Source organism: Carya illinoinensis, chromosome 3 (assembly GCF_018687715.1).
Source record: "Carya illinoinensis cultivar Pawnee chromosome 3, C.illinoinensisPawnee_v1, whole genome shotgun sequence".
NCBI classification, from domain to species: domain Eukaryota; kingdom Viridiplantae; phylum Streptophyta; class Magnoliopsida; order Fagales; family Juglandaceae; genus Carya; species Carya illinoinensis.
Window position 1 is genome coordinate 22,908,837 of NC_056754.1, and position 144,179 is coordinate 23,053,015.

The following is a 144,179-nucleotide window of genomic DNA, read 5'->3' on the forward strand; positions in this document are numbered from 1 at the left end:
TCGGCCTATCGAGCTTTGTGCGGTCCGTGCCAGTGAGGATGTAGAAATCCTGGTCCCGCTCATCGCCACCAACCTCAGCAGCAATAGGATCGCCCTCGGGTCGATCTTCTTCATGACTGGGCATAAACTCAACAGGGCCCGAAGATGAAGCAGAAGCAGCTGGATCTGCCTCGAATATGCCCGGGGAAAATGCAGCTGCTATGTCATTAGCCTGAGCAGCTGTCGACTCAGGTAGCATACGCGGAATCTGGAGCAAGTCGGCGAGAACATCCGCCGAGAACTGAAACTGTACACCGCGTACACTGAGAGTATGGGATGATGCATCGTTAGGCATGGTGGCCATCCCAATGTAAAACTCTCGAACCATTGTGGGGTAAATCTTTCCCCTCAATGTGCATATGGGGCCCCAGCCTCTGGTGACAAAGACATCTCTCAGCGTCTTTTGCTCCCAGCTGAGCTCATCAAACTCATTAATAAGGATTTCTCGTTCCCCCATAACAGTTCGTGCCCCCAGTCGAGCGATGTCCGGATTGCCTCCATCCCTCCCTCGCTTCCTTGTCGTCATATACTGAGCCATATCCTGAAAATAAAAAAAAATATATAAGTTATAACATTTTAAAAAAATGATTATAATCACAGATACATACGTATTATGACATATATGGATTATACTAAAAATTAAAATATCATCCTTATAAATTTACATAATTTTGCGAGTAAAACTTTTAAAGAAACTCACTTTTTCAATATATAAAATAATAATACCTAAAAGAAACAATATAAAAAAATTTTATATTGTAAACGTTCGAACGTTAATACAATGTACGTTCGCACGTTAAAATACGTCCGAATATACAAAGATGAAACGTTCGGACGTTTTTATCGAACGTTTCATTCAAACGTTCGATAAAAACGTGCGAATAAGTTCATTACGTCCGAACGTATTACCTAAACGTTCGGACGTAATGAATTTGAATCGTCATACGTTAGGACGTTCTTACTAGCCGAAGAAGACCAACGGATTACGTTCGAACGTTTTATCCAACGTTACGTTAAAGCGTTGGATAAAAACGTTCGCACGTAAAACTAATACGTTCGCACGTAACAATATAACGTGCGAACGTATTGAATACAAAAGGTCACACGTTCGGACGTTGTGTCGTGACATCCGAACGTTACGACACGGAATCGCTGAGTCGACTCAGCCATTACCGAAAGCTTCGAAATGCATGTTTCGAAGCCACAAACAACCAAAATATGAATTTCAAAAGATGGGAAATGTTTCTACGGTCCTATTCTATCATTTTACTGCGAATGGTGGCCGGAAATGCAAGTTTTATAACGGGGCTACGGTGGGTTTCGAATTTTTGAAACCCACCGATTAAAAGCAAGGAAATAGAAGAGGGAGAGGGCACATTACCTTTTAGTGACGGTTGCGGTGGCGGATGGCGACGGTTGCGGCGGCGTGCGTGGCGAAGAGGATGAGAGAGTTTGAGTTTCCGGACCGGTTTCGTACAAGTTATGGCCTGGAAACCGTCGTGCCTGGCCTTATATACAGTTAACGTCCGAACGTTAATTAATTAACGTTCGGACGTTAACTCCACATGCGAACGTTATGTATATCACGTTCGGACTTAAAAGCATACGTGCGAACGTATAACTTTTACGTTCGGACGTTGTGTTAACATGCGAACGTGCGTCTATTATGTTCAGACGTCAATCAAAACGTCCGAACGTTTAGGAAATAACATTCGAACGTTGTTACACTATATATTATATTATATATATTATATAATATATATAATGTAATATATATTATATTACCTATATATTACTATATAATATGATATATAATATATAATATTATATATTATATAATGTATAATATTATATACGTATAATATACGTATATTATATACTATATAGTGTTATACTATATAGTATATAGTATATTACACTTATGTTCTATATAGTGTATACTATATAGTGTTATAGTGTATGTAGTTTTAATACGTATATAGTGTTATATACGTATTATTGAAACCGTTATTATATAGTATATATTATATAGTAGTATATAATGTTAATATATATAGTATATATTATATAGTAGTATTATATAGTTATTTATATATCCAATACTATAGTGTATATACTATAGTATCTATATAATAACTATAGTATATTATTTAGTAATTATATAGGCTATAATATATATATAGTATATACATATAAAGTATATGTATAGTATACTAAGTATTACACTATATTTGTAGTATATATACTATATTATATACAAGTAGTATATATAACATAGTACTGGTACTATATTATATCTATAATATATTTACTATATAATATATTATACGATATTATATAGTTATTATATATAGATAACATACTATATAATACTTATACTATATTATAGACTATAATATAGATAATATAGTATATAATACTTATACTATATTATAGACTATAATATAGATAATATATTATATAATATTTATACTACATTAGTATATAACTATATTACTTTAATATAGTTATTAGATATACTATATTAAAGTATACTATACTAGGATAATATACAATTTTTCCAATATAATATATTATAATATACTTGTTATAACTATAATATATAATAAGTATATTATATATTATAGTTATAATATAATATATATTTTATATATATTATATTTATATAAAGTTATAATATATATAGTACATTCTTATATAATATTTATGTTATATATTATATAATTGGTACAAATTATATATTAATTAATATTGTATAATTTATAATTTAATATATAAGTATATTATGAGGAATATACTAAATATATAATATGTAAATAATAATATTAACGTTCGAACTTAAATTCGGACGTTCGGACGTTATAATAAATTCGGAGAGAAATTTCCCGCTTAAACCAAATTTGCACAGTACGTTCTAACGTACTATATTAACGTTCGAACGTTACTGACGAATACGTTGGATGGACGTACATACGTGCGAACGTACTGTATAATTATAGGGCGGGATAATTTTACGTTCGAACGTTAATGCTTAAATGTTCGAACGTAAAATCAAACGTCCGAACGTTCATTAATGAATGTCTGAACGTTAATTGCATAACAAGCAGAAAATAAAACTTTCACGCACGGGAAAGTAGATTCATTTCTGCTTTCCTCCGTGCGTGTTAGAGTGAGAGACAGAGAGAGTTTTAGAGAGACGGAGTACTAAAGGAAGTGGAAAGCAGTGGGGAGAGAAAGAGTTTTAGAGAGAGGAAGAGAAGAAGTGGAGGGTTATAGTGAGTATATGTTTGCAAAGGTATTTTTTTAAGCATTAAGGTAAATGGTTTTTCTCATTTTTTATTTGTAATATACATGATAATTATCAATGTCTTATTTCATATATATTTAACTAACTAGTATTGTGTATTTTTTGAAGGATCATTTGTTGTGAATTGTTGAGAAGTTGTGATTTTTGAAGAAAAATTTATTTAAAGCACAAGGTATATATACTAAACTCTATTGTTATATTTTATTGTGGATATAATTTGTGATTAAGTTTGTGTTGTTTGGATGAATTAAAAAGAAAAATTATTGTTATTGAATATGTTTATTCTTAATGTGATAATGTTTTAGTATAGTGTATGTTTTTGAATAATAATTATTTGTTAGTTTATGTGTCTATTTTAGTAATTTGTTGTTATAAAATAATATATATAACAATTTATTTAATAAATAAATTGTTATATTATTTGTGTAAGAATAACAATTTTGGTATATAATTTATTGGATGATCATAATTATAAATTATAATATTACAATTATAACTATTATATATATAATTAGTTAAATAACTAATATAATAAATTATCACATGACCCTAAGTGTCAATTATAAGGCATAACTATTTAGTATATATAAAAAATCGTATTACTAAAATTATAATATAAATAAGTATTATAAAATAATAATACTTATTTATCTAATAGCTCAATAATCCTAAATATTTTATCTAATAATATATAGTATAGAGTATATTAGTATTAATCCATAATAATAATTATCATGTAATGTATAGTATAAAAAAATGATTAATAAGAAATAGATAAGTAATTATAATAATAGTTACTTATTTAATAACTATATTTTATTATAATAATTATAATAATTTTGGCAATAATAGTAATAATTATATAATAACTGATATTGTTTAAGTGTTATCAATAATAATTTTGGCAATAATAGTAATAATTATATAATAAGTGTTATTAGTAACTTATATTTGTAATTATAATATATTTTATAGTAGTGTTATATATTATATAGCTGATAAATGACATATAATATAATAAATAAGGAATTATATAAGTCTACAAATAATTTCTAAGTGTTATCAATCATTAATAATATAAATATTATTAGTACATCGGTATAATTCAAACAATGTGCGCTAATTTATTTGTAAACTTTTTTGTTAGATATTGTATAACATTGCATAAATAACCTTAGACCCGTTTGAGAATTAGTGTACATTTAGGTGTACATTAATTCCTGAATTGTCCAGTGTGGACAGTTTGAGATTATATTATCTGTATTGCACATAAACGTTATTCATACTTTGAACGTTTAGTATGAAATTTCGGTGTCTTCCTCATTTGTTCTTTGGGTATACTGTTCTTAGGGTCATAATCCCTATATGTGAACATGTATGCTTGGAGAACTATGGGGAAGTGCTGCCGAAATTTTTACTAACGTTCAAAGTAGTAGAGTGATGGGAATTGTGCAATATGGAGAATATAATCTCGAATGGGATAGGACCAACTACCTTTGAGAAAGAGTACTTTGAACATGATGTATCATGACATGCATGTGTATTTAACTTTACCTTAATTACTAAAAAATTAGATGTTTTTAGAAATGGATAAAAGTTGGATGCGTCTACGCGATAGACTTGGAAAAGATTACATACCCTATGTGCGTGGAGTAAGGGCTTTCATTGATTTTGCAAAGGCGTCTGCTGATAGTCGTGGTTACATTAAGTGTCCATGTCGAGGTTGTAAAAATTTGTGTGCGATCGGATTGGATGAAGCTGAAAGTCATATATTTGTGAATGGTATGGATTTGGGCTATACTCGATGGGTACTGCATGGTGAGCCGTATGCTGAATCAGCGAATGACTTATTCAGTCAACGGGAAAATTTGCACAACGTGGATGATGATTATGAGCGAGATGAGATGGAGGAGATGTTGAGTGACATTGGAGCTGGGATGTTTATGGATGAGGTTGACGACAATGGCTCAAGTGGGTGACGGAATGATTCAGATAATTTTCCAGAAATGTGGGAAGATGCAAAGCATGAGCTTTATCCAGGTTGTACAAAACATTCTAAAATGTCGTTTATTGTGCGGTTGCTTCACATAAAATCATTGTGTGGAATGTCAACCAAAGCAATTAACATGGTATTAGACTTATTTAACGAAGTGCTTCCCGAAGGATCTGCATTGCCGAAGAACTTTTATGAAGCGAAACAGTTGAGAAAGGGATTAGGATTTGAGTATAAGTCCATACATGCGTGCAAGAATGATTGTGTTTTATTTTGGAATGAGAACGAGGAGAAACAAGCATGTCCTGTATGCGGAGAGTCGAGGTGGAAGGATAAGAAAAGCGTTCCGGTTAAAGTATTGCGATATTTTCCATTGAAACCCCGGTTGCAAAGATTATACATGTGTAAGAAAATAGCTCACGATATGAAGTGGCACAAAGAGAAAAGAGTTCAAAATGATGGATTTATGAGGCACCCTGCTGACTCACTTGCGTGGCAATCTTTCGATAATCAGTATCCAGAGTTTGGGATAGAAGCAAGGAACGTGCGTCTCGGACTCACAACTGATGGATTCAACCCTTTTGGAAATATGAGTACAAGTTATAGCACTTGGCCTGTAGTGTTGATTCCGTACAATCTTCCACCATGGAGGTGCATGAAGGTGCCCAACTTTTTGTTAACTTTGCTTATCCCCGGCCCGAGATCACCTGGGAATGACATTGACGTATATTTGCAGCCGTTGATTGAAGAGTTGAAAGAGTTATGGGAAGCAGGCGTCAGAACTTATGATGCATCCACATCAACAACTTTTCAGATGCATGCTGCGGTAATGTGGACGATAAATGACTTTCCGGCATATGGGAATCTTTCTAGCTGGAGTACTAAAGGAAAGTTAGCGTGTCCGACGTGCAATAAAGAAACTACTAGTGAGTGGTTAAAATATTCTCAAAAGTTGTGTTTCATGGGTCATCGACGTTATCTACCAACTAATCATGCATGGAGAACAGAATCCGCTAAGTTTGATGGACGCGTAGAAGATAGAATTGTGCCAAATGAGTTGTCTGGGGAAGAGATCCTGGAACAATTGGTACATGTGGCAGCGAACAATTTTGGCAAAGGTCGGGGAAAGAACAAGAGAAAACGAGGCGTAGCAGAATTGAATTGGACAAAGCGTAGTATTTTTTTTGAGTTGCCGTATTGGTCGTCCTGCATGTTGCGACATAGTTTGGATGTAATGCATATTGAGAAGAATATTTGTGATAATATACTGGGTACATTGATGAGCATCAATAAAAAGACGAAAGATACGATTAAGACAAGGAAAGATCTTGAGAGAATGGGAATTAAACATAATTTGCATTTACGAGTGGATGGTGAGAGGGTGGTCATGCCGCATGCATGTTTTACAATGACAAGGGAGGAGAGGATGGACTTCTGCAAATGGTTGCAAGGTGTGAAGTTGCCAGATGGTTATGCTTCAAATATCAGTAGATGCGTAAGTCATGATGACTGGAAAATTGGTGGATTGAAAAGTCATGACTGTCACGTATTTTTACAGAAGTTATTACCGGTGGGAATTCGTGGGAAGCTAACATCTCCTGTACGTGTTGCCATAACTGAACTGTGTATGTTTTTTAAGGATTTGTGTGCTCGGGTAGTGAAGCGAGATATGCTGCAGAAACTGGAAGAAGACATTGCTACTATACTATGTAAATTTGAGCAAATCTTTCCACCGTCATTTTTTGATGTCATGGTCCATTTAGCAATACATTTACCTCGGGAGATCATGTTGGGTGGACTAGTACAGTTCCGTTGGATGTATCCAGTTGAAAGATATTTAGGTCGACTGAAGCGCACTGTTGGGAATAAAGCCAGAGATGAGGGTTCAATAGCAGAGGCCTATATACACGATGAATGGTTAACATTTTGCTCTTTATATCTTCGTGGTGTTGAGACACGATTTATTCGTCAAGAACGAAATGCTGATCTTGCTGGTCCGCCTTCTCGTGAGCTATCAGTGTTTTCTCAGAATGTACGACCTTTGGGTGCACAAACGGGTTACGATTTACTTGATACAGAGTTGGGTAAAGTTCGGTGGTATGTACTAAATAATTGTCAGGAGATTGATCACTATCTCAGGTATGTCGTTGTACAAGGTTTAAATAATTCTAAAGATTATATACAACTTTAACTATTGTTATGTAAAATAATATGATAATATATACTATACAGTGAGCACATGGACAAACTTAAGATGGAAGGCGTCGAGGATATAGTGGCAAGACACGAGTCAGAATTTTCTGGATGGTTTGAACAACGTGTATGAACTAAACTCTATACTATATGTTACATGATGAAAGTTTTAACTCTAGCTAATATTTAATAAATGACATTATTTAAATTGTTAGATATTGGAACAACGTGCTCGTGATCCCGAATCAGTCTCTTTTGAATTGTATGCATTGGCCCGTGGTCCATCAAACAGAGCACTTCAATACACTGCATGCACAGTTCGAGGTTATAGATTCCATACTCTGGACCGTGAACGTAATAGAAAAACTCAAAACTGTGGTGTCTTGGTCGAGGGGAGTCATGGAACAGATGATATTGATTATTATGGTGTCATTCGTGATATTATCGGATTGAAATATCTGGGTGGGTCTATAACATATGTCTTCAAATGTGATTGGTGGGATCTAGGCGGTGGTCGGGATTTGATATATAGGGATAATCATTTTACGAGTGTCAATACTGCATCTAAATGGTACGAAGATGATCCATTCGTACTGGCTTGTCAAGCTACTCAAATCTATTACTTGATTGATCCAATGAAAAGTGCTGATGAAGATAGTGGAGAGATAACTTGGCGAGTTGTACAAAAATTTGTCCCTCGAAATATATATGAAGTAGGAACGAGTGCAGATTACGATAATAGTGGAGATGAAGATGACACTCTAAATGTAGAGGCCTACCAGGAAGATGGAGGAGGGGGTATTAACTTATTTGTTGACCTCGGTGCACTCGAGTTGCTCCCCTTATGTAGAGATGACGTCCCACTCATCCATCTCGACCCGTCTTCATTAAATTATCACTCAATTGAAGAAAGTGAGAAAAGTACAGAAGAAGAGTCAGAAGAAGAAGACGAACAAGAATCCGGGGGGGAAGTGGATAAGGATGACGAACAAGAGCTTGATGATGATGACGAAGATGTTATACAGAGACATTCTGAAACAAACATGGAAAATACATCCGAAGATGAAGACTAAAAGTACTAAAAAGTTTATTCATATACAGCCATTATAGAATTTTATAATAAATATAAATTTATTCTAATAATTATTTTTTGTTATATATAATCATTTCCAAGTATGCCGCCAAAAAGACAAAGGAGAAATGTGCCTCCTCCACCGAGTCCAAGTCCTGAACCCATTGAGGACTCCCCACCTGAGGAGTCTGTTCCCGAAGATGAAGTTAACATTACAGAAAACGATGCACAGTCGACACCTACCGGTAAGGAATGTTTACGTTAATACTATATATACTTGAAGATGTTTGTTTCAATAAATAATATATATAACCTTCAAAATTATACTATCATCTATTAGTTGATGAACAATTGGCTCGTCGCGGTCGTGGCTATACACGCGGCATCTCACTTGAGAAAAATCGAAGGCATGGTAAATTGAAAATCACAATTCCTGATAATTCCACTGGAGGAGTGAATGATAGTGCAACAGCGCTTTCCTCCTATATTGGCACAGTAATTCGAGCTTACGCTCCATTTTATGTGCGCTCCTGGAGAGATGTGCCGAATGAGATTAAGGAACACATTCGGAGTCGTGTGCTGGTGAGTTTACTTATTATATCATTTTTTTCACCTACATTAGTTTATTATATTTTTAACGTTCCTAATTTATAATTAGGATGAATTTGACCTCGACTTTGGTCGTAGCGAGGATTTGAGAACTGTGAATGAGTTAATGGCTACACTATTCCGACGTCACAAGGGACGATGTCACGACCATTTCAAGAAATTTGAGACGTTTGAAGAGGCTGCACAGTCCCCTTTCCAGCAGATGAAATTAGACGACTGGATAAAGTGTTGTGATCTTTTTGCCTCTCCAGAATATCAGGTATTCTAGAATTATTTTCTATAATTATTTACATTTATATTTGTTGTTTATATTATATGTATGTACATATATTACAATTAACGGTGAGAATTATTTTTGTAGCACTTAAGTTCTACAAATGCAAATAATAGATCTGCTCTGACTATTCACCATCGTGCTGGTTCAAGATCATTCCATCGTCTTGCTGAAAAAATGGTAATTAATAAACGTAATAATTCATATTTTTTCTTATTATTCTTTTATATAAGTACTAATATTGTCTTTTTCAAATTGCTAATGTCATTTTCTTAGAAACGTGATGATCCTGAAAACTTTTCCCTCATTCATGTCTATGCTGCTGCTCACACTAATGAGCATAGTGAGTGGATGGATCCTGCAGCTGTAATTAATTATGTAAGCAGTGTTCCTTTTGTTGAATAAATTATGTAACATGTGATTAAATTATTTTTTATTTGTATTTCTTTTAATATGTTACTTATTGTGTGTTTTGATCTTTCAAACTGCAGGGAAAAATGATGGAGATGCAGTCAGCTTCTGGGGATTCCTCTCCTAGTGACTTGGACATTTTTTCACAGGTGCTTGGGCCCAACTCTAGTATGGCAAGAGGTTTGGGACGATCTTTCAAGCATTCCGGTTCATCTTCCTCAACCTCATCGACATCACAAATTAATAATCTTACCAAAGATTTAGAAGCTGCACGACGCGAGAATGAGTATATGAGGTCTAGACAGCAAGAGTTGGAGTCCCTCTTAGAGCGACAGTCTCATTTAGAGACGCGTTTGCAGGACCAACAAAGAGAACATGAGGAAAGAATCCGTAGTGAGGTCCAAGAGCAAGTGCAGCGGGAGATGATGCTGCAAATGGAGCGTGTTATGTCATTGCAACAGAATCGTGCTGGGCGAGGAAAGAAAAAGAAATGAATCTTATTTCTGTATCACGTTTTTTACATCTAATTTGAAAACAGTTTCAAACAATATTGGTTGTGAAATATGTACTGTAATGTGAAACAATTGGTTTGTTTATTAAGTGGATGAGTTTAGCATTTCTGATATGTACGTTCGAATGTAAAAAAAATACGTTTCAACAGTATTAAACGTTCGAAAATACGTTCGAACGTAACCTTACAAAATAGTAACAAAACGTTCGAACGTTTAACCCAATTTAAAAAAGCGTTCGAATGTCAAAAAAGTTTAACGTTACAAACATCCGAACGTACACTTTACGTTCGAACTCTACTCACTTAACATTCGAATTAACGTCCGAACGTCATGATACAAACGTTCGGACATTATTTCATTTTCGTTGGATTCGAGATTCGAACATAACGTTCGCACGTATAAACGTTCGAACGTTTACATTATACGTCCGAACTATAATCAACTAACGTTAGCTTTTCTCGTTCGGATGTCAGCTCCTCCTTTTTACGTTCGAACGTATAATTTTAAGTTCGAACGTTATATTCTGTGACGGATTCTAACCGTCACAGAAAATCATACGTTCAAACGTTATTTCAAACGGCACATCTCCAACCGTCACTAAAAATATTTTTAGTGACGCTTGTACAGTAAACTGTCACCAAATGTAATCCGTGACGCACATTACGTGACAGTTGTTGTGACGGTCAGAAACCGTCACCAAATATATTTCGTGACGTTTTTTGCATTTCTTGTGACAGTTTCATCTGTCACTAAAACCTATTTTTGTTGTAGTGGGAGAAGCTTGTGGGCTACCTTTTCTACAAAACCCCTCCTCTAGTTTCAGTTCTTGGGTTAGAGCTAATTGCATATAACGTATAGGGCTATCTTTTCTACAAAACCCCTCTAGTTTCAGTCCATGCTCTCTATCAAGGTGATGTCTCAGATGTTGACTGTGCTACCTGTATAATCAAGGCAAGTAGTGAAGTTCAGGAGAATTGCCTTTATAGTGAAATTGGCATTATATGGTATGATAATTGCCTTGTGAAGTACTTGAATTAGAACTTCTTTAGGCTAATTAACTATCAAAACATGGTTTATATTTGGAATTGTCAAGCTATAAGCGACCCTGCATGGTTTAATCCCAAGGTGAGAAAGTTGCTCAAAGGACTAGCCAAGAAAGCTCCTTAGAACTGGGGAACTACAACATTCAAGGAAACTCTTCGATTGATTTAGCTTAATGTAGTAGAAATTCTTCTGCAACTGATTATAAAATATGTATTGAGTATAATAAAAGTAGTTTTACAATCTAACGTTCTACATCAAGCCATGTCAGTTTGTGGATTTACTTTTATGTGATCTATTTGTGGGTAAAACATTTCTCTATATCATGCCAAAAATATTAAAGTGTTTCATGAATGGCTTATAATTCTCAATCATTAAGGGATGGACTATCAACCCATGTGTATTTGGCACATGTTTTGTTTTGCTTTTTGTTTTCTTAGTTATTTATTTATAAGCTACACATCCAAGTACTGCATGCTGCTGTTTAATAAACAATTTTTTTGTTCTCTTCTTAATTTTTAAGTTGCAGGAATACATTTTGCTCTACCTTGGCTCAAGTGACCTTTTGGCTTGAGTGAATTTTAGACAGATTGTTTGTTTGACATCCACTCAACAATCTGCTTGAGTGAACATCAAACAGATTGCTTGCTTGACAGCCCACTCAAGCAAATGTTCAAAAAACTTAGTTCATGTGTCATATTATATATAAACATATTTTTTTGTAAAGAGAAAAATGGTGATTTGCGGCCGAAAAGATAAGGAACTCCTTTTGTGAGACCTTGAGAGCTTAGTGGGTGTATGAGACTTTTAGGATTAAGGAGTGATTTGTAATTGCTCTCTTGTACTCCATCTTTGTGATAATGAATTCCTTAAGATCAACTCTACTGGTGGAAATAGGCTATTATTCAATTTAAACCACTTAAATTTTGGTGTTCTTTGTGTGATTGTCAAAATTTTGTTATTTGCTTCCACTAATCTATTCCAAAGTCGCCTCTAAATATTTAGTTAATCCTAACAAAATGGTATCAGAGCACCATGCTCTATGGAATATCTTTGTTCTTAAAAGATGGCTTCAGTGAAATTTGATGTAAAGAAGTTCAATGGTCGAAACAGTTTTAAATTGTGGTGCATTAAGATAACGGTCTTGTTACGACAACAAGGGTTGGCAAAAGTCTTGGAGGAGAAGGTGTCGGACGAACCTTCTACATTAACAAAGGAAAATGAAAAGAAAGCGCATAATGCAATTTTGTTATCTCTTTTTTATGGGTCTTTTGAAGAAGTCACTCACCAACTATTTATATTTGAAGTAACGGTTGCACACTCTCCGAATGAATGAAGGTACTCCTATGTTCAATTATATAGATGAATTTAACAAAATCATTATGGATCTAAAGAACATTAATATTAAACTTGACGAGGAAGATCAAGTTTTAATTTTGTTGTGTCCGTTGCCTATATCGTTTGATAACTTTGTGAACTCGATGTTATATATAGAAAATAAAGACCATCAATCTTATTTCCTTCCATTACAACTAAAGAGACTTTATAGATTTGAATGACTCCACATTCAGCTGTATACTAGTAATCAAAGGAGTCAAGAGTTCCCAAAGATATAAGATTTTTCTTCAAAGATGGAATATGCCAAACATTATAAAAATTTCTAACGGTTCCATCATACATATTAATGTTGATTGAATCAATCCCAACAATCTCACAAGTCATATCATTCCCAACCAAAATAAAATTACCGTTGATTCATTTGTAGGTAGTGAGTCAATCTCTTGAACACATATGGAATGTACAAAATTAGTCCATAACTCACTTGTCACCAAAACGACTGCTAGAGCCGCTAACTAGCAGGGTAATATCAAAGTTGTTAGTATTCTCAACAACACTAACAACATTAGAAGAACTTGTACCTTCCTCCTTGTTCTTCAATCTCGGACACCCGTTCCTGTAATGACAAAATTTGTGACAATAGTGACATTTAACTTTTTCTCTTTTGTTAAATCTAGAGCTACCACTAGAAGTACTCCCACTTTAATTTGAGCCTCTTCCACTAGATCTACCATCAGAGGAACATTTCACAAACAAATTATTGGCTTGATTATTTGTACCTCGTACACCCAATTTTATTATTAACTCCTTAGAATTCAAAGTAGATTTTACATCCACATCAGCAAATAGTATATGTTGATGTTTTTAATCTGAACTCAGTACCAGCGGAAGTGTACTCCTTTTGCAACCACAGTCATATGGTATATCTCTAGATTGATAGCATAATGAGGTTGATTTATGCAAATTTAATACCCTGTGATTTGGGAACTCCTAGCAAAAGTACCAGGTTGCCGCTTGAGCGTCGTGCACTTGGATCATTGGGCAACAGTTAGTAAGTTAAGACTGATTTCTTGGTAACTTGGTTGTTGGAAAATTAATCTGTTTCTTTTTGTACATGAATAACTTTAAAGTGTTTTTTTGGTAAGTAATAAGAAAATTTTATTCATACGAATGAAATAGGTATAAACCGTATACTTGTGATTGAGCCATATGGATGAACAAGCATAATCATCTGTGAGTTGGCAGCTTTTGCTTTTGTGTAGTTAGAAGACAGGGAAGCTTTATTTTCTTTATGTTAGCATTGTATCTTTGTTAATTAGTGCAAAATCAGGTTTACTGTAGTTTATTTGTTCTGATTTTTGTGGTACATCTTGTACAAGGTGATGTCTTGTTCCTAGTCATGTTGTTTGGTAACCATTTTGAGAAAAGACTGGACTTTTCTTCTGAAGCAGTAAGTGACATATTTGATGAGTTCAAACACTTGGGAAGGCTTTGAGATCTAACAGGCAAGAAGGTAGAGCAATTTCAGATACTATATAGTTGGGTCCACTCCATAGAGATGGGGTAGCTAAACGAAATGAATTGAACTCTTATGTGAGAGCCTGTAGGATGCTTTTTGTGTGTTAGGCTCGTCAACACAGCTTGTTATTGGGTGAACATTTCTTTTTGCACAAATTTTGAGTTATTATTTCCACAAGAGAGGAGAGAAAGGTTATGACAAGAAGGTAGAGTTGCTAGGAGAGCTTCACAAAAAGAGTTTAGTTGGCACTCTAGATTATGCTATTGAAAATGAGCATGATTATGATTTTGGCATTGGTATATAGTGAGAGCAAGTTTACAGTTTCGTCAGGTAGATGGAGGAGGTACTGTGGCCCCCTTGGGGATTTGCTCATGCAGACTTTGTGGTATACTTACTTTGGCATAGAATATTAATTATTAGCCTTTCGCTTGCATATATTTAGAAGTCGCTGTTCAAGTAAGCAATTTGTATAGTGGTCAGTTTCTTTTGTGTGAAGAGTTTGAATCTCTTCATTAGGACATAGCTTGTGATTTGGTTAAGTTGTATATAGAGATGAAGACTTTTAGGTAGAAATGAGTTTTCAAGAGATAAGTGTTGTGTGTCCTGTTTGGGATTTGTGGAGGAGTTTTTTTTTTTTTCCTTCTTTTTTCTTTTCTTTTCTTTTCTTTTCTTTTCTTTTCTTTTTTTGTGAATTTTGGTAGGTATCGTTGATGTCTTTGTTGTCAAACGATGAAATTTGATTTGGTAGAATTCATTTGTTCAAACTTGACAAAATTCAAGCCAAGGTGGAGATTTGTTACAATGGTGCCTTAATTTCCTATTGAAAACGTCATTCAAGAGACTTAGCTTAATTGTGGCTCGACCCTAGCTCGACTTTGGCTTAAGTGAACTTTGGCACAACTTTAGCTCAAACAAATTTAGATATATTGTTCACTTGACATCCGCTAGACAGTCCACTCAAGTAAACTTTAGACAGATTGTTTGCTTGACAGTCCGCTTAAGTGAATTTAGAAAACTTAGTCCCTGTGCCATTTTTATATATAAACATATTTTTGTAAAAAGAATAAAGATTGAGTTGCGGCCAAAAAGAGAGAGAACTCCTTTTGTGAGATCTTGAGAGCTCATTAGGTGTATTGGAACTTTTAGGATTGATGAGTGATTTGTGATTGTTCTCTTGTACTCCATCTTTATGATAGTAAATTCCTTTAAATCGACTCTGCCAGTAGATGTAGGCTATTGTTCAAGCTGAACTACTTAAATCTTAGAGTTCTTTGAGTGATTTTCAATTTTTTGTTATTTACTTCCATTAATCTATTCCAAATGTGTCTTTTGATATTCAGTTAATCCTAACACATTTAACTAGAGTAACCTTTTAGTAATAGCATGTCATTTCCTTCTCATAATGTTTTCTTTTGTTATTTTAATTGTCAAGAGTTCCATTGCAATAATCAGACACGGTTACACATCCTCATGGAGAGTCTTTTAAATTTTTACATCCTTAGACGACTTGACTACCATTAAGGCTATCAAAACCCATAACAATTGCTTGTTAGTTGCGAGGAGAGCTCTACCAATAATGCCTTGGCTATAATTGATTTTATGCAAGCACTAACTTTAATTGACTTGACATCTTATTATATAATAAAAATAGTATGTGCATAATCATGTATATTATAAATAATTCTAAAATGGCCTCACAATTTTCCTTAAGTGTAAATTATAACCTAAGATTCTCAAAAGTTCGGTTCTAAATCTAACAACTCGTACATGGCGATAGAATCACATTACTTATAGAAAATAAGAGTACCACCAACCATCATGAAATACCACACACGAGACATACATCTATGTCATAACTTCAAAACCCACTAAATTCATTCCTAATTTCTTCAATTAAAACTCTACAAAATATAAGACTATTTCCTTATAAACAAGATGCATGATCAATCTTAAAACCAAAAGTTCTTAACCTCATATTTAGAAACTTCCTTACCTTATACGCTAAAACCCTTTTGCATAGTATGTGTATTTTGACATGCATGTATCTAAAAATTATCATCCTTAATTTTTATTAACACAATAAATAGTAAAAGTTAAAAATACTTACTGCAAAGTAGGATATGCCTTGAGAAGACCATTGCCTTTTTTTTTTTTTTTTTTTTTTTTTTGCACTTTCTACTTTCAAAATTCCTTTTCACTTGTAAAAAAAAATTTTTTTTCTTTTTTTGCAAAATTATTTCTTCACTTTTCTTTTGAAAAGTCTACAAAATCTTTCAATCTGACTTTAATACCAACTATTAGACCCTGCTCTCCAGGATTACAAATAAATTCTTTTTTAGAAGATTCTAGAGAATCAGTGTTCTATTAATGAACTTGACTTTAAAATATTTTCTTATAATTGGGTCAAAACAAAAATTCCTTATAATAAATAGAGTCGTTTTGTATTAAAATACTGAAATCATAAATAAGAGTGTACGGAAGCATTTATTAAAATTTTTCAAAGTTCGTGCCATAAAAATCATAACTTAAAATCTCTGTACATAATATAGGTCATTGCTACATCTCCATAGATTAAGTCCTATCCTACAACTCAACCTCTATAAATATCCTGAGCTGGGGTGGTTTAAAACCATAAAACAACTAAAATGAGTTATGACTCAGTAAAAAAATCATCATAACGTAAGCACACTTAACATAAAGTTTTTCATAAAATATTTCATACTGAGAACTTAAAATAATAATTTTTCATATGTAAACTATGACATAAATGACTTATCTTGGCTTATCTGACTTATCACACTGGTACACACATTTAATCTTGTGTGTAAAGTTGTGCACCGGCCCCACATCCCTAGGCCGCAATGGGAGCTGCTAATAATATTCTAGCATACTATGGTGGATCACGTTTAGATTCATGACTTGCACATCCGTTCATAAATCGTATTAGTACCATGCATTTGAATAACCATCTTATTAACTATTCATAATTAATCTTACACTTATTTGAATAAGTTTACGTGTCCTATATAACGTAAGATGCATAATACATAAATAACCATAATATGCAGAATGAAACATAATAAATGACGTGCTTGCAAATATGATAATATGCATGGTACGTAAGCACTGGCTTCCAAAGAATTGACTTTAATAATAATATATATAACTAACTAACGTATGATAATCAAATTTATGATTAAATTACTTACCTCACAGCATTAATCTAATATTTTTGGCATGAAATCGATCACGTGAACTAGAATAAGAGAGAAAACGTAAGGGATGTTGTGAGAGGAATAAGATAGTTAGCTATTGGCGTGGTGAACATGGGACACACACGGTGCTAGACTAGGTATCTTGGGTTTGGCCTTTGCACTTATGGAGGTTTATGGTTTTTTTTTCAAATAACACACAGAATGGAGATATTTATAGAGAGATTTGGGAGAGGGTGTTAACGAGTTGAGTTGGACTTGGTTAATACATGTAATGATACTAATCTGTTGAACACTTAATCGTAGTCATCTAAGAAGAGGGTTTGAATTTAAAAATATGATCTAGCAGTTTATTTAATGTATGATTGGCAGTGAGTAAGACTGTGTAGGACACTTCAATCAGTGATGATTTTAAATTGAAATAAATTTCTAATAGCCGATATATAAATTCTAAAATGAGCCTAACTCATTCAATAATAAATTAGATTTAACCTAGTTATTGAACCTAATTAAAATTTCTAATCAACCTCAATAATTTATCATTCGTGGACTTTATCTAACATGACCCATTAAATATAATTTAGGCCCAAGAAAAATTATCAACATTCTAATTTTATAATTATTTGACCGGGTTGTTACAATAAAGCAACTAACACATTAATATTTCGAAATTGCAGTAGTGCCTATATTCTCAATGTCTCATAACTAAAAGCTTCACAGTAGTTATGAGACATTTCCTAATCATGGGTTAGATGCTTGGATTTGGTACGACCTTGAAGGAAATGTCTTCATGCCTGTCTTGATGCCATAAACCACTGAATGAAAAGCTTCGACAGTCTCTTTTGTTGGTGATAAATACAAGCATATATAGAAACAGACTCATTGATTTTGATAATATTTGTCCAAACCTCTACATCAGTTAGCATTATGATAACAATTTCCCAGGAAATAATCCACCGAAAACACATGAAGCAGTTGAGGAACAACCTGTCATTGCCATACCCATATGCTCTTGGTGATATGTACACCAACTCCAAAAACCAAACCATAAAACTACAATAATTTCATTCTGATGGGTTTGTCGTTTTTGTAATTCTACCTCTATATATATATAAATAATTCCTACCTCAAACAAGTGCCCATATTCCGATCATTTCTCAGTTACATACTTTCTTTCGCTCTACGCTGTACGTTCCACCATTCGTCTCCAATTTCTGCTTATTACGCACCCAGAAAATGGCAATGCTAAGAACATTGATGAGCTTGGCTATTTCAGGTATGCTCATCAAATTAGCCATGGCAGCAAGTTATACAGTCGGAGGCCAAAACGGTGGGTGGGATACAACCACCAACCTGCAAACATGGGCATCATCCCATTCATTTTTAGTTGGAGATAACCTAAGTAAGTAACGTACACCTTTAAATGAATCAACTTGTATTTCACCAACGATCTGTTTATGCATTGTGGATTTTGTTTATGCATTGTGGATTTCATCTTGCATGCATGTTTTCAAATTGACATCATTCAGCTTGTAACGACTTATATGTTCACAGTTTTTCAGTATGCACCAAACCATGATGTGGTTGAGGTTTCGAAGGCTGACTATGACTCCTGCCAGGCAAACAACCCAATCCAGTCCTATACTGGTGGCACCACAACGATCCCACTTTCTTCTCCAGGCAATAGATCTTTCATCTGTGGAACAAGTGGACATTGCAGCCAAGGAATGAAGGTGGAAATACACACTCTTGCAGCATCAGCTCCAACAACTGCATCTCCTCCAGCAAGCCCACCGGCTTCCTCGGTGACTCTGGTTCCTACTCCAGCTCCAGAAAGTTCTACTTCCTCACCAGCACCAGTACCAGCACCAGAATCAACTTCCCCGCAGCTGCTCACTCCATCACCATCTAACTCACCTTTGGGTAGTCCTGCATCATCCTCTATTATTCCTTCAACTGAATCCACTCGAACCTCTTCAAGTGGATCTTCAACGGAGCCACCTCCTCCATCAGCAGCTCACAAAGATAGTTTCCTTGTCATCATGACAATGGGGTTAAGCCTTTTTGTAATGATGATGCTTCAGGCATACTAAGCATCTGATTAATTTTATGTACGTGATAAATGTGGATGGGTTATTTCTGTAAGCTACATGATGCATTTGGTAAACAAGTTCATGATCGTAAAAGCATTTAATACCATGTCATTGATAAATTTCTGATTCAAGTTGGCTTTCTTTTCCGCTTATCCAAAGAACATAGCCTTCCTCTAATCTTCTTTCTGCAAGGCCCTCTACAAATTCACTTTCTGCAACGAAATTGATTTTTTTTTTGGGCTGAACCACTAATCCTGCCAAATAGATACTAATGCACAGTTGCTGATGGGTAATTGAGTAGTTAAAATATTCCAAACTAGTTGGAAAAATACAATATTAATCTCATGCGGCTCTACCTTCTACATTTGGCAACCAATCCTAGACCAAACCCCAACAGATAGGCTTAAAGATAACCAACTACAGTACCATTGGATTCACCAATAACCCCACACTCGACAAGTTCCAACCTCTGAAAGCTTGGCAATAAGATTCTTTACAAGCTGTAGAAGATTTTGACAATGCAAAAGATCCCACTCCATAATTTTCCTTAAAGAGGAAAATTCTGTTCAAGCCCCGACCTCTTGTGTCACCCAGCTGGCACTTATGGGGACGGACATTTTTAGTTTCCATGCATGGTGAAGGCATAAAGCTTCGGAAAGGAGATTCTTGATCATAGACATGACATGGTAATTCTAGAATTTCCGAGTGTGGTCTTCATTAAGCCCTTTTCTGGCCTATCGAGATGATGCTAGAGGCATTGTAACACAACCTACTCCAGTACATACTAATGCGCTCGGCTGCCATTTACAACTAATTCAGAGATCATGAAGAAAGGATTTCAGAGGCCACACTAGGAAATTACAAGTTTACATAGCTGTTTCACCCATTTACATACTCTTAAGAAACCAACATAAAAGCAGTTAAAAAGTTACAGAAAAATAGAATAAAAAGAAACATCCTTGCCTTACTGATAATATGAACTAAACCATGGATGTCTTCAATTTTAAGCAACTGGAGGGCGCAATACATGATCCTGTGATGTGTCAACTAAAGCAGGTGGCAGGAATTGCCACATGGAAATACTGGGGTAACCAATGAAAGGTATTAGCTTGTTTCTAGAAGCTTGTCCTTCAGCAGCAAATGCAGCCACCATTGAAGAGGGATGAGGCAGGAAGCCTGGTTGCCCACTCATTGCGCTGACTTGCTGCTCCAACTTCTCTTTGTCTGCCTTGAGCTTTTGCTTCTCATCGCGAAGCTCATTCTTCTCAGACTGCACAAAGAAGGGCCAGCAAAAGTTACACCTATGCACCCAGTTACCCATATAAAATGGTAAGTACTCAGCCAAGGATGACAGGACAGGATGCGGATGAAGAAGCAATGTCTAAATTAGGAACATCATCGAAATAGATAAAGAAATAACCACACCTTCAATTCTTTAATCTGCAATTGCAAATCCTCATTTGATTCCTTCAGCTTCTGGGCTTCACTTCGTAACTGTGTCATCATTCGAATAGCATCAATCAAAATTGCAGTCTTGTCTGTTTTGGCTGGCCTTCCAGGCGCCACAATAGAACCCAATTCAAGGAACCTTGAAAACATGCCAAAATTGATTTCCAAATTAGGGTACAGAAAATATGGAATGAGAGAAGATAAAGAACACTAGCATGCCTCTCATTTAGACAATCTCTACGCAATTTCTCCCTGCATGCTCTTGAGCCAGTTGCACCATTTGTTTCAGGCCTCAACCTATAAAACAGTTGGCAGAAGTATTAGGGAACATTACATGAGAGAGAGAGAGAGAGAGAGAGAGAGAGAGAGAGAGAGAGAGAGAGAGAGAGAGAGAGCTACATATTCACACCAAAATGCATGGTTGCCAATCCAACATCAAAAGTCTGCCTATGTTGTAATATGCGTTTTTTTTTTTTTTTTTTTTTGCCTTTGGAAAGTCTATAAAAAATGCATATCATATTAAATGATTTCCAAGGAAAAATTCGAACAATCCACTATGAATAAACATAATGTCAGTAGCTAAAGTAGCACATAAGAAGTCTCAAGTGCAGACATTATTTTATTCTAAGGAATGTGAACATAACCGAAGAATCCATCAAGTTATGCTTGAGCCACTAGAGAATCCATCCTACAAACCAGAACCTCATATAACACGGCAAAGTATCATCAATGTGGCTTTGGTGATACTGCCACTAGAAATCTACTAAGACAGATCAAGTTCTGGATGAAACCTAACTACTTGTAGGTCTGTTGTAGTAAAATTGTAACAACAGGCACAAAGTTGAGGCTCAAGATGATACCCATCCTCATCCATTTCTAACTGTCTCAATTTGAGAGAATCTCTTATTGCTTGAGGGTAGAAATGTCCAGAGTTCCTACTGTCCGGAGTTCCTACCTATTGGCAGATAGTTCATGTGTACAGTTGGGTGGTGGTGGCAACTGAAGTCGTGTCCATTGGTGGATGGATTTCTCAAGGCGAATGTTCAGTTCAATCTGTTTCTGTTTCAACTTTGAAACAAATCACAATCTACTTCTGTAAAAATTATATATAATATATCGATATATATACTTATTTTATAATTAGGCTTATAATAACAGTCTCTATGTTACCCATGAAGATGGCTGAAAACCTTACATAAAAAAAATGACAACATAAACCTTTTATAAAAGGAAACTTGTTTTAATATTTTTTAGCAACCCTTTCTGAAGAAAAGGGAAGAGATATTTACCGTTTTCGAGGAACAATATCCGTAAGGTTATCTGAATCTCCGAAAGAGCATTCCAATTCCATACTGGAAACAAGGAGTGTAGCCATCAAGATTTGAATAAAAACTGAGTAAAAAATAATATCCCTTTCCGTCCAAAATATCAGACTTGTAAGCATTTAATCTATTGCTTCTGTTCTCAATTACACGTTATAAACTTTCTTTTGCATCTGACTTGTAATTATATGATCCTAATCTATATTTTCTGCATACATGGGTAGCTGTCTTTTTTTCATTAATAAAATTATCTTGCTTGTAGAAATCTTTTTTTCTGAATCCTGTCAAAGAAGTATATTTCGAAAAGGAAAAAACTTATGAACATCAACAACCATTAATTAAACATTTAAAGAGAAAAATATTGCTTTCAATAATTATCTAATTACATCAGGTCCAAAGAAACAACCTTGAGCTACACCGCAGTAGCAGTAATCCCAACAGAACAGAGCAAGGAGCAACAAAACTCCCGGTATGTGTTTTACGTGTAACTTGCGAAAGTATTACCTTTCAGTACTAAATTTAACTTATGAAACCAAAGGTCAAATTCTGGAATATCAGAAAGAGACCTCCTGACACCCAACTGCGAGCTAAATGGTACTGCAACATGGTAATTGCACAACGTCCAGACCAACTAATTAAGTTTAGGAATAAGACTAACAAAATTCTCAGAGAAAGCATGTTGTCGGGTATGCAACTGTTGGTACTCCAAGTACATATATCATCTTCTTTCTTTCTTCTTTTATTTATTTATTAATATCTTAATTTGTTCATTTTAAACCATAAACATGTAACATCTTCACCAGAAAATGCGCAAATTAAGGGTGTCCTAGAACAGTTCTCCAAGAATTCTCCAACTTTTGTACAGATCACTCGTAGAAATTCAATCCAATGCTGAAGAGCCAATGAATTTTCACAGCACAAATTCATGAGGTGTGCAATTTGAATAATTATAAGTTGTAGGTTCAACTTTTTGTGTCTGAATAAGGTACTTACTGCTCTTAAATTATCAACAAGGCTGTTTGAGACCATTTGTTTCCAGAACATGCTGTAGCCAAATGGACATGTTTAGGAAAAAGCTCGTTTTTGGAATTCAAATGGACTTCAGCCACTTCACTGAACAAACAACTAAAAGGTCCTTGATAGTTACCCACTATCTCCTTTATTATCGTTCACTTTCCCAGTAACCAAACATAAAGTTAAAAGGAAATAAGGTGCAAAAACAGATCCCCCCACCTGCAATTGGAGGAACAGTTGAAGGGTTGTGGTCCCCAGCTGAAACTACCGGCGGCCGGTACCTGAAACGAGCCGTCTGTAACGGAAATGTCTCCCATAATTTCATAGTCAAAGAGCCAATTAGAGCTCTCTGAGGAATGAAGCTCCATTTTTCAATATGTGGGGGAGTTCAAGAGTGTTGAAGAGCACTACCCAATTGGCAACTATTTGAAAGTAGCAACGGCCCCGGGTGCATTTGGCCCGGTTGCACCTTACGTTGCCTTTAAAAATTGTCAGGTTAGAGATCAATAATCAATTACACTGTGTGATTGATGCTATTAGATAATTTATATCGAGTCTTTTTTTTTTATAAATTTCTCTAAAATTTGACTAAAATATATACTTTTAATTTTTTTAAAATTTCGCCCGTCTTTTAAAAACAAAAAACCTTATATATCTCATTTCTTATCTTTTTATCTTTTTATTATTTTTTTATTACTTATTATCTCTCGTTTACTTTTACCAACTTAAATGCTTACTATTTTATATTTTTTCTTATGTTTTGAACTATGGACCTCTAGCTAATATTTAAAAAAAAAAATTAAATTATTTTTTTGCTTAATTTTTTTTTTACTTTTTCATAATTATTTAAATTATTTTTAAAATTATTACTTAAAACTATAATAAACATGAAGATGGCAGAAAATGTAAATGATTAGAAAAAGAATTTGTTAGAATAAAATATTTAAAAAAATGATTTAGAGATGAATAGTTGCTCTCTAAATGAACGTCTCAATGAAAAGTCCAAATTACATGGCCTATATTCCAAAAAGACTAGTCAATAATACAATTAAATTATCATTAAAACTTTATAAAAAGTAAGAACTTATCACCCTCAAGTAATGTGGAATCTCATTCACCACCTACTCTTATCTTTATCATATGAGGTATCATAATTTTTCTCCCTTAAAAATTCTAACATCCTCATTGTGCCTGTTCGTTGTAGATGACATGGCTCAAGTCTTACATCTTTTTTTTTTTTTTTTGGAATAGGCTCTGATACCATTCGTAATGCCTCAATTGAAAGCCCAAACTAAATAACATATATTCTAAAATGGCTAGTCAATTATATAATTAGAGCTATATTAGAACCTTATAAAAAGCAAGAACTTATCCTTCTCAAATAACGTGAGATCTCATTCACCATCTACTTTTATCCTTATCATATGAGGTATCACAATCCCCCTCTTAAATTCCTGACATTCTCGTTGAGCCAGTCCATCGTAGGTGATATAACTCAAGTCCCACGTTTATGGTTGGAATAGGCTCTAATAGTTTTTGTAACATCTCAATGAAAGGCTCAAATCACATGGTCCATACTCCAAAAGGACTAGTCAATGATATAATTGAAATCTCATTGGAACCTTATAAAGAGTAAGAACTTATCACTCCCCAGCAATGTGGGATCTCATTCATACCTACCATTATCTTTATCATATGGAGTATCATAATTTCTCTCCCTTAAAATTTTCAACATCCTCATCGTGCCTATTCGTTGTAGGTGGAATGGCTTAAGTCCCATATTTTTTGTTGGAATAGGCTCTGATACTATTTGTAATGTTCCAATTGAAGACTCAAACCAAATAACATATACTCCAAAATAACTAGTCAATTATATAATTAGAGTCCTATTAGAACCTTATAAAAAACAAGAACTTATCATTTCTAAGTAATGTGGGATGTCATTCACTATCTACCTTTATCCTTATCATATGAGGTATCATAATTTTCCCCCTTAAATTTCCGACATCCTTGTCAAGCCAGTATATCATAGATGGTACAACTCAAGTCCCACATTTCCGATTGGGATAGGCTTTTATACCATTTGTAATGTTTCAATGTAAAACTGAAATCACATGGCCTATACTTCAAAAGACTAGTCAATAATACAATTGAAACTCCATAATCTTATAAAGAGCAAGAACTTCTCATTCTCAAGTAATGTGAGATCTCATTCACCATCTTTCATTATCTTTATCATATAGGATATTACAAAACCTTTCTAAAGTGTAATTTTTCCTTGAAACCATATATTCTGTTCTATTTATGCCCGGTTTGGCCACTAGGGATAGTACAACCCTACTACAGGAGTTAAACATGGCATCTGTTCAGATATGATGCTTTGATATGAGATGATATGATTATGATGTTCAATTATGCTTTGCCAAAAAACCTGTTTTGGTTTCGTACTTTGAAATTAAAAATGTTTTGCTTTACATTATGAACTCTATAAAAAAGCCCATATTTACATACTAGTGTCTGATTTTAACTTACTGAGTTCTTGATGACTAACTTATTATCTCCACAATATTTTTAAATGTTTTAGATATTTCAACTGAGGATAAAAAATAAGAAGCATGTGTATGACTATGTGAGTATAATGGATTAAGTGCAAAGATGATACTTTGATTCCAGGATAATTGTATTAAGTATATTTATTTTGTTCTATTGACTTAGGTTATTGGGATGTTTTGAAACTTTGTGATGTCCTAGATTAATTATACTAGAGTAGTTGATATAAAACAATGAGTATATGTTTGATCCAGAATTTTAGAGTACATATACTATGTGGTTGGAGGGTGATTTTAAGTGACAAGAGGTAATTCCCTAGACCTCCTGAATGGGGTGTGACGTTCGAAAAGGCACAGTGATTAATAATGATTGGATAAAAAAGTATGAAAGATAAATTGAAAAGTGTATATATTTGATTAATGTTTAGATAATTTTAAAAAGATTAATTTTAAGGCTTAAATTTATATATAATTATTTTATCATTTTAGTATAATTTATATATAATTTAAAGATGAAGAATATAAATAAGTAAATTGAAATCGCTTGAAGTGTATGTTTAGATGCGTTAGAATTGGGAATAATTCCAAGAAACCGGATCTTAATACTTTGGGTATGGGTTCTTATTAAATAGTTAGCTTTATCATATTAGTATATATAATTAATAATATAAAATAAATTAATATTAAGAACATAAAATTTATGTTATTTGTGAAACATAATATATCAATGATTATTAGTGATTATTAAAGGAGAACGACGATAGTGATAATTATATTTTTATGACTTACAACAATATAAATATAATAAGAATGAAAGAATGACTACACGTTGGTTGGTTCAACGGAGCTGGTTTCACCTAATATCTATATAAATATTAGAGTAATAATTTATATAAATTCAAGTATATAATAAAGTGGATAACATCATAAAAAAGTGATTTTTTTTTAAATCTAATTTTTTATAAAATATTTATACGAGGCTTAATCACCTAAGATTTGCACAAAGTATTATTAATATTAATATTAATATTATTATTATTATATATTCAAGTATTTTTTGTTAATTAATTATGTGTCATGCTTACGCAACCGATTAATTATGTGGCATGCGCCTGACCAAGAATTAAAAAAATAAAATAAAACTACAAAGTACAACGTCATGTGCTGACGAGGACTTGGATAAAGATTCCACCAAATACTTTAGTCACTGTCATGATCAGTGTACCACGCCACACTCTCTACAATAATCACATAATCTATGATAGATTTCGGAGACCTTATATCATGACCCAAGCAATAATTTCAAAGGTTATGATTGTTTAAACGGAATTTTGCCTCTAAGATTAAACAAATGATCGGGATAGATTGTCGGCTGGTAGTTGAGACGGGAGGTTGAGTTGGATTGAGAAGAAAATTAAAAATTAAATAAAATATTATTAAAATATAATTTTTTAATATTATTATTATTTTAAAATTTAAAAAAAATAAATTATGTATTATATTTTGTATTAGAATTTAAAAAAATTATAATAATTAGATGAAATGAATTAAAATGAGTTGAGGGTAGCTTGGGATCCAAACGTGCCTTTAAACCTTAGCATCAATTGTTACTCAAAATAATATATAATAATGAGTGATTAGTTGTTTGGCAAATTATTTGTGAATGTAAACATAAGAATAATAGGAAGAATACGTAATGCTAGTCATCATTTATTTTCTTATTTTTTTTATAATTTTATAATCTGATAGCAAATAATTGAATATTATTTATTATATTTTACTTGTAAACCTAATATCTAATGTCATATTATAGAATGATGTGATAAAAAAATAAATGATGAATAGATTTTTCTTTATACAAACATGTTTTTAAATGATGAGATTTTTATAGAGAAATGGTAGTTGCAGCTATGGAATGCGTAAGTTTCGTGTGATCATTTTTAAAAAAAGAGTAAATATGAGATCTACATGAAAAAGAATTAATTTTTTAATAATAGATCTCACTCTTTAAAAAAAAAAATACACGATGCTTGACACTCCACCACTTTATCTAGTAGCATCGCTCATTTTTATAAGATGATGTTACTTCTATAAGTTGTTTTACCAAAATACCCCTTGTTTAATTTTTTTTTTAATTTTTAATAAAAGAGAGGTGGGGAATTTCGAACCCAGATTTTCTATTTGGAGAATCGGGTCATAGGACATCAAGCCATAAGACTCTTGGCCCCTTGTTTAAAATATGGTGCTAAAGAAAGTTGTGTATTTATCATTTTCAGTTAATCAATATATGATCCTAACTATAACACATTGTTTAGTTGGTTATAAGTATTAGGCCAAGGTAAGCTCCATTCTCTCTAGTAAACAAGCTCGGAGCAACCGACAAAGGGAGGTGGGAGCCTCCCTCCTCTCTCTCTTTTTCCAATTTTACTTAGGATGTCCTTTCCGGTGTTGCTTTTCATTTTTGGCTTGAAAATAAAAGCTGTTGTCGGCGACTTTGGGGGGATGAATGGCCACCACTAGGCTTGGTTCCCGAGTCCTCAACCATTTTAAATCACGCAGTTGGGCAAGGAGTTTTTACATGATGAAGGTGGAGGATCTTGGCTTCACATGGCCGTGGTTTTGGGTGGCTGAAAACCCATGACCTAGTTCAGCGTTCCTGACCATTTTTTGGCTGTGAGGCGTTAGCTCTTAGATGGTTTGGGGCTGGTTGCCCGAAAGAATGATCTGCTAAGGGGATGTGTTGGAGGGTTACGGCAGGAGCGGGGTCAGGGCATTTTGCTCTCGGAGGCGAAGGTTTGCATGCTGGTTTTGGGTCCACTTCCGTGGGGTTAAGGCACTCTGTTTTAACCATGAAAAACAGAGGAGATGTTCGGGATGCATGCCAATGTGCATGGGGGGATAAGGCGCTTTTTCTAGGGCGGAGCCCGGCCGTAGCTCATGGCAGATATCTACATGGATGGTGGTCGGAGAAGGGGGTCGGCGACGATGTTTCCAGTTTCGTTTTGATTTCTGTTTTCCTGTCTTGTTCGGTTTACAATCTAGTCCTAGATTGTCTTGTTCATTTTGCTGTGGGTTAGCTCTTTCCTTTGGTTTTCTTCTAGTCTGTAATAAGGGTTACGGTCACGGTGAGGCCTTCTGTTGGGTTTGTTCAGTCTCTGTTATTTTGTTTTCTTGGTGCTTATTTTGGTCGGTTTAGTTTTTTGGGTTCGTTGTTTAGTCTATAATAAAGGATTACAGTGAAGGTGTCAAGGAGATGTCCGTTGAGGCGTCCGTTTGCACTTTAAGGATGGCTTGTCCGATGCACCCTGGAGTTGTCTATTGCATGCTAACTAGTTACAGGTCGTGGCAGGACGTAGGGCTGGCTGGGGTAGTTACGGGTAGCAGGGATAGTGGGGGACAAAATGGAGAGATGCCCAAATGACATGTGGACTAAAAGATGGTCCCTTGGTGGGCTCTCAGGTTTTGCATTAAAGGTGTAGACAATAGATGAGCATTCGGTGATTGTGGAGAGCACAATGTTTATTTCTTCCAGTTAGGGTTAAATCAAGTTGTTTTACTTTTTGTTATGTCTGTTAGGTTTAAATGAGAATAAATTGAAATAGACAATTTCCTTTTCTCTTTTGGAGGAGAATAGGGTAGTTAATCCCTATCCTTCTTTTTTTGGAGAGTGTGGGTAAAATGAGTTATTTTTCTTGTAGACAAGTCGAGATAGACACCTCTGTTTTTACAAAGTCTTGCATCTCAGAAGGTTGTGTCATTAGAAAATTTTTAAAATTTTTAGACAGTGTCCGACACAATGAAAGTTGTGTGTGGGGGAATGTATAACTGATAAGTAGTTAGCTTGTAATCAGGACTTGTATCCGGACTTATTGGTTACAACTGTAACTTCTTTCATTTATGAATTGAATTAAAATCTATTTCAAAAAAAAAAAAAAAAGATATTAGGCCAAGGCCACGTTTGGCCTTTGGGAAGGATGATCTTCTAAAGCTGATGTTACAACCATTTCATGGGATAATTTGTGAGTTTTCCATCTTTCTCCACTCATATTCTCATAGCTCTTAAATGCATAATAATTTTTAATCTCCACAGATTTATGTGTTTGTCTCTCATATATGTGAGGAATTCAAATTCTAATAACAACTTAGAGAGAATATTTTATAAAAATATAGCACGAATATCTTGTGAGAATATATTTTGAAGAGTAATGATAATCTTAAACTTTCTTTAATATTGTTTTACTATCAGTTATTTATTTTTCTCTTTTTACTATTTGAATCGAGATTAGAAATCTAACATGAACTTTTTGCATAATTTAAAAGAAAACAAATTCAACCAACCAATGCAATTATGTCATTTAACTTTATAAAAATTTACTTATTTTCTTTTAGATTATGCAAGAATGTCGTTTCTTTAAATTTTTTATCTAGATTCAAAGAGCAAAAAACATATATAATTAAATAGTAAAATAGCAGTAAATGAAATAGAAAAAATCTAGTTACAAGCATAACTGCGTACTAATATATACATAAATCTAATATGATTGATCCAAAAGTAGATTTTATTAAAAATATTGTTAATTTAAATTTTAAATTTGAAGAAATCAGTATTAATATGCAGATTAACACGCGACTTTATTTATACGTAACAAAACTCAAGAAAATATAAGCATATTATTATTATTTTCTGAAAGCATATAGTGATGTAGCCTTCATTTAGTGTTGTATCCAATTATAGTTGTTTATTAATACAATTCACTTGACAATTTGCCGTTGTACCTAGCTACATGTGCCGTGATTGTCCGTAGTACATATAAAATGCCCTCAGCAGAGTGGTCGTACCATTAATTTCTTTGTGCATCATATATTGCAAAGAGCATGGGTCATATTTTAAAAACTGTGGATGTGTCGGTCGATGGCATGTGCTATATACATTTTCTTCAACTTTTGTTGTACAAAACCCAAAATTTTCATAGGCCCACACTAAATGCATGCTAGCTCTGATTTTGTGCTCGCAAGGCTTTTACCTTTATGAATTCTATCAAATTATTACAAGTCCCGGCTAAAAAACACACCAAGAAAGACTAACGCTCTCTTCCCACGTGACCTTTCAAAGTTTCAATCACCGGCGAGTTCTAACTTCTACTACCCCTGTACACCCTGAAAACTGGCAAGCAGTCCTATGATTGGGGGGGAATGTTCAGAATATCCACGCACACAGAAAAAACTTTCCTCATCTAAAAAGCAGACATGTAAGTGTCTAGGATTCTAAACCAGTCACCTCGGACCTTTCGACTCTGTAGGTCAGCCACTCCATTCATATATATATATATATATATATATATAGTAAAATTGCAAAAAACGGTTGTCACGAATCTTGTCATTTACCAAGTCAGAATTGGTTGCATTACCCTTTTTACCATTATGCTTTTTAGACTTTACCATGCATTATTATTAGAGACATCACTACTTGTTTTTTGATGTAAGAATAATGCGAGGAATTGAACACCATCCCAAAAGGAAGGGATTGAAAAGAAAAAGCTGCAAAGGAGTTGACAAAGCCGGAGGTGCACGAGGAACAAGCATACTTATGACAACATATGGGCATCGCGCATCGGTGGAGAGCAATAAGATGGGTGTGGAAGCAGGGACGAGGCCAAGATGGCAGGCGGGCGGGGTGACGAAGACTCTGATTTGTATATATTACAAGAAAAACTTTATATAGAGTCAGTACATGCAATCGTCTGACATACAAATGGCCCCACTTTCTTACTTCCTCTTTCTCTCCATTAATTCCTCCCACTTTCTTCCTGGTGCCCCACTTACTTCCTCTTTCTTCCTCCCTCTTTCTCTCCCCTTCTTTCTCTTCACTATTTTCCTCCCACTTTCTGCTTGTTGCCTTCAAATCCTTCTCTCATTTCCCCTCTGCGTGTCCAAAATGATACTGGTAACTAATGAAGAGTTCCAGCACATTATGTGTGTGATGAACACCAACGTCGACGGAAAGGAGAAGATTATGTTCGCCCTCAACTCCATCTAAGGCATCGGTCGAAGACAGTTCAACCCTTGACAGTTTAAAATCTCTTATTGGTTTTTGAATAGGAAGAAGGATTGCAAGGATGTCAAGTACTCTCAAGTGGTTTCCAATGCACTTGACATAAAGCTGAGGGATGATTTGGAACGATTAAAGAAACTCAAGAACCACCATGGTCTGAGGCAATACTGGGGCCTTCGTGTTCGTGGCCAGCACACCAAGACTACAGGCCATAGGGGGAAGACTGTTGGTGTCTCTAAGAAGTGTTGAGATTTTTTTCTTTGTTTTATGCAATTAATATATGAAGTGATGCTTCGAGAAGCTTTTGCCCATCCTGTAGTAGAGGGTATTATGCTATGGGGGTTTTGGGAGTTGTTTATGAGCCGGGACAATGTGCATCTAGTGAATGTAGAGGGTGACATTAACAAAACTGGTAGAAGATATCTTGCTTTTAAACAGGAGTGGTTGTCTCATGCCCGTGGCCATGTCGATGACCAAGGAGAGTTCAGGTTTAGAGGCTTTCATGGAACAGCCGCACCCATCTTGCTCCCATGGCATAATACTTAGAGAGAGAGAGAGAGTTGCTTAAGATAAAATCTGTATATGGATAACGTGCTAGCATATGAAGAAGTAAAAAAATAAATTATCCAATAGATGGATCTATTCAAAAAATTTGGACAAAAAATACAGAACCAGCCACAAAATAATTGATTCAAGAAAAAAAAAGAAGGAAAAAAAAAGAAGAAAGAGACGAGAAAGAAGAAACCATAAGAGAGAAAAAATTTTAAGGAAAGAGAAAGAGAGAGGTTTGGACTATGATTTGTTTGAGTTTTGCTATATACAAGTAGAGTCGCGCACTAATCTGTATACCAATATTAATTTATTCATAATTAAAATTTAAATTAACATTGTTTTTAATAAAATCTACTTTTTGACCAATCACATCATATTAGTGCACAGATTAGTGCACAATTATGCTTATAATTATATTTTTCCGGTTTATTTTTTACATTTTTTATTCCTCACGTTTACCTGCCGCTTGTACATACCGATTGTGCCTAGCAAAATTGATGTTACAATTCATAATTTGCATTGTCCAATGCTCCTAAATGTCCGGTCTTAAAAGGATGCTTTGCAAATTGTCAACAATTTCTTAATAGATCTTTCTTCCATATCATCAAGTTAGAACCTAGTCTACTTTAAAATCTTATGATAACTATATCTTATTTTCTTGCTTTATTTTAAGAAAATAAATTAAAATTCAATATTCACATTAGATTATTTTTCTTTTGAAGTTTATAATTATCTCGGTGAAACATATTTGAAAAAAAACTCTCAAATTCATTAGATGGTTATGCAATATGTAATTGCACTACTTAAAATCTTTTAAATATCTGACGTTAATTTTGTACATTATTCAGTAAAATACAAAACTTAGTTTATAGTTTACATATATTACCTTTTTTTTTTTTTTTTTTTTTTTTTTTATAATTCAACATCTTTTCTATAGTTTTTAAATATAATTCAACATTTTTTTTAAATATAAACTTCTGATATTTTCTATAGTTCAACATCTTTTCTTAATTGCAACATGAAAATTTTAGATATAAAATTACTGGTATTCATAGAAGAATGTAAGTTTGATATTTGATTTCGTTCTTATTTTTTACTTAGGTTTTTTTAATCAATTTGTTAAATTTGTTCTAAAATATTTTCAATTCAACTGCTCATTCTAAACCTAAAACTACTCTACTCCTCCAAACTTGTAATCTTGGCTTGGTCCTTGGGCGGGAGGCATTGTTGCAAGGTGTGAGGAGAGACTGAGAGTAGAGGAGGGGCACATCGTAGTCGACGAAAAGAAGAAAAGAACACATAGGTCTAGAAAGAGGGGAGGAAAATTGAGGGAAGAGAATGGGGTGAAGGTGAATAAGAAGATAGCAAGCCTCCCAATCCCTCCCAATAAACAAGAGGGATCGAGTCAGAATCAACCTTACGTTGCAACTTCAACTTGGTCAATATAAGTGCTTCCACTACTCAATGTGTTGGAATACCTCGAACATTTTTATTTTTTTTTGTTTAAGCAAGTTCATAGATAAACTAAATGGTTACATAATATTAGATTCAATGTGGTGTGAGTCTCTAATAATTATCCCAAAATAAATAAAATGCAACATAAATGGAATAAATAAATAAAAAAGAGGGATCTGGAGCAAAAAATTGGCTCTCACCTAATGGAAAGCTGATTGAAGCGGTTTTCGCATAGTCTGTTAAATAAACTATACAATTGTGACTAAAAGTCATAGTGAATCGATGTGTGCTGTATTTTGTTTCTTTGAACTGGTTGTATGAGACTTCCACGATCACTTGATCTTGATCATTAGTTAGGAAAAACGAAAACATAGAAACGTAATAACTGAAAGACGCGTCGATGCACCAGCATAGGACCTTCACTATCTATGAAGTGTGGTTCACGCGTCACTCAAGGAAATAAGATGCTAGTCGGATCTGAGAGATCCGAAGCCATTGATCCCAGTGGTGCCATGCATGACAGCGGCATACTCGTTGGAGCACCTCGAACTGATGTAATTATAGGTACCCCTAGGGATTTTAATTATCTTTTAAAAAATAAAAAATACTATATACTACTAATACTCCCTCGTGTTATACTTATTACATTACAATTCCTTTTAACTCTAGAATTTGTCATCAAAAGCAAAATTCCTTTTCTTTACGCAAATGTTATTTTTATTTATTTAAATCAAGGCCCTAAAGGTTATCAAACTGACTATATTTCCCATTTTTTATATATAGGGCAGACAAGATTAAGATTTTCTATAATTTGGAGAGATATAGATAGAAAACGAAGATCTTATTATATTTAATGGTTTTTGTGGACAATATTTAATACAATAGAGTCTAGTTGCACTTATTTCTCCCCAAATTATAGAAAATGTTTAGGGATAGAAAATGTTTAGAAAATCTCAGCCCGCGTCGGTCCTGCTTGACTATTGAGAATTCTCATATGAGAATTTTGAGTTTTAAGATTAAATATTAAAATATTATATTTTAATATTATTATTATTTTGATATTTGAAAAAAATAAGATAAAATTGAATTGTTTATTATATTTTGTATGAGATTTGGAAAAGTTGTAATAATGAGATGAGAATTTTATATTTGAGATAAAAAATTCCAATGACCAAACAGTACTACTGAGATGAGAATTTTTGATAAGTGAGATAAGAATTTTTTATTTTAGATAAAAGTTTAAAATATTATTTTTTTAATAATAATATTATTATTATTTTAAAATTAAAAAAATTGAATTAGAATTTAAAAAAATTAAATTATTCATTATATTTTATATAAAAATTTTAAAAAATTATAATAATAAAATAAGATAAAAATTTATGTTTAGTCGACAAACCTAACCAGAAAACAAGAGTTTTGCTACATATAAGTATAGTCGCGCCCTAATCTGTGTACCAACACTAATTTATTCATACTTAAAATTTAAATTAACACTAATTTTAATAAAATCTACTTTTTAACCAATCACATTACATTAATACACAAATTAATACACAATTATACTTGTAACTATACTTTCTAAAAAACAAATGCCCTTGAACGGTAAGGTAACGGTAAGGTAACTGTAGTACCTGATAAATTCCAATGGCCAACTGGGGGCTGGTCCTCAGCAAGTATACAACTTATAACGGATGTAGTCGATGTTAGCTCGGAGGTCCCATATGTTTTTTTTTTTTTTTTTTTTTTTTTAATTAACAAAAATGTTATTTACAGTATTTTTATGTATTTTATATATATTTTATTAATATAATTAATATTTTTTTATTTTAATATAAAATAATTATTTTAATCAATTATATCAATAAAATGTATTAAATATCCATAAAAGTAACGGTATATTTTTTTGATCGGTGACAAAAGTGACAGTATAGAAAAGGAGATACCTGTAATCCAATCGGTCAAACAATTAGACAAACCCATGAAAATCAGATGACCATTGAACATTGGGAAAATCATTTTAATTACTTTCTTGAAGCTGCCAAAACTTGACAGCTCGACCTAACTTAAACATCTCGCATTAGCAACAGCCAATCCACTGTTAAAAACACGACCTATACGGGACAAGTTGGAGTGACATCAAGTCCTCATTGCAAATAGGAAAAAAAAAAAAATTGTAAAAAAAAAATGCATTGAATTACCAAAGATTCGTAATAACAGCAGCAAAAAATATGCTCCAAATCGAGGAAATCAAATCCACAGTTAACGAAAAACCAGAACCAGGAACAGCCCACAACGTCAACCCACATTGTCCTATATCTAGGATTTAAACATGATAAAAAAAAAAAAAAAAAGAGCTAACCATGCACAGGGCCGGGTGTCACCAGCGCAGGAGTCGGGAGATTTGATGGCGGCGCCGCCATTGAAGGAAGCGGCGGTGAAGGCGGAGGAGGAGATGGGTCAGAGTATGGTGGGGGTGGGCTTAGGTTTGAGTACGGTGGAGGTGGGCTTAGGCTTGGGTTAGGGTTAGGTGGGCTGGGCTGGTTGGAGGTGCCGGGATCGGGACTTGGATTCGGATTGGGTGGGGTAGGTGGGACGGAAAGAGGATTGGGGAAGGGCACCGCCACCGGAGAAGATGAATAAGAATGGCAGGAGTCGCCAGAGCATTTGTGGGTCTTCTGGAGGGCGTGACGGAGAAGTCCAAATCCCAAGAGAAGACCGATAACCACCAACACTGTGACAATGAAGATGAAGATCTTTGTAGCTTTACCCACATAACACATTGCTTCTGTTTTCACAGTGGTGGACTGAGGGTCTGCTGATTCAAAGATTTGAGCTCAGGAATTCTCGAATCTGATACGGGTTTGTCCGTGTTTGTCGTAATTTTCTCATCAGTCATGGCTTTGTGGGGGTGAGCGAGAGAGTGGTGAGCATTGGGGGTTTGGTTTGTTGGTTTTGCTGTCTGTTGGTTTAAGGATTGGAACAAGGGTTAGATGCTTGTCACGTGTAGTCTAATTAAGACTTGAGACCCGAAGCAATGGATGTGCTATTTACTTCTTGAAAAAAAAAAAAAAGAATGAAAATATACATAAATTATATAAAAATAAATTTATAAATTAATATAATTTAATATAATACGTTAGATTATAAAATTATTTTTTTATAAAATAAATTTAATAAATTTTATGAAATTATATCAGTTTGTAAATTTATTTTATGTAATTTCTTTTATATTTATAGTAGTTCTCTCATATTTATAAGTATGACATGCGTAAGTGTGTGGAGTATTTTCTTTTAAATAAATAAGAAATAAGAAATTGATATAAAAAATCAATTTATTAAGAATAAGACTCTTTATTATTTAAATTCTCAATATTTTATAATATTATATTAAATAACTAAAAATTATTTATGATATTTTATTTATAAAATTTTCATTCAATACCGGGTGATGAGGCGGTGAGATGATGAAAAGAAAATGACCGCTTTCTCTATTTAATAGAATATTAATTTAATGCTCGAGGCCTCGAACGAATTAAATGGTCTGAGAGTTAAAGTGCAATATAAAATAGGATATTGCTTGGGACCAATAGAGAGAGATGTGAACAGTCTGCGTGTCTCGTAAAACAGAACAAGATATAGAAAGTGTTTTAGGATACGTGTTACACAGTCATATCTAATAGGTTTATTACTAATACGAAATTCATCCAAATTCTTGCCTTAAGATATAGATCTTATAAGAAAATTTATTATCAAGTCCTTTCTTCCTTGTTTTGAAATATGTTGGAAAAAAATCAAATTAAGGATGCCTTTGGGTATAGAGAATGGTATTTTTGTACGAATGATCATCTCAAATACCCTTATCTAAAAAATATAATTTATTTCATCTCGATTCATGGGATCCATAGGATTCATAAATTTTCAATTTTTTGTAGAAAAAATTAAAAAAAATGATAGTATGAAAATTAAATATGTTTACTAAATGTGCATACTCTTATATTTTTATTTGTTTTATTTGTTAAGGAAGCGATTATTAATAATTTTTATTTTTATTTTCTTTTTTTTAATAATTAAGGATGTTTAAAAAATGTTTAAAAAAAGAAAAATAACAAAAAAAAAAACTCATTTTTACTAGTGTTGTACATTTGATAAGCATAATTGGTAGTCATTCTACTCAAGAGTGATATCTGCATGGTGCGGGGTGGGGTGGACCCTTCTCCCCACCATACAGGGGAAGGTTTTTCAACCGCACCCCTCACCCTGGTGCCGAGAGGTAGGGTCAAAAATCTCATCCGGGAGAGGGGAAGTGGGGTGCGGGCCCCATTGCCCATCTCTAGTTCTAACATTGTCTAAAAGTTAAACATACATCAACTTATTCCATACATCAAAAATCACTAATATTCATTTTTTTAATGGGATTCGTACTCTTACACAACTTTTTCAAATATCTTAACTCTCTATTACTTTCAAATATTCTCATATATTCTAAGATACTTTTAACATATAAACAGAGCCTAAAACCATCCAATAGGGATTAATATATTTCTTTGTTTTAAAGTCACATTTTGACAATAATACTACATTCTAGATTTTATCATTCAGATTCACATTGACTAGTTTAGTACATTGATCAATCATTTGAATAAAAAAATTCCTTAAAATATAATATATTAAAATGCTATGAATGAAGCTAAGAAAATTTAAAATGAAAAATATATTTCTTTTTAATTATACTTAAAGACTAATATTGACATGGGAGGCTTCTCTATTTTCTTTCTCCAATTTTGTGAACATAACATATCAAAGCTCCAAAATTGAATTTAATGTATCAAAAATAAAAAATTAATGTCACTAAAATTACCTATATCTTTTACATTAAGAATTGAGTAATGTTATTCTTATTCTAGATTTTATTGCCTTCAATTACACGAGACATGTCACATTTTAAGTAGTTCCGACTTATCATCGATAGTTTTCTTAAGGTTCTAAACTTAATGATGACACCTAAAACGGAGGGTTGCGCTCATTACACACTTAATCCAACACTTTAAAACACGAGCTTAGGACAATCATGCATAACTTATATTTGCATTAAAGAAATTCCTTTTGTGATGTATTAATAATTTAATGGTGGATAGATGATATAGTAAAAGGAAAATGATGTGTACACAGATGGTGCTCACCGATGGTGGCCACTGATTTCCTATTTTTATTTTTTACTTAATTGTTAGGTAAATATTTTTTAATGAATTTATAATTTTTAGTTAATTTTTAAGTTTTTTATTAAATTTAAAAAAATATTTGAAAAAAATAGAAAAACATTTGCCTTCTTGATAGACATTTCGATGGACTCCCTCTGTGGGAGTAGCACTGTCCATATTAAAAACGATATGTCTATATGAAACAACATGTTTTTCATAAGGTTACATTCTCTATTTTTATTTTTAATCATTATGATATTTGTATATATACAATTTGGAATGTTCCTCTTCTTCCCAAATTCTGTATGAATAATGATAAGATTACTACCCTATTATTACCTCTTTACTGCTTTTTTTATTTTTGTAATTTTTTTTTTGAAAAAATCTTTTACTTAATGGTTAAAGAAGTGACTATTAATAAAGTTGTATTTTTTTTTTAATTTCTTCATAGTGATTAAGGATATTAAAAAAATACTTAAAAGAAAATAATAAAAAAGAAAAAATCACAAATACATCATAAAGCTTGTAGCTTGTAGCAAAGTTGAGAAGAAAGTCTATGCTGCAGAATTTATTGAGAGTACTGTTTTGTTAAGAGGTTTACAGCTGTATGCTCAATCGGGTGTTCCAAAAGTTTTGTTAGAAACTGATTGTTTGATACTTGTTAAGGTTTTGAATGATCGTGCTAGGTTCCTAACAGATTTTGACTTTATTCTACAAGATGTTTGACTGCTGTTGAGAGGTTTTCAAGAAGCAAGAATTGTGCATGTTAATTGGTTGGGAAATTTGGCTGCTCATCAGTTGGCTAGAAATGCACGGGAGGCTGATGACATTGGGATGTGGTGGGATTCTTAACCTTCATTTGTAAGTCAAGCTATTTGGCTTGATAAACACTCTATTTGTAAGGACTCTATTTGATGTGAATGAATGAATTTATGATTATTAGAAATAAAAAATAAAAAAATTGAGTAATAAAAGAGTAATAAGGGTATCATTACCCATTTGAATTTGTATTCCTGTGGATGAACCAATTTATTATTTAAGTGGACTGTGATTTTGAACATTTGAACCATAAATGTCCTAATAATGGACAGGTAGTAATTACTATAAAAGCAAAAGGTAGGGGTATATTCGGTATAAAATGAGTAGTCAGATAGTGAATCTATAATTAACGAGGATATAAATACAGGGATTAGACTTAGCCGTTAAAAGGGAATAAATTGAGAATCGATCCAGACAGACAAGCATGTATGCCATGTCAGTCCTTGATCGGGATGCTCCGCATGAGGTGTAACTCTTCCTTATTTATAGTGTACATCTGTTTAGTCATTATTTTTTATATAACTTGATTAATTAGTTTGATAAATAATAAATAGAGAGATTCATAAAACTATATTATGAATCGAAGAATGTCTAAATGTGGGTTAGCATTGCATGTAACAAAAAAGTAATGCTACATATCAACTAAAAGGATGAGGATGGGTGTCATCTTGAGCCTCGACTTTGTGCGAGATTTTTATAAGCTAAAAGAAAAGCACAAGTAACCAAATGTTCTCAAGTGAAGTCTAAAACATTAACTCAAAAGGAGGATTGTTTTTTAAGATAGGAGTAGGCATCTTATTAATAATGTAAGTAGTTGTTAAAACAATATCACCCAAAAATTTAATAGGCATGTGAGATTGGAACAATAGGGCCTGAGAATGTATTGGTGTTTTCTCTTCACAACAAAATTTTATTGTGGAGTTTCAACATAGCTGTGTTGATGAATGACTCATTCGGAATTGAGAAAGGAGATAGAAAATTCTATACCATGATCAATACAAAATTTTTTAATTTTTGTATGGAATTGAGTTTTCAATAGCTTGAAAAAATTATGGATGAGAATTGGAACTTCATATTTATACTTAAAAAGATAAATCCAAGTTGCTTGAGTACAATTATCAACAACAACTAAGAAAAAAAAAATGTAATCTTCAACAATGGGAATGGAAAAAGGTCCACAAACATCACAATAAATAAGGTCAAATGGAAAATTAAAAAAAGGATTATTACTAGGAAAAGCCAATTGTCTCTGTTTAGCTAATGGATAAACTGTACATGGATTATTGGATATAACCAAATCAAGTACAATTTTATTTAAGAAAATCATTCTTAAAGTTGAGGGATGACCTAATCTATTACGCCAAAGTTCAAACAATGAGCACTTGGAAGAAGTAAAACACATAGTTGAGAGTAAGGCATTGTTGGAACTAGAAGCTGTATTATGGGAAATGGGAAAAAGTGTTAGTGGAGAAGTAAAAGAAGAGCCTTGTTTCAGCATGATGTAGAGACCTCATTTTTACTTAACCACTCCAATCGGTTTCGAGTTGCTTTGGTCTTAAATAAGACACAAGTCAAAAGAAAATAGAAAACAAGTGAATGATTTAGTGAGTTTGCTGATAGAAATTAATTTGAATGTAAATGAGGGAACACAAAGATCATTATGGATACGATATTCAGAAATACGAATAGTGTCAATATCTGTGACAGACACAGATTGGCCATTGGGAAGTCTAATAGAGTTATTGATAACAGAAGTAATATTTTCTGAAAAAATTAACTAAGGGAACCATATGGCGTGTTGGCCCTATATGTTTTGCTTCAAATTCAGTGCTTAATCTGACTCAAGTTCATAACCTTGTGCCCAATGGTTATCAATGTCTTATAAAAAATTTCTGGAATTGAACTCATCTCATTCATGGATTTATATTGAATATGACCTAGCCTTTCTAATGGCATATGGAAATTTTCAGGGTACCCTTCGATCAACTGAGCAAGGAGAAATGGTATCGGAAAAGTTTGGGCTACCACAAAGGCTGACAACGGTTAGACAGTTGGAGATAGAAACAATAGCAGTTCTGCTTGCAACCCTACGTCCTCCACCCCCACCTTGAGAAGAACAATGTAGAAATCTCATTGATGAGATCTCAAAAATCAATTGTCAAAATTATCGAAGTGTTGTCTTTGAATTAAACTCATTAAAAAAAATTGAAATGTAAGGGACATGACATGATTAAAAAAATGAATTCTAGGTATGAAATGTTCAAATTAATATGTACTTGTCACACGTTGCTTGATCACAATATATATGCATCATCCACGATTTAATTTACATGATGGTCATAAAGAGATGTCAAGCATTGCATTCTTATAATGCAGTGGTTTTTTTTTTTTTTTTTAATTTTTGGGTGTAGTGTTGGTTTTTTGTATATATTAATTTACTTTCCATACATACATACATACATACATATATATATATATATATATATATATATATGTATATATATAATTAACATATACATTCTCTCGCCACTAGGCAAACATCCCTTGGACGTTTTATTACTACTAGTATATATATAAGCAATTATGTACTAGCTTTATGTTTTTTTTAGTAAACTTGCCAAGAAAAAAAAAAAACATAAAATGACCAAATCATCCCCATTTTAAAGTGTAAATTGACTACATTACCCTTCCTTCAACCTAAATCTGAAGCAAAGCAAGCAATTTTTCCCCCTCTGTGTTTTTCCCTCTGGCGTGCCTTGCATGCCCCTCGACCTGAACGACCCTCTCCTCCACCATTGACGGAACGACCTTCTCCACCATCGACTGCTGACAACGTTCTTGGTAATTTTTCCTGCCGAAGAGGATTTTCATTCTTTCTTTCGGTCTATTTTCTTTGTAGTTGCCACTAATTTCTCTGCTTGCAATGGATTTTTTGGCTCTATTTGCACACTGATTTCTCTACTTGCAATTGATTTTCTAGCTCTATTTGCACACTGATTTCTCTACTTGCAATGGATTTTCTGACTCTATTTGCACACTGATTTCCCTGCTTGCAATGGATTTTATGGGAACTTTATTTGCACACTGATTTCTCTTCTTACAATCGATTTTCTGGCTCTATTAATATTTGTAGTTAACGTGGCTTTGGATACTAAATGGTAAGACAGAGAATAATATTACTGTGGTAAATATGTACAGAGGTATTTGTAGAGAGGCCTCAGGCCAATTCAAACATTTTAATTCAAACCTTGAGAACCTTCCCGGTCTTGTATTTGTTGCAAATAAAGTAATTTTTGCAAAACTTGGACATGTTTTCCCTGACTTTCATGGCCATTGATTTCTTACTTGCGGAAACTAAAAAGAGAAATTAGGGGTCCTCAAGCCATGCAATATTTGAATTGTATTTATGTAGTTGGTTGTGTTTCCTATATATAATTTATCAAGCACTGAATGATTGGATTTTGGATAGTGCTATTGGACCATGATGGCTCATCTTGTTAGTTGTTATTTGGGGCCTTGGGGTGTTTGCTTGGGCCATGTCCAAATGGCTGATCAATCATTTTATTGTTTTTAGTTAATTTGAAAGTTTGACTCTAATATGAATTAATATAATTTTATGAGTGATAGTACATCAAGAATAGCCTAAAGGACCTCCAGTATATTTTAAATTTATTTAAGTTTATATTTTTTTATTTTTCAGGTTTGCATAGCATATAAAGTATTTTTAGTATGCCCTTACTTCCATAAAAGTGCCAGCTACACAACAGGATAACATATGCCTCAAAATGTTTATCATATTGCAAATAAACTATAAGCAGCTAAGAGATAATGAACTAAATTATCCAGAAATCATGGTAGAAGCTGTTAAGAATGGCCGATTAGATTGAATTGAACTTCAACTTGATTTTGATTTCTCATGTGGGTATAATGACTGATGATGTGGGTATGATGTTTGGTGCTTGCTCTTGTATGCATCATGTCCTTTTCAATTTTACTGCAAGTTTTTTCACCAAGAGAATGAAAATGAGTATATATTGCCTATGTTAGAAACATCATGTTCAGATTGCCTTTATTTAATTTTTTTTTTTTTTTTACTTTCATGTTGTGCTTTAAATATATCAAGATTAACTCTTGATGGAGGAAGGGGAAGAATGCACATCTACTAGGCGACCGCTATTTTTTTCAGAAAGCAGTAATTATATGAATACCCCAAATGTGAGAAATGATGAGGTAGTGACTGATAATCATGGTGTAATGCTGGAGAATGATGATGATGTGGTTTTAGAGCCAACATTGGGAAATGATGGAGATGTGGTTTTAGAGCCAACGTTGAGAAATGATGATGATGGGGTTTCAGAGCCAACATTGGCAAATGATGATGATGGGGCTTCAGAACCAACACCGGGAAATGATGATGATGGGGTTTCAGAGCCAACGTCGGGAATGTTCTTTAAAACTGAGAAAGAACTCATTTATTACTACAAGCAATATGGGAGACAGGCTGGATTCGACATAATGACCCAAAGAAGTAGAAGGGAAGATGATAGGAGTGTTAGATATATAACACTTGGTTGTGCTCGTGGTGGTAAGGCAAGGAAACGTATTACCAACATTTCTAAACCACGCCCGACAACAAAGACTGATTGTAAGACAAGAATTAATACAGTTTTGGCTGATGGTGTCTTACATATAACTACTGACCAAAGGGAAGTTGAAGATAGCATCAAGAAGTCAACTTTGCAGGCGTACTTCAATAAAGATGAGTGTGAGGTAAAGTGCATGTGCGGACTATTTGAAATATGATGTATTATTTGTAGGCACATTCTTTCAATTTTAGCCGCAAGGGATCTCCAAGTGTTGCCGGAAAAATATGTTATGGAGAGGTAGAGGAAGGATATTAAACGTAGATATGCTCTCATTCAAAGCAGTTACAATGACTTAAGTGGTAAACCAGCTGCTATTCGGTACTCTGATTTGATAAAATTATATTATGAAATAGCTACAAATGCATGTGAAAGCGAAAATAATTCCCTAGACATGACAGAGAAATTTAAGGCAATGAATTCAACTTATACTAAATTAAAGCCCCAGGCGACAGTTGAAAGCACTCATACTTTCATTCATGTCGAAACTGGAAGTTCGAAGAAAGTGTTGAGTTCTCATGTTGTCAGAGGTAAAGGGAGGCCGCATCAAAGAGAAAACAACTTACAACAGAGAAGTTGCAAACCAAAAATAAAAAGGCTGATGGTAAGCAACAGAGAAAAAATGTGAGAAGATTTAAAGAAAGTGATTTTGATATATTTTTAACGCATTTAAATCTACTTATTTATTTATTTATTTATTCAAATGTAGGCAACATCACATACTCAGGATGTATTAAACCCCGTTGATTCGGTAATACTGCATAGTACACCACAAAGTGTACCATTGCAACTGCCTACTACACAACAAAGTGTTATTTATCAGGTAAGCATTTAAATAATATTCCCTATTGCATCTATCTTCTTTCCAAATGTTCTATAGTTTGCATGATTTTAAATATTTCTTACTACTTGCAGGTGATTCGGTGAACTTCGAAATGCATGGCCCCCTTGATGATTGATGAAAGAACTTTGAAATGCATGGCCCTTGATTTTACTATTTAATGAGATTTGAAGAAGTTATAAATTGTAATAGTTGACTGAATATGTTAAGAACTTCTTCCTTTCATTAGCTATATGATGTGATTTTATATTCTTGTAAACCTTAAACTTTGTTGTAACGTTGGATATTTGAACCATTTTATGAGTATGAAGTTATTACAGGATGGTCATTTTCAATATATTACATGATGGTCATTTTCAAATTATTATAAGATGGATTCTTTAAAATTTTTACAGGATGGACATTTAAGAATTTTTACTATTGAATACATAGCAATCGTATTTGTTTGAAAGCATAACAATATTGATAAAGTTCACATAGGATATCATTACTTATAAAAAAAAAAAAGTTCACATAGGATATCACATAATCTAAGAGTTTCATACACAACTGCTTGGTTTGTCCTGTGTATAATATTGATAAAGGTGGCAAACCAATCTATTACAACCTACTTAACAACATTACACATTTTTTATACACAATTACTTAATCTGTAATTGTTCCTGATCCTATCCAACAACAAAATATTAAAATTGCAAGTCCCCAATACATGCAGGGTCGTTTGTGTGTAAGTCCCCGATCATTTTGTAGTTCTTCCTCCCACTTTTGGAGTTCATCTTCCTACTTTTGGAGTTCTTCTTTTCTCTCTTGGAGGTCACGTTCTCTTTCGCAGACAACTTTTGCTTCATTTTCTACTTCAATGTTTGCTCACAAAAAGTACTCGCAGTATGGCCTTCCCTGCAGCAAACAAGACTAACTAATTAAAATGCCAAGTTCAAGGTTTGAAAAAATGTTGCACAAACAAGACTAACTAATTAGTATTTACCTCTCTATTTTAATTTGAAGATGAATAAAAAGGTCGCCTTGGATTTCTAGGAGTGTTCGACAATTTTAGACGTGCCATCTCTCCGCATAAACATTTTGGAAGGGTGTTCGAAGATGATGAAGCATGCAATGAAGACATTGCATATCAAAATTTTAAAAATCTGACTGCATTGCAAAATTTGGAGGTTAAAGAGAAAATACCAATGTTGACAGGTCAATAAACTACATAAAACAACCAATATAGTGAGAACCTTCTAACTATAGCTGGCTGATACCAACTGTAAGTTACTAACATTTTTTATTGTAAGGCTAAGTTTATAGAATTCTTGTTCATTGATAAAAAAAAGTATTAACTACCCTTTTCCCATCTGAAAATAAAAATGGGGCAACAAATACAAAAACAAATACAATAAAGAAATAATTCCATCTTGGCTTTGCCAATATGAAAAAAAAAAAAAAAAAAAAAAAAAAAAAAAACTAGATGAGAGTATCACATATTAGTTATCTTTTGAATCTTTTGGTGGTGCGCTGGTGCTTTTTGTCACTGTCTAGACATTATTTCTAGTTGCTTTTCCTGGATATACAAAACTGGCCTACATATACAAAATTGATCAATGGTGTTATGGTGCCTATATTTGAATAGCTTCTGCCACCGAGCGTTCTAACTATAGCTGGCTGATACCAACTGTAAGTAGTTACTAACATTTTTTATTGTAAGGCTAAGCTATAGAATTCTTGTTCATTGATCAAAAAAAGTCTTAACTACCCCTTTCCCATCTGAAAATAAAAATGGAGCAACAAATACAATAAAAAAATAATTCCATCTTGGCTTTGCCAATATGATAAAAAATAAAACTAGATGGGAGTATCACATATTAGTTATCTTTTGAATCTTTTGGTGGTGCAAGTGCTTTTTGTCACTGTCTAGACATTATTTCTAGTTGCTTTTCTTGCATATACAAAACTGATTAATGGTGTTATGGTGCCCATATTTGACAACATTATGCCACCAAGGACTAGAGGGCGCGGCTTAATTAGAGCTCGAAAGTCCAAACACATTACCCAATTTTACAAATCAGAAATTTTGTAGAAATCACATCAAGTAAATTTTACAAAGCTAAAAACATCACATACAAATAAAAGTGTGAATTTTGTAGAAATTGCACATCACGCAGAAAACTAAAACAAGCATGAATTTTACAAAGCATAAAACTAAAACAAGCATTTAAGTAAGAATTTTGCATAAATCACATCACCCAATTTTACAAAGCATAAAATATCACAAGCATTTAATCATGATTTTTGTAGAAATCTCATCACCCAAAAAACTAAAACAAGCATGAATTTTATGAAGCCGAAAACTAAAGAAAACAAGCATTATACCTTGTAGCTCACGCGAACGAAACGGATGAAAAATTTGAGAATGGATTAGAGTTCGATATGGATATGATTTTGATTTAATTAGAGGAATGGATTTAACAACACTGAGAAAAGAAGGGATTTACTAGCAATATAGTCTTCTATGAGGAAGCAAATGACGACGTTTCTAGTGATGGCTAGCGGTGGCAGCGACAACGGTGGTATGATGGGGCTCGAGGAGGCGATTTCTTCAGAGGAAGGAAACCCTTAGAGCCAGAAGAGAAGACCTAAGCTAGGGGGAGACGGGTTCTTTTCTTGTAATGAAAAGATGTGTTTAGTAATAAAACACACCGTTTCATTTAGGACTGCAATCCAGTGCTCGTATGCGAACTGCAACCAGAATTTTTTTAAATTACATGATGGTCATAAAGAGATGTCAAGCATTGCATTCTTATAATGCTGTGGTTATTTTTATTTATTTTACTTTTAAATTTGGGGTGTAGTGTTGGTTTTTGGTATATATTAATTTACTTTCCATATATATATATATATATATATGTATATATATAATTAACATATACATTCTCTCGCCACTGGGCAAACGTCCCTTGGACGTTTTATTACTACTAGTATATATATAAGCAACTATGTACCAGCTTTATGTTTTTTTAAGTAAACTTGCCAAGAAAAAAAAAAAAAAAAATTCTCAGAAGGTGATCTTCAACGAGCTCAAATAATTTTGAACCCTAAAACTTCATACAAGTAAAGAAGCTAAAGCGTGGTATGGGCCTGGGCCTGGGCCTTCACCCAACCTAAATTGTTTGCCTGTTGATAAAACTTACGAATGGGTAAGCTTAATATATAGTTGTTAATTTTATGCTCTCCTTTTCTATTGATGTTTTAAATATCATTTCTCTTTCATATTTAATGCGGAAAAATATTAGATAAAATCTTAAATAGATAAGTATTATATAAATCCTTTGTAAAAAATAGATCACATTAATTAAAAATAGTTTTTTTTTTAAACATGTTAAAAACATGGATGAGACTTGTTTAGTGGAGCCTCGTAAAAATCATGTCTTTTTGTTAATTCTGAATGAGAAATGATATTTGCAATTGTGGTTGTGCAAGCGCTGCGCAGTCTTTTTAAAAAAAGTGAATTAATATGAGATTCACATAAAAAAAAACTAACTTTTTAATTATGGACCTTACTCTTTTTCAAAACAATTGTGCGACGTTTGCACACTCCACGACTGTATGTAGTATTACTCATTCCGAATAGGGTTTGACTTGCATCCTGTGCCAAAAGAACATGACATCTCATCTCCTATTAAAGAATTAATGATCACAATTGTTTGTTAGTAACCCCACTTAATAACTTTCATCTCTTAGATGTCCAACACATTTCATCCCCTCTAAATATTTATTCAACATATTTATTCATTAAATATAATAGCTTGTATCAAATATATTTATATCTTTTGATTTTATAATATTTATAATAAATAATATATTATATACCAGCACGTAATAAATAACCTAACAAATGCAAGTGTATTCTCATTGGTATCTTTAAACTTATTTTTAAGAAAATTTTGACAAAACATTTATATGAGTAGTGCTAGGTATATTTTAGAGTGCATAAATTTCACATTTTTTTTTAAAAAAAAAACAAGTTTTAAAATTAAAAATTAATTTTTTAAATAAATCTCAAATTTATCTTTTTTTTTTTTTTAAAGAAAATGTAAGATTTACATGTCCCAAAATTAAAATCGCAAATACCATTTTTTAAGTTAGAGGGGGATGAAATATCTTAGACACTTCATATATCAAAGTTAATAAGTGACAGTATGGAAGATTTTGATTTGACCAAAATTGAGAGAAAAGAAAATAGGAAAGAATTTGGAGGGTTATGATTGCTTATTAGTAGCCAATCATGGCCATTAATTATTTAACAGGAGATTTCCTATTCTTTTTCACAGGAAAAAGAACAGGAGGCAAGCCCGACCCTTCCGAATAAGACCAAATATAAGAAAGCGACTTGGGATAAGAGAAAAAATGCAGAAGAAACATGGCCAGGAAAAGTTTGATTTGGGATTGCACTTCAAAGGGTGCATGCAAACGTGAGGACTCCATTAAAACTCCACAAGGATGATATATACACCATTATCATAGTCTCTTATAGAGCACACAAGGAATATATGCTCTAACCATTAAACATACGAACCTACAAGCCACTCTACTTCTCTTGCAAGCAAATGTTTCTTCCATAATTCCACTGACACTAGTTTATTCATTCTATCAATCTTTGCTCTGCTGCTCGACTATATATATATATATATATATATATCAGCACAATATCATGATCAGCTGAACGCATGAGTGATAACCAAAGAAAGGAAAGGATATAAGCCATAGTCAGGATGCCAAGCATTTTGCAGTCAACACAAGGAGAAATTGGTAAGATACTGTGGCTTCACCATGAGCATTTTCAGTGGGAAATGCCGTCATCTAATCGGGCTAAAGGTGCACGAGGAGGAGCAAGGCAATTGAAGAGGCAAGTACTGAGGCATGCTCTCGCCTCTAGTGTGAGTCGTGTCGTGAGGAATTCTCAAGCTGTGGCATCTGAGATTTCTGCCACAGAACAAGAGGTACGTCAGTTGATTACTTCTTGGGCATCCATGATATCTGGCTATCTAAAATATCATAAGCTGTGGTGACGGCCGCAACTTGGATTCAATAGCCTTGTCAAACGTGCATAAAACAGTTGTCACATCAGGGGTCATCATTGTCATTGTGGAAACTATAGTGGCAAGAATGGTCATGTTGCTCAAATAAGCCAAAATGACCATAATCCTGTCTCATTCGATTTGGCTGTACTTGTGTGTAGCCAGATGGTAACTTTACATGAGACTGGCACGAATCTAGCCAGCTATCTCCCACTTCAGCAAAAGGGCTTGGGGGCATCTTGGCCCTTAAAGTGCGGTCCGAAAGTAGATCTCATGATAAAGATAAACCATTCGGTTCTAATCTTGGCCCAGAAGAGACCAAGTTTGATTATCAAACTTAAACTATATCTATTTCTATAATCATTATAATTTTTATATAAAATATAATAAATAATATTAAAAATTATATTATAATAATAATTTATTTAACTTTTAACCAAATATTTCATATCATCTGTATTGTATAAACAAACAAGATATAAATAGTAACGAGATATATTCTAACTACAAAATGATTATATAAAAATAATTTTATAAATTGATGTAAATTTATGTAATTTATTATATTATAAAGTTATTTTTATTATAAAGTAAATTTGACGGATCAGATGAAATTACATTAGTTTGTATGATTATATATATAATTCATTTGTGATTGTAGCACTACTCGCTACAGTAGACAGTGACATTTTTTTTTTCCGTATATAAGGAAGTAGGTCTGAAGTTAAAGTGGAAGCATTTCATTCTGTGTACTAAAAAATGCAGGCTCAAACACCTCTCACTTACAATGAAAAGATGCTGGCAAACTATGTCCCAGTCTTCGTAATGCTCCCAGTAAGTTTCAATTAAACCGATCCTCTCCACTTGCATTTGATCTATGCATTCTAAGATGGTAGTTAACTGCTGACTTTTTTCCAACCAGTTGGGAGTTGTTACAGTTGACAATGTCTTAGAAGACAAAGACGGGCTTGAGAGACAGCTCAAGGAGCTACGAGCAGCTGGTGTGGATGGCGTAATGACAGATGTCTGGTGGGGGATCATAGAATCCCAAGGGCCTAAGCAGTACGATTGGAGTGCTTATAGGAGTTTGTTTCAACTTGTTAGAGAATGTGGGTTGAAGTTACAAGCCATAATGTCTTTCCACCAATGTGGAGGGAACATAGGGGATGTTGTCAACATCCCACTTCCCCCGTGGGTACTTGACATTGGAGAATCAGACCCCGATATCTTTTATACCAATCGCACTGGTAACAGGAACAAGGAGTACCTCAGTCTTGGTGTTGATAACCGGCGTCTTTTCTATGGACGAACTGCTGTTGAGGTAAGTCTAGTGAGAACTTCATTCTGTAATTTAGGCTCATGCTGCTGATCCAAGTACTAAAAGTACTGGTATTGGTCATATATACTAGCATTCAAATAACATGGTTTATTGCAAAACAAAATCCATTTTCTGGTGATCTTGTCATGGGTTCAATCAATGATGTTGTTGGATAAACCATGGAATTAGTAGTGATATCTTCTTCTAAGGGTGCTCTCTGAAACTGCAATATATATGACTGAACTGGTTGCTGTAAACGCTAGCAAATGATTGCCCGACATCAAGTAATGTAACCAAGATTAGATGGGTTATCCAAATCCAGTTTCTTAGTTCAAGTACGATGATGATTATGACCTCTGATGCCAAATTCGTTGGATTTTCCCGACCTGCTTCAAAAGTTATAGTCGATATGGTACATCGATCCAACACAAGTATCACTCCCGTACGTAGAAACCTGCCGGTGTATTTGTGTAACTTGGATTTTATAGTGGCCAATAGATACAATTGAAAAACCATTGACAGACCTCACCAAGTCCAGTATTGCCAACCTTGATTTGGATTGTGATTAGTTCTGAAATCCACCTATCACATGATCATCTGTTACATACTAACTTTAATTTGTACAGATATACAGCGACTGCATGCAGAGCTTCAGAGAGACCATGACAGCTTTTTTAGAAGATGGATTTATAATAGACATTGAAGTGGGACTTGGCCCCGCGGGGGAGTTAAGGTATCCCTCTTATCCACGAAATCAAGGATGGGTCTTCCCGGGCATTGGAGAATTTCAGGTGAGAGTGGTCTTTTGTACTTGGCTGCCTCAGGAAAATTCCTCTAGAAATAGGTTTTAGTTTCGTTTTTTTTAAAAGGATATTTTCATCACTAAGACCACACACTACTTGTTAACTGCTGCAGTGCTATGACAAATATCTCAAGGCAGAATTCAAAGAAGTTGCAACAAGTGAAGGTCATCCCGAGTGGGAATTGCCAGATAATGCGGGGACGTACAACGACACTCCCGAATCTACAGAGTTCTTTGGATCAAATGGTACATACCTCACTGAGAAAGGGAAGTTCTTCTTGACATGGTATTCTAACAAGTTACTGTGCCATGGTGACCAGATCCTGGATGAAGCAAATAAAGCTTTTATGGGCTGTAAAGTCAAGTTAGCAGCCAAAGTATAATATCTCATTACATTATAAGCGTCGCATACTAACAGTACTAACCATCTTCTAGTTTCCATCCACAAAAAACTCATACATCATTTTGAAATCAGGTCTCCGGAATCCACTGGTGGTATAAAGCAGATAATCATGCTGCAGAGCTTACTGCAGGATACTACAACTTAAAAGATAGAGATGGATACCGACCTATAGCAAGGATGCTGTCCAGGCATTATGGCATTCTGAATTTCACATGTCTTGAGATGAGGGACACTGAACAAAGTGCTGATGCCAAATGCGGACCTCAGGAACTCGTTCAGCAGGTAAGACTTATTTCCTGATTCTATTTTTAAGATCTAATGTCATGTTTATCAATTTCTTATTGAGATATGCTTTTTCGTGTGGTGGATTTGTAGAAGATTTTCATTTTGAATGTCTTTTTTAATAACATCAATAAATTTGATGTTCCTTTTTTTCCCTTTTGTTTTTGACTATTATATATTAGGGGAAACAGTTCCTCTGTGTGTGTGTGTGAGAGAGAGAGAGAGAGAGAGAGAGAGAGAGAGAGAGAGAGAGAGAGAGAGCTCTTCCAACCTCCCAAGTTTGCTTCTCATCGAGGTTCCAGTCACCTCTAAAAAGATTGATTCCGTTAATTATGCATCTTTTGGAAGAATAATGTGAATGGATAAAGTCATTACAAATCCACTCGGTTGATCTGTGGCACATGCATTTGCAGGTACTGAGTGCAGGTTGGAGAGAGAACATTGACGTTGCAGGAGAGAATGCTCTTTCAAGATATGATCGTGATGGTTATAATCAAATCCTTCTAAATGCTAGACCTAATGGCGTCAACAAAGAGGGCAGACCAAAACTAAGGATGTATGGGGTGACGTACCTTCGTTTATCTGATGATCTTATGCAGAAAACGAATTTCAATATATTCAAGACATTTGTGAAAAAGATGCATGCTGATCAGGTAAGGCAATGATCCTATTAATTGTTATGTACTTCAAAAAGAATATGCTTCTTGAATTTCAAATGATCAACTGCTCTCTCTCTCTCTTCCCCTGTAGGATTACTGTCCAGACCAAGGAAAGTATAACCATCACATAGGTCCATTGGAACGGTCTAAGCCAAAGATGACAATTGAATATATGCTAGAAGCAACCGAACCAACGGAGCCTTTCCCATGGGACAAAGAAACAGATATGAGTGTCGGTGGTGCACTTGCTAATTTGATAGACAAGATCTTTTCTATGTTTAAGTGAGAACACATCCAAATGGGAAATACTCAAAAGTCAAAGAATCAGTTGAAAAACTTCTTGAGTATCTGATGTTCAAATAAAATCTCCGAATTTACTATTTCTGTATTAAATGTGCAATTATATCCTAGTTTAAGTATAACTCACCAATAATCACCGCATGAACAGATTCCATCTTTAAAGTGGTGAAACCTATGGATATCTCGCATAATAATTTCTCGACATGTGATCTTAGAAATTAATTTTGTCACCGTGTGGCAATCCCCACATATGCGAAGGTTTTTAGTCATGATCCTAATGATGGTCCCTGGACCAGTGTTAATAAGAGCAAAAGCAATGGTTAGTCTTTCACTATGACCCCAAAGCATATTCTCCTTTGCTTCTTCATCAACATTGTCAAAAACTGAACTTGTAACAGGCTTGTATCTGTTAGTGAGAAGAGTAAAAGCCCTCCTCTGGACACGCATTCATGGCGTGATATTACATGAATTGTTCCTTCATTCTTTTCATTGATTCTTGTATATTCGGCTACCTTTCCTTGCTGTCTGATTTTATTTCCTTGTACTGCTTTATTTCCTTGTGTGGCTTTTACCTTCCAAACTCTGTAATGTAAACTCTGTATATAATGAGAATCAACCTAAAGAGATAAAATATGGTAAAATCATTTCTACAATGTGTAGAGTGGCTGCCGTATATAATTTATATAGAAAAGGTTTGTTACAAGAGATTACATAGGATAAGTATGAGATATGTGGTTACACAAGTCTAGATAATATTGTTAAGATCACGATCCTTTTGATGAGTGTTCAATATCCCCCCTCAAGCTGAACAGTACTAGAAGAACATTGAGCTTGCTCTTGAGAAAGTTGAAGCGTTGAGAGGACAACGGCTTTGTAAGGACATCAGCAAGCTGATCCTTGCTGGAGATGAAGCGAACATCTAAAGCCTTGCATTGAACTTGTTCTCGAACAAAATGATAGTCTATTTCAATATGCTTCATGTAGGCATGAAACACCGGATTTGCCGTGATATAAGTAGCACCCACATTATCACACAAAAGAGTGGGTGGATGAGAGAGAGAGATGCCCATCTCACGAAGGAGAGATTGAACCCAAATTGACTCAACAGTGACATTAGCGACAGCTTTGTATTCGGCCTTAGTACTAGACCTAGCAACTGTAGGTTGTTTCTTGGAGCTCCAAGAGATAAGATTAGGGCCGAGGAAGACACAGTAGGCACCTATGGATTTGCGATCATTAGCACAGCCAGCCCAATTGGCATCGGAATAGATAGAGAGTTGAGATGTGGACCCACGGCGTAGAAGGAGACCATGATCAATTATATTCTTGAGATACCGCAGGATTCATTTGGCTGCCGTCCAATGAGAAATTGAGGGATGATGCATGAATTGACAAACTTTGTTAACGGCAAAGGAAATATCTGGTCTTGTTAAGGAGAAATATTGTAAAGCGCCAACATTGCAGCGATATAAGTGAGGATCTTTAAAAAAATGTATTTCACAAAACATAAACTTATTTCATCACAAATCTGACAAGTTTGCTCTGATACCACTTGTTGGATTTTGAACAAATCCGAGATCACCAAGATCTCTTGTCAAATCTGTGAAGAAAGTTAACATGAAAACGTACCTTCAATTACTTGTGATGGATTTTTCATAGAACTTTAGAGTTCTTGCAAAAGAGAATAGAAGTTTGTTTCTATGGAGCAATACTACTCTCTGCCCCTTATGTCTATGTGTCTCTCTTCGTGCCCTGAGCCCCCTTATTTGCCAAAGAGAAGAGAAAGGGCCAGCAGAACACACATAGAACTCAATGAGCTAGTTTTATTTAAGTGGGGTGAGAGTAGGGACCTCAATGTGTCTATAAAATAGCACATCTCATTATGGGCTTAATAATTAAATTATAATACTAGTCCATTATAAATAAATACAACAGCTTTTTCATTCTAACCGACTCTCATTATTGTGAAAAGGACAAAACAACGGGATAAACGCTTCTGGAGGGGACAAGTGAAGGTGGTCTCTATCCTATTTCTCTGGATCAAGTTTCTCAAAACACATGTCGTGCAAGTGTGATTCTTTTAGGCATTAAAACTTCTCTTGATGTTTAGCATGCTCGACTTGGGCACCCTTATTCACAAGTGACCAAGCATATTTTATCATCTTTCAAGCTTCCTGTTGTGGGTTCTTGGACTCAAGAGTTTGTTTGTCCTTCTTGTCAATTAGGAAAGAGTAAACAATTGCCATTTACTTAGTCTCATAGAATGTCGGTTAGTCCTTTGGAATTAGTCCATTCCGATGTATGGGTTTCTCATGTTTCATCTCTAAGTGGTTGTCGGTACTATGTTATTTTTATTGATGACTATTTGAGATTTACATGGATGTATCTTATTTCAAATAAATCTGATGTGTTTCCTTGTTTTAAAATTTAAATTGTTGGTTGAGAATCTCTTCTCGTGCAAAATGAAACAATTCCAATTCGATAATGGTGAGGAATACACTTCACAACAATTTCTTTCTTTTTTAAATTCAAATGGGATTCTACACCGTCTAAGTTGTCCATACACCTTTCAACAAAACGGAGTGGTGAAAAGAAAACATCGTCATATTATGGAAATTGGATTGTCTTTATTAGCCCAAGCTAATCTTCCTAAAATATTTTGGATTGATGCATTTTCCACCGCAATTTTTCTCATTAATCGGTTGCCAACTCCTCTTCTAAAAAATGAGTCTCCATACAGTCTCATCTAGTCTCATGTTTAAAAGGCCACCCGATTATTCTTCCTTACGATCCTTTGGTTGTGCTTGTTATCCTCTTCTTCATCCATACAATAATCATAAACTTGCTTTCCGTAGTAAGCAATGTATCTTCATGGGTTACTATTCTAATCATAGAGGATATCGTTGTTTTGACCCTATTTTCAAAAGAACTTACTTGTCACGACATGTTGTTTTTTATATGAGAGATTGTTTCTAACGCAGAATAAATCACGCCTCACTCCACCAAAGGAAGCAGATTCTCACGTTGATAGTCCTACTCCTATTTTCTTTCCTGCCAATGATTTGATTTTATTGCCCAATAATTCGGATTCATCAGGCCCTCATTTTTCAGACGAATCAGCCCCTCATTTTTCTCCTCCATCAAACATTAATCCCAATCCCAATATTTTAGGACCTACTTCTCTTCAACCACTAGAATCTGATTCTTCTTCATGCCTTTTAGATCGCACCAATTTCTCCAATCCCACAAATCTTCCTTCCATTTTACCTCCACTTAATTCTTCTCCACCAACCACGCATACATATATTCAATCTCCTATAGTCAACCCACTAGCAAATCCACCTTTCACGGATTCTCCTCTTCCAATAATTATTCTTATAGCATGCTAATTCACCATCAACATAAGTGAAAATATACATAATCATGAAAATATACATAATCATGACAAACATATAACACGAATGCATAAAATACTTGTTTAACTTGTCTTTTACTCATTATATGGTGAACCACGCTTGAGTCTGTGACACCTCATAACTTGTCATAACATGGAATGAAACATGCTTGAGTCCGTGTTTCACTTGACATAAGGTTAACCACGCTTGAGTCCGTGGCATTGCATAACATAACTTGTGGTGAATACTCTTAGGTCTGTGTCATCCTTAACATAACTTGTGATGAACATGCTAAGGTCTGTGTCATCCTTAACATATCTTGTGATGAACACGCTTAGGTCTGTGTCATCCTTAACATAACTTGTGATGAACACGCTTAGGTCCGTGTCATCCTTAACATAACTTGAAGTGAAACACGCTTAGGTCCGTATTTCACTTAACATATGGTAAATCACGTTTAGGTTCGTGGCACCGTCTTATCATAACTTGATGTGAAAACGCTTAGGTCTGTATCACCCTTAAATATCTTATCTTTCTTAATGCATGAGAACTTATTTAATATCATGAACTTTTCTAGCATGGCATATACTTGCAAATGACATAGCAGAACATGGCATATCTTTGTACATGGCATATCTTTGTACGTGGCCCAATATGATCTAAACATAAACATTCCATGGCATACATGATCTGAGTTCTATATGAATGTTACCTCACATACTTGATCTAAATATTTCATGATATTACATAGCATATAAGATTTAATCACTATATGAAAATGGCATACATGATCTAGGTACTACATGAACATGGCATACATAAACTGACTATTTTATTACATGGCATAATTAACTTAAATTACTACAAGAATATTTCATGGCTTCCATGTGAGTTAGAATCATTCACTCTATCAAACAACAAATTCATTCATACAAGCATAATGTCATAATTCATTAAAAATTGTAAAAGAAATTTAACATTGACTTAGCTCATAGCGTAACATAGACAAACATCATATTTTCATATACCATTTGAAAATTACAATACACATGCAATTATATGAACATACTAATTACCTATTAGCGTTGCTTCCAAAATCTTACGTCGTAACTCGTGACCTATACAAGGCACTATTCCTCACTAACATGTCGTAACATTCTAAGTACTTAAAATAATACCAAATGGATAATTTAATAAATATTCAATTATAAAAAGATTACATAAAATAATATTATTCCAAAACTCATATCATAATACTTAATATTCTGTGTAAACATATAACTTAATAATTTTATAAAAATCTAGTTAAAGGTTAATAGAAATATTAACTAAAATAATAGGCTAAAAAATAATATAAAAGAATACATTAAAAGTATACTAATATGCTTAAATCCCTTAAATATTTTCTGATAAATACAACTCTATGATTACTATATTTATTTAAGTAAAACAACCCCTCAAATATATTAATACAGTTTATCATAAAACACCATCAACTCACATTAAACAGTATGCTAATTTCTAAAATCAACCTACTTAAAATAATAAATATTTTCTAAAAATAGTAAAATAAGCCCATCCAAATTAAACAAGTCCATCTAAAAACTTGTGTTTGGCCACTTAAAATTTTTATCTCAAACTCAAAATTCTCATCTCATCATTACAATTTTTCCAAATTTCAATACAAAATATAATAAATAATTCAACTTTTTTTTAACTTTTTCAAATCTCAAAACAATAATAATATTAAAATATAATATTTTAATATTTTATCTTAAAATTCAAAATTTTCATCTGAAAATTCTTAGTGGCCAAGCCGTTCTGCTTGACCCTAAGAAATTTTCATCTCAAACATAAAATTTTCATCTCATCATTACAACTTTCTTAAATCCCCATACAAAATATAATAAACAATTTAACTTTTTCTTAACTTTTTCAAATTCTAATATAATAATAATATTAAAATATAATAAATTTAATATTTAATCTTAAAACTCAAAATTTTCATTTGAAAATTCTCAATAGCCAAGCAAAATTCTCAATGACCCTTAGCCCCTTCAATCTAATAAATTTATGAAAAAACTAGGCGCAACACCCTTCAAAAAAAACCATTTGGTCGAATGGCTTAAAGCCCAGAGGCCATTGTAATATAAAGAATCTGGTCGGTATAGGCTAAGGGTTAAAGGGCATACATGTGATTAAGGAAGCATTGAAGGGGCTTTTTAGAAAATTGGAAACAAAACAATTAAAAGAAAGGAAATAGCTTACGGGAGTGGCTCAGATCGCGTATCACTGAAACCAGACAAAGAAAAAAGAATCAAATGGCTGTGCGATGCTTACCGAGAGGAAGCTGAGGCGACGACGGCTCAGAGGTGGCTGGGAGTGACCGGCGACGCCACTGGCCTTCTCGGAATGGTGGTTCGATACACTAGAGAGAAAGAGTGAGAGAGTAAGAGAGAGAATCTGTCAAGCCGACAGAAATAAAGGGAGGGGAGGGTGGCGGACGGTAGTGGGCTTGCCAGAAGGGAGTGGGTTCGACGGGGTTGGGCTGGTCTGCAATTTCTGGCACCGTGGGTGGTGTTCCTACGTCCTGGTGGTCGTCGACGGTGGCTGGGAAAAATCGAGGCCTAGGCGAGTGAGTTTTTCTCCAGATGTTTTTGTGTTTAATACAAAGGATCATGTGGGATTTATAGATGAGGGAGAGGGAGATTCCGTGAGTCTTGAGGAGAAATTGGATAAAGTCTGGAGTTGGGAGTTTGAATTCAACTAAACTTTGGAGAACAACTCCCGCGAGGATAGAAAAACCGAGAGGATAAGAGTTTTGAAGTGTTTGAAAAAAATAGTTTTCTGATTAGGAAATCAAACAGAGAGAAAAAAAAAAAAGGGGCTTATAGTTATCAAAAGATGAATCCTATTCAAAACCAAATTACTACGTCAAAACATATCTAATAATAATAATAATAATAATAATAATAAATCGTACCTTTAGGACCGGATGTTACACGTACCCACAAAATATTATTCAGGAAAAGCCTAATGAAAATTTATGTATGGGAGCATGCCAGTTTTAGGAGTGATTTACCTTTGTTATGTAGAGTGCATTCTTAATCTTATCAACGATATGAAAACTCAAGAAATGAGGACAGAGATGGTAGTTGACAAGTTTGATTGAGGTCTTTTGAGTATTGGGATCGCTATGATTTGACTATGGTTGTATGAATTCATTGGCTACAGTAGTACGCATGAAATTTAATTTTGGTTTTGAAGGCAATCTATCTGTGTTGCAGTGCAATTCATTTGCTGGTGATCAGCTTTGTGGCTTTTATCTATGTTTTCTTTTTAAGAGTGGAGTAACTTGCTACTTATTTTTTCCCATTATATTTTCTTATTGAAGTGTCTTTTGAGTTTAAGCTTTTACTCATTGGGGGTTCTAGTGTTTGAGAATCTTGCCTTCTTCTGAGGTTTTCTGTAACTTTCAAGTGTCCTTTTATTCCAATCTTATGGCCAATCCATGTTTTAAAATTTTTATGACAGAAGCGATTGTTTGGTATATGTGTTTGTGTTTGCTGTAAGTTTAAGCTGTTACTATATTTTCACAAATAACTCATATAGGCTAATAATTTACTTGTAAATTTAGTGAGTGATTAGTAAATTTACTTGTATCGGATAAGTTCTTCCCCATAGCATTGTGAATGTCCAAAAAGGGGCAGGCAGTTTTTTGGATGCATAAAAAATGAATGTGCATCCAAAAATTGTCAATCCCATGAAAGTTAGCATCTCCATACTGTTGTTTCCCTAGTTGACTATAAAAATAAAAATAAAAATAAAAAGTATTTAAAAAATAAAAAATAATTAAAGAAATAGAAATAATAAAAAATAATAATATTTTATTATTATAGAGAGTGTGATGGCTAATCTAATTTAGACTTCAAGTTTTGAGTGATTAGCTAAAAGCAAAAAAGTTACATATTTGTCAAATTTTAAAGATTGGGATGGCTAGTCCAATGCCAATGCTCTACTTCTCATATTGGCCTAGAAGATACTAAATAGTTATAGTTATTTATATGTGCACTCTTTGTCGTGCAAAGATAAGGTACGGTAGATAATGACAGGTTTTTTTCCCTATAAAAGGAAGTAGAACTGAAGTTAAACTGGAAGCATTTCATCCTCTTTGTACTAAAAAAATGCAGGCTCAAACATCTCTCACTTGCAATAAAAAGATGCTGGCAAACTATGTCCCAGTCTACGTAATGCTCCCAGTAAGTTTCAATTAAACCGATCCTCTTCACTCACATTTGATTTATGCATTCTAAGATGGTAGTTAACTGCTGACTTTTTTCCTACCAGTTGGGAGTTGTTACACTTGACAATGTCTTAGAAGACAAAGACGGGCTTGAGAAACAGCTCAAGGAGCTACGAGCAGCTGGTGTGGATGGTGTAATGACAGATGTCTGGTGGGGGATTATAGAATCCCAAGGGCCTAAGCAGTACAATTGGAGTGCTTCTAGGAGCTTGTTTCAACTTGTTAGAGAATGTGGGTTGAAGTTACAAGCCATAATGTCTTTCCACCAATGTGGAGGGAACGTGGGGGATGTTGTCAACATCCCACTTCCTCAGTGGGTACTTGACATTGGAGAATCAGACCCCGATATCTTTTATACCAATCGCACGGGTAACAGGAACAAGGAGTACCTCAGTCTTGGTGTTGATAACCAGCGTCTCTTTAATGGACGAACTGCTGTTGAGGTAAGTCTAGTGAGAATTACTTCATTCTGTAATTTAGGCTCATGCTGCTGATCCAAGTACTACAAGTGGTATTGGTCATATATACTAGCATTCAAATCACATGGTTTATTGCAAAACAAAATCCATTGTCTGGTGATCTTGTCATGGGTTCAATCAAGGATGTTATCCAATAAACCATGAAATTAGTGTGATATCTTCTTCTAAGGGTGCTCTCTGAAACTGCAATATATTTGACTGAACTGGTTGCTGTAAACACAAGCAAATGATTGCCCGACATTAAGCAATGTAACCAAGATTAGATGGGTTATCTAAATCCAGTTTCTTAGTTCAAGTACAATTATGATTATGACCTCTGATGCCAAATTCGTTGGCTTTTCCCTACCTGCTTCAAAAGTTATAGTCGATATGGTAAATCCAACACAAGTATCACCCACGTACGTGGAAACCTGCTGGTGTATTTGTATAATTTGGATTTAAGGGTGGCCAATAAATACAATTGAAAAACCATTGACAGACCTCCTCACCAAGTCCAATATTGCCAACCTTGATTTGGATTGTGATTAGTTCTGAAATCCACCTAACACATGATCATGATCTGTTACATATTAAATTTGATTTGTACAGATATACAGCGACTGCATGCAGAGCTTCAGAGAGAACATGTCAGATTTTTTAGAAGATGGATTTATAGTAGACATTGAAGTGGGACTTGGCCCCGCCGGGGAGTTAAGGTATCCTTCTTATCCACGAAATCAAGGATGGGTCTTCCCTGGCATTGGAGAATTTCAGGTGAGAGTGATTTTACGTACTTGGATGTCCTAGGGAAAATTCCTCTAGAAATAGGTTTTAGTTTCATTTTTTTTAAAGATGTTTTCATCACTAAGACCACACTCTACGTGTTAAATGCTGCAGTGCTATGACAAATATCTCGAGGCAGAATTCAAAAAAGTTGCAACAAGTGAAGGTCATCCCGAGTGGGAATTGCCAGATAATGCAGGGACATACAATGACAGTCCTGAATCTACACAGTTCTTTGGATCAAATGGTACATACCTCACTGAGAAAGGGAAGTTCTTCTTGACATGGTATTCTAACAAGTTACTGAGCCATGGTGACCAGATCCTGGATGAAGCAAATAAAGCTTTTATGGACTGTAAAGTCAAGTTAGCAGCCAAAGTATAATATATTATTACGTTACAAACATCTCATACTAACAGTACTAACCATCTTCTAGTTTCTATCCACAAAAAACTCATACATCATTTTGAAATCAGGTCTCTGGAATCCACTGGTGGTATAAAGCAGATAATCATGCTGCAGAGTTTACTGCAGGATACTACAACTTAAAAGATAGAGATGGATACCGACCTATAGCAAGGATGCTGTCCAGGCATTATGGCATTCTGAATTTCACATGTCTTGAGATGAGGGACTCTGAACAAAGTGCTGATGCCAAATGCGGACCTCAGGAACTCGTTCAGCAGGTAAGACTTATTTCCTGATTCTATTTTTAAGATCTAATGTCATGTTTATCAATTTCTTATTGAGATATGCTTTTTCGTGTGGTGGATTTGTAGAAGATTTTCATTTTAAATGTCTTTTTTAATAACATCAATAGCTTTGATGTTCCTTTTTTACCCTTTTATTTTTTACTATTATATATTAGGGGAAACCGTTCCTCTGTGTGTGTGTGTGTGTTAGAGAGAGAGAGCCTTTCCAACCTCCCAAGTTTGTTTCTCATCGAGGTTCCAGTCACCTCTAAAATAATTGATTCCATTAATTATGCATCTTTTGGAAGAATAATGTGAATGGACAAAGTCGTTACAAATACACTCGGTTGATCTGTGGCACCTGCATTTGCAGGTTCTGAGTGCGGGTTGGAGAGAGAACATTGACGTTGCAGGAGAGAATGCTCTTTCAAGATATGATCTTGATGGTTATAATCAAATCCTTCTAAATGCTAGACCTAATGGTGTCAACAAAGAGGGCAGACCAAAACTAAGGATGTATGGGGTGACGTACCTTCGTTTATCTGATGATCTAATGCAGAAAACGAATTTCAATATATTCAAGACATTTGTGAAAAAGATGCATGCTGATCAGGTAAGGCAATGATCCTATTAATTGTTCTGTACTTCAAAAAGAATATGCTTCTTGAACTTCAAATGATCAACTGCTTTCTCTCTGTCTCTGTCTCTCTCTCTCTCTCTCTCTCTTCCCCTGTAGGATTACTGTCCCGACCAAGGAAAGTATAACCATCACATAGGTCCATTGGAGCGGTCTAAGCCAAAGATGGCAATTGAATATATGCTAGAAGCAACCGAACCAATGGAACCATTCCCATGGGACAAAGAAACAGATATGAGTGTCGGTGGTGTACTTACTAATTTGATAGACACCAAGGAAAGTACAACATAGGTCCATTGGAGCGATCTAAGCGAAAGATGACAATTGAAGATATGCTAGAAGCAACCCGAACCAACGGAGCCATCCCCATGGGACAAAGAAACAGATATGAGTGTCGGTGGTGCACTCGCTAATTTGATAGACAAGATCTTTTCTATGTTTAAGTGAGAACACAACCAAATGGGGAAATACTCAAAAGTCAAAGAATCAATTAAAAAACTTCTTGAGTATCTGATGTTCAAATAAAATCTCCGAATTTACTATTTCTGTATTCAATGTACAATTATCCTAGTTAAGTATAATTTACCAATAATCACCGCATGAACAGATTCCATCTTTAAAGTGGTGAAACCTATGGATATCTCGCATAATAATTTCTCGACATTTGATCTTAGAAATTAATTTTGTCAACGTGTGGCAATCCCCACATATGCGAAGGTTTTTAGTAATCCTAATGATGGTCCCTGGACCAGTGTTAATAAGAGCAAAAGCAATGGCTAGTCTTTCACTATGACCCCAAAGCATCTTCTCCTTTGCTTCCTCATCGACATTGTAAAAAACTGAACTTGTATCAGGCTTGTATCCAGCCTCCTTCAGTCGCCGTTTTAAGCTCTCTAACTCGGCGTATATATCTTTTGTCTGTTGATGAGACGTATCTCCAACTAAGAACTGATGAACCATCTTGTCTACCTCAACAAAACTGCAGCCTGGGGGCTTTTTCAGTCCTTTCCTTCTTACCATGGCTCTTACCCTTTCAACATCATCCCACCGTTTCTTTGCAGCATAAATATTGGAAAGGCAAACATAGGCACCCACCCCGTTTGGGTTCATTTCAAAAACTTTCTGTTCCAGAATTTCGGCAAGATAGACATTTTGGTGCAGCCTGCAAGCAGAAAGTAGTGCAGCCCATATATCACTGGTAGGAACAACTTCCATACTTTTGATAAGCGCATATGCTTCATCAAAGCGCCCTGCTCTTCCTAAAAGATCTACCAAACATGAATAGTGAGCAGGTGTAGGCTTGACACTGTACTCGCTGGACATTTGTTGGAATATTTGTCTTCCCTCATTGACTAATCCTGCATGACTACATGCTGATAAAACAGAAGTAAAAACACCTTCATCTGGAAGAACATTGTTCGCTATCATAGCATGAAAAATGGAGATGGCCTCTCCTCCCTTCCCATGAACCCCATATCCCATAACCATAGCACTCCAAGAAACCAAGTTCTTTTCCGGCATCTCATCAAAAACCCGACGTGAACAAGTCAAGCTTCCGCATTTGGAATACATGTCTATGAGGGAAGTTCCCACAATAGTATTGATACCAAACCCTTTCTTAACAAGACATGAGTGAACAGAGGCGCCGAATTGTAAGGCTGTAATCTGATCACAAGCTCCAAGAACTGTTACAACAGTCACTTCATCAGGCCCTTCTCCTTCTTTAACCATTTCACGGAAAAGTCTTAAGCTCTCAAAAGCATCTCCACTCTTTTCACAACCTGAAATCATAGAATTCCAAGAAACTTTATCTTTTAGCTTGGTCTCATGAAATAGCTGCCTTGCGTATGCCATACAGCTACAACTGCAATACAATTCAATAAGAGCATTCCTCAAAAACTTATTAGAAAACTCAGCATTATTTCGAACAATGTAACCATGTAAAGTTTTCCCTGGCTTTAAGGCCATTAGACCAGCACAAGCAGAGAGGATACCGAGCAAAGTAGTCCCATCCACGCCAAATCCAGAATTTGCCATCATATCAAAAACCACCAAAGCCTTTTTGGGGTTATTATTTTTCAAATAGCCCGATATCATCGTGTTCCAAGACGTTATATCTCTCAGAGGCATTCTATCAAATAGCACCCTCGCCGTTCCCATATCCCCAAACTTTGAGTACATCGCAAGCAGAGAATTTCCCACGTAAATATCAGACTCCAATCCACTAATCACTACCTCACCATGAACCCTCCTCCCGATATCCTCAAGCAACAAATCGCCACAGGCCTTAAGAACAAACGGGTACGTGAACTTGTCCGCCTTCCATCCGAAACTCAACATTTCACGGTACAAAGCAACGGACTTTAAAGAACACCCACTACAAGCATATCCCCTGATCATGAAACTCCACAAGAAATTATTCTTCGAACCAATCGCATCAAAAATCAACTGGGCTTCTGCCATACGGCCACAACTCACGTAAAAGGCAGCGAGTTTGGTGTTCAGGTAAGTGTTCTGTTGGAGAGTACCGCAAGTGGTCACGTGAGCATGGAGTTGCTGGCCTTTTGCAAAGGATTTGGTGTTGGTGAGGGACTGCAAGAGGGTTCCACATTGTAGGGAGGAGAGAGTGAAGCCAGTTTGTAGGAAGTGGGAGGTGGGGATATGAAGAGATTGCTTGAAGAGGGCTGTGATGTGGCCCTTGTGGGATTTGAGAAGTTTGTGAGCGAGAGTGAGGGTGCCATTCATCAAGGAGAGTGGAGATGCTGAGAAGTGGGTGGGTGGCTCAATGAGGGTAGTTTGGAAAGCAGTGGCACTGCCTTAGAGAGAGTCTATATCGAAATACCGATAGTTAATTTTCCATCAAATATGCAACCCCGTTTCCTGGTATTTTATACGTAGGTGTCTGATAGCTTGTGATATAAAGGATTCAGAATTAATGGCAGAAGATTCAGGAGATTCTAATGGAAGAAGATTTAGGTACCAAGCTTTGATTTCTTGACTTTGGTCAACTTTTTTCACAGCTTTTGGGCCTTGGGGAAATAGGCACTTTTGAGCATTACAAATGTATAAATATACATTTGTTCCTTGAACTTTCCCTCCTGTTCTATAGGAAGCCATTGCTGGATAGTCTCCTTCAGCAAAAGACATGCTTGCCTGTGGGACCACACCCAAGTATTGACTACTTGAAAGCACATATCCACTGTAAACTTCAATGTGCCGGCACGTCCCATGTCTGAATTTCAAACGAGGTTCATTTTTCTAATTAAGAGGATTGAGAAAGAACATCTTCGTCGTACGACTGTGGTTTTGTAGGTTATGGGGTACTAATCAGCCATTATACTTATTTTGACTATCCAACCAAAAAACATTCATCAACTAAGATATAGGTTATAATATAAGATAGGGAAATGATATACCTAGACTATTTTACAACTCAATTTAAATCAATCATTGTAATTGCACTACTTCATTAAAAAATAATTTCAATTTGAATAATGATAGGTTTATTACTTCCTACTATCTATTTATTACTTCATAGTGTATTTGATACTTATATTTTTTTAATTTTCTTTTAAGTATTTTTTTTAACATCCCTAATCGTTGAAAAATAATACAACTTCACTAATAATCACTTTTTTAACCATTAAATAAAATAATAATAAAAAATAAATAAATAAAAGTATTAAATGAATAGTAAGAAGTAGTAACTAGTAAGCCTTAAGGCTGTGCACATGAACCGAAAGCCCGCTTACTCCAATTAAAATAATCCGATCCGACCCAAGTTTTATCGATTTGAACCTGACCGGGTCTCCAATCCGTTGCTAGTAACGGTTTGTATTTTGGGTGTCAACCCGTCCGACATTCATTTCTTACCTACTCAAACCCTAGCCGCACTCTTAATACTTATCTCTTCTTCTCTCTCGGTAAGCTTATCTCTTCATCTCTCTCGTTGAGCAAACATAGAGGGTCTGATTAAGGGCCTGATTGATGTCGCCCTCGGCCACGACAACAAGGATGACAAAGATTACAGTGTGTTTGAATCTGTTATGGTATCTTGAGGAAGGGGAGATGGAAATGGGTCACTGGGCATTGAGTGGACGTGATTCAGTGGCTGGCTTCCAAAGCGAAATCACCAACGGGAGTGGCTTTTCTTCCAAAGCGAAATCACCAGCTTCCAGAATCCATCTCTTGCGCGATTGAGTGGGCGTGGGCGTGCTTGGACATGGGCGTGGGCATGGCTATGCTTGGACATGGTCGTGAGCGGAGTGAGGCCTTGACTGTCGAAACCCATGATCGATTGAGGAGGATGAAACCCTTGGTCCATCTCTCCAAATAAGAAGCAGGAGCTTGAATCAAAGAAGAAGAAAAGGGTTGAAAAGTGAAAACCGAAAATCAAACCCTTGGTTTGTCGATTATGTTTTGAGAAGAAAATATGTTTAATGTGCATTGACAAATGGTCCTTTGCTTTTTTTATTTTTTGCATCTAATTGTTTCCCATTTCCTTCGATTTCTCCTTGAAAAATGATGCTATAATCGTGTTCTTCTTCCTGGAGAATACTTTGCAACCAAACTCGAGTTCGACCCAACCCGAATGATTCAGATTGATGCGAATCAGGTTGGCGCGCTTATGAATTGGAACCGGGTTGGGTTGGTCTCAAACCCGGCTACATCTGATCAGGTTGCAAGCCTAGTAAGCCTATCATTATCATTTTAATTTGACATGACTATCCTTCATTTTGTTGACTAAATGTAGCTATATTATATTTATCCGTACTTTGAACTTTTTGCTAGAACAAAATTTTTGAACTAAAGTAAAAGATAAATATATATTTTTTATTATGAAATCGTAGATAAGTTGTAGAGTCGTTGGTAGTTGGTGGTGCATCATTGTCCTACTACAAGTGCCACGCATGCATGCGACCATAGAATATGGTAAAAGTCACTCGATGCTGCATTGTAAGATGAATCTTAATTGTCCTTTGGTTTTCTCTCCCTTGCCCATTGTTGTAACTTGTAGATATGGAGATCTCCCACAACCATTATAGTACTATCAAAGCTGATAAAACTCACTCTATTGCGGCCTTTTTAAGTGTCCAGGTTGTTGTAGTAGAGACTCTCGATGGTCCTCTTACTACTGGTTTGTTAGCTCAAACTACCTCCGGGAATCTTTCTCCTTATCTATAATATTCTATTGATCAGTCACTGACTAGTCCCGATTTTGATACAAAAGTCATATCAATTCATCTTATCTAATTATTACAATTGTTTTAAATTCTCACATAAAATATAATAAAAAATTGAACTTTTTCAAATTTTAAAATAATAATAATATTAAAAAAATAATATTCTAACAATAATTTATTCAACTTTCAATTTTAATCTCAACTCAACTCACTACCTAAACCTCTTAAGAGAACATGAAATCGGATTATCCAGAATATTTTCTACCTATATTTTTTTAATAAACTCTCGACTATTCAACATATTATGCAACGTCCTGTTCTCAGGAAAGTCAGATAATTAATACTTGTCACATATAATCGGGTCTCCTAATACAAATAAATATCCAAAGATTTCAAAACAGACATAAAGTCATCCTTATCAACTTAATAAATAAAATCATCCATAAAGTCATCAAAATGAAAAAATCAATTAACATAAATCATTGTCTCCACAATTTTCTAGTAACCTTAACATAAGAGACTGAAAATTTAAATAAGTCTCAATAGATCCAAAAGACATAAAGAACTCCAAATACTCCAAATCAAACCCTTCTAAATATATTGGTATCCTTAGGTACCCAACCTTCTATCCATAGCTAGCCAAGCTCTAATTTCTATTCCTTACTCCCAACTGGGTCATCAATATCATCTGAAAAATATTATGAAGATAATAGATGAATTATCAAAAACTCAGTAAGCAAAGGACATATACTAGCGTACAAACATAAACATTTATAGAGTATAATATGCAAAGCAAAACATTTTTTCAGAGCCATCATGCATAACAAATATATTTTCAAAAGTAACAGAGTGATGGTTTTAAGACATAAAACCAAGAGTATCTTGGCATAACATAACTTGAACATCATCATCATATCAAAACAGAGCATCTCACAAAGTAGAAACCATGTTTTACCCCCGTGATAGGGTTGTGCTAATCCCAACAGCCAAACTAAGCAGAACCAGGTGAAATTTTTCTCTTATTATTCTCGGAATCCCGAGTGTGCACATAGGAAAAACCACAAATAAACCACCTTACTTTCAAAGTGGGTGCACTCAGAGACAGAAGAGTTGGTCGTACCAACCTAAATAAAGCATAGCAGAGCAAAGACAGAGTGAGATACAAAATTAGTACACCATGCCAAAGGTTTTTCAGATGCCATATTAAAAGAAAACAGAGTATCAAAACATATTCAGATCATTTTCACATTCTGAAAACAAAAGTCAGAACATCTTTCTAAATCAATACATAATTTTTCAGATTTTCAATATCGCTCTTTTTCACATTTTAGAGACAGTATGATAAAATATAGCTCATGTCTACACAATGCATGTCAGAAAACATTTTTCCTTTTTTCATACAAATTTCATGAGTAATGCAAATAAATGAGCAAGGTTGTATTTTTCCCAAGTTCTTATTTCGTAATAAAAACATGCAAACTTTTCATAAAGTTAACCTCTGTCTCAATAATTCGTGTAAAACCTAATATAGGAATTTCACTTATCTGAACTTTTTAGCCTTTCTAGATCTTCCTCATACCAATACTAACAGAAATCTGATAATCACCTATAAAATAGTTAAGTTTAACTTTCTTAAATCCCGATTGAATCTATATATCGATACTTGAACCCAAAATGCCAACCTTATCCTATTTTAATTCCTTATAACCTAAAATTTTAAAATCCTTAAGTATCATCATTTTTCCAAATTCCTCAATATTCACTTAAAATCTCCGATTAACACATTAAATTCTAACTTATTTAATATTAAGGTCTAACTATATAATATAAAACTAGATAACATAATTATATCAAAATCATTAATAGTAGAAAACCGTAGTTTGGTTAAATAAAAAATATCCTTTTAAAATGCTTCAAAATGAAATTTTGTACTTACTGATCACTTCAAAAATTCATATTTTAGAAAAATAATATTCCTAATAATATATTCCAAATCTCTATTTATTTTCTTCTTAGTAAATATATATTTAAAAATAAAACTTCACAAAACAAAACTAGACTTAATACAAAACTACTTTGTAAATATACATACAGTGCATGGCCCTTAGGAGAAACACGAAAACAAGAGGAACTCGGAAGTTTTATACTTCCAGATCAAACCATGGGGCCTAAGTGTGCTCACCGTGGGGGAAGGAGTTGCAACGGATTTGGGCGGCAAAGGTGAAAACGCTGGAGATCCTGGGAGGCTGCACACGGGGAGAGAGAGTGATGAGAGAGAAAATGAAGAAAATGAGAGAGAGTAAGCCGAGAGAAAGAGGGGGAGCGGAGGTGGAGCCATGGGGAAAACTCGTCGTGACTTACCGAGAGAGAGGAGTGGCGGACCGGGGTGACGAAAGCTTCCCGGCGGCATGCGAGGTGGTCGAGTGGAGGAGGATGGTCGCAACTGTGTGGGTCACGAGGGCGTGCTTGCAGCTCTGTTTTTAGTGACTAAAACAGGGGACCGCTTGGACGAGGGAAAGGCTGTGCGGTGATTACATTTAAGCTGGTGAGGTTGGCTGGGCACGGTGGTAAGGGTAGAGTCGTGTATGGAAAGAGAGGCTAGTATGGGTTCTCTTGTGGTGACTTGTGATGGTGCTTAGTGGCCGACGGTGAAGAATCTCATGGGAGGAAGGAACACAGTACTGCTAAAAGGTGGGGATGGCAACGGTGGCTTGCGTTGGTGCTTGGGCAGTGGTTGTTTTCCCGTGGTTGCTGCGTTTTGTGTTGGGAGGTGTTTTCGTGAACTGGAGGCAGGTGGCTTGGGGAGTTTTGGTCATGATGAGAGGCTGCGTGGTTGGTTCCTTACTCTCGGTGCCAACATGTATGTACACGGGTTGGGTGGTTGGCTATGGAAACTTGAGGAGCAACCAGGTTGATATGATAACAGGGAAAAGGGATAAAAATGAGGGAGAGCATTTGAGAGAAAAGAAGATGTGGGTAACAGAAGGGGAAAACGGTTGAGGAAATATTGGGGAATGCAAATCTGAAATGGCGTGAGAAGGGGTGAAACGTTGGGGAAGGGAAAATGGAGTAGAAACTGTCGTGGGGAGGGAGCGAAACCATGAAAAGAAAAAAAAAAATCCCTCACCTAAACGGCGTCGTTCACCAAAAGGACTAATATTTTCACAGCCTGGCCTTGGCATTACATATTAAGCTGAATATTATAGGGATCATGTTTTATATTTTGGAATGTTCATATAAATAAATACTGCTTGCCGAAGAGAAATTGGGGTCCAATCACAACATCAGAATGAATGTTGGTTAGCAAGTTAAACCAAATTGGTTTATCTATAAACAAGCCAATTCTAAAAAAATGCCGTATCTAAAAACAATGCTAACCAATTAGCCTATTAATATCAAGTCAATTCTAATCAATAAATTAAAAGTTTCCAATTTCATGTATGGCTACTTTAACCAAAATTAAGCATACTCACGTATAAGCAACTATATTTACAGTTTTAGAGTCGGTAAGTCATGCACATTTTTTTTTTTTTAAAAATAGATAAATTTAAGATTTATATTAAAACATTATATATTTTTTTATGATAAATCATACTTTTAAAAAAAAAATGCACGATTTTTTCACATATTAAAATTGTATAAACATGCATACATAGCCTACAAAGAAAAATAAAAATAAAAAATAAAAATAAAGAAGTTGCATCTCATGATTTTCCACTACTGCTCTACTTTATTAGGATCGAATATAGAAATACCAACATAAATAAATGTGAAAGAATTATAACCAAATTAAACCAAAAAACAAAATAAAGCCAAAAAAAAAACAAAGAATCATGGGTGTCCGACGTTGTTCTCCCCACATTTCTTTGAGCCTTGCACGAATCACGCGTCACTCTCTCTCTCTCTCTCCCCCTCCCCCAAAAGCATGACATAACAAACAAAAGTCCCAGCACGAAAATCTTCCTTTGGAAATCACTAAAAGAACGAAATCGTTTTCACTAATTTTTATCCGTACGACCCAAAACTCGTTTTGAGTTTCTTCGGTTGGCTTGGGGCTTTGCATGATTTGGTTTCTTGATTCCTTAACGTTCGTTGGATGGATTCTTGCAAAACATTTTGCATTGAGATCAGGGACAATGACTTTTATATCTAAGATTAGATAAGAATTGATTCTGTATAAGTATCTTGGTCACATTCCAATCCCGATTCTGAGCTTTCTAGATTGAGAAAACATTGAGCGTTATTGACGAAGCTGTAGAATTTTCATGAAAGGCTTTTTGAGAAGGAAGAGGGCTAGATTTTTGTAATGTTGTAGAGACTTGAAGGATTTTTATTTAAGTTTGATGAAATGAGAAGGAAAATATGTGGCGGTTTGAGTGATCTGGAGAACATGCAATGGGATTGAGAAGGGCAGGCTATGCAGTTGTTTTCGTGATTTTGCTTTTTACATTGTCAATAAGAGGTTCAGACGTGGAGAGAGAGATAGCAGTAACATTCTTTAGCAATGGAGATTCCCCAGAGACAGATGGTAACATGGTACGAAACTCATGCACTTCCCTTTATTTTTACGCATTATGAGTACTAAAAGAGTTTTAGATTTGAAACCATGATGCAGTTTTGGTTTAAGGATGTTAGATGTTTGGAATAGGCTGCCTTTGGACTCTGCTTAGTTCTTTTTGTGGAAATTGTTAAAGGAGGAAAGTTAATTAAATTGCTGCAATACATATTTTCGGTTTCTCAATTCGGAGCTGTTGACAAACTACTTCTAACATATTATTAATGATTACTGTTTCTAGACGATCAGTTGAATCTATCAGGACCCTATCTATGTTGTAAAATAAAGTTTGGGGTATTAATTTTTGGAAGAGAAATAATTCTTACAAGTTCCAAATAAGCAAAACCCTATACAAGCCCTTGGAAAAAAGTGGACCATATCTTAAAAAAGTGTAAAGAAATTATTTTTTATTAATGGGACCTACTTTTTTACAAAGGGTTTGTATGAAATTTGCTTATTTGAGGCTAAATCTCTTTGGCACAAAAAAGTACAGGGAAAAAGAAAAGAGTCATTAGTTTTTTTTATTTATCAAAAAAAAAAGAAAAGAGTCATTAGTTCTGGCCTTTGATGACAGGACAACTCCTGGAACACCTTAATGTAATTTTTTCCATTCTTAAAAGTTAAAAGAGGATCTTAGATAAATGTCCTCGCTGAGGAATTTGAGCATTCGAATTTTTTTATAGCTAGACGCTAAGAAATGGTGTCAATAAGATATGCTTTAGGAATGGTGGGAAGGAAGAGTAATTTTCTGATGTCTTGCCTCCTGTCTCATTTTCATAGTTTGAAGTTTATACATGACACTTTATTGCAATTTCTTAGGCACTTATGCAACTCTTTTTCACCTTGTTTTTCTGAAATGAATTCCATTGAAAGCACAAGATACTCTTTTGTATTGGAAGTTTAGCTAGCTGGGTAATCTAGCATTCAAGGTTTATTGAACATTTGTGTTCTACTCTTTGTTAATTTGTCTCTTCCCCAGGCATGTGACTTTAGGGGCGTCAAGTTAGGATGAGAAAAAAATTTGATTTCTATTGATAACCCATTTACAAACACGGGTAGATCAATAAACTAACAACACATTGTGGCTTCAAATGATATGATGGGTTTTTTTATTGAGCTATGTCAAGATTGCCCTACCTTAAGTTCAAGGAACTAGTCTTCTTTTTGTTGTTTGAGTTGTTCCAAGGTTTTCCATTTTAGGTAGAAGCAAGTGATTCGTGTATGAATTAAGTTTAATTCCTATTAATATCTTCCACATTTGACACACACAAGATCAAATAGCTCCCAAATTGCCAATCCAAAAAAATAAAAATGAATACCAGATCTATTGTACCATCCAAAGGCAAAACTGACGCATATATACAGCACTAACTGATTTCAGTTTGTGTAATCCTAAAGTAAACTGATTTCAGTTTGTGTAATCCTAAAGTAAGTGCATATTTGTTTGTGTACATGTATAGAAAACCGCATTTGTAACATCATTCTTTTCTGAAAAGCTTTTCCTTGATAAAAGTAAGGCTTTCAGTGAATCAAGATATGTCAGTGTGGAGATATGGCAACTGCAATTAAGGATAGGAATGGGAATTTTGTAGTACTTACACTGAACTCACAGAGAAATATTAGGAGTTTCCATAATAAGTTGATCGATTTCAGGGGTATTTGATAAATATTTTTACTGCAGGTGGAGCAGATATGGATTCATTGCAGGAAAGAATTGATAGAAAGGAAAGAGACTCTTAAAGAACTTGAATTGTCTATCCTACATGAAATAACAAGGGATATAATACCAGCATTTTTTACAAATGGAAACATAGACAGATCTTTGAGATTTCTACCTCCGCACGTGAGACAAACAGTTTTGGATTGCTTAAGAAGAAAAAGTCTTTTGTTTCATGGTCCTAGCAAAGGGGCTTGCTCCAAGAATGGGATCATTAATTGTGTTGAGTGGCTATTTAGTTGGCCTAATGTCCCTAGAAGATATCTACTTGGTAAGTCAAGTCGACAGAAACCACCAAGCCCTGATCCAGCTCCAGCTCCTATTCCAGCATCAATATCTCCTAGGAGCGGACTGGCACCATATAATCAAGTACCTGCCAGTTTTCCATCTCCAAGTCCAGGGGCGCCTGTTGGGGCACTAGGAGAGACATCTTTTTCACCAGATATTATTGACCCGATTGCTCCACCTGCTCCTCATAAAAATTCTCCACCCGTTCACCATGTTGTTCCACAAAAGTCTCCAAAAAAGCATGATAGCAGTCAGAAGAAAAAAATAGTTGTTATTACTGCCACTGCAGTAGGAGTCCTTGCCTTTGTTGCATTGCTCCTACTTTGTTGTCTCAAGGGTAGTAACAAAAAAAATGGTGCAAAAGATGGAAAAAGAGATGAAAAACCTTTTCTCATGTTAAGCATGAGCGACTTTTCTGCTGGTATGCATTTATCAGGATTTTTTGCTCATTATTATCTCCAATTATGGTGCATGTTGTGATGATCTCTATGAAATTAATCCTTCAGGTTCCTCACAAAATTCTGTTAGTCCAGGAAATTCAAGTAGGAAAGATTTCAGTTTTGACAGTGGAAAGAATCCTTTCCTTATCAATATGTCTTTGAAGCATGGTAACAATGACCCATCACCAGCTGGGGTCCCAGCATCAGAAGGTGCAGAGCTAGCACCATTTCCTCCTTTAAAACTTCCACCTGGAAGATCAGCTCCTTCACCTCCTGCTCCCCCTCCACCTGCAGAGCCACAACCTCCTCCTCCTGCTCCTCAGCGCCCCCCACCTTCTAAAGTTGGTCAACCTCCACCTGCTCCACCAAAACCGAGTGGGAGAAATAAACCTTCATATCTTGGGCCACATCGTCGAGGAAACAATGGTTCTAGTGAGGGATGTGATCCTGATGGGGAATCTGAAGCTCCAAAAGCCAAGTTAAAGCCATTCTTCTGGGATAAGGTTCTTGCCAACCCTGATCAATCAATGGTCTGGCATGAGATCAGCTCTGGATCATTCCAGTAAGAACAGAACTATACTTTTTCCAATAATAAGCAAAAGTCAACTGCTTCAACTTAACCACTAAATGCTCTACAAAAATTTTCAGGTTCAATGAAGAGATGATAGAGTCTCTATTTGGTTATACCAACATCAATAAAAATAAAATTGAGCGCAAGAAAGAGTCAACATCACTTGAACCTTCAGCCCAGTATATTCGGATTATTGATCCTAAAAAAGCACAAAATTTGTCGATTCTTCTACGAGCACTGAATGTGACGACAGAAGAAGTCCTTAGTGCTCTTCAAGAAGGTCTCTCTCACTCACTCTCTATTCTTTCAATGTCTTGTTTCATGTCCACCTAGCCAAAGTTTTTGGTCACGGATATGATTAATTGTTGGTTTTGAGGCATCGAAAGTTTATTAGTAATTAATTGAATCAGGAAATGAGCTTCCCATGGAGCTTCTTCAGACTTTGCTGAAGATGGCACCAACAACAGAAGAAGAACTGAAGCTCAGGCTATTCAGTGGTGATCTTTCTCGACTGGGCCCTGCAGAGAGGTTCCTTAAAGTCTTGGTTGACTTCCCTCTAGCATTTAAACGAATTGAGTCACTTTTGTTTATGAGTTCAGTTCGAGAGGAGGTATCTACTGTTAAAGAGTCCTTGGAAACTTTAGAGGTGAGACACTAAAGATACGAATTCTGTCTCCCATCTAATTTTATACTGCAACGTATCTCATATTATATCTTCTCTTTCAGTAGATGTGCAGTGCTTCACGATTGTGGACTATGGAACTTTCATGGTTTATATGCTACAGAGTATTTATATGGATGAATTTAGCTTTAGTGTTCCAGATCCTATGTCCTCCTATGGAAAGGTAGCCAGATGTTTATGGTTCGATAATAATGCCTCCTTTTTAAATGCAGGTTGCCAGCAAAAAACTAAAAAGCAGCAGGCTATTCCTAAAACTCTTAGAAGCAGTTCTTAAAACTGGAAACCGCATGAATGATGGTACCTACAGAGGTGGTGCCCAAGCGTTTAAGCTTGACACACTCTTGAAATTGTCTGACGTAAAGGGAACTGATGGCAAGACCACACTACTTCACTTTGTTGTTCAAGAGATCATTCGTTCTGAAGGCATACGAGCCGTCCGTACAGCGGCTACAGCCAGAGCAAGCCAGAGCACCTCTAGCATGAAAACAGATGATTTTGCGGAGGACTCCACTGAAGAATCAGCAGAGCATTATTGTAAGGTTGGTCTTCAGGTGGTTTCAGGTTTAAGTGGTGAACTTGAAGATGTCAAAAAGGCAGCATTCATAGATGCTGATAGCCTAACTGCTACAGTGTCAAAACTGAACCAATCAATGAAAAAAACAAAAGATTTCCTACATGCTGAGATGAAGAGTTTGGATGAAGAGAGTGAATTCCATCGTGCACTTGCCAATTTTGTGGAGTGCATGGAAGCTGACATTTCAAGGTTACTGGTGGAAGAAAAGAGAATAATGGCTCTGGTGAAAAGCGCTGCAGATTACTTCCATGGTAAAGCAGGAAAGGATGAAGGCTTGAGGTTGTTTGCAATTGTACGTGATTTCTTGAGAATGTTAGATAAGGCATGTAAAGAGGTTAGGGATGCCGGCATGAAGACGTTGAGGACTTCAAAGAAAGAGGCTCCATCAGCATCGTCTTGTAAAGAAATTCATCAGCAATCTTCAGATATACGTCAACGACTATTTCCAGCAATAGTGGAACGGCGAATGGACGACTCGACGTCAGATGACGAGAGTCCCTCTCTACCCGGTAGCTAAGGTTGACTGTGTCAAAATTCTTTCTTTTTGTTCATTTCAAAGTTTTACCCGACACAACAATTGCATACGGATGGGGATAGCGGGTCGGCCAGCAGTTACCGCTTTGTATATACTGTGTGAGCACAAATGTGAGGATTGTCTTTTTTATTATTTTTTAAAATATTTTTTTAATTAACATTCTTAATCATTACAAAAAAATAAAAAAAAATACACAATTTCTTTAATCATTAAATAAAAAGATAAAAGATTTAAATGTATTAACGGTAAGATTGAACAGTAAATTTGAGAGGTTTCATTAGCATTTGTATTGCATATAAACAAGCCCTAGTCAAATAATAAACCCCACTTAAAAAAAGTATAAAAGAATTATTCTTTATTAATGAGATTCACTTTTTATACATATACTAAGGATTAATTTGAAATTCACTACCTTAATTAGTTTGTCAAACTCGCAATATTTTTGATTGAGATTTTAAAATTTTACAATTCCTAACTTCGTTCATTTCTTATTTTTAATTGTTTGGAATCAAAACAAAGTATCTTGTATTCATTCCTCTTCAGTTGTTATAATTTATCCTTGAGTACATAATACTATATTCCTTCATGACCCTTTTTTATCCATATTCTTTCCTCATTTACATTTAAAGAAGCTTTTGAGAAAAAAAAAAAAAAAAGATGAGCTATACTATTAAATTCTCTATATGTACGTATAACTTTCCAATTGGATCTATTCCTTAGTACCCCCTTAATATCTTCAACTAGCTGACCTTGTCATTCCCAGGTTGATTCATAATTGATAAATGCCTTTACCACATTCAGAGCATCCCCTTCTAATATTACTTCGTAAAATTTAAATTTGCACAAATCTACATAGCACGCCACAATGCCCGTATTTCATCTACTAGAGGACCACTCACATTCCTCTTTTGAGTACTAGGGGTGAAAGTTTAAACTAGAAAACCTGAGAACCAATCCGAATCGGACCAGACCGGTTAGCTTGGTTTTGAATCGGTCTAGTCCGGTTCGGAATTGGTTCTTATATTTATTTTAAAAACCAGTCAAATCCGGTCTGGAATTGATTTTTAATTTTTTAGCACTGAACCGGACCGGTTTAAAATATATATAATTAATTTTTAATATTATATAAAATATTTTATATATGTATATATAATTTTTATATATAATATATATAATTATATATGAAATAAATTTATATTATAATTTATAAAATAAAATTTTAATCTTAAATATATATATATATATATATATAATATTTATATATAATATATATAATTACATTGACACTTGATTAAAATCAAAAAACCAGACCGAAATTGATAAAACCAAAAGTACTGATTTAGGAGGGTAACGAGTTCAGGGTCGATTCTTACAACCGAGCTGGGGCACTGCGGGCAATCGTTGCCACCATGGAAAATAAAACAGTGCGTTTTAAGGATTATCAAAACAACGCGTTTAATTTTTTATGGGTTGCCTCATTTGAACCTCGAACACTTCTCTCTTCTTCAAACGTCTTCCTCCAAGCTTCTCCCTTCATGAGTCTTCTCCCTCCAAGCCTCCCTCTTCTCGTCTATAGCTCTCTCTCCCTCTTTCCCACGAAATCGAAACCCAAAGCCACGGAGACAAAAATCCCCCCTTCGTCTTCCCCAAGCAGCGAGGCCCTAAGCCCCATGAAATCTCCCATTTGTCTTCCCCAAGCGACGAATATCTGAGGACCCACACCAAGATGAAGAATCATCAATGCCTCTCCCTCGTCTTACCTAGTGATTCCAAATTATCTTGTATTCATTCCTTTTCAGTTGTTATAGTTTTATCCTTGAGTACATAATACTGTATTCCTTCAGGATCCTCTTTTATCCATATTCTTTTCTCATTTACATTTAAAGAAGCTTTTGAAAAAAAAAAAAAAGAGCTACACTATTACATTCTCTATATGTATGTATAACTTTCCAATTGGATCTATTCCTTAGTACCCCCTTAATATCTTAAACTAGCTAACCTTGTCATTCCCAGGTTGATTCAAAATTGTTAAATGCCTTTATCACATTCAGAGCATCCCTTTCTAATACTGCTTCGTAAAATTTAAATTTGCACATATCTGCATAGCAAACCATAATGCCCCGTATTTCAACTCCTAGAGGACCACTTACATTCCTCTTCTGAGTACTAGGGGTGAAAGTTTAAACTAGAAAACCTGAGAACCAATTCGAATCGGACCAGACTGGATAGCTTGGTTTTGAATTGATCTGGTTTGGTTCGGAATCGGTTCCTACATTTTAAAAACTAGTCAAATCCAATCTGGAATTGGTTCTTAGTTTTTTAACACCGAACCAGACCGGTTTTAAAAATATATATATAAAAAAATTAATTTTAAATATTATATAAAATATTTTATATATGTATATATAATTTTTATATATAATATATATAATTATATATGAAATAATTTTATATTATAATTTATAACATAAAATTTTAATCTTAAATATATATATATAAATATATATATATATATATAATATTTATATATAATTACATTGACACTTGATTAAAATCGAAAAACCAGACTTGAATTGATAAAACCAAAAGTACTGATTTAAGAGTGTAACGGGTCTAAGATAGATTCTTGAAAATTTAAAACCGGTATATACTGATTCGGTTCCAAAATTTGTACAAAACCACACCGATTACACCCCTACTGAGTACACAATGAGACCATCACTTCCCCCGGCTCATTGCTTATCACTACATCAATCCCCATCCTACCTTCTTTTAATTTTAGTATAGCATCCCAATTTACTTTCACCTAGCCTTCTGCAGGAGCTTTCCATCGACATAAACTTCTTACCCATATTTCATCATTTTGGTTCTTGACTTCCTTTTGTTGATATTGTTGAAATTGAAGTAAACTGTCAGCAGTTTGTTTGAAAATCACATTAGGTCCTTCAAATTTGTTTTCAAACACAAAGCTATTTCACCTCAGCCAAAAACTTCTTAGTACTACTGCCATTAGCTCCAGATCTTCTCTATTCAACTTGTCACACCAGTCTGCCCATAGCTCCTACATATCCCTCTCAATAGATACCCATTTCTATACAGGACTGGAGTTATGTGTCCATATATCCATAGCTCCACCACAACTCCATAGAGCATGTGAAAATATTTTCTTTTGCATCTTGCATACTGGGCAATAGTAATCTTTAACAATCTTCTTGAAGCCAAGTTCATCTTTGTAGATAAATAGTTATTCATTGCTTTACATAGGAACCTCTTAACTACACCAAGGATATTCAATTTCCACAATACCTTCCAAATATATGTGCCCCCTCTCAATACCTCCTCCTTTTCTCTGTTCTTCTTGCACATCTCCAAGTGGTATGCACTTTTTACATCAAACTATCAATTCTTTGTAAGGGCTCATATTAGCTTGTTTGGTAGACCTGATGAATTGATGGGTAAACTGCAGACTAGTGTTGCCTCTTCTTTGTTCAAAATACCTTTAACCATCTCCTCTTTCCATGTCTTAGTATCCAAATCAATAAATCTTTGACCTTTACATCAGTTGCTAGTAAAGTTATGGAAGTTTGAATCCTAAATGTGGACAATTTTGGTATCCATTTGTCCCCTCATATATTAATACTCTCCCCATCACCTACTTTTTAGACTAACCCTTCCTTTAGTAATTCCAATGATCCCTATAAGCTCCTCCATATTATTGATGTCCTATGTCCCAGCTTTGAATCCAAGATCTCTGAATGCTTGAAATATTTTTCTTGAAGGACAATAGCAGCCATAGAATGAGGGGTTGTCAACACTCTCCAACATTGATTAGCCAATAAAGCCTTATTGAAACTTTCAAGCTCTTTGAATCCCTATTCTCCACCATTTTTTGCAACCCCCATCTTAGCCCAACTTCTTCATTGGATTTTACTATCTTCTTTCTTTAAACCCCACTAGAACTTGGCCATTTGAGCTGCTATTTCCTTACATTATTTTTTTGGGAGCTTAAAAACATTCATATGATAGATTGGAATGGTTGTATAACAACTTTTAACAACACTTATTTGCCCGAGGGTGACAAGAACTGGTTTTTCTAGTTACTAATTTTTTTTCACTCTCTATCCTTAATAACTCTAAAAGAGTTGTATTTAGATATACTAACCATAATTGACAAACCCAACTAGTTTTCATAATTATTCTACTGCCTTGCTCCTATTTATTTCATTATTCATTCTTTCACAGAAACTTCGACTTTAGGATTGAAAAAAACTTTAGTTTTATGCTTGTTTAGACTCTAGCCTGATGCTTCTTCATAAAGCTCGAGTATGCCATTTATCTTTTTTCCACTCCACCCAGATTGACTTCCTAAATATTATGCAATCATTTGCAATGAGTAAATGAGTGACCCTTATACCTCTTTTAGCTACTGACACCCCTTTCAATTATGATCTTCTTTCAGCATTATTAAGCATTGCATTTAGTCCTTCAGCACATAAGAGAAAAAGATAGGGAGACAGGGGATCTCCCTGTCTTAAACCCCTTGTAGGGATGATAGTCTCTCTAGGTCTTCCATTAATTACGACAACATTTGAAACTGATGATATACATTTCATTATAAAACAATCCACCTTTTCCCAAATCTCAACTTCCTCGTCATTGCCTCAAGGTGCGGCCATTCTACTCTATCATATGCCTTAGATATATCCAACTTTAAAGTCATACTACCACTCTTACTTCTTTGCCTCGTTTGCATGGAATGAAGCACTTCATAGGCTACATTTACATTATCTGAAATTAACCTCCCTGGAATGAAAGCACTTTGCCTTTTTGAAATAATTACATCCGTAACTTTCTTTAATCTGCTGGCAAGAGTTTTGGCTATAAGCTTATACACAACATTGCATAAGCTTATTGGTCTAAACTTATTTACAGTTTTGGGATCACTCACTTAGGGAATTAAAGATATATAAGTATGGTTTAGGACTAGATCCATCCTTCCACCATTGAGGAACTGAAGCACTACACTACACACATCATCATCCACGATATGCTAAAAGGATTGAAAGAAGCATGCCCCAAACCCATCTAGTCTTGGTGTTTCAAAGGCCTCATCATCTTCAAAGCCTCCTCTACTTCCTCCCTCATAAGATTCTTCCCCAAAGATTCATTCATTTCACCAATTACATTTCTCTCCACTTCTTCTAGGCACTTATTAATCACTTCTACTTTCGGCTTAGCACTTTTATACACATCATCAAAGTGTTCTTTAAATGCCTCTGCAACTCCATCTTGCTCTACTCTCAAGGTTCCCTTGCTATCTACAATTGAAAGGACTGTACTCCTCTTCTTCCTCTAATTTGCACATTCATGAAAAAAACCTTGTATTTCTATCATCAAGGCTATACCAGTTCCTTTTTGCCCTTGTTTCCACACAGTATCAAATTCTGCAAACCTTACTCGTCTTCTTCCTCTAATTTGCACATTCATGAAAAAACCTTGTATTTCTGTCATCAAGGCTATACCAGTTGGCGGGTTCCATTCAGATTCTGCAAACTTTTCAGCTCGTCTACATTTTGGGGCCCCAAATCTTCCTGCACTTCTTTAATTCTTCGTGTAATCTGTTCAATCTCTTTAACTCTCCCTTTATCTTTCCTCCTAAAACTTCTCATCAAAATCCCGCTACAAGATTTTAGACAAGACTGCACCGCTGTCACATAGTCATTTGGCTGCCGCCATTTAGCCCACTCTTACCTTATCCTTTGCTCACATTCCTCCTCTTGAACCCAACTTGCCTCGAATCTGAATGGAACCCGCCAACTTCTTTGCCTATTTAATACCCCTCCTATTAACACTAGTACATGCAGATGATATGAGCCTCTCACTGGTAGACCCTCCACTCTAACTCCCCTGAACATTTCCTTCCATTTATTGTTGGCCACACATTTATCTAATCTCTCCTCTATAAATGAGAGGTCAGCTTGTCTATTGCTCCATGTAAAGAAACCATTGCTGCAACCTAGATCATATATCCAATTGCTCTCTAACACTTTTATGAATTGGCTTAGTTGTATTTCATATCTTTACCTGGCCCCCCACCTTCTCATTTTGGAAGAGGATCTCATTAAAATCCCCTACCACACATCATGTTTCCTGCTCTCTTGACTTCAAGCTTCATAATAAATCCCAAGACAACATCCTTTTCCCTATCTTAGAATGTCCATAAAACCCAATAAATAGCCATTTTATGCCCTTTCTTTCTCCACTAATCTTAACATTGATATGCCAATTAGAGTAATCCTTAACTTCCACTTCCTCATAACTTCTCCAGAACAATGCCAAGCCCCCCATTCTCCCAACAGAATTTACTGCAAAGCAACTTTCTATTCCAATTCTTCTCTTCAGACTTTCTAATCTCCAAGCTTTAATCATGGTTTCAATTAAAAAAACCGTGTTGGCCTTCTTGTCCTTTTCTATCAGGCAAAGATCTTGAACTGTCCGAGGGTTGCCAAGCCCTCGACAGTTCTGACAACTCTCGGATAGTTCCAGTTGGTGATATTCATAATACTGCCCCTGACCTTCCCTTCTCAAAGGCCTACACCTTCTCCATTCTAACTTTCTTTTCTACACCTTCTACCGCCTTCTCCCATTCCACACTATCAGATTCTCTTTTATTAATGGAACTTTCGTTCATTAATTGTCAGTAAGTTAACAGAAGATTTTGGCACTTGACAAATAGTACATGTGCCAGCTAAAAAAAATTTGACATGTGCCATTCTTATTAATTTTTTAAATTTTAACTTCAATTTTTTTAGAAACAAATTCAACTCAAGAAATTAAAATAAATTCTAATATTTTAAAAGATTTGTTTAAGCTAAAAAATCAACAAAAAGAAAACTGATGTGGCAAACTCGGTATGGGCTTCCACATCACCTATCTCACTCGCAGAAGAAAACCCTCATTTCCTCACATGCAAAGATCTGATTTCTCATTTCCTCCCTCCACTCCACTGAAAATCCCATACTTTTGTTTGGTTGCTAAGAAAAACTGAGAGCACGATTTTGAGAAACACTTCTATAAAGGCTTTTGTTTGTTTGGTTGCTAAGGCAATCTAAGAGAAACAAAAATAAATGCCAACATTGAAGCTAAAGGACCGTAAAACTCGGATCTTCACCAGTGACCAAGAAAATTTGTGAAACTGTTTCTAGATTTTTGTTTGGTTATTGAGAAAATTTGAGAAAAACAATAAACTATATGATTTTGAGACACTTCTAAGTAGACTTTTGTTTGTTTGGTTGTTAAGAAAAATTAAGAGAAACAAAAACAAATTTCAACACTAAAGCTAAACGACTAGAAAACTGGATCCTTGTCAACGACCAAGATTTGGTTAAGATCTGCTATGCCCGATGAACTCGCACAAATCAAAGTTTACATGTGCCCATGCTGGTATGAAAGACTTTTTTGTGTTTGCCTGTGCATTTTGCATTAATTTTTTTTTTAAAAACAAAAAAAAACCACGCTGGCAAATCCGTACCATGTATGTGGTGTAGCGGGCTGCTATATAGACTACCCTTTTCTAAAATTGATTTAACTAAAAAATTTAAGAAAATCTCTTTATCCAAAACAAGATTAAAAAAGTTATTTGAACTAACAACATTTTCCACTAAAATGTTTTTAGTGATAGGGAGACCGCGACCCGGGGGATTAGGGAAGTTTGGAGAGTGAGATGCATTGAAAATTTTGTAAATTTTAATAAGATAATTTATGAATAGTATTAAGATAGTTTAAATTGAATATTTTTAAAATTTTGAAAAGTGAGAGAGAAAAAGTTAAGTCAAAAATATTATAAAGTTAAAATATTGTAAGAATATAATTATACAATATTATTTTTGTTTGGAGATTTAAAAATATTAAAATTATTTTTTATTTTTTATTTGAAAGTTTTGAAAAAATTATAATGATTATTTTAAAAATTTTGTATTTAAATTATGCTTAAAAATAAGATAAGATAAAATAAGATCATATGAGAATTTTATATATCATCTGAGATCTCAAACCTGTCCTAAACGTTAGGTCACAAGCAGTCATAAAAAAACAACTTTCTTTTAGCGGTGGTAATGATGGTTTTTTATTATTTGTAAACGTTTTCCCCGTTAGGAAAAATACATTCTAATTTCTAATTATGATGATTCCCTAAATTATAAAAAGTATTTGAATCGAAAAATTATGTACAGAGGAACTTGGCAATTTGATCACATTTGCCATTCTAGAGATCGAGCAAAAACTTCAATATTAATTTGAAATGGTCACATATCACATGATATTGGAAATTAGAAGTCAGAATATAGCACGAAAGATACGGATTAGTAAATGAGTAATATTAAATACAGTCGTCTTATACACTAACTATAGCAACGGTAGAAACGTAATATGCAATACTAAACAGAGCATGAACAAAACACAAAATCCCACCAATGGACAGAAAATGATGGTGTGTGAAACCGCAAGAAGCGTTGGACTTGTGATTTGACCATGTCCCAATCACCAGCATGCCCAATCCGGCAGCAAATATTATCCTGAGAGATTAGATAAAATCATGGAGATCAGGTAGCGAAGGTGTATATAAAAAATCAATATTTATTAATTACCAATAATATATAAAGAAATCCATGCATGCTAGCTAATTATTAACACATGATTAATTACATAATTACCAAGTGAAAACGAAGCATGCCACTGAGAGTTTCCTGCTAGGGGAAGCCTTTGCGAACTCTTCCTGAGAGCAAATGCAATTGCAGCCACCAAGCAAGTTTGCTATGACATGGGCTATAGCCAGAACTCCTGCTGCTGCTAACCCTAGCTTCAATGCCTGTTTGCTTGGTTGTCGACACTCGAATATCCACAGCCTCAGGTGCTTCACCTGTTTGGTTATCAGAAAGAAATTATTTTTTATTTTAATTTTTACTTAATTATGACATTTTAATTATGCAAATCCTTCTTCTGCAGTTTAATTTGAAGAATGATATATATAGTACCTTGTTTTCTTCAACTTCGGCTTCAATACCCAGAATACCGGCCACAACATCCAATCCCACGATCAATATGCAGATGAAAGCACCAGCTACCTTGCCCATTTTGGTGAATTACAGAGAGCACTTGACGTCTTGAAGATGGTTCCGCCTCTGTCGCTCTCGAATATTGAGCACTTGCTATAGTATCTTTTTGAAAAGAAACATATATAGGAGCGAAGGTAAGGTGGGGAGGGTTTTATAAAGATTAGGAAAGTTACCAGCTATTAGCTCTTGGTGTAAGTGGGAAAAAGCTTTTTTGTCTATACAGTGCATGCATACTTTAATTTGCTTTTTGTGTCTCCTTTCTCTTCTTTTTTCTTCGAATCTTGGATTCTTTTCGTAGGGGAGCGATGAAAGTAGGGCATAAAACAGCTCATAGTCATAGATGAGCGTGCCGATCAAGGCATCCATCTCTGTTGATGATATATGGGCCCAGATGAATCGGTGCAATTGTCATTGTGTTTCTTGACTTTTAAGCCATGGTTTTGTATTCATTCCCTGCAATCGAGAGTCAAGTGGGCGCAAGACTCAGGTCACTCCCCCGCCAAGTGTGCGTTTAATGGTACATATATATTGGCTTCAACATGTTTTAGCTTCCTTCATATATTTTTCTATAACCAAATAGTAACATTAATTTGTACAACCTTCTTACAATCATATTTACTAGGGCTTCAGAATTGTACTGAATTTTTTGCCTGCCCGATCTAGAAACTGGCTATCCAATTCAATTTAGAAGAATAAACCATCTAGATGGTAACTGTGTGGTTAAAATAATATTATACCCGCCCTGACCCAGATACGAATTCGGGTTGGATATGCGGTACTAGCAATATTTAAAAATAATTTAAGTTGTGTTTAAAAAGACTTCATTTTGAATAGACCAAAACAAGGCCATTTTACAATATGTGAAGCCCTCTCGGCCTCTCCCTCTCTTCAATCCTAATCGTCTCCCTCTCTCTCTTTCTCACCAAAACCCTAAGTCAAAATCTAAGCATTCACCACCAATTACAACCACAGTGTAATGGACCCTTACCAAGAAAGAGAGAGAGAGAGAGAGAGAAAAGAGAGTTAAAGAGACAGTGTATTGACTGAATATTTCTCGTTGTATTTCCCTCGTTCTTCCTTCTATTTTTATAGTTGCTTATTACTTCATATGACATCGTTTTTATACAACATATACAACATTACACTTATTCATTAAACTAAACAGTAGTGTTCTATTTATACATTGCATCTCAATAAAACTAAACCCAAAACGACACAAGAATGTAACACATATGACACCCCGTATTATGCAATCATCAACTAACTAAATTGTCCATTTCCTTCCAATTCCTCCTACTACACACAAACCCAACAAACATTTCCTTCCTTCCACCACCTTCAACCTGCTACTTTGAACTATTACATACCCCTCCCCTTCCAAGCACCTTGCCCACAAGGTGAGGGAACTTCTGCTTAAGTTGCCAATAGGTTCCCAAGTGGCTTGTTCAATAGCAGCCCCTTGCCATTGTACCAAAACTTCAACCATGGCCCTGTTGTTGACTTTTTTGTTGCGATCTTGTAGGATGGCATGAAACTTAGGCATAATCTCAACTTGGCCATCTATTGGAGGTAAGGTTGAGAGAGGAGAGACATTCTGACCTACGTTCCTCTTCAAACAAGAGGCATGAAACACATTATGCAACTGGGACTGTAAGGCAGCTCAAGCTTATAAGCCACTTGTCCAATTCTCTCCAATTCCTCTTCTCACTATTAACGACCTCTATCTATAAGGTTGAAGCCTTAAATAAACCTAATCCCCTACTGCAAATACTCTTTTAGTATGTTGTTTGTCAAATTGAAACTTCCTTCTTTCTTGTGCCAATAAGGGCCCCGTTTGGTTACACAGATGAGATGAAATGTTTTAAATAGTAATAAATAAAATATTGTTATAATATAATTTTTGAATATTAATTTTGTATTGAGATTTGAAAAAGTTAGATTGTTTATTATATTTTGTATTGAGATTTGAAAAAGTTGTAATGATGAGTTGAGATGAGATGAGATGAGATTTTTAGTTTTGATTTTTAATTGCTCTTCAATGTATCCACTATCTGCTTCCAAGTCTTTAATAATTCTTCCATAGACTGATTAGTCAAAAGACCTGGAATATATGCCTAAAGACGAGTGGGTGGTACTCCATAAACTGTCTTATATGAAGTGAGCTTAGTATAGGAATGGAAGGTAGTGTTATACCACCATTCAGCCAAGGCCAACCATTCAAACCATTACCTTGGTTTGTCACCAGAAAAACACCTTAGAAAGTGCTCCAAATACTTGTTTACAGCTTTAGTTTGGCCATCACTTTGAGGATGGTAGGTTGAGGAATAAGACAGATTCACCCTTTGCAACTTAAAGAATTCCCTCCAAAAAGAGCTGGTGAAAGTGGAACTTCTATCAGATACAATGCTTTTAGGCATACCATGTAGACTAAAAATATAATCTAAAAATATGGAAGCCACTTTAGCTGCTTTAAAAGAATGCTTCATTTAAAAGGATGCTTCAAAGGTAGGAAATGAGCATACTTAGACAATCTATCAACAACTACCATAATGACTGAATAGCCCTTAGATACAGGTAAACCCTCCACAAAGTTTATAGATATATCTATCCAGACTTGTTGAGGAATTGACAAAGGCTGAAGTAAACCAACTGGATGAATATTTTTAACTTTGTTCTTCTGACAAACCTCACACTCATTTATAAACTTCTTGTTGCAACTTTCATATTAGGCCAATAGAAATCAGACCTTGCTTGATGTAATGACTTATGAAAGCCTAAGTGACCTACACTAGGACTAGCATATACAAAATGCAATATTTTGACTTTCAACTCTACACAATCAAAAATATAAATCATTCACTTTTTGAAAAAATACCCCCTTTTATAGAAAAGGTTGTGCTTGCTGAGGATCCTCCTGCAAAACAACAAACTATTGCTGAACTACTTGGTCCTAAGCATATGCCCTTTTAATCTTCTCTAGCCAAGTGGGATTTGGAGCAATTATGGCTACTAAGGCTTTATCACCTTCATCTTGACCTCTCCTGAACAAGGCATCCACCACTTTGTTCTCCTCCCCCTTCTTATACTCAATAGAAAAATCATACCCCAATATTGATAACCATTTTTGCTAAGCAGGTGTGCCAATCTTTTGCTCCAACAAATACTTGAAGCTATGGTGGTTAGTTCTGACAATGAAAGAGCCTCTAAGCAAATAAGGCCTCCACTTCTTAACCACCAAGACCAAAGCTAGAAATTCCTTCTCGTAGGTTGATAGTTGTAGATTCTTCCCCTTTGAAGCTTGGTTTAAAAAAAGCCAACAGCCTTTGTCCTTGCATTAATATAGCCCTTACACCATTAGCACATGCATCACATTCAATTATAAATGCTTGAGTAAAATCAAATAATGATTGTGACGCCCCTAAATTCTATTTGGGATCAGACGGACATTTGACGCGTCGAGACATACAATACAAGGTTACCTACCCCCGTTCATGACATATAAGATGCAATATTCCTAACATGCATCTAACATTATGCAATATTCACAGTGGATAAATTTTGTTCTTTAGCAATATTATGCACCAAATTGAAAATATCTCAAATGCTTAAAACATACTTCATATATAAAGACCCATTGAACAACTAAGATCACAACACTAGTCCAAAATGGTTATAATCCAAAAAGTACTGGAGATGCAACTCCATCGTATAAGTAGCAATTTATGTTAACTACTATATTAACATTGACGTTGCACCGTCGCTCAGTCAACTGTGTCTAATTGGTCAGTTCCTGATTCTCCTTCAGGTCCTGTAACAAGATCTATCATCCGGAAGAAATGGTAGTTGAGACTACGAAAGTGAGATTTGATTACAAATCTCAGTAAGTTAACAAAAAACTTCCACACAGGCTAATGATGCATGGATGACAGTAAAAGTATGAATGCATAATCAATTTCATAAGTAATTAAAGCATAACTTGACGTTCAACATAGCATAACTAACATAACTTAAATTAAAACGTGAACTGAACTTGACTTGACATGAACTTGATCTGAAACTTGACTTAACATGAACATGCTCTGAAACATAACTTAACATGAACGTGATCTGAAACTTACTCTTTAACTGCTTAAATACATACTCCACAGTTGTTGTGGCCCCATGTATTCAACGTGTCACAATTGTTGTGTCTCACATAGTGTATGCGTCACAATTGCTGTGACCCCATACATAAGTAATCAAAGCATAACTTGACGTACAATATAGCATAATTGATATAACTTAAATTGAAATGTGAACTGAACTTATTTTTTAACTGCTTAAATACATACTCCACAATTGTTGTGGCCCCATATATTCTACGTATCATAATTGTTGTGTCTCACGTAATGTATGTGTCACAATTACTGTGACCCCATACTTCGTGATCCTGAAACTTATTCTTTAACTGCTTAAATACATACTCTACAATTGTCGTGCCCCCATGTATTCTATGTGTCACAATTGTTATGTTTCACGTAGTATATGCGTCACAATTACTGTAACCCCATACATAAGTAATCAAAGTAGAATTTGACATACTTGAGATATGGTTATATCGTAACACGACTTAAACATGTATCACACAATATTTCATAACATGATATTACATGTAACGGAAACATAATTAACATGACATACTTGCAACAGTGAACATGATATGATATACATGTAATAGATGTCATATTTAACATTATGTACTTGCAATATATGACAGAATATCTTGTGTAACATATGAAACTCATGACAGAATAAATTCTGTGTAATAGACAAATATGTGATAACTTGGCATGTCATGGAATATATGATAACACACATACATACACTGTAATTCTTTTACTTAGCACATATATACAGTAGACTGCTAGTAAGTTAAAAGCTAACTTACCTCAATCTCCGCGTTTCTTATAAAACCTCAAGCGTGATCACGAGGAACTGTAATTAGTGATTCTAAAAATTAGAACTAAATCACTAATAATTTGAAATATGGAAAAAAAACTAACTTAAAGAGTAAAATTTCCATTTTACCCTCTACAAGTAAAAAAAATGACCGTTTTACCCCTAACTTAAGGATTTTGCATACTAACTCTAAAAGTCACCAAAATTTACTTGTCTCATGTAAATTTTATCATAAACCCAAATATCAATTTAAAAAAATTTAAAACTAATCACAACTATTAAAACTCTATAGGGCCGAAATTCTCATATGCTATTTCCATCGATTTTTGTTTCTAACTTGTATTGATTAACCTTTTGATCTATGACTTATAAATATATGATCTTCAAACCAAACCATCACATAATTTAAAAATATATACTAAAATATTTATAAGCTTCTAATTCAAGATTACATGGTTAAACATTAACCAAAACATAAATTGAGCCAAGAACATCCACACTTTGGCCTATCCAAACATTTCTTTACATAATATTTCATATCTTTGAAACTAACATCAAATATTTTCAAAATAATATTCTAATATGTATATAAGAGGCTTAGGATCCTCCAATAAAATTATCAAAGTTATTGGAATAGGTTTAAACCACCAAAGATTTAAACTTTCTCAAAATAGAAACTATTTTTCCTCTTCCAGTTTCTAAGTTTGTCTATCTGAGAAAATATTTCATCAAAACCTTTAATCATGCAACAAATCCTAAACCAATAATCATATACACATGTTAAAAATACTCTATAAAAATTTCGGACCAAGATCTATCCATTAGCTTGGTCAAAAACTCCAAAATACAACATATTCTCCAGTTTATCTTCTAGAATGACCTTTTTTGAATTTAAATAATATTTGACTGACCAAATGATTTTCAAATGGAATAAATAAGATATCCATGTAAACTAGACTAAAAAAGAAACAACTTGTATGAATGAGACTTTATGATAAAACACTTATAAAAACTTATAAATAGGCATGCAAAAGAACGCCTAAAAGCTGTCCGATAGAATGTTTGGTGTTCATTCAATGAAAGGTGTAAAGGAAGATGATTTCGTGAGGAGTGGCTGGATGTATTTATGCACAAAATATGGAAGATGGTGAGGCTGAATTGAGGGTTGAGTGTAGGTCTTTCTTACCCAATAATATCTACAAAAATCAACTCAAGATATTTTTACCCAATAATATCTACAAAAATCAGCTTAAGATATTTTTATCCAATAATATCTACAAAAATCAACTCAATATATTTTTATCCAATAATATCCACAAAAATTAGTTTAAGATATTTTTATCCAATAATATCCACAAAAATCAGATCAAGATAATTTTTATCCAATAATATCCACAAAAATCAGCTCAAGATATTTTTATCCAATAATATCCACAAAATCAGTTTAAGATATTTTTATCCAATAATATCCACATTTTTTAACAGACGTTTCGTCCGAAAATATGAAAAAGAGTTATTGTGTCATAAGACTTTACCTACCGAGTCTAATGGCACAAACCATAATACATTTTGACACTTCTAACTATCTCCAATAATTAAAAACACACTTCTGATACCGTAATGAATAATGACACTAACTATTTAGTTAGACTAAAACCTATACGATTAATGGATTCATGAAAACTTATGAGGTCTTCACGAGATTCCTAAAGCCAATAGAAATTCTACAATTGAATTTCTAACGGGCTGTTACAATCTCCCCTCCTAAAAAAAAAAGATTTCGTCCTCGAAATCGAAGTAAATATGAAATAGCAAGTTAAGGAAGAGGTGTTGCTTACCAACCTGCTGTCTATCCTGTATATATTTACCTTTGAGATTATGTCATTCCTTAACTCTCTTACTTTAATCAACAATTATATTATACTTCTTTCTACAAGGTTGGCCAAGTTGTATTGACATACTCTCAAAACCTAAAATTTCATGTAAATAATTTTTCGAAACTCTTCCTTAGAAAAACATAAGCGATATACTTTAGGTATTCTTGTAAATAATATAGTTAGTAGAGAATTCATCAAAATTAAGCCGCTAACCTCTTTTTTTTTCAACAAAAACTGTGGTCATCTATTTTAGACCAGACAAGCTCTGATTCGCAGGATCTTTACTGGTCTTCTGTAGCTGTCAGGCGCCACAGAGTTATGATACTACATCGCTCTTCTGTAGCTGTCAAGCGCCACAGCTATGATACTACATCGCTCTTTTGTAGCTGTTAGGCGCCGCAACTATGATATTATATCGCTCTTCTGTAGCTGTCAGGCGCCACAACTATGATACTACATCGCTCTTTTGTAGCTGTCAGGCACTTCAGTTCTGATACTACATTGCTCTTTTGTAGCTGTTAGGCGCCGCAAAACTATGATGTTACATCTCTTGTCTCTTGTAGAGAGATGCTTAACGAGAGATGCTGTGAAGCAATAGAGATGTTTTGTCATAATTTTCTCTATAAAATAATTATTCAGCTCATCTTCATTCACATCTCATCTTCTTCACTTTTTTGTAACTAGTCTGCATTCTTACTCTGCAATCTCTTTCTGCATTCTCACTCTGCAATGGTCTAGCAATCTTCTCATGACCAATATATGAGGTGTTATATACCTCATTCACCAGTTGTTTCTAATTCTACCGTAGGTGCTATAATGCAATACAATAATGATCTGACTAATAAGTCAGATAATGAAATTATCTACGAACTTGTGAGTCTCGGTACTTAATACTCATCAACCATTGTCCCATTTTCTCAGCAACTACAATCCAAGACTGATGGGGTTGACAAATTCTACGAGAATATTTCTATCCTTTAGTAGTTTCTTCTGCAGTCCAATATGAAGATAGAAACACTAAAGCAAGAGAACAGAAATTTAAAATCCTTGCTTAAATCTTCTTTTCGATTGCCTACTCCTTTAGATAGGAAGAGCATGCAGATTTTTGAAGAGCAAGAGCGTTTAAAGAATGAGGCAAAGAGCCTCAAATTTCTATAATTTTATTTCGAGATAATAAAATAATATTTTACAAATATTTATATTTGTGTTTCTATCTTTTGATAGATGTTCTGTGTACTCCATTTTATTTCTCCTTTAATAATGCACACTTCTTACAAAACCGTAATATGAATCTGAAATACTAATTGTATTTAAGAGATAGTATATCAGATATAATAATTTCATTCATCTCCCCCTTGAAACCGCAATGGTTTCAGATTTATATAATAAATATGTCAAGTTTTCATGAGCTCTTATAGAGCCTTAATAATATTTAAATCATTTATATAAATTGCAATAAGTTAATATAGATACTGAAAATATATAGAAAATAGCTTGTTTTAGATTATATAAGGATTTTTTAAACTTAATAGAATACATATTTCTGGATGTATTCAGATTAGAAGTTTCAGGCATTTTATATCTTTAAAGGATTTTCATATATATGTCATGATCCAATGATCCATATAAATATGCAGTTAATCATGCATATCCAAATTCTCGCTAAATTTCAAGCTAATAAAAACCTCAAAGAGTTCTACTGGTTTAGGACTAACTTACTTCTTTATAATCGCAACAATCAATCCTCTTCCTAGGTGGTACTTCGATAACTGACCAGTTAATAACTTAAACTTGAGACTTTCTCTCTTATGATTGTCATAAATCTTCTATCCATCATGAGCTATCACTTATTCTAACTCTAAATGATTTGTTCCTAATGTTCATATAAATCCTCAAGATCAAGATTTTACTCCACATATAATAGTCTCCAAAAGAAGATCGATCTACATATCCATAAAGATAGTGCTTTGCCAGAAATCATTTATTGGCAGCGTGGTAAAACTATTATCATAAATGAATCCTACTAAGGCCAAAGCTTTTCCTAATCAAATTACTCTTCCAAACACAATTTCCATCGTATTCTCAGAATCAAAACAATTCTCCAAATATGTGGAATACTATTCATCAACCTAAATATCCTTTCTCATATTACTAAAAGGTATTCTATATCTACATTGGTATGAACAATAATACTTCTAATGAGAATTGTTACTCTTACCACTAGGATAACAATTCAACTTCCAAGCTGAATTCTCAAGCACTACCACAATTACTAGAAATAAAGACTCGTTTGAATCAAATAGTGTACAATTTACCAACCCCAATGACTTGACATACGCCAAAATAACAATAATGCAATACTACCATCAATTGCAATCAAATCAACTTTAACTATGTTTAACCACACATAGGTCCTAGTAAAATACCAGTGACGATGCCAGCTCCTATAGTTCCTGGGGTGCCAGCATCTACGTCTCTCTGAGTGACAGCATACACTCTAATGGGTATGTTCACTTGCCGTAGTTGTTGATGTCCAAGCACGTCAATCAGCAAACATACCACCTCAGCTAATCCTCCATCCATCGGGAGATTCAGATCCTCTTGATTGTTATTTCTCTTAAGATTCTAAGGTATTCTACTACGAGTCATGTGTCATTTCTTGAAATACACGAGTACACGTATTAAAACCACATACTACCTTTCATATCTTAAGAAATTCAAGCCTAATCACGACTAAAATTTCAAACGTAATATTTGATGCATTTCCTAAGGACATGTGGATTTACTGCCCAGAGACGTATTGCTCTGATACCACCCTGTGAATCTCCCAAATTTCGTTTGGGATCGGACGAACATTTGAAGCATCGAGACATGCAACACAAGGTTACCCGCCCCCGGTCATGACATATAAGATGCAATGTTCCTAACATGAATCTAACACTATGCAATATTCGCAGCAGATAAATTTTTTTCTTTAACAATACTATGCACCAAATTGAAAATATCTAAAATGATTAAAACATACTTCATATATAAAAACCCATTGAAAAACTAAGATCACAACACTAATCCAAAATGGTTATGATCCAAAAAATACTGGAGATATAACTTCATCGTACAAATAGCAATTTATGTGAATTACTATATTAACATTGACGTCATACCGTCGCTTAGTCAACTGTGTCTAATTGGTCAGCTCTTGATTCTCCTTCAGGTCCTGTAACAAGATCTACCATTCAAGGGGAATGGTAGTTGGGACTACCAAAGTAAGATTTGATTACAAATCTTAGTAAGTTAACAAAAAACTTCCACACAGGCTAATAATGCATGAATGATAGTAAAAGCATGAATGTATAATCAATTTCATAAGTAATTAAAACATAACTTGACGTTCAACATAGCATAACTGACATAATTTAAATTGAAACGTGAACTGAACTTGACTTGACATGAACTTGATCTGAAACTTGACCTAACATGAACTTACTTTGAAACTTGACTTAACATGAACGTGATCTAAAACTTATTCATTAACTGCTTAAATACATACTCCATAGTTGTTGTGGCCCTATGTATTCTACGTGTCACAATTGCTGTGTCTCACGTAGTGTATGCGTGACAATTGTTGTGACCCCATACATAAGTAATCAAAGCATAACTTGACGTACAACATAGCATAACTGACATAACTAAAATTGAAACGTGAACTGAACTTATTTTTTAACTACTTAAATACATACTCTACAGTTGTTGTGGTTCCATGTATTTTATGTGTCACAATTGCTATGTTTCACATAGTGTATGCGTCACAATTGCTGTGACCCCATACTTCGTGTGCCTGAAACTTATTTTTTAACTGCTTAAATACATACTCCACAGTTGTTGTGGCACATGTATTTTAGGTGTCACAATTGTTGTGTCTCACGTAGTGTATGCGTCACAATTGCTGTGACCCCATACATAAGTAATCAAAGCAGAATTTGACATACTTGAGATATGGTTATATCACAACATAACTTAAATATGTATCACACAATATTTCATAACATGAATCACATGTAACGGAAACATAATTAACATGACATACTTGCAACAGTGAACATGACATGACATATATGTAATAGATGGCATATTTAACATTATGTACTTGCAATATATGACAGAATATATTGTGTAACAAATGAAACTCATGACAAAATAAATTCTGTATAACAAACAAATATGTGATAACTTGGCATGGCATGACATATATGATAACACACATACATACACTGTAGTTCCTTTACTTAGCACACATACACAGTAGACTGCTAGTAAGTTAAAAGCTAACTTACCTCGATCTCCGCGTTTCTTATAAAACCTCAAGCGCGATCACGAGGAACTGTAATCAGTGATTCTAAAAGTTAGAACTAAATCACTAATAATTTGAAATATAAAAAATACTAACTTAAAGAGTAAAATTTTCATTTTACCCTCTACATGTAAGAAAATGACCGTTTTACCTCTAACTTAAGGATTTTGCATGACTTCAAAAGTCACCAAAATTTACATGTCTCATGTAAATTTTATCCTAAACTCAAATATCAATTTAGAAAAATTTAAAACTAATCACAACTATTAAAACTCCATAGGGCTGAAATTTCCATATGCTATTTCCATTGATTTTTGTTTCTAACTTGTTTTGATTAACCTTTTGATCTATGACTTATAAATATGTGATCTTCAAACCAAACCGTCACATGACTTAAAAATATATCCTAAAACATATATAAGCTTCTAATTCAATATCACATGGTTAAACATTAACCAAAACATAAATTGAGCCAAGAACATTCACACTTTAGCCTATCCAAACTTCTCTTTGCATAATATTTCATATCTTTGAAACTAACGTCAAATATCTTCAAAATAATATTCTAATATGTATATAAGAGGCTTAGGATCCTCCAATAAAATTATCAAAGTCATTGGAATAGGTTTAAACCACCAAAGATTTAAATTTTCTCAAAATAGAAACTGTTTTTCCTCTTCCAGTTTCTAAGTTTCTCTATCTAAAAAAATATTTCATCAAAACCTTGAATCATGCAACAAATCCTAAACCAATAATCATATACACATGTTAAAAATACTCCATAAAAATTTCAGACCAAGATCTATCAATTAGTTTGGTCAAAAACTCTAAAATACAACATATTCTCCAGTTTATTACCTAGAATGGCCTTTCTTGAATTTTAACAATATTTGACTGACCAAATGATTTTCAAATAGAATTAATAATATATCCACGTAAATTAGACTCAAACAGGAACAACTTGTATGAATGAGACTTTATGATAAAACACTTACAAAAACTTCAAAATGGGCATGCAAAAGAATACCTAAAAGCTGTCTGAGAGAATGTTTGGTGTTTATTCAATGAAAGGTGTAAAGGAATAAGATTTCATGGGGAGTGGCTGGATGTCTTTGTGCACAAAATATGGAAGAGGGTGAGGCTGAAGTGAGGGTTGAGTGTAGGTCTTTCTTACCCAATAATATTTACAAAAATCAACTCAAAATATTTTTACCCAATAATATAAAAAAAAAACAGTTTAAGATATTTTTATCTAATAATATCCACAAAAATCAGATCAAGATATTTTTACCCAATAATATCCACGAAAATTAGCTTAAGATATTTTTATCCAATAATATCCATAAAAATCAGATCAAGATATTTTTATCTAATAATATCCACAAAAATCAGCTCAAGATATTTTTATCCAATAATATCCACAAAATCAGTTTAAGATATTTTTATCCAATAATATCTACAGTTTTGAATAGAAGTTTCGTCCAAAAATATGAAAGAGAGTTATTGCGCCATAAGACCTTAAGTAACCCACCGAGTCTAATGGCACAAACTGTAATACATTTTGACACTTCTAACTATCTTCAATAATCAAAAACACCCTTCTGATACGATAATGAGTAATAACACTAATTATGTAGTTAGACTAAAACCTATACGATTAATGGATTCGTGAAAACTTATGGAGTTTTTACGAGATTCCTAAAACCAATAGAAATTCCACAATTAAATTTCTAGCGGGTTGTTACAATGATAAAACAGAAGGCAGTGTTACAACTTGTTTAAGCTAATCAAATGCCTTGGTTGCCTCATCAGACCAATTAAAAGCTTCATTCTTTAATAAAGCTGTTAATGGGGTAGCTATGATGTCATAAGCTCTGATAAACTTTCTATAATAGCCAACCAACTCTAGAAAACTCATCAATGCCTTCACAGATTTAGGAAGTGGTCATTTGATCATTGACTCCAACTTCTTCTGTTTTGCACTGACCCCATCCTTAGAAATGAGGTGTTCTAAGTGTTCAATTTCAGGGCAAGCAAAGTGACACTTATATCTCTTAGCATAAAGCTAGTAGCTTTGTAAAGTGTGCAAAACAGTGGCTAAATGCTTCAAATGAGATTGCAAATGTTTACTATAAACCAGTATGTCATAAAAAAAACAATGACAAATTTCCTCAAGAAAATTCTGAACACATCATTCATGAGACCTTAAAATGTGGAAGGTGCATTAGTGAGTCCAAAAGGCATTACAAAGAACTCATAATGACCCTTATGTGTTCTAAATGATGTCTTCGAAATGTCATCCTCCTTCATTCTAATATGATGATAGCCTGACCTCAGATCAAGCTTAGAGAAAACAACTGCTTTAAAAAGTTCATCAAGCAATTCATCCACCACTGGTATAGGGTATTTATCTTTGGCTTTGTCATAACCACCCAAATTTAATGTAAGCAAATCAGTTACAAAGGTCATACCTTGTATGTGTAGGGCCACAACACCATATTTCCCATCACTACCCACCATGTCACCATTTGCAATTCTGACCTGCATAGGAATAGACTTTTGCATTAACAACCCACACCTCATTGCCACTATAGTATCCACAAAATTTTGGGTACTGCTAGTGTCTATCAATATGATTTTGTGGATACTGCTAGTGTCTATCAATATGGTCACCCTTCTTTTCTTAATCTGGCCAAGGACTCTCATAGTCTTTGGACTTGGTGTTCCCACCAGTGCTTGGACTAAAATTGAAGCAGGCTTAGAAACATCTTGCACCTCCTTATGCTCATCTTCTAGTAACTGATCAGTCACCTCTTTTGATTCCCACAACTCACACTAAGGCAGATCCATCCCTTCCAAAACATACAATCTTGGTTTCAAATATTTATGGCCTTGAAGCCATTTATCCTCACGGAAATAGTAAAGTCCCTTTTTTCTTTTATCTTGCATTTGAGCTTCTAAAATTCTTTGATAAGACACCTTAGGAGCAGTCTGCCCCTTAGAAGGATTCCATAAAATAGATGGGGCTTGCCCTGGTCTCTGCACACTAGCCCCTACATCATAAAAGGTACACTTTCAAGCCTTTCTTGTAATCTAAATATTGTGCTCTTAAATCTTGGCCAATCCAAACTCATCATTCAAGTTCTTGGGATTGAACATCTTCACAATAAACCTCACTTCATCTTTCAAGACACTTTCACAGTAAACCTCACTTCATCTTTCAAGACACTTATAAAAAAACTAAATTTGTTCTTCTCAAAAATACCCTTGAGTCTATTAGAAATCAACTTAAATTCTGTCTTGTAGGCTGTTATAGTACCTACTTGCTTCAACCTTGTGAGAGCTACCATTGGATCATCATAAGGAGATAATCAAACCTAACTTGTAATGCTTGAGTAAAATCTTCCCAAGAACGAAAAAGTCCTGATTCATTGGAATTTTGGAACCAAGCTAGGGCCTCTTCATCCATGTGAAAAGAAGCAAAAAGAATTTTTTGTCCCAATGGTACTTGGTGGTATAGAAAATATTGATTAGCTCTATACATCCAAGCCGCAGGATTTCTACTAGAAAACCTTGGAAACTCTATCTTTATACATTTAAAGATTCCTCTATTAGCTTATTCATGATAATGCACTTCATCACTTCCTTCATACAATTCATTGTTACCTTCAAGGTTTTTGCCCATATCTTCATGACCCATTGATCCATTCACTGATATTCTTGAAATCTACTGTATAACTTCTACAAATCTTTTGTCTTGGTTCTCCGTGTCAATTCTTGCGGTTTCTTATTGTTGCACCAAAATATAGCAATTGTATCTTCAAGCTTTTTTTGCTACCAAAGGTGATTCAAATGATCCACCACCTATGCATAGGATCGCGTCCCTTTAGCCATGACTACCAATAGCGACTATAATGGACTCTTACTAGTGACTATGTTAGAGATAGTCAATCTCCAAGAAGTAGAGAGAGAGAGAGAGAGAGAGAGAGAGAGAGAGAGAGAGAGAGAGAGAGAGAGAGAGAAGAGAAAGAGAGTTAGAAAGACAGTGTATTGACTGAATATTTCTTGTTGTATTTCACTCCTTCTTCCTTTTGTTTTTATAGTTGCTTATTACTTAATACGTCATTGTTTTTATACAACATTTACAACACTGCACTTATTCATTAAACTAAATGGTTGTGTTCTATTTATACATTGCATCTCAATAAAAATGAACCCAAAATGACACAACAATGTAACACAATCATCAACTAACTAAACTGTCAATTCCCTTCCAATTCCTCCTGTTGCACACGAATCCAACAAACATTTCCTTCCTTCCATCACCTTCAACCAACTACTTGGAACATTACACACAAGAATGTCGTTGCCGGTTACCGTCACAGGTATGAGACTTCTCTATTACACTTACGTCTTATATTTTGTTTTGATCTCTTCTATTTTGTTGTCGTCGGTCTGTCAAGTTTACTCAATTTTTTCAACTTTGCTTTCGGATCCATCCACCCATGTCATGATTTTAATACATTTAGGTGATAATTACTCTTGTAGTTTGCCTTTTCAAGTTTTGGAAGAACATGGTTAGATTCCTTGTTAAAATAAAATGGGGAGTTATTTTGCTTTATTGACATTTAGGGGATGTTTGCAAATCATTTTCATCTCATCTTATCTCATCTAAACTTATTTCTTTCTCAAACACTATTCAAATACAAATACTTTCAAACTAATTATTACAACTTTTCCAAACTTTCAAATAAAAAATAATTAATTTTTTCTTTCTCCTCCCAAAATCCTATAAAATAATTCAACTTAAACTATCTCACTACTATTCACAATTAACCATCTTACTACTATTTACAAAATTATCATCTCATCTCACTCTCCAATCATCCCTAAGGCTTTAGTTTACTTACACAAAATTGATGGTAGATCAAGAAATTGTAATGGATTGTTTTAGTAATTTTCATTCGTGGGATTGTTGAGAAATTTAATTAATTCAAAACTTTGAGTTGCATTCAACTTCACTAACACACCCTGATCTTGAACTATCAAACTTTGTAAATTTATAAATGCATTGCATTTGATCTCTTTGGGGTTGATGCTCAGAATAACACCGAATTGAATAGTCACAAGTGCAATGAAAAATATGGTTAAACCTTTTGTATTTACTGTTGTAGTTTATTAATTAGTCCCAACATACTTCCTCATAATTTAACCATTTTAATATTTAATGCCACCAACAACAAAATTTAAGGGAGGATGTGACTTTTGGACCTCGTGTGTGTGGCCCCCCAAGGCTTTTAAGTATGGATTCATTTTTCTGAGAGGCACACACCATTCAATCACATTTTTACGAGGATGCCACTTTTCTTTTCTTTGTTTAATTCTACACCACCTTTTTCTTTTTTATAATCAATTAGCTTCATATATAAATATATATAATATATATATATATAGTTACAAGATACAAGAGTCTAAAGGGTGGGAGACTCCAACAATCATCCCAAACTAGCTAATACAATACGAGAAAAAAAGAAAAAAAAAAAAAAGAGAGAGAGAGAGAGATTTGAAGCCAATGGCTCCTATCCATATCCCACGAGGGAATGCTGCTTAAAGTGGTATTTTTTTTGCAATATGATAAATGTATTACGACACTACTACAATTAGAAGCCCCAGCAGATTGTGTTGTGTTGCACTTTCTTGGTCCAGTTTGGTGGAAAGAAACATTCACTTCCTTTTTCTCATGTTCTTTGGTTAGGATAGGCGGTAACATAAGAAAATAGCATATGGTAGATGGTGTGATACACATGCGAACAACCGTCAATGGTTGTGAAGGCGTGTGAGAATCACACGTCACTGCTGGTGAGAAGACATTTGTTGAATCTATAAGATCCCATTTTTGTTGCATGTGGTGGTAGAACACGAACCATGATGCAGTGACTTGTAGATCTCACGCATGGTATAAGCCACGCGTGAGACTCACGCGCTACTCGAATGGACATGGTTCTTCCAGAAGCCAATAGATTGTTGGCAGTTGGGAAGTCCTATGGAGGTGGCCGAAAAGTAGTAAATTTGTCAATCTCCATGAAATTTTAGAAAAACTAAGGAAGAGACCGAACAAAAGCTGATAGACAATGTCAAAGAGTACTGGAGGGAAGTAGGTGAGGAGAAGTCGAGCTCCAACCCCCTTCTGGACGACGAAGGGGGATTTTAGGAAATGATTTTTGGAAGAGCTTTTTAGAAGGAGAGAAGAAAAAAAGTTTTGCTATATAATGCTACACCACCTTTGCTTATTACTGAAGTATTCTACCATATTTAAACTTAAACTGCCATTGACTTTGTTTTTTCTGTAAAGTGTTCAAAATTATTTTAAATGGGATTGAAGTTCTCTCATATCAGAAGTTGACAAAAATTGAAGATGGTTAATAGATTTGGATCCTTGTGATGTAAAATTTATAAATTTGTTCCTTGTAAAATTGATGTTTTGCATTATGACGTAAACAATGTAATATGTAGCATGTTGTTATGTAGTGTATTGTATGTGTTGATGTCTATTATTATTATTTGTTTTATATAAAAACTTGAATGGGCAGTAAAAAGTTTAAAAACTATCTATAAAAGATTCATTATATAAAAAATAATAAGCATAAATGCCTATAAAAAAAAGGGTTTTAAAAAGTTTTCAAAAAGATTAAAAAGAAAACCCTACTTACTCAGGTCTTGTTTGTGTAACAAAGTGTTGGTCTTCTTAAATATTCTCATATATTTTATTCTCAAACATCATTCAAATATAAATAATTTTCAATTTCAGATTTTCAATTTTTCTATCTAATCATTGCAACTTTACTAAACGTATAAACAAAAGACAAAAACCAATACAAATATTTCAAATTTCAAAATAAAAGTTATATTAAAAAATTATATTCAAACTTTTTAGCTTTATAATATTTTTGTTCAACTTTTTTTTCTTTCATTTTTTGAAATAAATAAAATATCTTAACTCGAACCATTTAATAACTATTTATAAATATTCTAAGATATTTTAAATATCCAAATGCGCCCAAACAACAACCCGAAAAGGTATTTTCTCTTGCTCTAACCTTCCACTTCCAAAGAAAAAACTATTTACTCTCTCTAGAAAATAACTCTTCCTGAAGGGGAAGGAGCTCCCTCGGTCCCTTCTCTTCTACCACGACAATATAAATCTGATTTCTCTTTCTCTTTCTGTTTATGTTTTATTAAACTTTCTTTTGTTAATATGTAATTTTACTTTATGAAAATATTAGTTTTCTTACATATTATTGGTTTGGATATTGATAATAAAATCTTTTATCATGAATCCAAATTCCAATTATAATTGTGAATTATTTATATAGTTATCCATGTATTATATATATGAAATTTTATATTAATTGGGATAAAAAATAAATGTACACATAAGTTCAACACATTTTTATGAAACGGGTTGCAATGCATTAATTGGTCATATCCAAGTTAACTCAATAAAAGTTAATTATTAAACAAGTTAAGCAGGTCGTGACACTCCATTAATTAAACGTCTCTAATACTTATGACTTGACACGACATAAATACAACCCACAAACACGAGTTGCGCCCAGTGTTTTAAATTTCGTACTGTACCGGCCACTAGTCCGGTATAGAAATTTTACCTATTTCATACCGGTTCAAATACTGACTATATCGGCCAGTACCAGTTGTACAGACCGATATTTCGGTCTGTATCGGCCTACGTACCGGCCAGTATTTTGGTCTTTACTTTTCTTTTCTTTTTTTCATTTTTTTCAAACTACAAGCTCATTTTTTTATCTTCAATTCAGACTAGACTATTTATAATTTTTATATATATGTATTTATGTATAATTTATTCATATATCGACTATCCCGAAACGATACCGATACCGAAATATTTCGTTCCAATACCTTGACTAGTACGGCATCCTGTATGGTATTCAAAACATTAGTTGTGCCACCCCTATTCTTGTACCTCTATTTTCCGTATGCACCTTGCTTATAAAAAAAAATGTTGCTTCCTTACTAGTATCATCATCACTTGGAATTAGGGGTGGCAATATATTATACGACCCGTTAACCCAACACGAACACAACACGATAATAGCGGGTTAAGATTTAATCTTAACGGGTTCGAGCCAGAACGAGTTGATCCGTTAAGACACAATTGTTTAGCAGGTTGATAATAGGTCAACCCGTTTTGACCCGTTATGATACATTAATAAAGTTAAAATTACAATTATACCCTTTTATCCCAAAGTAAAATTGTTAGAATTTTAATTTCAATATTTTTATTGTTTAGATTGTAATTTTAGACTTATAGTTAGTTTTATAATTTTTATAAATATTGTGATTTTAACATTTATAGAAAATTATGTTAAATTTAATCAAGTCAAACTGGTTAATTTCAAGCATATTCAACCCATTTACATAAATAGTTTGAAACGGGTTGTATTGTGTCGTGTCAACCTATTTAGTAATATTCACTAATGGGTCAAAGCGGGTTGATACGACACGACACGTTATGTTAATGGGTCGTGTTAGGGTTTGAGATTTTAACACGATAAGCCTAACGGGTCGAGTTTGGATTGACCTATGTAGTATAATATATATATTTTGATACGATACGAATACGACCCATTAACACGATTTGACACCCCTACTTAGAATGTAAATCAAATGATGCTTGGGTCCAGTGTCTAATTAAAGGGTGGCATGACATGCAATATAGTTTAAAATGCTTAAATATATTTAAGCGATTAGCCACAATATATATATATATATATATATATAGACAATAAAAAAACTTGAAATAAAGCAAGATAAAATAACAAAAAGAGAAATAGACTACATAGTCTATTCACCAACACAAAAGACATGCGTGCAAGAAATAGACTCAAGATCAAGGGTTAATCTTGAATCTACAAACAATAAAAATTAAAAAAAAAAAAAAAACTTTTACAATATGATATATCACGTCCTTTGATAAGTTAACCATTATAAATCTTTTTATGCGCCAAACATTTGTCACATGACTTTAAACCACATTTAGTAGAGGAGTTTGGGCCTCAAAACCCCTGGAATTAATGTTTGGTTAGGCAGTCCTAAACTTTCGTGCAAAGCAGTCCTAAAACAAGCAGAATTGGTTTTTTCTTCTTTTAAATTTCTATATTTTTCTTAAGGTAAAATGATAGAAACGAAACGTAGTGGGGCTAGTAAGTACGAAAGTATGAAAAAGTGGGAGTGACATGATGCAATAATACAGTGTGCATGTATAGCTCATCTGTTTGTAATCTGTAATGGTCTGTTGTGCATGACTTTGCAAACGACAACACTCTAAACCATGGCCCAAAATCAAATACTAAGTATAGGATATCAATAACATCATGCACAAACATTACCACCAACGTCTGTCAGATTAATTCAGAAACCATATCAGTCTTCTGCCAAACAAAACCACTAAAAAAAAAGTATTAATGATGTTTTACTGATCCATTGGACACCAAATTCAGTAACAATTTCAGCATTGCCATATACTAAGTTGTAACCTTTTGTATTCCCAGCTTTACTTGTAGTTAACTGTCTTTGTTCTCTATCCAAAAACCAAAACAAAAAAGAAAAAAAGAACATCCAAACATCCAAAAGTCCTAAATGAAAAGGAAAGGGACCTGAAACTGTTAAACTCTCAGAAGCAGAGCAATATCCGCCAAAACAGCAACCACCCAAGAAAGTGACAGCAAGTGCGTTACACGCGCCGCCTCGCTCGCTCATGGAAGAAAGAACCTCCTGGAACTGGAAGTTGAAGAATGGTTGAATGCCACATTCTGCTGCTGCTGGAAAAGAAGCTTCCTCTCGGCAATTTTCCCGAGCAAAGCCATCTGCTCGGCGGCGAACACGCAGCAGCCTTGCGAGTAGAGCATGGTCTGGGCCACGGGGGAGTTCACCAGCACCTGGAGAATCTGGTTCCGGGTCAGCCTACCCAGGCCTCCGAACACGCCGCTGTATAAACTCTGGGCCGGCGTGAAGGCCGAGAATGAGGAGGAGGAGGGCATGGTCTGGAGGGCCTTGAGTTGGGCCTGAAGGAACTTCACATACTTGTGGGCCTCCTCGAGCATGGTGGCCATGTCCATCTTGGTGTCCCACGGCATCAACTTACGCAAGCTCTGGGTCTTCTCGCTCACCTTCTGACGCCGCCGGCTCGCCAGCTTGCTGTGGGGCATAACCGCCGGTTGGGATGAGAGAACGACCGGAGGAGGATTCAGGTTGAGGTTAAGGTTGGGAACGTGGTAATGGTAGCAGCTCTGAACGATTGACTCTAGGGTTTGGGAGTTGGTGGTTGTCGTCGAGTCGAGTCTGAGGCGTTTGGATGGCAAGACTGACGCAGAAGGATATAGTTGGGGTTGGGGTTGGGAATGGGAGTGTTCGAGTGACTGTAGGAAGGGTAAGTGTGGGAAGACTGAGGAGCATTTGAGCTGATCATGAGAGGGTACTGGTGAGTTGGTTAAGAAATGGAATGGCGGAGAGTGAGTCGACTCGGTATCGAACTGCTCGTAGGGAAGGGGTTCGCTTTTGGGGAGCTTGAGCTTCTTGTTGTCCTCCGAATCTTCATTGTTGTTGTTGAAGTTGAGGTGTGCTTCTCCAACTCCAAGTCGGTGGCAGTTATGACTGCTGGGATAATCCTCGCTGAAGAAGGAGAAAGGAAAGGACGTCGTAGTGGGCGTGGAGCAGTTCACATCTTCGAGTGGGGGGAAGTAGTCAGCGTAGAAAGGAAGTAGGGTATTGTCAGTGAGAAGTGACTGAAGGCTGACGCCGGAGAACATGGCATTGAAGCTACCATCTTCACAGCCCTCGCCGCCGGCGAAACTAGTATCAAAGCCTCTCTCCATTTTCATTCACACGTACAGTACCGTTTCTATGTGAGAGAGAGAGAGAGAGAGAGAGAGAGAGATGATGGAATGTGTTTATAAAGAGGGGAGGTAACAGGGGTCTCTGTCTCGAAGGGAAGGGGGGACACGCGGAGGGAGGGAATAAATTGGGCACGATAGTGGGCGTCTAAGCTGAGTTTAGAATGTCGAGGATGATATGGGGGGTCCGTACAAAGAGCGAAAGCGGCCGGACAGGGACAGTGCAGGTGTGTGTAGTATGCACAGCTGTTTTGTTGGTGTTGTCAGGGCTTTTGTTTTGTCTGCTTCTCCGATTCGGTTTCATTCATTTTGAGGTCACCGGGCAGGAGGAAGTGCTAATTAAAGGCCAACCGTTTTCGGCATGATAAAGAGGTTGCCGCAGAGAATGTTGGCTTTAGGCCTGTACTCAGTATTTTACCTATTATTATTTTTACACGTGCTATGAGTAGGGAAACGCCAAAACGACACCATATTTATAAACTAAGCATATTCTAAATCAATCTCCGTTACATTTGAGTGTTTGATATTCTGTATGCATCATTTGATTAGTTTCGCTTCATTACGTTGAATCAATCAATATAAATTCCTGCTTGCATGCAAACCCCAAATACTACTTCCGAATTATACACACCATCTCATTTCCAATTCTTGCATGCATGCATGCGTACATTCGACCAAAATCAATTAATTGAATTCCTTTTTTTTTTTGTTTTTCTTAAATGAGTTACTACCATGATACCATCATCCATTCTCCCATCTTTCACATTTGATGGAGATGATGGATTATTGAATTATTTTAGCCAACCCGTAACAATTGTGCAAAGGTCATGGCCCGAGGATACAATCTTGATGAATTCTAAAGGACTGAACAATTCAGTTGCACAATTGCTAAACATACCCCATTCTTTGAGGCCTGTATCAATACAAAATGGGGGAGGAAAAGGTCAAATTTTCTATCTCATTTATATGCATCCGTTAGGGGGCCATTGTCCATATTGTCACAATTTCTGGGCAAATCTTGTATCACGACCATGATAACCGGGACAAATAGCAAACTAACTCGAATCACTTCTTTCCATTGGGGATAACCCCCGGGAAGAAAAAAATATATATTACAACTACAGAATCCTGATCAAGGTTTGTTTACAAACTAGTTTAGTTAAGAATCTGCCTAAAAGCTTTTGGCCCTCGCAATCCAAGCAAGTGCCTAGCTCTTTCCATTCTGTGCTCATTTCTAGTGGGTCTGAAAAACACTTGCGAGCTTAGAAGTAAAAAGTGAGCGTCCAAGTATATGCTCCTAACCAGTGAACAAGACATGAGAATGAAAATTGTAGCAGAAGGGCGCCATCAAATCTCATCGTAGCTCATTGTCTTGTCCTATGAAAATTTACAAGCCTAACCCTAGCAGGAAAGAAATGCAGGAACTAGTTTAGAAATTGGGAGACAAAAATACCAATTAACAGCTAATGCCTCCGACTTTTTCTTCCTTTTCATTTTTTTTTTCTCATAAAATTAGAGAGAAACAATGCTACTTACTGCATAATGAATCACAAATTACAAAGGTGAAAAGAAAAAAAAAAAAAAAAACTGTACACAAGAATGAGGAGAAACTGCAGTACAAAATGAATGACGTCCTGGAGTGATTACCAACTTCCCACATTTGAAGGGGCAGCTGTGGACTAAAATTGACAAATCATTCCAGACTAATTGACAAAGAGTTGCCTAATGATGCCTGCTGCTTTCCCAATCTCTGCAATGGGTCACCGATCCCACATGGCCTGAAATATGGTAGGTCTGTGCTTCAGCCAGTGCACCATCTCCCTGTCGAGCGAAGAATTATTTAGAACAGCATCCAACATCGGGCTGCCAAAAACATTCGAGGAGCTCTTAAACGACCATATTCGGTCCTTAGGCCACGGTCTCTGGGGCTGCTTCTCCTGGAAAACATTAGGTTTGCAACAGATAAGCAACCAACGGCAAATAAAAGCAAGCTTGAGAGAATTAAAAAAAGGCAAAAGGGGCATAACAATCAAAATTAAACATGTTTGCTAGTGTTTTTAAACACAGCAATGGGTAATCCCCTGCAACGTTAGTGGGTCCCTTCAAGTTCATTAATTGGGAAAGCTCGAGTATAATTTGAGATAAAGGGCAAGTTTTCAGTACTGTCACAGGCCCATAGGAAACCAAATGTAATCACTATTTGTCAGTTCAAAGTCGCAATGGGCTCTATCAAGGTAATTTCGAAGTACCAACTATTCTCCTAAAAGTGTTCCAAGAGTCCTTGTGATGCTTAAACATACATATGCGGCAGTGTTGCTTACCCAATGTTTTCGATGGGCCAGATTAGGGCAAAGTAAGATCATTTATTAAGTAATTAAAAGAACCTGAGTATAACCCAATATAGGCATGTCAAACTTACCATTCTTGCCAGCATAAATCTCAGAGTCCTTGGGCCATAAACACGATGCCTTGATGATTTCTGAACCTTGGCATAGAAGGAACCGATCTCAGGTAACAGCAAGCAACCCCTACTCGCTTTGGCCAAGCTACAATCTGGGTCCGCATTGGTTTGGTTATGCCAAAAAATTAGCTGTCCTAAACAATAGTTCTCGCCGTAGGTCTTGCAATACTCTTGAAAGCCATCCCCCAATATATCAGCATACTTGGGGCCCAAGTCAAGTGGACTAATGTAAACCGGTGGGGACGTTACAGCTTTATATTCCTGCATGTTACAAAAAAAATTTTGCTTAAGATCAAAGGAACTGCAAATGAAAGGTAAGAGAGACTCCAGTAGTTCAATGGCTGTAAGAAGTACCCGTATTCTAAAAAAGCACTTTGTGTATGCATAAATATGGATCAAGTCAGCCGCCGCATCATGCCGCGACTTGTGGGTACATGGAAGATTTCGGACCTCATCTCTCAGCCTTTATAATAATGAACATCCCATAAGATTACATGTTTTTAACACTTGAATCATCGTAAGAATAAAGAACACTGAAACAAAACTGAAGAAGTGCACGCTCACCATAGTAAAGATCTCTGAAGTTCTTTCTGAATGTCATCCGACCCTGATGGATCATGAGCATGAATCTTGGACTTGAGATCATTTAGCGTGCCTTCTTCCACATGAGGAGCCATGCATTGGAGAAGCTCCTCAACAAATGATCCTTCTCCTTTCCAGAAAAAGGAAACAACTTCTTCGGGACTCAGCTTCTCCAGCGGAGGTGGTGCTTTCTTTGGGTCACCAAAAATGCATCTCATAACATATCTCACCTGTATAGAAAATTCAACAGATCAACATCATCAACCTAGGCAATCAGAAAATGATGTGTAGGATCTAAACTCAAACACAGAGACATCATTGGCTACATGGTATTATTGACATGGAAGTTAAAGAGTAAATATCCTAACAAAGATCCAGAATCATCGAATAATTCAAAGGTTTAGCATCAAAACTTTGACCTAGGACTCATGATTTATAGACCCCCAAAATCATCTTATGTACAGCTTTCAGGTTGAGAGAAACACGACAGTAAGCCCCATTACAACAAGACTGCATGCCATATACGTCTTAACCGCTCCTTGACAAAATTAGAACTGACAAGCTCCTTAACAAAATTAGAGAAGGTAGTCACCTTGTCAAGAGTAACAGCCAAATTCTGAAGCCTCTGATTGTACACACCCTCAGCCTGCCTCATGCCAAAATATATGAATACCACAAGTTAATTGCAAGCCCACCCAAACACATGCACGCACACCCACACACAATAAAAGACTAGGGCAGTGAGCACCAAACCTGAACCTCGGCATCACTCTTCTCAACCTCAAGACAAATATCTGAAAAATATTTCCTTTTTTCCTCCAAATTATGCCTTAGAATCTCTGCAGGTAGCTCCGTCCTTTCAAAATTTATAAATCTCACCTGCATACAAAATGAAAGCGTCAGGAGAAACAAAAATGACAACTAAATTACTAGCAACAAAAATTAATCCCAAAACAAAAGCTGGGGGCAGCAAAAGCACATACCAGGCGAGCTGAATAGGCTACTACCCATTCAGGCAGCCCACCAAGCAAACAACTGCCTAAACCAGCCCTCCCCAAGTCAAGATAATCCTCTTCAGATACTGAGTTTAATTCACAAGCTTCTAGCATTAACTGATGACCATCAAGAACTCCATGCCGGTCCTCCAGTACCTGTGGATGGACAATATAAACTACATAAAACAAAAAGACCACTTTGAAACTACGGCGAAAAAAGGACCAATGAGATTCTGCTAGCCATATCAACATCAGCAAGACAATTAATAATCAGTTACGATATCAGAATCACAATCAGACTGGCCTTCTACACTGATCAGAAAGAATCCTGATCAGTATACTAATTCAACGTGACAAAAATGTAAGTCCAAGCCACTTAACAGCCCGTGAACTCTGATCAGATTGTTCAGGATTTTCGTTTTCTTTTATTTTTTTTCAACATCTACAGTCGGGAAACTGCCATAAATCCTGTACCTTTTGGAAAGCCCCTTCACCTGTCAGATTCAAGTAGCTGCCCCGGCAAACTTGGCTGCCACACAAACAAACTGACACTTCATATTCTTCTTTACTCTAGCAAAAGGAACAGAAACTAGTCAGTAAATATTGCAATGCATATAGTATTCTTCTCCAGACTCCATAGTGTACGTAAGCCAAACAGCAAAAAGAACACACCTCTGTAACAGAATTATAATCAAATGTGATCTCCTCGCCATATCGAATTTTACGTACAGAATAGATTCCAATCTGGTAATGACCACCTACAGCAGTAACCCTGCATTGAAGAATAAAATTATAGGATGATCGAAATCCGGCCTTACTCACAATATATTACATTCACCAAATATAAAAAATAATAAACATATATATATATATGAAGTAAGAATAAATATCGAATATTAGGGAAGAAAGTTAAAATAGAGAAATTGTTGGATATGTTCCTCCAGACCAATATAAGAAAAAAATAATAGATATGAGATTTATTACTCTGTACCATATATAACAAATTCAAATGTGTAGGGCAGCTTGCAGGGTCATTAAGTGGCAAGTAGCAAGTCTTTCGCATTGTACCAATAACATTATCAACTGGTTTACAACTCTATGGTTAGGTTATGAACAGCAAAGATAGTACAATAACAGGACTCACTTTGCTTCACAATTAGGTCGACACGAGTGGCATATTCGACTTGCATAGTTTGCCTTATGCATAGCATCAACAACCACCAAATCATACCCATCAGCATCACCCTGCCAGGTTATATACAGTTTGATCAGATTATAAAGTTCCGCAAAGCAAGAACAGATTGAGCAAGCATGACTAGCGTACAGCACAAAGCTTGTTGAAGAGAGGAAGACCTTAGGCCTTTCAAGATAGATGTTGTAAAATTCAGGAGCTGGATCTTCACTATTTTTCTGCAAAGATCGAATCCCATCTTGCTTCTCGAACCATTTCCAAACAGGATAAACCTACAAAATTATTTGCAAAGATGGGTGGGGGAGGAGGTAGGGGGGAAGAGTTTCAGAACCATAAACCTCCAAATTTTATTACAACAATTAATTGTATTGCACTAACAATTGGCTACCCTACCTCTCCCAAAAACTCCACAACAAAATCCTCTTCTCCAAAACCTTCTTCTTTGTTGCAAACAACACCAAGCCCCTGATATCAGAACCCAATAGACAATAAAAAAACACAAGAATCAGCATCAAAATAGTAGGAGATAAGTCAAGCAGCATGTCCAAAAGGGGCAAAATGATAGTACCATGTGCATGCAGTAAATCAATGACACATACATACCTTTCTGTAAGCAACATATTTGTCATCGGCACGACTGTCTATGGCCTTCAAAATACCCTGACACATTCTCACAGTTCGTATATCGCAGTCTTCTTCAGCAGCCTTTTCGATTTCTTCAATAACAGGCTGCAAGGGATACATCATAGGAGTGTTTCCAGTTCCAGTGAAGTGCCTAACTTGCTTATTCAAAGCTCGAAGGAGCACATCTTCGATAAAAAAATGCTTCTCGAGCAAAGTCCAATCCAACTCCTCTGGCATTGAATCAAGCAAAAGGTTGTGTGTGTAGGGATCAATTCCATAAACCTCTTGCTCTAAAACCTCAACTCCAAGCTGTTTTCTAGGTTTATAATCCTTGACTTCAGGAAGTTCCATATCAGACTCCTCAGTGCCACTTTTCTGTGCATGGAGTTTCTCAACATAGTCCTCTGGTAAAGATACTCGCATCTTCCTTTGCACGTCCTCATCATCGGCAACAGTAACATATTGATCAATGACTTCATATTTTCTTGTAACAGGAGGAACCAGGCTTGCTTTGGTCATCCGAGCACCCCATTCACGATCATCAGTCATAGAATCCAAGCCCTCATCTCGAATAAAGTGTCCATTCCCTCTTGAGTCTGCAGGTCGAACTTCTGACCGAATATCCAAATCACTTTCCACATCTGAGGCTGTGCTCTCACTCTCACTCTTGCCATCTGAAGACCTGTCAAGGTCATCAGATGTTTCACTCTCCGAGTGCATAGATTTTTTATTCAATTTGGATAATCGCCTTCTGATTTCTCGATCAGATACATACTCTACATAATCCAAACCATAATTTGGGAAGGAAGTGCCATTGCTCTTATTCACATACTTCCTGTCAGTCAAAGATTTATTTGGTTTCTTCTTATACTTTGAGGCAGCAGGTGAATCATCTTCCCACGACTTCATCATCTCATCTCTTTCATAGGACGACTTAGAACTGTCTTCCAATCGTGTGGCAAGTTTAATAAATAAAGGAATAATATGATTCATGTCTCCAGCATCGCCCCGATTCTTTGCTCTGCACACAAAATAAGTCAACAAAGAGTAAAGAATAGAAATGAAACAAGTGCTAAGCTAATTTTATATCATTGTTAATGCAGCATAAGAAGATATTTATGTTGCCTGACTTGAATGAAGAAAGAAAATATGCCCAGGCAGAGTACCCATAAATCCACAGAAAAACGTTTTAAGTCATGACCACCTTAAAAGAACTTTGGACAACCAAAACAATAAAATACAACAGCTTTAGACTTGAAACTGAGCATGGAGCTATTAAACCATTGTTAACAAAGCATCTATGACCTTATTTAACAAAGCACCAAATGCAGGCCCAAAGGAACTTACTTTATTGCGTCTCTGCACATTCGACTGATATCCTCCTTGACAGAGCTCAATCCATGGCCAATGTAATAACCCTTTTTAATTCTGTCTTCAATTTCCGCAACCTGATCAATAAGGAGACAACAAGAAAGTATGTACTTATGATAGAGAAATTTTTTAATATGGCAACATGCAAAACAGATGACTAGCTATACCTTGGGCACAAAGAAATCAAATGTATTCTTATTCATTATGTCCTTAAGACCCGAAAGAAGAAATTCTTCCATTCTTTTGTAACTATTGTCAGATTTCTTAATGGCCCACCGCCTCATTCGAGCATCCCTAGATAGAATGGAAGAGGACTTTCTGGCATCGAATAGTTTTGATCGTTTGTATAAGCTTCGACGGAATAACTGATTTGCTGAGTCTCTCTTATCAACACTATCAAAATAGTCCTTTAGTTCACCAAAATCATCCATATAATCACACAGACCCTTTTTGGAAATCAATGAAGTTCTCTCAGTAATCTGTTTAAGACTTCTTATTTTAGACTGTGATTCCTCAAATATCTTTGTAACACGTGAAATTCGGGTCTTGATCCAGTTAATGTTCGCAAATTTGAGGGCCAACTCATCAAACTGGCTGCAACCTCTAATATCTATATAAGATATACAAGGAAACGAATGCAGAATCTCTTCAAGCAGCTCGGAGGTAATGTTTGTACAACCTTTAAGAACCATTGAATTCAACTTTCCTTTTCCATAACCACTCTGCAAGCAAACCATTACATGAGACCTATCAACAAGAGAGAAAATTTTGACTTAAAAAATACAAATTCAAAGTAAAACCTACCGTGATGTTCAAGAGTATGGAGTCACTGCAGTTAGGACCCAAAGTTGACAGGTCAATATGTCTTGAGATGTCCTTGTAAAAACTGGCTGCGGCTCTCCAGTGTTTACAAGTCAAAGAAATAAAGGCAAGGGATTTGATATCTGATCGCAGAAAATGAAAAACCCGTGCAAGGACATGGCCATCCAATAAACCCCAGCTTCCCATTTCAGATCCAGAATTTTCATTCTCCTCTCGGTAAAATAGAGCATCACTACAAAGATCATCAAATGTGGATTCATCCTTAATTGTGTGCATGTCCTCTTCTACTTCATATTCTTCAATCTCATCCCCCAGCAGCCGTGCTCTCTTGGCAGCATGTGCATCACCTTCTGTAGTTAACCAGGCCCCAGCCAAGCACACAGTATATAAAAAATTATTTCAAAGAAACAAAGATAAAGGAAAACAAAGTAAAAGTCCGAAAGAAACAGCGATATAATGTATTAAAGATGATCTACTAATATTCATATAGGGTTAAAGACTACGACAAAACTGGGAAACATACATAGACACACAGCACACACACACAACAAAACGAAGGGGGAAGGAAAAAACCCAAGGGGCCAGCCATGCATCTTGGCATTCGCAAATTCATGATGGCACAGTAAATCATGTATGCACATAAAGAAGGAGAGCCTCACCACAAAGATGCCTCGAACAATGAATGACTTGGTTTAAGTTCAGTTGCTACAAGATAATGTGTGTGTGTGTGTGAGAGAGAGAGAGAGAGAGAGAGAGAGAGAGAGCCCCGGGGGGGGGGGGGGAGAGAGAGAGAGTAAACTTTGACAAAGGACATATTCTAGCAGAAGATTGGATGGCAGGTTCATTACTTGAAACGCTACCAGTATAAGATTCGAAAAAAGAATTGATTGGACCAGTATAAGATTAAAATTAAAGAAATATCACTCACGCCTCTTGAATAGAGAAATCTGCTTTTTGCTGAACAATCCAGAATGCCAAGGGAAACAAAGAGATTAACCCATACCTGATTTACGGTATATATGCTTCTCCATCTCCTTTTTAGGCTGCCTAACATTGATCCATGGATCTAAGACTTCATTAATGGCTGCAGCAAACTCACGGCTCTTATATGATTTCATTACCAATTCATGCAGCTTCCCACGAGTATAACCAATGAACTGAGGATGTAGGTCATGCGAGAAACTTGGTTTCATTTTAGAATCATCAAGGGCAGCGCCTTGAGATTGTGAAAAAGGTCTTGAAGAATCACCACTCGCAGAAGTATTCTCCTGGTCGCTCTTGACACTGGCTTCAGAGGTGGTCTCTCCAGCAGAGAGAACTGGAACCCAAATTTTATCAAATTTTCTGAAAACACTGATGTGTTTCTGAATAACACCTTGATCTGCTAAGACCTGCAGGTGTGAAAATGAAGAAGGCCCTAGTTCACGCCCAGCACCATCAAGGTAGTACCAATCCCCCAAATGCAATTGCAAATCGTCAACTGAGCAAAGTCGGTCTTTTGGAGGGTTGATGGATGCCACACATTTCCAGGAGTCTTGTGAACCTTGATCATTAGCACTTTTGGATTGAGAATCACATTCTGTTGACGATCTCCTGCCATCACTACCTGAAGAGTATGGACGAGAAGACCTTGAAGAATATCTCTCCTTTCCTCTTACTTTTGTGCGTGGATCAGAAATAAACGAACCATGATCCTTAACCACACATGCATTTATCCTGACCACTGTAAGCACTGTTCCTTTCACTCCCCTAACAATAGCAGTAGACTTGCTCTGAACTGGTCTGCTCACGCCACTGCAATCATTCTTCTCATCTGATAGAGAAAAAGCCCAAGGAGGGAGATCAAGCCTCCTGCTGTGAGATGGATAGTACAAGTCATCTTTTCGATGCCAGCGAGGGTCCTCATAACCAGACTTTGGCATCTGGCATAATGAGAAACCATCATTGAGAACAAGCTTCTTTCTGAAAGACTTATCCTGTCCAGCCTCATCATTCCTCTTCCAGTCGCCACCCTTACATGGCCATCGGCCAGAAAACCAGTCACCAAATTCTCCACAGGCAAAACCATGATCCTTGTCAGAAGTTGCAATTAACCTGGATTCTGCAGCTTCTTTTGATTTGATGTCAGAAATTCTAGATAATTGATCGTTTTTCTGATCAAAAGCTTTGCTTCTGTGAGTTTGATACCAAGCAAAACCTATACAAGGACCGGAATAAACTCTATGACATGGGATGCATATCTTAAAATGATGGTTAGTAAAATTTTTATGAATTTTTTAGAGGTTCTCAAAATTTGAGACTTGTTTATATTGGGTTTTGTGAAAGTAGGAAAAATGAGAAACCGTTTGCATAAAAATGTTTTGAGATGCGTTTTTAATAAAGTTTGTGAAAGCTGTAGGTAATTTTAAAATGTTCAGGATAAATTTTTTATGATTTTTTTTATGAGTAAGGATAATTTTATTTTTATTTTTTTAGATTTTTTGAAAGTTCAAATTTTTGTGTTTTTTCATGGAAACATAAGCAAATGATTAGATAAAAAGTATTTTTTTTTTTTTAGAAATAGAATTTTTTTATATAAAAAAATTAAAGATGTTTGAATTAAAATTGGACATTTTTAAATTTTTTGGAAGAAATAATGAAACCAGACGAGTCCATAGGTTTTTTCCCACGCAAGTCCCCACACATAGGTTCAATGAGTATCTACATAAGTTTTCAAAACTTGTTTATAGAAGGTTTGAACCGTAAGAACATTAAGTACAAATAAGGAATTTCATAACAACGCATAAAAGAAACATCATTTCTGCTTCAACTTTCACGTTCCATTGTATAGAGCTACAATGATGTCATGATTTCAAATCATAACCATTCATGTGCTACGTACAATTAAAATAGAAAAACTTCGGTAGGCACAGCCAAGGCAGCTAGACATGTCTTGAACTACCAACTTTGGTATGAGAGTGAAATAACAAAGAACCAATTTTATAAGCCCTTTTATTTTATTTTTTTTTATATCCTTGGGTGTCCGGGCCTTATTTTAAGAAAATAAAATCTCATTAATTCGATACAGTGGCAGATTGCAATTCACAGTACAGAAAACATCAAAATCAGTTGATTATTAAATTAAGAAATGCATCAACCAAAGATGGAATTATATCATCTAGCACATTACTCGCAATCTACAGAGAACCAATGAGATGATTCTAACTTTGCTGTGTGGCAAGCATACCCCTGCTCTACTTACTTTTTTACATCTATGCCATTAATTAGAAAACAAATAAAGGTGAGAACTTGTTTTCTTAGCAAATTATATGGTGATGAGTTTTAGTTCAGGAAATATATAACCCTCCCTGTTTACTTGAATATAATAAAAAAAGTATGTTGAACATTTATGTATATTTTAAATATTAATTATTACGGATCCAGAAATCCAGTGAAATCCTTCATATAAAGAAAAAATCCAAATAAAGAATTTTTTTAAGAAATGACTACAAAATAACTCTAAATGCTCAGTGTTTTATCCAAAGTAAGGACCTTTTTTTTTTTTAATAAGTAATCCAAAATAAAGATAAACGTATGAACAAATAGAAAGCAATGTCAGAGATAGTCTACCTTCAGAATTTCCCCATCCCTCCCCCCATTCAGCAGGCTCAATCCTCATTTGTAGGGCTTCTGCAAAATCATAAGGTTCCACAAACGTGGGAAGTAAGAAATCTCCACCATACAAAAATGGCGCAGGAATTACAACCAGATGCTTACTAAAAATATTTGGCCCTAATTAAGGGTAAAAGTAATTAACAGACAAACTAATACCTGCAACGGTCTCAAGTTCCTTGCCAGGAACGACTGGGAAGCCATGTAACAGAGCCCCAACCCTTTCATCAATGTGGAGATCTTCTGAAGGCTCAAAAGTAGCTGCACTGTTATCTGGGCAAACCAGAAACTCAGAGCAAGTGGCGAGTATTTCCTCACCAGGACCAAATTGCCTAGTATCTCCAGTATCAGCCAGAAGATTACCAGGAGCTTCAGGAGGCTTCACCAGCTGAGTTATGGTGTCTGATGCAATGAATGGGAAACTCACAGTCATCAACGGAGACGTTGCATTTTCAACAGTTACCCACCTATCACTATCTAAGTGCTTAATCAAGTGATCTGACATTAGAGCCCCTTCTCCCACAAGTGCTTTAAGATCACCTAATTTAGAAGGCCCACATTCCATGCCATAATAATCGAGGTAAAACCATTTCCCTGTAGACGAATCAGCCACCACTGGGATATGTGGTGGCGTGTCGCATATATCCATATCTTCTTCCATAGATGGCAGCTCTTCAGGAAGAGTCCCATCAACATGGGACGATTCTTTGCAAGCGATGCTTGGACCCTGAGACTGCTCTTCTTTGTGAGTCTCACACTCGACATCTTTCTCCAGAGACCCATTAACATTATGTACACTGCCAGTATCTTGAGACTCTTTAGCTGAATAATGCGAGTCTTTTTCAGTGGGATCCCTCTGGCTGGGCTTATCTTCTTGCTCTTTACTACCAATCTGAGGATTACGCTTCTCACTTGTTCCTCCTTTACGACTTGCTTCACGGTAACTACTGGGCCTACTTCGATCAACTGGGGACCGATCCTGATAGTTAGGGGTCCTATCCCTACGATCATGGTTTCTAGCTCGATCGTGTGGGGACCGCTCTGTATGAGTAGGAGTTCGATTTCTATGATCATGGTGCCGATTCCGACCATGTGGAGATCTCTCCCGACCATGAGGTGATCTCTCCCGACGGACAGGACTCCTGTCACGATGATCATAATACCGGGCCCTGTCAAGTGGGGACCGCTCAGAATGTCCAGGGCTACGCCCATGCCTGTCATAAGCAATTCTTGAAGATAAAGAAGATTCATAATGCCTGGAGTACTTTTCTGATGGAGTCAACTTTGATGAAGCTAAATTCCTGTAAGACCTCTCTACAGAACGGCGTGAATAATGATCTGAATGGGTAGTGCGGTTGCTGTCTTCAGAAAGCCTCCGGCTTTTTGAGCCCACATAATCCCCATAATCTCCATAGTACTTCCGCTCAGTGCCATCCGAATCAGTGCCATACCGCTTCAACCGGTTACCAGAAGAGTAATCTCTTCCATGGTTCTTCCCATTGCTGTACTCATTCCTATACAAACCTTCCTCGTCTACAATTTTTGAACTGATCCTTACATTCCTCTCCTGACCACTCTCCCACCTGGGAGTACTTTTGCTGAGCTGACTTCCATTTCTGTTGAACTCTTTCCTACGGAAACTATCATCCCCCGAATACTTCCCAGAAGGTGGTGTACGCTCAAGCTCAAATCTACTCCCCTTATCATTACCCAACTCATACCTGCGTGATTTATAATGATTGTACTCATCCCTTGGTGCTTCCCCTTTATGCCATCTATCTGGAATGAACTCTCCCTTTTCAATCTCGTCTTTTGCGCCCCTCCACGACCCAAAATCCACTCTCTCTGCTTCTCCTCTCCTAGTCTTCTCCGGCACTATTTCACCCTTCTCCACCTCATCTTTCCTCCACTTACCGTAAGCAATCTCTCCTTTCTCCACCTCACTTCTTCTCCATTTCTCAACAATCTCTCCCTTCTCAATTTCACTTCTCCGAGAAACAAATTCTCCATTCAAAGTCCCTAATTCACCCTCTTCTACCTCTTCCTTCTGTACCTTCTCAGCAAAAATTTCACCATTTTCAACTTCCCTACTACTCTTTTTACCTCTATTGAATCCCAACTCACTCTTTTCGGACTCTCCGCTCTTCGCGAATTGCTCTTTCTTCACCTTCATCTTCTTCTTTCGCTCCGTGTCAGCCAACTTGAGCGACTTGGAATTGAACCCATTGTTGTTGCTATTGCTCCCATTCTTCCCTCCGTTACCATAGAGCGTCTTCTCAGGAATTGGAAACCTCTCCATATGATGCTGCTGCTGCAAAGGCATGCATGCGACGCCTCCATCGCCCATGGAAATCCCCCAAATCCGCTTCGGTTGAAATCTTGAAAACCCTAATTCTCCCCTACTCCGGGGCTATCGATGCTCATGCTGCAATTCGCTTTCGAGATTATTGAATCGTCGCTCCAATTCAAAACCCTGTTGTCCACAAATTGCACAAAAATAAGGCAACCCATAAATCAAAAGAGCCGAAATGCAGGGTTTCGGTTGAAAAGAAAAGCACACGTTTGAACACAAACAAGCAAGAAACCTTAAATCAAATACGCTCTTGTCACAAAAACCCTAGGGTTTGAATTCCACAAACAGAGGAATACGAATTGAGAAGAGAGAAAGAGAAATCGAGAGAAATTTACCAAGAAAATTGGGGAAGTGACAGAACAGATCGAAAAAACTCTCGGGAGTGGCGAATCCAACAGCGTGTGAAGGAAAACCTTAAGGGCACAGATCGAGGAAGGCCGAGAAAGCGGGAGCTCAAATTTTCAATACTTCTGAGAACATCTCAACGTTCCTCTCTATTCTTGTTTGTGTATAGATACATATATGATATAACTCTCTCCCGCTGCGCAATATCTTTTGTGTTTCGCTCTCGTTGTGTTCTTCCTTGGTCTGAAAGACGAAACCTTCGTGTTATTATTATTTTTTTTTTTTTTTAGTTTTTTCAATTTTATAAGCTTCTTGGATTTCTTTTATGATTTTCCATTTTTGACCCTACAATTTATTGCGAGGAATGTTAGAAATAATTTTAAAGTCTACATATGTCGTCCACTCTATTTCAAAAATAAATAGATGACATTTCTCATAGTTAAAATGAAACTTCAAAACATCGGTTTTTTGCCATATGTTCTATAGAAATAATTGACACTCACGTACTAAAAAATTATATAAATTATTATCTATATATAAAATGACAAAAACATAGGTAAAAACATCGATAAAAAAGCGGGGGCGGGTATTTAAATAATTTAAGTACTGGGTATCATTTAATAATTTTTTTCATTAAATGTAATTCAAAACTCATAATTCATATTACATCTTTCTACTATAATTTTAGGGATAATATATTAATTTAGATAGTTTATAGACCACATTATAAAATTGGATTTCAATCCAAAAGAGGATACCATATCTGAATCCCAAAAGATTATACATTCAAACCATTTTGTTGCTTTGTCTTGAAATGAGAAGTTTGCGATTGATTGAATCCATAAAATGATTTGATAGGTTAGGATATAATATATAGTCACGAGTTTTGTTACGTATAGTCATTTTTATATATTTATTATATATTTTATTAATATAATTTATCAAAATAATTATTTTATATTAAAAAAATAATACAGCTAATTATATTAATAGAATATAGAAAAATAATTATATATGGAAATTTTTAATAATATATGCAGAAAATAAAAGGTTGAAGAATATGAAGTGTTGGGTATGAGAAGAAGTGAAGGGGGGCTGGTGGCGTTGTGGTCATTTCAATTGGCGGGGATCATTTGGCGCTCAACTTTGAGCCAAATATTTTAGGGGAGTTGAAAATCATACCTCTCTCATCAAAACTGAGGTCCCAAATCCCAAAGGTCCTTGTGATCTTAAAACCGGGCCAAGATCGGCTTTCCTCAAATTTTACACTTTTTTTTAAATAATTGAAGATTTTTCTTATTTTATATATATATATATATATATAAATCTATCTATTATATGTATGTATATATATAGGAGTGTTGGAAGAACAGATATTTTGGTCTAATATTTTCATTTTCAATTTTGCCTTTACTTTTATATTTGTTTCTCCCTTCTGTCTCTCGTCTAACACTTCTCTAACAATTTTGCCCTTACGTCTCTATTTATTTCCTCGTTCTGTCCCTCAAGTATGTTTTGGTCTGTTCATATTTTTACATTTTTGCCCTTTTGTTATGTTTCTCTACCATCTTTATCCCTCATTTGTTTTTCATTTCATGCTTTTACAATTTTATCCCTCCGTTTTATTGCCATAATTACGATTTTACCCTTAGTTTTATGACATTCTTCACATAACTGGCTGTCTATAGTCGGAAATACAATATTTCGGAAAAAGACCTTTCTTCGTTCTCTAGTTCTGAAGCTTTGCGTCGTCTGGTATGATTTGTTACATCGGAAGCTGCTAATTGCTAACATAAACAATATCTGGAAAAAAAAAAGTAAGATCTAAACAAATTGTATATCTGCTAACATATACAATAACAGGAAAATAAATAAAGACTTTTAACTCAATAAATAAATGAAATCAAAAAAAATCAAACGATGTGTAGTACATGTGTAGATCTTAACATATTTGTTAAACTCAGAACCAAACTCATAGTGACAAAAAAGATCAATATAGATCGGAAAGAAGTTGACTTTTCAAAACCTATGAATTACACATACGTTCACATCACATTCAAACAAATATGATCCATACCGATTATGAAAAATAGTACAAGAAAATACGTTTGCAAACAATGTATGACCCATGTTGGCGGAAGTAGAGAAAGAGGAGTAGGTGGGTTGGGGGTAAAGGAAAAGGACTTTTGCTCTTCACATGTGAAAATTAAAGAGAACTTGGCGTAAGTGGATTGGGGTGAAAGGAAAAGAGGTGAAAATAATGCATAGAAAAATAAGAGATAAAGAAATAGATAAGGAAAAAAAAAAAAAAAAAAGTCTGTAGAGCAGCCACTATTTGAGGAACGTATGACATAGTTTAAGTGAAATTACCAAAAACTACCTACAACAAAATCCATGTTCCGCACGTTACTTTTCATTTCACCCATTTCAAATTCTTTTTACTTCTTCTCTCCCCCCTTGTCACTCAAGCCCATCCTCTCCCTCCCGTCTTCCCACCACCCGCGACACTCATTCTCTCTCCCATCCCCCCGCGTCACCCATCCTTTACAGGATTTGAAATGGGTGGTCATGGGGAGGCTATGATGGAGCTGGTGGTGCTGTCGACTGTTAAGGTGGAGGTGCAATGGTTCAGTGGTGTAGATCTGGCCATGAGGGAGAGAGGTCCCGTGAGGAAGAGGGCATGTAAAGGAGATAGGAAGATTGGCATGGACTGGGGAATAAGGGTATGGTAAAGGGATGGAGGTTCGGCGTGCTCGTGGGCAGCGACACACAGTTGTAGGTGGCAGATTTGAAACGTGGGGAATCTGTACAGAGAGAGAGGCCGTGCATGCGACGGAAGAGGGAGGAGCTATGGGCCTTGGGTTGGGAGAGGAGGAAGGGTTCTGTGGTAATGTTTGGTAGCTGCGGTGGGAGGCCCAGTCTATAGTAGCAACGGATCTAGGCTGCGACAAGGACAAGCTTGAGAAAAGTGAAACGGGAAGGAGAGGGAGAGGGGTTGTGCGAGGACCGGCTTACTACATTTTAAAATCAAAATTTTTATTCTTGATCTAAAATTAAATTTTTTTATTATAAAATAAAATGACGAGTTTTAATAAATATTTCTTAGAATAATAGAGTCATCTAAATAATGAGAGTTCTTAACATAAAATAAATTAATGATTATTAAATAATATTCTTAAAATAATAAAAGCATTTAAATAAATTAATGTTTTAAAACTATATTATTTTCGGAACTCCAAAATATAAAAAGGTTTGCTTGAAAATTAGTCTTTGTTCAATAACACTACAAATACTTCATTTAAAATGATTTTGGTAAAATATTTAGAATACTTGACTCAATTTAAAAATAATCGGCTATATTTAAAATAAATATATTAGATTTAAAATGATTTTTTAAAAAAATGATATTCATCATCTTCACACTACGCATCAATATATAATTTCTTATTTTTTTAATGTATAAACACACATATTTAAACATCTATATATATGTTTAAATTGAATGATAAAAATAAAAAATCACATATTATTATATAGTATAAGAGATTATGAGTTGAATTTTGTTTTTTATAATTCATTATTTCTACTTTTTAAAGTAATTTCTTTGTTTAGAAAACAAACAATTATGTAAAATTAAACTGGACTTACGTGCAGGGCACGTTGTCCTTTCCTAGTACATGTGTATATATATATACACACTCACACACAAAGGAAACACAGGAAAACGATTGGATATGAAAAGTTTTTTTCAAAGAAATAGAAAGGACATTTGGAAAACTTGTTGTGGAAGTATTTAAAGATTTTGAGAGCAGAAGCATTGTTTGGGCTTCATTCAATGGCTAATGATCTCTTGGGCCGTGTTTTAGGTAATGTGGTCAGGGTCCAGGACTATTCCGGCTCTGCCCAATAGATTTCATGTTGGGCTGGAGATCTTTACATAGTGATTAGGCTAAACGGGAATAAAACTTTCAACAATGACTATTCAATAATCCAAGTAAAATAACTTGCAAAATGAGAATTTTGCAGGTTTAAGTCATCATTTTTTTCCTCGTCAAATCAGAAGCCCAAACAATCAAAATCAACAACTCACTCGCAGCTCAAGGGGTCGGGAAACTTTTCTTCCCATGCGTTACGAGTTGGGTGCCTGTGTTTTATACATAGTGCACCAAAGTGCACATCGTTCTTAACTGTATGCGCGAGGTACTCTCTCTCTCCCAATTCTTCTCTCTTTTTTGCAGTAGTATTAAACAATAAGAGATTGAAAGTTGAGAATATTTATATGAGATGATTATGCAAGCCAAAAAACCATCATTCTCTCACTTCGAGCGTAGAGAATAAGATGATCCCACAAACGGCTCTATTTTTTGAAGCATAAAATCGTCTAATAGACCAAAATGACAGAAAGAATCATCCTTAGCTCACAGAGGTGATTTGAGCCTTGATAAAGTGGTCAAAAGTCCATGGTGATGGTTTGGAGCGTCGGTATAGTGCCTGTACGTATATCCATCGCAGTAAATAGAGAAAGAATATAGAAAATGTAAATACAGATGGAGAAATAAGGATTTATGTAATTCGGCACGGGCCTATGTCCATAGCTCATTTGAAGGCCAAATCCACTATAATAGAAGTATCTTACACTCGCTATTTTACACTCCCTCATAGTCTCTAGTTTCTCTTTGCTAGGAAAAGATAATATCTCTACAGCTCTTGTTATAATGTTAAATATGATGATATCTTTGTCCTCTAGTAGTATTTGCCCAAAAACCCCCGCCCCCCCTTCTCCTAAAAAAAAATTTCTCTCCCTCATATTCCCTTTTTGTCTTGGCTTTTGGGAGTGGTGAGGAAGGGCAACTTTATATTGTTGCGCCTAAACTTTGACTCAAATTAATGAATAAAAAATTTAGTGCAGTTTTACCTGCAAGTATACAGGTGTTGTAATATCTTACAGGATCGAATCCACATGGATTGACTTTTGTGATAAAAAAATAAATTCAGACAATGAAATGAAATTACTAAAAAAACGTGCAATCAAATGAAGATTGATAAAATAACTGAATCAAACTAAAATGATAAAATGAATTGATATGGAGAAAGACTAAGGTTTTGAGGATCCGTCTAATAATTTATGATATTGTTTTCGATCGATTTATTTCAATTAAACTAGAATAATGATTCCATTTAATTGGAAGATTTAGCATTTAAGATCAAGAAAAATAATTGCTTATGATTGAGCGTGAACGATTGATGATTAAAACATTTACAAATCTATTTGAATACCACAGGGATTCCTCAAGCATTCATTGTATTCGGAAATCACAATGAATCAAGATGAGTATATAGATAATCAAAATATCCAATAATAAAATCCTTCAATCGATCAAGCTCGCAGAATAAATTTTACGTGGATCCGAAAATAATATTTAAATCATTAAACTTCACCTCTCACCTTAGTATTAAAATTTAGCCAAACATATTTATTACAAGTATTATAACAATCACATAAATATCCTTCATTAAATAACTAAAATAAAATATAAGAAATACTAGGAAATAACTTAGAAACAATAAAATTTGGAACCCAATTGATACAAAGGAATAAATTAGAGATTGAATTCCATCCGTCTCTTCTAAACGAAAATGAATCAACACGAGAGCTTCACGCCACAAGTGAAAAACATCCACTCCGAATGAAAAGCAAAGAAACGGAAACCAACATAATGAAAACAAGAACAAAGTGCTAAATCCATCCCACGCCGACTCAAAATAAAACAACAAAAAGGCAATAACCCAGTTTCATGCCCACCGACTTTCTCTTCCCTCTAATCATACACCGACTGTCTCTCAACTTAACTACCACTTCACATCTCAGATTCCATCCCCCATCAAACTCCCTCCACGTCTTCCCTTTCTATCCCAGCACCGACTTTCTCAATTAATCAAGACCCAAGCACCGACATCTCTCCCTTTTTCAATTCCAGTACACACCCTTCAATCTAATTGATCCCAATTCACCGACTTTCTCTCTCAATTTTAAGCACTGACCGACTTCTCCTCCCAGCAAGATAAAACAAGTGACTCTCTTTTTTAATCAATCAAGCACAGCTCACTTCCTAAGTACCTACTGCACCGACACTTCTTTTTCTCTCTTCTCTCAATTCCAACCACGTACCCCTCTTTTCTCTCCCTCTCTACTCACGACCAACACACCTCAACTCTCCTATATCCCCCACGTAACCTACCCTATATCTCCTTTTCTTTTCTTTGCCTTTCGTCCAGCAATATATATATATATATATATACAACTGCCTCAAGTTGGTGCTGACAAACTCCTTCCTCCAAGTCAAGCAAAAGCACGACACTTCCTTTTCTTTACACACCAACCGACTAATATTCAACTCATGCACCGATTTCTCTCTTCAATTCCCTTCAATCACTGCACCTCACCAAGAATATAAATTCCCTTTCACGTACAACCTCCAACCGTCCTCACACAGTCCCCCCACCGATTATGATCTCTCCTCCAAAGTTAATATTTTCTCAGCACAATAAAACTCCAGCACGTCTCCCTTGGTTGAAAACTTAAGCACGGCACTTCTCTACTCACCCACTCTCCTATCTCTTCTATCCGTCTACTTTAGCTACACCAACCTTATTTCTTTTTTATTTTTTTCCAGCCCACATGCCTTCACGTTTCAGCTCCCTTTTTAGACTTTGACTTTGCATGTATTTGTCCACCGCAAAACATTTTCTTCATCGCATGTGTTTATAAACAATCAAGATAAGAAAGTCACCACCGAAGAGTCATCTTCAGTATCTTTTTTCAGCTGCCAAGTACACTTCCTTCCTTCTCTTCTAAATTAATATGCACTTTTAGTCGAAAGTTCCAACCGAATTCCATTTGAATTTTATTTAAGCTGCAAATAAAAAGAAAAAAAATAACACTAAAAAATAAATTAAAAAAATAGATTATAAAAATAGACTATATATGTGAGGAAATATTGTCCCATTAAATCATAGTTATAAAATTAAGCATAAATATGATATCAATCAATTAAAAATCACAACTCGTATTTATGCTTATTAACCATTTTTTGTTTATCTAAAACCAATAATAGTGTCATGAAAAATTTAAAATACATTGGTTTTAAATAGCTAAACTATGTAATATTTCAGCTCAATCATATATCACCTACCATTTTCTTTTGCGTGTCTTACTTGCTTTCATCCATTAGCATTTCTTTATCTTTTCTTCTATCTCTTTCTTCCTACTTTTGCTTAGGGTCGATTTGCTCAACAAGAACGCCATGAGAATCTTCAAGTCCATCACGAAAGAGATTTATGTGGAAAATTGTAGAAAAAATGAATTCTAGAAACTGGTCCTTGATTTTCTATTTGTTTGTGCTAAGCAATAATAAACACTAATTGCAAAACGTGGCTCGGAGAGATTGGCGGGAGATAGTTCAATCGCGTTAGGTGCAAGCATGGAGCTCAGTGAGAATGCTAATGACCACTACAGGAAATGGTTCAAGATATGAAAATAGTACCGAACAAGTTTGATCCAATTCGGTTCTTAAGAATCAATACCAGACTGGAACCCATTGCTTATGTTCGATTTGGTCGGCTCAACCAGTTTTTCAAATTTATTTTTACACCCCTAATGATCGAGCGTATTTTTCTTAAGTTCATTTCCTTTCGTGTGACTCCCCCTATTTTGCTAAGACTCCAATTATTTGTTTGGAAGATCTAGAAATTTTTATCAAATTTTCTTTTCTTAAATTTAACATTGTTTTGCATCAAACAATCAACAATTCTATAGGAAAAATTCTACTTATCATCCCTTACACCACACACTAACATGTATTTTGTCATTTGACCATTTTATTTAAGCACACACATATTAATGTGTGAATATGTATTTAAATAGAAGAACAAAATGACAAATTATATATTTGTGTGTGGTATGGAGATGATAAATACTATTCCTCATTTTATATATTTGATGGATGCAAAGTGGTAAGGAAGAATTATTAGTGGCAATATAAAGCAAAGTGAAAAGAAGAGGGAGAAATGGGATCTCGGACTTTCACCGGTCATCGTAGTCTTCATAAAAGAAGTGAGAAATAAATCGGGTTTGTATAAGCTTATAAGTGAAATATAATAAATAGTTTTCAATCATTTAATACCACATCTTGGGATAATGAGAGGATGAAACATATACGAACTGTTTTTTCTTTTTATGAGCCGAATTATTAAAAAGAAAATGATAGGTACACTGAAAAAAATGTACCTATCATTTGTACCGATCAGACTTTCTTTTAAGATTTTATTTATTTATTTTTATTTTTTATATTTTAGTACTGTGTTTTTTAGTTTTTTGTAATTTTTTTAAGAAATACATAAAAAAGTGTTTTAAAAAATGGAAAAAATTATATTGTCAATACAGTACCTTTTATTGGTGGCCCTAGCATACTAGAACCACCCTTGTTGGAAAGGAAAAAATGAAAACATTAAGAATACAAAATGATCCCACATGAGCATTATGTCACGCCAGTTTTTTATTTTTATTTTTATTTATTTTATTAATTTTTTTTTTCATTCAACTCTTAGCAAAGTCCCCCCTTGCCCGACTATTCTCCCTTCCCCTCTCTCTCTCCTCCCTTTCCCTTTCCACCCCAACCCATTGCTCATAATCCGTCGACGACACCATCTCTCTCTCTCTCTCTCTCTCTCTCTCTCTCTCTCTCTCTCTCTCTCTCCCTCCCTCCCTTCCCATCTTTTCATTCCTCGCCCACAAATGGAAATAGCAATCAATGGAAGACACGAACTCTATATTGAATGGATGGAAATCTTGCATTCTGTACAAAACATACAAAAAATTCATGTATAGAACATAGAATTCTAAGGCATTCATGTTGGGGAAGCTTGTTGTAAGGGGGGTAAAATTTAGGACCCAAGCCCAACCCACCTGATTGGGTGCTAAAAGACAAGAGGGGACAAGATGTGAGAAGAGACATGGGGTGTCTAGAAGGGATGAGAAGATAGAAAGCAGGTAGGGGGTGTCAGGAGGCATTTAAAAGGAAAAAGCTCTCTCTCCGTGGCTTCTCTCTCTCGACTTATTCTTCTCCTTCAACCCCACTTCCAAGCTCCAGACCAAAGACTCTAGTTGATGGATTCTCCTCCAGTAGATATATATATTCAGAGCCATTATTGTACAATGAGACATGAGAGATCATGAAAGACTGTAAACAAGAACAAGAATATTATAGTAAATTTTTCCTCCCCAAACTCGTGGATGTAGGCTTAGCACTGAACCACGTGAATCCTTGTATCAAATTCTCTCTATTTTCTCTACATTTATTTTCTATTCATTGTCATGTACGCATACACCGGTGCCATATGGATCCATCGGGAGGCCCAAACAACACCGATAAAGGCCCGGATCGTATTAATGGCCGGGGATGATTTTTTCTCTCCCTTTGACTTGTTAAGCGATTTTTACCTCGACAACCCATGTAATTAAGAGAAGTTTAATCATTAAAGCCCCCAACAATTTAATACGGCAACATTTATAGGATCTAGATGTCGTTTGTTTCCTACAAAATGACAAAGTAACTCTCCTCGCAATTTTCTATGTACCTTTTCTTCCTTCAGTTTCATGTGGAACAAAACTTTACTATTACTGATGTCAGGTGTACCAACAATGCTACACGTCGTCGAGTTCTTAATACTGGGCTGACTGTTAGTCATTTTTTTAAAAATATTTTTTAAATATTTTAAAAATAAAAAATGATATAATTTCACTAGTAGTAGTTTTTTTAAACATTTTGTCATATGCTGAGGGTTAGGGTTGGGCAGCAGCTGGAGTATAAGTGGTGAAATGGGCTCAATGGGCTGGGCCAGAGTTGGACCAGAGAAGAGTGCGTGGGCTGGGTATAAGTTCTCATAATAAAAAGCCCATTAAGAGTACAAGGATTTAATAGTACTTTAGCATATGAATTACGTGTATAAATACAGTACGTAAATCATCAATAAAGATATTAGAAGTATTACAATTCAATTCCGAATTCTCTTCCTCTCTCTTTCTCTCTCTATAACCTCTTTCTTTCAGTTACATTCTTGCACTATTAGAGAAGACTTGTGACAACGTGGTATCAGAGAAGTGAAGATCTTCTTCTTTCTCATAGAGACAATGGCGGAAGGCACTAGACTTAATCAGTTACAAGAGTCGTTTACAACATTCAAGAAGGCTGTGGAGTCACACCAGACAGCCTTGGAAATAGAAGTTGGCTCGCTCAAGAAGGCATTTGATTCCCAGCAGCGTTCGATGGAGTCCTTGATCGTGCAGTTGAAAGGGATGACTACTGAAATGCAGAAATTGAACCAATCAAGATTAGAGGTATCAAGCAGCAATGTCAATAATCATGAGCCACAAATGCAAGTGGGTCAGAATACACATACCAGGTTTGCAAGAATCGATTTTCCTTCCTTTAATGGAGACAATCCTACTAGCTGGTTGTACAAAGTGAATCATTTTTTCTTGTATTACAACACCCCATCCCATCAGAGGTTGCAGTTAGCCTCTTTCCATATGGAGGATAAAGCCCTCGTGTGGTTTCAAGAATTGGAGGAGTTGGGTGGATTACCAACTTGGGATGTTTTTTGTTTGAGCATTATTGTTGAGGTTTGGGTCAACATGTTATGATGATCCAATGGAGGCTATGACTAAGCTTCGACAGACTGATTCAGTAGAGGATTATAAAACCAGATTTGAAGCATTATCCAATAGAGTGAAAGGCTTGACAGAGAGTCACAAGTTGAGCTGTTTTCTGGGTGGTCTTAGGGATGATATAAGGCTGCCAATTAAAATGTTTTGCCCCGGAGATTTGCTATCTGCCTTTGGTCTTGCTAGGATTCAGGAAGAACATGTCCTGCTTAGCAAGAAAGCGGCAAGAAGTGCTGGAGGTTTTGTTTACAATGGGAATACAAGGTCAATGCTGAATACCACGACAGAAAATTTCAAGAATTCAAATGGCTCCAATTTTCCAGTACAAAGAATCTCTCAGGCTCAGATGAAAGAAAGAAGAGAAAAATGCCTATGCTACTATTGTGATTCCAAATGGGTGGTGGGCCATAAATGTAGGCAACCTAAATTGTTTTTGATTGAAGAAGTTGTAGAAGGAAGTCCTGAAGCAGTGGAGAAAGAAGATAAGGGGAAGAATATTAGTGGGGCAGATCAATCTCTGTGTTCAGTAGACACTATGTCTAAACCAGAGATATCTTTGCATGCAATTACAGGAGCTATGAGCCCAAAGACTATGAGAATCAAGGGTCGAATTGGTAAACAATGGGTAGTGATTTTGATTGACACTGGGAGTACTCACAACTTTGTGGATCCAGCAGTGGTGGAGAGAAGTCAGTTGTTGGTTAAAGATAAAGACAGAATTAGAGTGAAGATTGCTAATGGTGACCAGATTTTGAGTAATGGTAGTTGTGATGCAGTTTCCATGCTAATACAAGGCATTGAATTTCGTGTGGATGTATATGTTTTGGTGTTAGCAGGCTGTGATGTTGTTCTCGGAATTCAGTGGTTGCAGAAATTGGGTGACATTTTGTGGAACTTTGAAGATCTTTCAATGCAGTTTTGTTATTGTAATAAGAAATTGCAGTTGAATGGTTTAAAACCAAGTAAGTTGGTGGAGGAAACTTCAAGTGTTAAGCTGAAGGAAATGGAAAAAATGGGGTTATGCTTTAGTTGATGGATAAGCAACTAGAAAAGGCTCTAATTCCAGAAAAGATACAGACATTATTATCTGGCTATGATGATGTGTTTGTTGAGCCAAAAGGGTTACCCTCGAATAGATCTCATGATCATGCAATACATTTGCAAGAGGGAGCTAAAGCAGTATCTGTTAGACCTTACAGATACCCTTATTTTCAAAAAGAAGAAATCGAGAAGATAGTGAGGGAACTGCTACAAAGTGGGGTAATTAGACCAAGTCAGAGTCCATTTTCATCTCCTGTTTTACTGGTTAGAAAAGCGGATGGAAGTTGGAGGATGTGTATCGATTACAGGGCTCTAAATAAGGATACTGTCAAGGACAAGTTTCCTATTCCAGTTGTAGATGAGCTACTTGATGAGCTCAGTGGATCTCGGATTTATTCAAAGCTGGACTTGAGGTCTGGTTATCACCAGATTCGGGTAAGGGATGAAGATATTCCTAAAACTGCCTTCAGAACCCATGAGGGTCATTATGAATTTTTAGTCATGCCTTTTGGTTTGACTAATGCTCCCTCTACTTTTCAGTCATTAATGAATTCAATTTTCAAGCCTTATTTGAGGAAATTCATTTTGGTATTTTTTGATGATATATTGGTCTATAGTAAGACTGAATCTGAGCATGTACAGCATCTTAAAGTGACACTGGAGATCTTAAGAGATAACCAGCTTTTTGCTAAACTCAGCAAATGTAGGTTTGGTTGTAATGAGGTGGATTACTTGGGCCACTTGGTGTCCAGCAATGGGGTGAGGGCTGATCCTGCTAAGTTGAAAGCTATGGTCGATTGGCCAGTTCCTAGTTCAGTGAAAACTCTGAGGGGATTTCTCGGGTTAACTGGATATTATAGGAAATTCATACGTGGATATGGGGGTATTGCTGCTCCTCTGACAGCATTGTTGAGAAAGAACAGTTTTAGTTGGAATGAGGAGGCTCAAGAAGCTTTTCAGAAGCTGAAACAAGCTGTCATTCAGCCACCAGTTTTGGCACTTCCTGACTTTTCTAAATCCTTTGTTATTGAATGTGATGCTTCGGGTACAGGCATAGGAGCTGTTTTGATGCAGGATTCAAGGCCTATTGCCTTCTTTAGTCAAGCTCTAAAAGGAAGAACGTTGGCTTTATCAACGTATGAGAAGGAACTATTGGCACTAGTGTCAGCTGTTCAAAGGTGGAGACCCTATTTGTTGGGGCAGTCTTTTATTGTGAGGACTGATCATCAGAGTTTGAAGTACTTACTGGAGCAAAGGATTGGCACTCCTATGCAACAGAGGTGGATTACTAAACTACTTGGTTATGATTTCTTTGTTGAGTACAAGAAAGGCCAAGAAAACAGAGTTGCAGACGCATTGTCAAGGAAATTTGAGGATAAGGATTCAGTTAATTCTTGTTCTTTATTTTTAATTTCCTTTCCTACTGTTAATTGGTTAACTGAGTTAAAGCAATGTTATGATGATGATTCTGAGCTTCAGGAACTTTTGAAGAAAGTCAAGGATGGCCAAAGTTCTACCAAGTTTTCTATGAAAGGGGACTTGTTGTTTTACAAAGATAGACTGTATGTGCCAAGCAATGTGCAGTTTATTACTAAACTGTTACATATGTTACATAGTAGTCTAGAGGGAGGTCACTCAGGTGTAGACAAGACTCTTTACAAGGTCAGAAGAAATTTTTTTTGGAAGGGCCTTAAGAGGTCTGTCAAAGAATTCATTCGGGCATGCAATATTTGTCAGAGGGTCAAAGTGGAACAAACTCGGCCAGGAGGGCTGCTTCAGCCCTTACCAATCCCAGAAAAGCCATGGACAGATATTTCAATGGACTTCATTGAAGGGTTACCATTGTCAAAAGGCCATTCTGTCATATGGGTAGTAGTTGATAGATTGACTAAATATAGTCATTTTATCTCATTGGCTCACCCTTACTCAGCCAAAACTATTGCTCAATTGTTTTTTTAGCATATCTTCAGGTTGCATGGAATTCCTCAAAGAATTGTATCAGATAGAGATCCAGTGTTCACAAGCAGATTTTGGGAAGAATTGTTCAAATTACATGATGTGCAATTGTGCCATAGTACTGCCTATCATCCTCAAACGGATGGGCAGTCTGAAGCTGTCAATAAAAGTCTTGAGACATATTTACGTTGCATTGTTGGTGACAGACCCAAGGATTGGGTGCAATGGGTGTGTGTAGCAGAGTGGTGGTATAATACGTCAGTACATGCATCTATAAAAATGACTCCTTATCAAGCACTATATGGGGTCCCTCCACCGAGACTTCTATCTTACACGCCAGGAACAACACAAGTAGCTGAAGTGGAACAACAACTCATGGCAAGAGATCAGATTTTGCAGCTACTTAAAGAAAATTTAATTCAAGCACAGAATCGTATGAAAAAATTTGCAGATCTAAAGAGGAAGGAATGGGTTTTTGCTGAAGGTGACTGGGTTTACTTACGATTGCAACCATATAGACAAACCTCACTGGCACAACGCAGGTCTCTGAAGCTAGCACTGAGATTTTTTGGGCCCTTTCAGATCAAGCGGCGCGTGGGGGAAGTGGCATATCATCTATAGTTGCCAGCATCATCAAAACTCCATCCGGTGTTCCACGTGTCGCAGCTGAAGCCGAAGTTAGGAGCATCCGTCGTGGTTTTACCTCAGCTACCTCCAGTCGACGCCGAGGGCATATTAAAACCAGAACCAGTGGAAGTTTTGCAAAGAAGATTAAAGAAGCATTGTAACAGAGCACTAACCGAACTATTAATCAGGTGGGAAGGACAAACGGCTGAGGATGCAACCTGGGAGGAGTATGGGACGGTGATGGCGGCTTACCCACACCTTGTGGGCAAGGTGTTTTAATCGGGGGAGGTATTGTCATATGCTGAGGGTTAGGGTTGGGCAGCAGCTGGAGTATAAGTGGTGAAATGGGCTCAATGGGTCGGGCCAGAGTTGGACCAGAGAAGAGTGCGTGGGCTGGGTATAAGTTCTCATAATAAAAAGCCCATTAAGAGTACAAGGATTTAATAGTACTTTAGCATATGAATTACGTGTATAGATACAATACGTAAATCATCAATAAAGATATCAGAAGTATTACAATTCAATTCCGAATTCTCTTCCTCTCTCTTTCTCTCTCTATAACCTCTTTCTTTCAGTTACATTCTTGCACTATTAGAGAAGACTTGTGACACATTTTAAAAAAATTAAAATGCACCTTGCGGTCAAACCCAAGGGCAAATACAAGGGACTAACTACTATTTTCCATATTGTTGATTCATTTCATAAAACTTATAGGTAAACGACGACACATGTATAACAGGCTTATTGAAATTAGAAAATTTTTATTTATATAACTATACGTTATAATATATCAATTATTAAAAATGATGAAAATGATAAAATATGATATTTGCAATTCAAATTAAAAAAGAAAATATTGATAAAATAGGGTTACTATTTAAAAATTAAAAAATATATAATTTCACTAATAATCAATCCCTTAACTATTAAGTAAAAGAAAAAAAATTAAAAAAATAAAAAGAATAGTAAAAAGATGGTAAGAGGATGTCTATTATTATTCTTTGAATGCTACTCTACCACCCACCGCTGGCGTGCTAAACCTCACTTTTTATTTTATTTTTCATATTTTTTAAACATATTTAATTATTTTTAAAAAATAAAAAGATACATCAATATAATCATATTTACTTTTTTAATTATTAAGTAAAAAATGATAAATAAAAAAAATTAAAATACATGAGTGGTCAAAATGAAAAGGTAAATTCATGGAGCACACTAGTATTTTTTCTAAATATTATAGAAAATTTCAGAATTCTCTAGAAAAAAGGAAAATTCTAGTTTGTCCTGTGAATTTGCTCTCACATTTTAATCGTTCATGTATTTTAATTTTTTTATTATTTTTATTTAATAGTTAAGAAATTAAATATTAGTGTATTGGAATATTTTTTATATTTTAAAAATATTTAAATATATTTAAAAACGATGAAAAGGAAAAATGAAAGAAAGTGAATTTAAACATCTTTGGGTCAAAAGTGGAGTGCAATTGCCGAGAGAGAGTAAAAAAGCAAAAAGATAGCGGAACAGGAATCAAAAGTCACCAGATTTCTTTTGTATTCAAAATTGGGCAGGTGTGGACTTCAAAGTTCAGGGTGCCCATTGTTACAAAGTCCAGCAAATGTTGATTTTTGAGGCAGATCTGGAATTCGGAGAGTCTTGCCATCAGAGGAGAGGAGACCTTAGATGTGCTTCCACGTACGGCTCCAGCACTTCCATTCCGGGCGCGAGAGAACTTCACAAGGCAACGTAGATTTCCATTAGCTTGGTACGGTACCCTCTCTCTCTCTTTCTCTCTGAGAATTTATATATATTTATGATGATAAATCTTATGTTTTCTTTTCTCAACCGTTTTGAGCACTGTTTGCGGCCATGAAGATGTGTGAAGAGATGATTTGTTCTCTGTCGTACTCATGATCATTGATTTCGTTTTATGCTTGATTTTCTTGTTTGAATCAATTGAGTACACCTCGATCACTTATTTAACTTTATGTGACTCGATCTCTAATATAGGATCAAAATTACGAACAGTAACAGATTCTGTTAAAAAGCCCGGCCTGTCCTTCTCTCACCTAGTGAGAGTAAGGTTTTCTCTCAAGTTTCCTGTGGAAAACTTTGAGTATTTCTCTCGGACCAAGGTCTGTGGAGATGGGTCATCTGGCTGGGGACTTGACGTCCCTTTATGAGGGTCTGAAACTTACAGACGAGGAAAAACAGGAGATTGAGGTAAGCTCAGAAGAGCTCTCGTTATCAGCATCTAAAAGCAAGCTATGTTTAATGATATGCCTAATCTCAGACAAGGAAACCAACAGAGGAGCTTTAATGAACACTTTGCCAAAAATATGGAATGCAGAGGGGAGAGTGGCTTTCAAAGAAGTGGGTAGGAATATGTTTCTGGTGGAGTTCAATACGAAGACAGATAAAACAAGAGTGATGAATGGACGTCCATGGTCTTTTGACAAGTGCCTGCTGTGTATTCAGGACTGTGAAGGTGCCAAGTCTGTTAAGGACATGCAGTTCTGTAATGAACCATTTTGGATTCAATGTCATGACATGCCTTTTGCTGGTATGTCCGTGAGCATGGGGGAGAGGCTGGGTAATTCTTTGGGAAAGGTTCTTATGGTGGATACAAATGGTAGTGAAACATGTTGGGGAAAATTCCTACGTGTGAAGGTCATGTTGGATATTACCAAACCTCTAGCTAGAGGCAGGTTCATTAACATGGATGGTGAGAAGTATTGGATTCCTTTTCGTTACGAAAGGCTGAATAACTTCTGCTATCACTGTGGAGCCATTAAACATGGAGAAGGAGGTTGTGAAAAACTGGAGGTGGGAAAGCAAGCTGGGGTTAGCTCTGGACAGCAGTATGGAGCTTGGTTGAGGGCGAGCAGTAAAAGACTTATTCAATCTGCAGAGAAGGTTGGGAAGGAGAAAGCTGATGGGAGTTCATCGGAGAGTTGCCGGCGGTTACTCTCAGATGACTACAATAAGGAAGGTGACAGTTATAGCAAGACACCAGAGGTAGGTGGACAGCAGGAAGGCAGCCAATCATTACACGGGGATGGGGAAAATGCAACTTTCAGTGCAAGGAATAAAGTTGTCAGGCTAGTGGAATCGGTGGTGCATGCTGAGGAGACAGGCACACATAAGGAAAGTGGGGGAGGCACGCCAACAATTCTGTTAAAAGTACCTATTGTACAGATGGGCCCAGCTGTAGTGGAGGAGGCTAAAGAAGGAAAGAAGGGACCACGTAAAGGGAATAGTTGGAAAAGAAGAGCACGTGAGTTTAGGATCCCCTCAACTAATCAAAACTTAGTGGCTGGTCATGACTGTTGAGGGACCACCCCATGTGTGCCATCCACCCACCCCATGTGTGCCATCCACTATGTGTGCCCATGTGTTGGTGGTGTCCAATTCACATGATTGTGTTTCTCCATGTGCTTGCATGTGAAATGGACATTGAGCATCTCCACCTTGTGTCCAACGAATGTAATCTGGAGGGAGATGGGTTCAACCTCTCCTATAAATAAGAGAGGTCATATGAAGGGAAGATCATCCCATTGAGAGAGAGAAGTGTGAGAAGTGTGTGTATGTGCCATTTGAGATAGAGTTGTTTTGAATATAGTGTTTCCGCTCAGTGGACGTAGGCAAATTGCCGAACCACTTAAATATTGTCTCTATCTATTTTGTGTTTATTTTTAGGGCAGCTTAAGGCACAACAATTGGTATCAGAGCCAATTAGGCTCTTTTTGTGGGGTGAAATTTTAGTGTGGTAGTGTGGATACGTACAGTCTAAGGAGGTTCTGTCTAGGAGATTGGAAATTTTAAGTGTGTCCATTGTGACCCTCCAATCTTTCCTGGGAACTGACTTAGTGAGGTACTATTCATTTCTACGGTAAAAATTCATCAGAGCTTCGGTTCGTGCTACCCAGAAAATTGCAGTTGATCGGAATCAACTTTTGATCACACCACAACGTTCCTCTCGTCAAGACGGATCCGTTGCCGCAAACGGCATCGAAAACGAACATTGGAGGAGCCCACACGCGCCCCTAGAAGATCGGCACGTGCATCTGCTGTATCCCACGCGCCAGACGATCAGAACCGTCCGTTTTCCAGATCCACTTTGGGCTTGATCTAAGCCATTTGGAGTCTGATTTCAACGATCAAATAGTGCTTTCCGACTATTTGGATCATTCCGGACTCATCCGTACGGTTAGAATTTTGAAATTTTGTGTCTAAATTTTCTAAATTCAAATGGAAAGATCTGGAAGAGATAGGGGCTCTGAAAATGCCAGTAGCTCTAGACGTCGGTCCACCGTGTCAAATGCCAAGTTTGAAGTTGAGAAGTTCGATGGAACAAGCAACTTCGGCATGTGGCAGTGTGAAGTTATGGACGTTTTGATCCAACAAAAGTTGGATATTGCGTTGGAGGGAAAGCCAGACGATATAACTGATCAGGGTTGGAAGAAGCTTAATACTCAAGCTTGTAGTACAATCCGATTATGCCTTACCAAAGAACAAAAGTATTTTGTCATGAGAGAGACAAATGCTAGGGTACTTTGGCAGAAATTAGAGGATAAGTTCATGAAGAAGAGCATTGAAAGCCGTTTGCACTTGAAGAAGAAGCTCTTCAGATTCCAATTTCGTGAAGGTATTTCAATGACTGAACATCTGAATAGTTACAACCAAATTCTTGTTGATTTGTTAAATTTAGATGTTAAAATCGAAGATGAAGATAAAACTTTACTTTTGCTAAATTCCTTGCCTGATACATATGAGCATTTGATTACTACTCTATTGTATGTGAAGGAAAAGATTAGTTTTGAAGATGTATCTAGCTCTTTAATTAGCAATGAGTACCAGAGAAAAGATAAACAGGTACAACAAGATACATCAAGTGAAGCGCTAACAGCAAGAGGGAGACCCCAGTCAAGGTATCCTGGAAAGAAGAAAGGTTTTCAATCGAAAACCCGAGCCACATCACGTGGTTCATCAGTCGGAAGAAAGCTCGCCAAAGACGAGTGTTCCTTTTGTCACAACAAAGGACACTGGAAGAAGGATTGTCCCAAGCTG

General features: G+C 35.4%; 11 protein-coding genes, 1 long non-coding RNA gene and 1 pseudogene across 20 annotated transcripts; 6 read left to right on the forward strand and 7 right to left on the reverse strand.

Moving 5' to 3' along the window:
* The first annotated feature begins 18,674 nt into the window (after positions 1 to 18,674).
* LOC122303844 (uclacyanin 1) lies at positions 18,675 to 19,763 on the forward strand. The gene is made up of 2 exons (XM_043115832.1): positions 18,675 to 18,922; positions 19,075 to 19,763. Exons 1-2 carry the CDS (start codon positions 18,757 to 18,759, stop codon positions 19,611 to 19,613), a joined length of 705 nt encoding a protein of 234 aa, XP_042971766.1. The 5' UTR covers positions 18,675 to 18,756; the 3' UTR covers positions 19,614 to 19,763.
* Positions 19,764 to 20,438: 675 nt separating this feature from the next.
* On the reverse strand, positions 20,439 to 23,872 carry LOC122303843 (transcription factor ILR3-like). Of its 2 annotated transcripts, XM_043115830.1 has the most exons (5): positions 23,618 to 23,869; positions 22,352 to 22,414; positions 21,282 to 21,359; positions 21,039 to 21,201; positions 20,439 to 20,883 (listed from the first exon to the last, which is right to left on the reverse strand). In XM_043115830.1, exons 1-5 carry the CDS (start codon positions 23,764 to 23,766, stop codon positions 20,617 to 20,619), a joined length of 720 nt encoding a protein of 239 aa, XP_042971764.1. In that variant the 5' UTR covers positions 23,767 to 23,869; the 3' UTR covers positions 20,439 to 20,616. The 2 variants fall into 2 exon arrangements, with proteins under 2 accessions (XP_042971764.1, XP_042971765.1); XM_043115831.1 differs by lacking the exon at positions 22,352 to 22,414 and having other exon boundaries at positions 23,618 to 23,872.
* Positions 23,873 to 31,491: 7,619 nt separating this feature from the next.
* Positions 31,492 to 32,669, forward strand: LOC122305695 (annotated as a pseudogene).
* A 3,534-nt stretch (positions 32,670 to 36,203) lies between these two features.
* Positions 36,204 to 36,789, reverse strand: LOC122304627 (sulfated surface glycoprotein 185-like). The gene is made up of 2 exons (XM_043116887.1): positions 36,369 to 36,789; positions 36,204 to 36,325 (listed from the first exon to the last, which is right to left on the reverse strand). The coding sequence occupies exons 1-2, from the start codon at positions 36,787 to 36,789 to the stop codon at positions 36,204 to 36,206; spliced, it is 543 nt and encodes a 180-aa protein (XP_042972821.1).
* Positions 36,790 to 50,030: 13,241 nt separating this feature from the next.
* On the forward strand, positions 50,031 to 54,434 carry LOC122303848 (beta-amylase-like). The gene is made up of 8 exons (XM_043115834.1): positions 50,031 to 50,504; positions 51,348 to 51,416; positions 51,505 to 51,903; positions 52,527 to 52,691; positions 52,816 to 53,079; positions 53,178 to 53,387; positions 53,801 to 54,040; positions 54,138 to 54,434. The coding sequence occupies exons 1-8, from the start codon at positions 50,277 to 50,279 to the stop codon at positions 54,330 to 54,332; spliced, it is 1,770 nt and encodes a 589-aa protein (XP_042971768.1). The 5' UTR covers positions 50,031 to 50,276; the 3' UTR covers positions 54,333 to 54,434.
* Positions 54,435 to 60,012: 5,578 nt separating this feature from the next.
* Positions 60,013 to 65,156, forward strand: LOC122303849 (beta-amylase-like). 4 transcript variants are annotated; one of them, XM_043115835.1, is made up of 8 exons: positions 60,013 to 60,376; positions 61,873 to 62,000; positions 62,089 to 62,487; positions 63,112 to 63,276; positions 63,400 to 63,663; positions 63,762 to 63,971; positions 64,351 to 64,590; positions 64,714 to 65,156. In XM_043115835.1, exons 2-8 carry the CDS (start codon positions 61,926 to 61,928, stop codon positions 64,903 to 64,905), a joined length of 1,545 nt encoding a protein of 514 aa, XP_042971769.1. In that variant the 5' UTR covers positions 60,013 to 60,376; positions 61,873 to 61,925; the 3' UTR covers positions 64,906 to 65,156. The 4 variants fall into 4 exon arrangements, with proteins under 4 accessions (XP_042971769.1, XP_042971771.1, XP_042971770.1 ...); XM_043115837.1 differs by having other exon boundaries at positions 61,932 to 62,000; XM_043115836.1 differs by having other exon boundaries at positions 60,013 to 60,372.
* Positions 65,129 to 68,004, reverse strand: LOC122303846 (putative pentatricopeptide repeat-containing protein At3g11460, mitochondrial). The gene has a single exon (XM_043115833.1). It carries the CDS (start codon positions 67,357 to 67,359, stop codon positions 65,197 to 65,199), a length of 2,163 nt encoding a protein of 720 aa, XP_042971767.1. The 5' UTR covers positions 67,360 to 68,004; the 3' UTR covers positions 65,129 to 65,196.
* A 2,183-nt stretch (positions 68,005 to 70,187) lies between these two features.
* LOC122303850 lies at positions 70,188 to 72,995 on the reverse strand. Its single transcript, XR_006240839.1, has 3 exons — positions 72,159 to 72,995; positions 71,980 to 72,043; positions 70,188 to 70,485 (listed from the first exon to the last, which is right to left on the reverse strand). It is a non-coding gene; the product is annotated as an uncharacterized LOC122303850 (long non-coding RNA).
* A 642-nt stretch (positions 72,996 to 73,637) lies between these two features.
* LOC122303851 (formin-like protein 3) lies at positions 73,638 to 79,312 on the forward strand. Of its 2 annotated transcripts, none has more exons than XM_043115840.1 (6): positions 73,638 to 74,333; positions 76,034 to 76,778; positions 76,891 to 77,359; positions 77,446 to 77,648; positions 77,779 to 78,014; positions 78,263 to 79,312. In XM_043115840.1, the coding sequence occupies exons 1-6, from the start codon at positions 74,193 to 74,195 to the stop codon at positions 79,139 to 79,141; spliced, it is 2,673 nt and encodes an 890-aa protein (XP_042971774.1). In that variant the 5' UTR covers positions 73,638 to 74,192; the 3' UTR covers positions 79,142 to 79,312. The 2 variants fall into 2 exon arrangements, with proteins under 2 accessions (XP_042971774.1, XP_042971773.1); XM_043115839.1 differs by having other exon boundaries at positions 73,640 to 74,333; positions 76,864 to 77,359.
* Positions 79,313 to 87,486: 8,174 nt separating this feature from the next.
* Positions 87,487 to 88,428, reverse strand: LOC122305551. Its single transcript, XM_043118147.1, has 3 exons — positions 88,192 to 88,428; positions 87,871 to 88,076; positions 87,487 to 87,732 (listed from the first exon to the last, which is right to left on the reverse strand). Exons 1-3 carry the CDS (start codon positions 88,288 to 88,290, stop codon positions 87,552 to 87,554), a joined length of 486 nt encoding a protein of 161 aa, XP_042974081.1. The 5' UTR covers positions 88,291 to 88,428; the 3' UTR covers positions 87,487 to 87,551.
* Positions 88,429 to 109,029: 20,601 nt separating this feature from the next.
* On the reverse strand, positions 109,030 to 111,549 carry LOC122303854 (transcription factor bHLH117). The gene has a single exon (XM_043115845.1). The coding sequence runs from the start codon at positions 110,355 to 110,357 to the stop codon at positions 109,233 to 109,235; it is 1,125 nt and encodes a 374-aa protein (XP_042971779.1). The 5' UTR covers positions 110,358 to 111,549; the 3' UTR covers positions 109,030 to 109,232.
* A 270-nt stretch (positions 111,550 to 111,819) lies between these two features.
* Positions 111,820 to 125,039, reverse strand: LOC122303853 (histone-lysine N-methyltransferase ATXR3-like). 4 transcript variants are annotated; one of them, XM_043115844.1, is made up of 20 exons: positions 124,756 to 125,039; positions 122,227 to 124,540; positions 122,026 to 122,085; positions 119,420 to 120,517; positions 118,399 to 118,766; positions 117,762 to 118,316; positions 117,571 to 117,671; positions 116,203 to 117,244; positions 115,993 to 116,064; positions 115,761 to 115,871; positions 115,552 to 115,652; positions 115,080 to 115,179; positions 114,882 to 114,977; positions 114,396 to 114,563; positions 114,166 to 114,291; positions 114,005 to 114,058; positions 113,395 to 113,642; positions 113,185 to 113,293; positions 112,789 to 113,091; positions 111,820 to 112,306 (listed from the first exon to the last, which is right to left on the reverse strand). In XM_043115844.1, the coding sequence occupies exons 2-20, from the start codon at positions 124,412 to 124,414 to the stop codon at positions 112,130 to 112,132; spliced, it is 7,077 nt and encodes a 2,358-aa protein (XP_042971778.1). In that variant the 5' UTR covers positions 124,415 to 124,540; positions 124,756 to 125,039; the 3' UTR covers positions 111,820 to 112,129. The 4 variants fall into 4 exon arrangements, with proteins under 4 accessions (XP_042971778.1, XP_042971777.1, XP_042971776.1 ...); XM_043115843.1 differs by having other exon boundaries at positions 119,420 to 120,526; XM_043115842.1 differs by having other exon boundaries at positions 118,399 to 118,763; positions 119,420 to 120,613.
* Positions 125,040 to 141,254: 16,215 nt separating this feature from the next.
* On the forward strand, positions 141,255 to 142,442 carry LOC122304628. Its single transcript, XM_043116888.1, has one exon. The coding sequence runs from the start codon at positions 141,255 to 141,257 to the stop codon at positions 142,440 to 142,442; it is 1,188 nt and encodes a 395-aa protein (XP_042972822.1).
* The last annotated feature ends 1,737 nt before the right edge of the window (positions 142,443 to 144,179 follow it).

Coding starts and splice junctions, on each gene's coding strand:
- LOC122303851 (XM_043115839.1), top strand. CDS start 74,193: ATGGGATTGAGAAGGGCAGGCTATGCAGTTGTTTTCGTGATTTTGCTT. Junction 77,360..77,445: donor ATCAGCTCTGGATCATTCCA/GTAAGAACAGAA, acceptor AAAAATTTTCAG/GTTCAATGAAGAGATGATAG. Junction 77,649..77,778: donor CCTTAGTGCTCTTCAAGAAG/GTCTCTCTCACT, acceptor TAATTGAATCAG/GAAATGAGCTTCCCATGGAG.
- LOC122303849 (XM_043115835.1), top strand. CDS start 61,926: ATGCAGGCTCAAACATCTCTCACTTGCAATAAAAAGATGCTGGCAAAC. Junction 62,001..62,088: donor CAGTCTACGTAATGCTCCCA/GTAAGTTTCAAT, acceptor TTTTCCTACCAG/TTGGGAGTTGTTACACTTGA. Junction 63,277..63,399: donor CTGGCATTGGAGAATTTCAG/GTGAGAGTGATT, acceptor TAAATGCTGCAG/TGCTATGACAAATATCTCGA.
- LOC122305551 (XM_043118147.1), bottom strand. CDS start 88,290: ATGGGCAAGGTAGCTGGTGCTTTCATCTGCATATTGATCGTGGGATTG. Junction 88,077..88,191: donor CCGAAGTTGAAGAAAACAAG/GTACTATATATA, acceptor ATAACCAAACAG/GTGAAGCACCTGAGGCTGTG. Junction 87,733..87,870: donor GCATGCTTCGTTTTCACTTG/GTAATTATGTAA, acceptor CTAATCTCTCAG/GATAATATTTGCTGCCGGAT.
- LOC122304628 (XM_043116888.1), top strand. CDS start 141,255: ATGGGTCATCTGGCTGGGGACTTGACGTCCCTTTATGAGGGTCTGAAA.
- LOC122303854 (XM_043115845.1), bottom strand. CDS start 110,357: ATGAAAATGGAGAGAGGCTTTGATACTAGTTTCGCCGGCGGCGAGGGC.
- LOC122304627 (XM_043116887.1), bottom strand. CDS start 36,789: ATGTGTTATGTGGGTAAAGCTACAAAGATCTTCATCTTCATTGTCACA. Junction 36,326..36,368: donor GACACCCGGCCCTGTGCATG/GTTAGCTCTTTT, acceptor TTTAAATCCTAG/ATATAGGACAATGTGGGTTG.
- LOC122303844 (XM_043115832.1), top strand. CDS start 18,757: ATGGCAATGCTAAGAACATTGATGAGCTTGGCTATTTCAGGTATGCTC. Junction 18,923..19,074: donor TTTAGTTGGAGATAACCTAA/GTAAGTAACGTA, acceptor ATATGTTCACAG/TTTTTCAGTATGCACCAAAC.
- LOC122303853 (XM_043115841.1), bottom strand. CDS start 124,414: ATGGGCGATGGAGGCGTCGCATGCATGCCTTTGCAGCAGCAGCATCAT. Junction 115,653..115,760: donor TCTATCTTGAAAGGCCTAAG/GTCTTCCTCTCT, acceptor ATAACCTGGCAG/GGTGATGCTGATGGGTATGA. Junction 112,307..112,788: donor GATTTATGCTGGCAAGAATG/GTAAGTTTGACA, acceptor AATGTTTTCCAG/GAGAAGCAGCCCCAGAGACC.
- LOC122303843 (XM_043115830.1), bottom strand. CDS start 23,766: ATGGAGCTTCATTCCTCAGAGAGCTCTAATTGGCTCTTTGACTATGAA. Junction 21,360..22,351: donor GATATTGTTCCTCGAAAACG/GTAAATATCTCT, acceptor ACTGTTTTATAG/GTTGAGGCCTGAAACAAATG. Junction 20,884..21,038: donor TGCAGATTAAAGAATTGAAG/GTGTGGTTATTT, acceptor TTCTTTGTGCAG/TCTGAGAAGAATGAGCTTCG.
- LOC122303848 (XM_043115834.1), top strand. CDS start 50,277: ATGCCAAGCATTTTGCAGTCAACACAAGGAGAAATTGGTAAGATACTG. Junction 50,505..51,347: donor TTTCTGCCACAGAACAAGAG/GTACGTCAGTTG, acceptor TAAAAAATGCAG/GCTCAAACACCTCTCACTTA. Junction 52,692..52,815: donor CGGGCATTGGAGAATTTCAG/GTGAGAGTGGTC, acceptor TAACTGCTGCAG/TGCTATGACAAATATCTCAA.
- LOC122303846 (XM_043115833.1), bottom strand. CDS start 67,359: ATGAATGGCACCCTCACTCTCGCTCACAAACTTCTCAAATCCCACAAG.